Source organism: Genypterus blacodes, unplaced genomic scaffold (assembly GCF_046128005.1).
Source record: "Genypterus blacodes isolate CSIRO-AG114 ecotype Tasmania unplaced genomic scaffold, CSIRO-AGI_Gbla_v1 ptg000064l_1, whole genome shotgun sequence".
Lineage (NCBI taxonomy): Eukaryota > Metazoa > Chordata > Actinopteri > Ophidiiformes > Ophidiidae > Genypterus > Genypterus blacodes.
In genome coordinates, this window is record NW_027466876.1 from 2,122,354 (window position 1) to 2,262,657 (window position 140,304).

At 45.8% G+C, this 140,304-nt stretch overlaps 10 protein-coding genes across 11 annotated transcripts; 6 read left to right on the forward strand and 4 right to left on the reverse strand.

Annotated features, from left to right (window-relative positions):
• Nucleotides 1–422: 422 nt before the first annotated feature.
• tmem121ab (transmembrane protein 121Ab) lies at nucleotides 423–2,627 on the forward strand. Its single transcript, XM_076155070.1, has one exon. It carries the CDS (start codon nucleotides 1,205–1,207, stop codon nucleotides 2,147–2,149), a length of 945 nt encoding a protein of 314 aa, XP_076011185.1. The 5' UTR covers nucleotides 423–1,204; the 3' UTR covers nucleotides 2,150–2,627.
• Nucleotides 2,628–16,065: 13,438 nt separating this feature from the next.
• On the reverse strand, nucleotides 16,066–39,896 carry slc24a4b (solute carrier family 24 member 4b). The gene is made up of 17 exons (XM_076155068.1): nucleotides 39,734–39,896; nucleotides 34,099–34,206; nucleotides 25,672–25,748; nucleotides 24,290–24,364; nucleotides 24,104–24,188; nucleotides 23,787–23,890; nucleotides 23,424–23,498; nucleotides 23,315–23,340; nucleotides 22,823–22,876; nucleotides 20,749–20,840; nucleotides 18,880–19,049; nucleotides 18,631–18,772; nucleotides 18,329–18,495; nucleotides 18,033–18,147; nucleotides 17,210–17,322; nucleotides 17,000–17,065; nucleotides 16,066–16,215 (listed from the first exon to the last, which is right to left on the reverse strand). Exons 1-17 carry the CDS (start codon nucleotides 39,894–39,896, stop codon nucleotides 16,066–16,068), a joined length of 1,782 nt encoding a protein of 593 aa, XP_076011183.1.
• An 8,877-nt stretch (nucleotides 39,897–48,773) lies between these two features.
• On the reverse strand, nucleotides 48,774–56,408 carry cpsf2 (cleavage and polyadenylation specific factor 2). The gene is made up of 15 exons (XM_076155116.1): nucleotides 56,253–56,408; nucleotides 55,779–55,945; nucleotides 54,825–54,984; nucleotides 54,630–54,735; nucleotides 54,418–54,547; nucleotides 54,221–54,336; nucleotides 53,612–53,799; nucleotides 53,202–53,492; nucleotides 52,923–53,023; nucleotides 52,482–52,685; nucleotides 52,217–52,369; nucleotides 51,604–51,826; nucleotides 51,168–51,482; nucleotides 50,457–50,591; nucleotides 48,774–49,296 (listed from the first exon to the last, which is right to left on the reverse strand). Exons 2-15 carry the CDS (start codon nucleotides 55,925–55,927, stop codon nucleotides 49,204–49,206), a joined length of 2,364 nt encoding a protein of 787 aa, XP_076011231.1. The 5' UTR covers nucleotides 55,928–55,945; nucleotides 56,253–56,408; the 3' UTR covers nucleotides 48,774–49,203.
• A 199-nt stretch (nucleotides 56,409–56,607) lies between these two features.
• Nucleotides 56,608–57,878, forward strand: ndufb1 (NADH:ubiquinone oxidoreductase subunit B1). Its single transcript, XM_076155134.1, has 3 exons — nucleotides 56,608–56,699; nucleotides 57,304–57,448; nucleotides 57,706–57,878. The coding sequence occupies exons 2-3, from the start codon at nucleotides 57,309–57,311 to the stop codon at nucleotides 57,740–57,742; spliced, it is 177 nt and encodes a 58-aa protein (XP_076011249.1). The 5' UTR covers nucleotides 56,608–56,699; nucleotides 57,304–57,308; the 3' UTR covers nucleotides 57,743–57,878.
• A 176-nt stretch (nucleotides 57,879–58,054) lies between these two features.
• riox1 (ribosomal oxygenase 1) lies at nucleotides 58,055–62,257 on the reverse strand. Its single transcript, XM_076155132.1, has 15 exons — nucleotides 62,149–62,257; nucleotides 61,839–61,982; nucleotides 61,570–61,709; nucleotides 61,371–61,470; nucleotides 61,131–61,244; nucleotides 60,727–60,833; nucleotides 60,245–60,352; nucleotides 60,050–60,084; nucleotides 59,754–59,932; nucleotides 59,558–59,662; nucleotides 59,335–59,476; nucleotides 59,114–59,234; nucleotides 58,454–58,553; nucleotides 58,283–58,369; nucleotides 58,055–58,145 (listed from the first exon to the last, which is right to left on the reverse strand). The coding sequence occupies exons 1-15, from the start codon at nucleotides 62,233–62,235 to the stop codon at nucleotides 58,086–58,088; spliced, it is 1,629 nt and encodes a 542-aa protein (XP_076011247.1). The 5' UTR covers nucleotides 62,236–62,257; the 3' UTR covers nucleotides 58,055–58,085.
• Nucleotides 62,258–63,411: 1,154 nt separating this feature from the next.
• On the forward strand, nucleotides 63,412–86,184 carry extl3 (exostosin-like glycosyltransferase 3). 2 transcript variants are annotated; one of them, XM_076155027.1, is made up of 7 exons: nucleotides 63,412–63,598; nucleotides 78,158–78,308; nucleotides 78,626–81,248; nucleotides 81,773–81,900; nucleotides 82,537–82,681; nucleotides 82,860–82,988; nucleotides 83,610–86,184. In XM_076155027.1, exons 3-7 carry the CDS (start codon nucleotides 79,113–79,115, stop codon nucleotides 83,817–83,819), a joined length of 2,748 nt encoding a protein of 915 aa, XP_076011142.1. In that variant the 5' UTR covers nucleotides 63,412–63,598; nucleotides 78,158–78,308; nucleotides 78,626–79,112; the 3' UTR covers nucleotides 83,820–86,184. The 2 variants fall into 2 exon arrangements, with proteins under 2 accessions (XP_076011142.1, XP_076011141.1); XM_076155026.1 differs by lacking the exon at nucleotides 78,158–78,308.
• Nucleotides 86,185–88,094: 1,910 nt separating this feature from the next.
• Nucleotides 88,095–98,980, reverse strand: syt14b (synaptotagmin XIVb). The gene is made up of 9 exons (XM_076155087.1): nucleotides 98,837–98,980; nucleotides 96,702–96,749; nucleotides 93,754–93,900; nucleotides 91,480–91,611; nucleotides 91,109–91,368; nucleotides 90,178–90,609; nucleotides 89,450–89,630; nucleotides 89,093–89,149; nucleotides 88,095–88,462 (listed from the first exon to the last, which is right to left on the reverse strand). Exons 1-9 carry the CDS (start codon nucleotides 98,847–98,849, stop codon nucleotides 88,146–88,148), a joined length of 1,587 nt encoding a protein of 528 aa, XP_076011202.1. The 5' UTR covers nucleotides 98,850–98,980; the 3' UTR covers nucleotides 88,095–88,145.
• Nucleotides 98,981–100,112: 1,132 nt separating this feature from the next.
• Nucleotides 100,113–105,164, forward strand: LOC143004179 (cytosolic 5'-nucleotidase 1A-like). Its single transcript, XM_076155088.1, has 6 exons — nucleotides 100,113–100,316; nucleotides 100,448–100,615; nucleotides 101,430–101,559; nucleotides 102,148–102,270; nucleotides 103,284–103,468; nucleotides 103,880–105,164. The coding sequence occupies exons 1-6, from the start codon at nucleotides 100,203–100,205 to the stop codon at nucleotides 104,264–104,266; spliced, it is 1,107 nt and encodes a 368-aa protein (XP_076011203.1). The 5' UTR covers nucleotides 100,113–100,202; the 3' UTR covers nucleotides 104,267–105,164.
• Nucleotides 105,165–108,230: 3,066 nt separating this feature from the next.
• On the forward strand, nucleotides 108,231–112,838 carry LOC143004139 (cytosolic 5'-nucleotidase 1A-like). Its single transcript, XM_076155037.1, has 6 exons — nucleotides 108,231–108,328; nucleotides 108,459–108,626; nucleotides 110,632–110,761; nucleotides 110,938–111,060; nucleotides 111,615–111,799; nucleotides 112,227–112,838. Exons 1-6 carry the CDS (start codon nucleotides 108,260–108,262, stop codon nucleotides 112,584–112,586), a joined length of 1,035 nt encoding a protein of 344 aa, XP_076011152.1. The 5' UTR covers nucleotides 108,231–108,259; the 3' UTR covers nucleotides 112,587–112,838.
• A 17,122-nt stretch (nucleotides 112,839–129,960) lies between these two features.
• Nucleotides 129,961–138,523, forward strand: LOC143004204 (brain-enriched guanylate kinase-associated protein). The gene is made up of 6 exons (XM_076155127.1): nucleotides 129,961–130,058; nucleotides 131,749–131,910; nucleotides 132,926–132,992; nucleotides 134,178–134,285; nucleotides 135,248–135,328; nucleotides 137,105–138,523. Exons 1-6 carry the CDS (start codon nucleotides 129,961–129,963, stop codon nucleotides 138,521–138,523), a joined length of 1,935 nt encoding a protein of 644 aa, XP_076011242.1.
• Nucleotides 138,524–140,304: the final 1,781 nt, after the last annotated feature.

The following is a 140,304-nucleotide window of genomic DNA, read 5'->3' on the forward strand; positions in this document are numbered from 1 at the left end:
AACTAAAAGAAAATGAGGTGCCTTGCTGATCGCTACAATATGAGACTTTAAACATGCTCCTGCAATAAAAATGATTCTAACTCTCAAAGCATTATGGCAACAAATATACTAAATATAATAACACTGCCACCGCCGCATATTAAGCCATGCATTCTGAAGCCTTGCATCACATAAAGTAGTGAGGTAATAGCACCCTGAAACAGTCTTAACATGTGCAATATGTTCACTACTATCAATAGTGAAACAGGGCCGAGGGTAAATTTGAGCCGAGCTGACACATTACTTGGCTCCTCATATGTGGTCAGCCGTTGGCAATGAAAACTGTGTTATATAGCCCAGTAGTGCTGACAGGTTTCTTTCTCCTTCTTCCCCGCCCTCCCCCTCTCCTCTTTATTTCTCCCTCCTCCAGGCTGTGGAGAGGCTGGCACGTGGCAAGCAGAGGGGGGAAGGATGGATCTTCAGCCCAGCGTAAGAGCCTCCCCCCGGGGAAGCCGACGTCGGACGCAAGGCCTCATGGGCCGTTGACCTGCTGTCTCTGTGATTTATGGCGGCTGGGGGCCTCTGGCCACTGCAGACTCCTCTCTCTCTTCTCCATTTTCATCCACACACACCACAGCACTGCACAGAGCCTCACACTCCACTGCACCACCGTCTACAGGAGTACCCAAAAAGGATTTCCACATACATGCTGAGCTACTTTGGCGCAGGCAAACGCACGCACACGAGCCGCATCGCTACTTCCCGCCCAGTCTTACACAGAAGTAAACCCCTTCATAAACATTTATACGCCACGCCGTCGCGTCCCGCGGTCCCATCACATGTCCATTAGATCGAGCCTGCTTTCGGGGCGTTCTCCATTTGACTGGGCGTGGATTACTATCAGTCATGGTGTGTCAGCTGTAGAGCCCCTCAGTGTCGCTGCTGCTCAGGGCAGCGCCGGATCGATGGAAGTGCGCTGAGTAACGAGGTGATGTTCCTGTTTTCACGTGGTCTGAGAATAATCAGCAGCCGAGATCTCCCCGCACGGCTTAGCAAGACCGGCCGCCTCATCTTGGACTATTAGTGGCCTACATTAGCATTATTGATATTACACACACGTTAGAATCTGGCAGAGCACTTTGGGGACACACTACCCGATTCCGCTTCTGAACTATTTTTTCCACTTTTGAAGGACTTAGAGTGAGAGCCAGCAGGTGCCCTCGCCATGGTGTTGCCGCCTCCAGACAAACGCCACGTGTGCCTGACCACTATTGTCATCATGACAAGCATGGCCTTCATGGATGCCTACCTGGTGGAGCAGAACCAGGGTCCCAGGAAAATAGGTGTGTGTATCATAGTACTGGTAGGGGATGTGTGTTTCCTCATTGTGCTGCGCTATGTTGCAGTGTGGGTGGGGGCGGAGGTGCGCACCGCCAGACGAGGGTACGCCATGATCCTCTGGTTTCTGTACATCTTTGTCCTGGAGATCAAGCTCTACTTTGTCTTCCAGAACTGCAAGGCTGACAGGAAGAGTCTGGAAACGGTGGCCCGAAAGGCTCTGACGTTACTACTGTCCGTGTGCGTGCCGGGCTTATACTTAGTCCTGGTCGCCCTGGATAGTATGGAGTATGTGAGAACATTCCGGAAAAAGGAGGACATGCGGAGCCGTCTGTTCTGGGTGGCTCTGGACCTCCTGGACCTGCTGGATATCCAAGCCAACCTCTGGGAGCCCCAGCGGACGGGCCTGCCTATCTGGGCTGAGGGCCTCATGTTCTTCTACTGCTACATCCTGCTGCTCATCCTGCCCTGCGTCTCGCTGAGTGAGATCAGCATGCAGGGGGAGCACATGTCCCCCCAGAAGATGATGCTGTACCCAGTCCTAAGCCTGGTCACCATCAACGTGGTCACCATCCTCATACGTGGCGTGAACATGGTGCTGTTCCAGGACAGCCGCGTTTCCACCATCTTTGTTGGCAAAAACGTGGTGGCCATCGCGACCAAGGCGTCCACCTTCTTGGAGTACCGCAAGCAGGTGAAGGAGTTCCCTCACCCGCAGAACGCCATGGCACTAGAGCTGCAACAGAACTCTGTCAGCCACACACAGCCACTGCCCAACGCCACCAGTTTGCCGCATGAACCCTCACCGGCGCAGGACGTCATTGACACATGACCGCACCAGCAGGGGTCTCATCACTGCTGGAGACGGGACAGGTAGAGACGTCCGCTGAGCGGCGGGATGATTGTCTGCTCTCGTAAAGCTCTCGTGATCTGCTGTGAAACTATAAAAAAGAATTTCAGCATCACCCCGCCTGTCGGAGCGTAAAAACCATCGGGTTCTGACCGCAGCGTGCGTACGTTAAAGTCAACACGTTTTTATTGTGCCATTGTGTTTTTAATTGTTTAAATGTTTTAAAAGTTCAAACTTTAAGAGACAATCTCCTAACTGTGCAGCCTGGTGACATTATGTTGTGTAAAATGGACGATTGGTTTCCCCCCCCTTCCCCCAAGCCTCCATTGTTGAATATGTTGTATTTTTTAAAGGTCACTATTTGACAGTGCAGGTGTGGCATTTCCTTTGTGATCCAGCACCAAAAGTTCACACCAGGTTGTGTGAAGCACTGCAGGAGGAGAGGAGGATCAGAGAGTGACATGGGTCAGTCATGGAGGGGCGACGGATGGGGGGATGGGAGGTGGGGGAATATAAGAGTGCATTCAGGTCTCTTTGGTTCCACAGAGAGAGGACGATGATGTGTGGACCCTGGGTGAACGTCGGATTAAAGCCCAGAAACTCACACCATCCGCTCCAGGTGTGTGTGTGTATTTGTGTGTGTGTGGCTGTGAGTGAGTGAGTGAGTGAGCGAGCGAGTGAGGGAGTGAGCGAGCGAGTGAGGGAGTGAGTGAGTGAGTGAGTGTGTGTGTATGCGTACAAATCTATATGTCTTTGTGTATATGTGTGTGTGTGTTTGGAAAAGGATGTTCAGATTTGGGGAACAGACTTAAATGGTTTGTGTGTGTGTCAGGTGTGTGTGTGTGTGAGTGATTGATCAAAATGTGTCTGAAAAAAACAGGAACAAGATGGGGGGGGGTAGTTTTTATTTCCTGTACTGTACATTCCTCTACAACTAGCTCAAGCCTTGAAGCCGGAGAATGCAGAGACCAGAGTCCAGTGAACGCCTCACGAAAAAATTGACAAAAGAAAAATACATAAAGTACAAACAGAAAATAAATTTGTTTGTATTATTATTATTATTATTATTATTATTATTATTATTACTTTTATTTTTATGTGCATTCTTTCCTTGTTGGAGGGCAGTGAAGTTTTAATAAAATTATAAATCAAAAAGAATAATCGGTGCCGTGTTCCTTTTTTCTTCATAGTCTTGCGAAAGAGAAAACACATTTTTATAATCGGAATATTTTATTTTTTGAGAGAAATGAGAAACACACAGCACATAAATATTTCATCAGACCCTCTGTCTGGATTGGGGCTTTAATTGTCTTGCCCTCAGGTTACTACATTAAGGAAAGAAAGCAGCAAAGAAGTCACTTTATCTCTTAAATGTGATAAAAATGTATGAACTCTTTCCACAAATGGTTCTCTGCTCCCCGAGTGCTCATTAACACCTTCGCTTTTGCTTTTTGTTGCGTGTTAATCTAGTCCGCGCCGAGTCTGTGCATCATTTAGCAAATAGAACCTCCAGAGCTGACGAATGGCCTTGGCGTTTCCATGACAACATTTATACAGCTGACCCGGGGGTTACGAGTAGAGAAAAGTGGAGTTACCGTCGTCAGGTTTGCAAAGTTAACTGCCCGTCGCAGATCATGTCGCCTGAATGGCTGCACACATTTACCTGCAACCTTCAGAGGGACACAAAGACTGGATAATTAATGTAATGTATCATATAATTAATGGATAATGAAGCTAAACAAGATGGAATAGAAGTCTTGAGTGTTTTAAGGTCAAATCGTGTTTTGTTGCGGCCATTTTATGCTTCTTGCAAGAACTTACAATCAATGGATGGAAGAGCGAATGAGAAACTGTTTTATAAGGGAATGTCCAAGTATAGAATGGGTTTAAAAGAGGAAGATTTATAGGGGTGTTCACACAAGAAATCCCCCAAATATCGGCCATCTGAAGCAGTTTGTCTGAGGTGGAAATGGTGTAAAATTCAGCAGAGGTTATCGCTGCTGAAGGAGAGTCAAAGAGGAGGTCTATAACAGCCTGAAGTAGGAGAGGATAAGTTCAATAAAGTCCTGAAAAGTCAAATTGTTTGGGTGTCTTTAGTTCAGGCAGGATGTTCCTCCTAATATGACTTTGATGAACCAATTATCGCAAAGATCCAAATCATTTCAAAGGCTTCACTAAGTTTTACTACATCCTCTTTATTACTTTTGATTTCAATTTGAAGTGAAGTTTGCTGAGTTTATTACCGCTGTGAAGATGATTTTCCTTCTTCTCACTGATCATTCAGATTATTGAGGCAAGTTCATCCCAGTTAACATGAATAATTTGTAATTAATTTGGAGATGTTATGGAGTTTCTGTATTCTGCCACGGATCACCAAAAGATCAAAGTTTGTTTGGTTTCTCTGCTTTTAATATTTGATATTGTTGCAAATATTGCAATAAAATGTTTACTGTCAATCATCTGAGACACACAGACGCACACACACACAATATGTAACACTCCTCACATCTCCTTATTTCGAGGCATTGTGCAATGGAAATCACACATTTAAAGAGGGAGAATAGAGTCTGAAGTTTAATCAAAAAGCTGCAGCAGAGCCACTTCCTGGGTCTGTTTGGAACCTTTGTGTCTGTGACTGAGCGTGAGATGAAAGATGATCTTTGCTGTGGTCTGGATCACAGCTCATTGCCAAGCGTGCAGCATAACGTCGCCTGTTGTTTAAATAAATCTTGTCAGCGCAAGTGGTTAAAGGGGAAAAAGCAAATGGCAAACTTGGGAATAGAATAAATTACCTGCGCCTGCCGCTGCGACGGATCACCTTTCTGAGACCCTCTCAGCCCAGCCATTCATTCATAAATCACCAGGCCTGCGCATCAGAAATTTAATTGTGCTCTCTCCATATGTAATGTGTGGGTAAAAGCACTTTTCTCCCGACGTGTGATTTACTCCACATCTAAGATTTCCAGGAAGCCTCAGTCTCAGCAAAATTAATTCAGAACCCGTAAGACGGAGGCGGCGTTGCCAGTTTTGCAGCCCCCCGTTTTTCTCCTGACAAAACGCAGCCCTGCTGATGTGCAGGAGTGTGTCCATTTAGTTCCTATAGTGGTTGCTCTCAGCTTTGGACTCGTTAGTATGTCTCAGTGGCTCACACTCGGCTACACAAACCCTCAAACGCTTTACTCACTGCGCACAGTAATTTATATAGAAATAACCCTCTGTGCTCCCATCATAACACTGCAAGGTAGTTATTGTCCACAGGAGGCTTTGGTCAACAAAGACTTTCAATCCTAAACAATGAAGTCTAAAGTGCGATTGGAATGATGACAGTTCTGCAGCAGCTAGACATATTAGGAGTTTGGCGTTGGCGGTTTATTCTTCATCGCTCCCTACTAAACTCTCGCCTGCTTCCCTAAATCCAGCGCGTTCACTTACGCAACAGTTATCTCCCCAAACAGGCCGTGTTCAGCCAATCAGGTGAAGGTATAGAGCGACAGTCACGCAGCTCTGGGGCTCCTCAATGACCTAGATTTAGAACTGCAGCTGTAAACTTCCTGCAACTTTCCTAGACTGCGTGTGACAATAAACAAAACAATAAACAGGTAAAATATCGTCTATATAATCTAGGGAATCTTTCATAGGCCCAACAGAAATACTTCATGTTTTAAACAGCCATTTCACAGATCTTATCATAGATCTTTCAGGACTGATTAAAAGACTAAATGGCTGGGCTTGTAATGTCTCAACCATCCAATCTATTTGTTTTGTCAGCTCTCACTTACTTAAGCAAGGAAAGAACATAAAAAAACTCATTAAGATTAGTTATGTTGAAAGAAAGTCCAACAACAGTGCATGTGATGGTGCTGTCGATGATGACGATGGTGATGATGGTGGTGATGAGATTAGCAACAATGTTAACATCCACAATCTGTAACAAAAACATAATGTTCCACAAAAAGGACAAAGAATAGTGTAATTATGGATTCCGATAAAAGTGATGAAGGACTGTAATTACCGTCATTTACATAATTCACCCACATCTGCTGCTCATACAGAAGCAAAAGCAGGCATATTGATCCCATCAGAGAGGATCAGTGTGTGCAGAGGAGGATCTGGTGGACTTATAGAATATTAACCAACTCAAATCGCTGTAAAAATCTCCACTTTGTTAAGAAGTAAAAGAAATCTCTAGGTTTTCTTTTTTACTACATGAGTCATATTAGTGCAGATCATGTATCAGCTTGTTCAGCCTTGACAGAGGTATGAGTGCCCCTGAGAGCGTCTAACCTTCCTGTTCTGCTTTGATTTTGAATTCAGTTGAATTCTGGGTGCATAAATCTATAATTCCTTTAATCCTTGGACTCTATCCAACACTAATGCGCTGGGCGATGATGGATGTGTCAGACAAACGTACACAGCGGCGCGTTTGATCTACGGCGGCGATCTCGCCTCGACTCCACGTCAGCTCGCTTTTCCCTCCATCTGCCTTTGAACCGGCTGTTATTGTCAAAACAGGTTTGACCCATCAGTCGGAGTGTTGTGCACATCGCCGCGCTGCTTAATATTCACACACGCTTAGATAAGAAGGTATTGTGTTACTTTCACAAACGGAACAGCAGGCGTAGAATGGATTAATCGCTGAACCGCAGACCTCAGCGCACCGCGTCGTAAGCAGATAAGCTAAATGAAAACACAATGTGCATCCCGGCTGATATTCCTGCAAGTAGCTTTCAATTTTCCCGACTGTCCTCTACGTTTCATGTCTCTGTTCCTTCACTTAAAAGGCGTCTTCATCATGAGCCTGTTTGCTCAAAAGAACTAAGGCAACCAGTAGGCCCAGCAGGATACAGCTGGGATGATATTCACAGTCTTACTTCTCGTGTTGATTCCATCCAAGTAGAATAATCGTAACGATCATCACAAGGCCAAACATCTACGTTCTAGTCCATTAGACTCCACAACGGCCAGTTAGTGGGTTTTATTGCATTTCTGTATTAATTACTCATTTCAAATCAAAACAAGTCTATGAGATTCATCCAGTCTGAACTAATGATGCACAACTAGTGTACATCTCATTTCCGCTGGTTGGTTAGTCGTGAACATACGCTCACCATTTAAAACAATCCAAAACCAAGAAGCAGCGCCTCACTAAGGGTTAATCACTGCAGGTTAGATTCTAATTTAAATCACAGTATGACAGCGGCAATAAATCACAGAATGGCGTAAAGTAAGAGCGCTTACAGTAAAGATTGTAACACCCTCTTCTGTAACGGTAACCCAGAGAGTCTCAAGGGCCTTTTTCATCATTTTCATTCATCAGTAAACGACTTCATAAAGGAAATGGTGACAAATGCCGACAGGCGACGTGATGTTTCCCTCGCAGGTCAGAAAAGCTCGACAATGAGTGGAAATCTGATCTAACGTCGTGTCGTCTTATCTCGGCTGCAAATGATTCCTCTTGTGTGCGCTCAGTTTGAACTGAACAGCATTAACAGTGAGCGTTAGCAGCATGAAAACCTAGAAATCTAGCGTTACAGCCCAGGGTAACCAAATAGAAACGATGACATCATTATCATGGTGAGGCGCTCACTGTAAGAGTCCAGCAGAAGAACCAGCAGAGTACACCAGCGCCCATAATCACCACCTACAGACAAGAAAGTGGGATCAGCGGGCAACTACGGAATTTCAACCTCAATATTGATGAACATAGATTCACTCCAATTTGATTTATCCCTCCAACACACACACACACACACACACAGGCACACAGGCAGGGCGGTACGAACTTCTACAGCGCCATAAATAAGTAGGTAGGGTCAGTAAAAAAGATACGATGGACGTTATCCCACTCTGATGCCTCTGATAAGAGAGTCTGATGAAAGAATGAAAATCTGAAACAAAACAGGTCGATTCTCCAGAAAAAGCTCAGCCCGAGGAGGCCGATCGTCTGCGATGGCCCTGTTTAATTTAGAGGCCTTTTTAGAGAGAACAAACTTAGCCGGCTTGTACTTGTCTGTCCTGATTGAAGAAAGGCGTTGAGCTGACAGCTGATCCATAATGATCAGTGTGCAGGGAGGACAGTGCTCTTCTCCAAACTCATGTCCAAAGGCATGCTGGGAGATAATATTAATATCTAACCGAGCTTAGCCTTCAGAGGAGAGTTGGAGAGAGAGTTTGTGAACATGTGGGTGTCAGAGCTCCTCCTCTCCTACAAAGGTGACCTGAGGCGATGCATCTTCTGATTTAACGCATCATCACATTGTTTTCTAATTGTAGCCTTGACGCTCGCTCATAGTTAATGTATTGTCGATGCGCCTTACATTGGTAAATCAATGAGACAATAGCAAGCAAAGCAATTATACACACACGCTGATGCTGATGCTCCCTTTTCAATTGTGATTGTTATTTTGTCTCGGTGAAGAACGAAACCTTTTACAGGTAAGAGATCAATTCTCACCAATCACAAAACAGTTTGCAAGCCTGGGTCGTTTGTTTACAAATTTTGGACCGCCGTTAAACGTTACAATGTGAACACAAATATAATCAAGGACTGTTTGTGAACATTATTGCCCGAATCGGAAAACAGAGCAAACGAACCAGGTCTGAATACAGCCTCAGGGTCTCTCAGTGTGCTGCCATAATGCTGTAATATTCTGTAATGGTTCATATCAGGCCAGTAAAAGTGGCTGAACCTTAGATTTATAGGCTGGTGGAGCCAAAACCTCAAGTTTCCCCTTCTCCTTACTCATCAGGTTCATCAAAACATCTGTGATTTCCTCAGTTGAGAGATCATATCCCAGCATTTCTATTGATTGATCATCTGGACTCATATTTTAGGCTTCTAAAAGGTTGTAGATGATCTTTGATCTTTGATTGAAACCACGATCCAGCCTCCATCATGGCTCACAGTAAGGGGGGGGGGTGTTGTGAGGAGAACAGTGTGCATGTAAACCTTGAATTCCCTTCGAGTTTTCATTGTGATTCATGTTCAATCCTCTCTGAAGTACATCGAAATTCATCTTGAGATGAAACGAATTCATGGAGTCAAGGTTTAACTCTTGGTATGAATCAGTTAAAGCCAAAGCGCAGCGTTGTATGGACATGGGGACGGCCCGCTGCACACTGTGTGCATGCTGAACAGGATGCCTCTGTGTCAGACTGCAGCAACCCAGTTTGCTTATCATCCATCACCGCAGAGCAGCAATTTACCCAAACAGCAGGATGGTGTCAAAAAACCAGCAAGGCACAAACAAGAAAAGAAATGTCCCCAAACTGTTATTGTGGGGGTGGCGGGTGAATCCATCAACTTTTCAAAGCAGCGTCAAAACCGGAGCATGTAGACCTTCTTTCTCTAACAAATGATGGAGGGATGCTCAGGCGGTGTTCATGAGAGACACAGCTGATGCCCAAACAGGCTTGTTAGGGGGCAGAGAGGGAACTCATCAGTGCACAAGATCACGGCTTGACAGAGAAGCTTGTTAACTGCGGCGTGGTAGCCAGGAGGGTGTCTCATTAGGGAGCTGTGTGGGCCACGCCACTCTCAACAGATGGCTGAGGAAGCATGCACATGTCTATCCTCAACAGATTACAACCACCAGATAGAGCGTGTTCAAGAGCGTTCAACATACAGTTAAACATCTGCCAGGAGGTTCAAACAAAAAAATGAAGCGATAAGATGAAGTGAAGATCCAGAATAAAGGAATGAAAGTGATGTCATGACAGAACACTGTGACGTCTCTAAACAGGACTGTGAGAGTCATTATAAGTGTGTAGGAGTCTGAAACAGATCAGTGTGTAACTCTTTCTATAATTATACCGTCTTGATTCAAGATTCAGACCCTCATTTGTAGAAAACCCCTGACAAAATATGTTCAAATAATCTTCCTCCCTGATTCTCCTCTTCGGCAAAGACTTTTGTTTTACGTTTTCTTAGTCAGCCCTCGCCTGAAACAAAATGGAAAATCAAGGCTAATTATCGTGAGAAGAGCAACTCTGCTTCAAATGCTTTTTGGTGAGATCACCTTCAAATGATTTACGCAGCAGATCTCGGAGACTTTTTGAACTGGCAATAAGTAATACATAAAGCATTCCTCTGAGTCATTGTTTGACTTTGTCATCGCATTAAACCTGTGGTGAACCTTCAAATCATGGAGTGCCGGTGTCTTATTTCAGGAGATGCAATTTCATTTCTTTTCCGTAACAAAGTTTGGCTGGCAAAGGCTCTGAAACCAAACCTGTAGCAACACTGCCCCCTACTGGTGTAAATGATTGAGACTGCAATCCTCAGTGTGGCTGGAGATAACATGTAATCACATAAATTTCTTCGCCCCCTCAATGGCAATCTCTGCATGTTGCCAACAATTTGTCAACCGTGTCAGGGTTAGTGCAGCACTCGCCAGTTTGATTATTGTACAAGACACTTTCTACAGTAAGGGGCCGGTGGATCATCATTCATCATGATGCGGAGGGAAAACACACTGTTGCGGCAACATTTCAAAGAGAACTAGGACACAATCATTTAAGATATTCTTCACAAGTGTGCTTCAGCTAAATAACAGAGGATTTTAGGTGATATCTAATCTCACACAAGTATTGTTGCCTTGTGCCCGCTTTGAGATTTGAAGTGTGTGAATCAGTGGAATTTGTATCAAACGCAAGACAAAAGCGACAGGGTGAAATCATCAGAGAGTCTGGATGCAATCAAAGCAGCGTGATCAGAATAGATGAGGGTGTTTTTGAGGTTATATAAATCTTTCCCTGGAAAGTGATTGAGTCGCTGCATTACAACAAAGTAGCCGCAAGGAATACACAGATCTCATTAACTTTGGCTTCAGGTGGCCAACCGCAAAGATTGATTTATTATATATCTCACGTCTCAAAAGTTTAAAAGTTGCATCACCTCATTTGTTTTATAAATAAAACAGTGAGGAAGTTGTTGTCCCCTCAGCTCGGCCTGTGTTTGGTAATTAGAGTCGCGCTGCAGAGGGTTGTAATCTCAGGATCTCTGCAATCTGCAATGTTGGATGTTTTCCTCCACTAAAAAAATGATTGGAATGATTTTTGTGGTTCCTGCTGAAATCTTTTCCCAACATATTGTAATAGAAAAGGTATGGAAAAGATTCACAGATGTCTACAGCATGATAACAAATAGGACGAGGAGATGATCCCAGACATAGACAATGTCATACAGGAGCATTGATAAGTCATGTCAGTGTGTGTATGTGTGTGTACTGATTATTTCTCTCTTTCTTTCTTTCTCTATCTTAAGCTGGAGAGTACAAAATGTGATCAGCTGCGATTGTGGACGAAGTTGCACAAATGTCAGTGTGTTTCATCACAGTTGGAGCCATAAACGACTAATGCAGTGCATAAAAACACATCTTTGAAATGAACAGTGCATTATCCACAGTAATGATCTCTCTCAGTGTCTGTGTGTGTGTGTGTGTGTGTTCAGTGATCACACTTACAGAAACCGCAACAGAGGGAAAAGACAGCAGCCTAATGGAATCAGATCCAGCCAGTTGGTCCATAGTGCGCTTAAAAACTTTGTCAGTCAATGAGCACATTACACCAAACAGCCAAAATATGCACAAATACCATCTGTAGCTTTTAGAACTACTAATTAAAATCTGTTTGAAGGGCAAAAATAAACAAGCTCAAGCAGTCAAAGTCAAACGATTCCATTACTAAAGCGAGACATTTGGCTATTTGTCAGTTTGCATTGCACTTAATTGCTTCTCCTTACGATCAAAGCCAATTTGCGTGTTCAGCTTTCATACTAACCTACATTCACCTTTTCAAAGATCCTAAATTAGACTAAAATGCTCTGCGTTTATGTAGAAATTGCTCTTCTGCATCAGTTTTCTGCACATTTCATCAAATCATAGTTATACATCCAAGTACAATCTAAACTATTGCACGTCTTCGCTGTCATTTTGTTTAAGATTCAATTGCAGTGGGCTTCAGTACGTCAACGACTAAAACCGAGTGGCAAAGTTCTCCGATATCAATGCGAGACGTGAACATTCGCAGCATTTTAAAGCATTCAAACTAGTCTAAAAGAAAAGACAAGGGATCAATTTCACCCAAAGCAGGGCGCTTAAGAGTCAAAGTGCCCTTTTTTTAATGTCAAAAATATCAGTACATGCTGTGAAAAACAGAAACGGCACAAGCGACAGATACATGTACAAATGGCTTCGGTTTAATTTATGTATTTCACAAACAATCCAAGAACTTATGAGACAAATGTACAGGAATTTTTTTTTTTTGCCATTTTATTCGTTTGTTTTTTTCTCCACATTATTGCTTTACAGTAAAATGCATTGGTTGGATATGTCCAGTATAGCAAGACAATACATTCATAAGTTATACAGATGTCCTCAGTAATGTTTCATAATTACTAACTTTACATTAAATATATTTTTTATCATCATTTATTATTCTTGACAAACAACTCCCACGTCACATTGAGCTCACAGTGCATCGGGTCGCATTCATTCAAGAGAAATACAAACCGTTCCTTTCCCGTGTTCAACTGTCGTATCTAACGTGTGTGTTCCATTCCAAGTGTGTGCGCTTATTCTCGTACAATCTGGCCTTTATGCGGAGCTACGGTATTTTGGCATCTGATTGATTTAGTTTCCTAGCCCCCCAAAAAAGGTGAGGTGATGATTAAAGATGGGCACAGATGTCGAGACTACCGGTGCGAGTTTGCAAACTGTGTCAAAATGGGGTCAAAGGGCAAAATAGTGGAGCGGTGTTACCCCCTGCTTGTTCCCGCTCGAACCTGGCAACCCCTTAGCGGCGATTCAAACCGAAATGGAGATGAACGCTTGTAACTCCGCAACATTCCGAATCAACACCAGCCCCCGTTTTCCTCCCTTCCAAAGCAAAGCGTGTTAATAAAGTTAAACTAATAGACGTCCTGTATGTGCAGAAGACCCAATGAAAAAGGTCAAAACTACAGCAGGAATCCAATTATGGAGACGACGGCACTGGAAACTGGTGGGTGTGGAGCGTGAGGGGAACGCGGCGCCCTGTGTGGTTCCCTCCCTTTGGATTTCACCCCCGATAAAGTAGCAGCTCAGGGGCCAATTCCCGTTTTAATTCTGGCCCCTTAAGTCCGTGAGAAGCTGGCTCAAAGTCCCTCAAGTAACATCAAGCACGTACCGAGGATGGCGTAGGAAAGGCCAAAATGGAGTCCTCGCCTCCTTCTTTAATGCCCTTTGAGTGACGAAGGAGAAACGCTCCAATAAAGGCTCAAAAAGTCCTGAGTATGTACCAAAAGTTTGAAACAACTCTGAGGTAACAAAGTACAAGAAAGCGTCGATACTTATTACCGCATTAACTAGAATCTAGTCGATGTATTCTAGATGCATCTACAATACATCTGTACTAATGGAATTGCATCGTTACTTCATGATTGCCAGATTATAACATTATGATTTGTGTTGCGTCGATTGGTGAGGTAACGGCGTATCCATAGTAACCAGTCGGTACGATGCGATAATTTACTTGAGGGAGGACGGTTTAAGAATTTATCTCGCAGTTCCAACCTGAATTTAATCTCAGACTTGAACGTCAAACGTCCTGTTTACCGGTCATTAATGAGCAGTTTGTTCCGCTCAGGATTTGCTTGCACCTTATTGGGAAGTGTCACCCAAAGGGGGCACAAAAGGGGGAGGGAGGGAGGGGGGAATGGGATCAGACTTCACCAAACAGTCAGGACAGTTGTGGAAAATTCGCTTTCCTTTGGCTAAGCTCCTTGGCTGCCACACACTCACACACACAAACAAACACGCGCACACACACACACACTCCTGTGAGCTCACGAGTCACTTAATACTTAAGACGAACCGACGTCACATCTCCATGGGATCCCCGTCATTATGGCAACCTATAGGGGCCCCCTTGTCACATAGAATTCTTTACACTGAGATTGCATATACAAGTACCTGCTGCCAACAGCGACAGAGGCGTAGACACGTTTCCAACACTTAACACTCGCCCACCCTGCCCGCCCCCTTCTTCAGAGTCTCTGCGCCCTCCGTCCTGGACTCCTCACAGGCATTTTTGCATGATGTCAAAATGTCTGGTTTGCAGTGTAGCTTGTAGCTGCCGATTTTTGTAAAGTGGGTCGGGCAGTTTCCATGGAGACGCCCAGAAGCCCTCAGCCTTCACTGTGCTGTAGAGGAGCTGCGTTTTTTTAAATGTCCCAGCATGCACTGCAGGCAGAGGCGGGTGTGCTCATGGTTGTTACGGGGTTCCAGTCTATTCACAAGCCCGGTGTGAGAAACCCCAGCGTGGGCCTGCACTGAGCACACACACATACACACACACACACACACACACACACACGCGTGTCCTCGCACACACACACACAGACACACGCGCAGACACACACACGCAGACACATATACACTGAAAATACACACGCACAGAAGGAAGCACTAGTTGATTCTGAATGAGAGGACGGCTGTTAAAGTGCAATATCTACATGTAATTCAAAATCAAGAGACCATCACCAGCGCCACCTCCTGGAGTTGTCCACGTCCTGGTTTCCCTGATAACTGACAGCTGTGGTCAACACCACCGCCTTGAACACATCAGGTGCAGTGGAGGAGGAGTCTAATGCCCCCTACTGGCAAGAAGTTGGCATACCAGACAGTCAATGTTGAGAGCAGGTTTCTTTGCATCTTTCCCCACACTGTCTCAAGTCTCCCTGATGGTTCCACCAATCAGATGCTTCCCACAGACTGAAGCCAGCGGTTTTTCTCTGGAGTTGTGCAGAGGAAAAAAAAAGTGAACAACCAATCTTCCGAACGGACGCCATGCTGGGGTTGGAGTCGCTGCCTCCAGCCCGTTAACCCCTCTGTGGCCAAACCTCCTAACAGCACAAAGCAAGAAAAGCATTTCCTTTTGCAATTCTTTCAGTGAAAACAAGCAACGTCCTATATTTGCAACAAGCTCTCCTCTGCATTTCATACTAATCAAAACTTTTGTTTTGGAAAAATAAATACAAAAACAAAGAAGTGTTTACAAGTTTACATTGTGCAGTGCTGCATATGCATGACACCCTCACAGTCGTCTTAAAGGTGGACTGTGATTCATCGACACAAAGTGTCCTGACAGAAATGTCTCTTTTATCCAGAAGGAGTCAAGAAAACTAAGCAGATTTGATCAAGCAGATGGGGGGCTGAGAGGAATTGCAGGAGGGAGGGCGTAGTGATGCCAAAGGCCATGCCGAGGGGGGTCAGGTCCAGGGTGGAGGAGGGGAGCTGCCGAGGACAAGGTCCTCCTCCAGGGGGCGAAAGGCAGGGGAAGAGGGACAAAGAGCTGGACGTGTGGGTCTTTGGGTGCTGGGGTTTCAGGCGTTACTTTAGGACAGAATCATAGCGGTTTTGGTTGAAATCAGGATTTGTGTTAAGATTACTTTTTTTCTACACAGCTTCTAGTTTGGTTTTGAGGAAAGGCTTTGGAGTGGTGTGTGGAAATCTACAATGTGAACGATGGAAACGCACAAACGCGCGCACACACACACACCGACAATCAACAGGGACACTGATGATTCCAGAGGTCCCCCACATCTAAAAGGCATGCTAGATGGGTAACAGGAGCACAGAGGGACAAGAGGACTGGATGAACAGAAAATGCCCAAAATAAGGCATTGAAGACCGGCACTGTGTGAAAAAAAGACAAAACGAAGAGAAAGAATGGAGTCCACTCGTACAGAATACCGCCTCTTGGGGAAAACATGAGTATTTGGATCAGAAGGGGAGATGAGGGACGGAGAGCGAGGAGCCTGCAGATAGGTCCAGTAAGAGTGAAAAAAGGTAGAGGGCAGTCGGGGTCGCTATGATGAAACGTTGAGGTTTTGGTTTCCGAGGCATGCGGTTTGTGCTCTACTCCTCCATGCACATGGGCAGGTTGACGAAGGTGAAGACGTTGTATTCGATCATAATGGAGAAGCCGAGGAAGATGGCGTACAGGACCAGGACGTAGATGCCCAGCTTACAGTCCAGCCTCCACCCGTTCAGGTGGATCCCCGACACCTGCGCGGGAAAACAGAGGACATGCTTGAGTGTGTGACGCTCGTATGTGTGTGTGTGTGTGTGTGTCTGTGCAGGCTCGTCTCTGTACGGTCAGCTCGATGCGAAAACACCTCCAATTATAACAATGGTTCAACCGTGTTTACCTCAATAAATAATTGAATATATTGAACTGGTGACAAGTGCCGATCACATTTCCAGGGACCCAAGCTCTTCATTGTGTTTGTTTAACTTGAACAACGGTATTGGGTTTAGATTGACACCAAACACCAAAGCAGCAAGAGTCCTCACATCTCATCGGGAAAAGCTGAAAACAGCACATTTTGGGGGGTTTTTTTCTTGACAAAAAAGCCCCCCCGCCCCCAAGGAGCCTGCACGCTAATGCACGCAACAACCTTCCCAGCTTTAATGTGATGTCAATGACAACACTGTGGTGCGGCCAGTACACAAGTGAGACGCACAAATTACAACAACATGTGCCGGCTCGGATATTTGTATTGATTAAATTTTGCATATGAAGTCAAAAGCGTTGCAAAATTGACATATGCAAGACATTTCCTGCTTTAGACCCAAAAAGGAAGAGTTATTTGCTATCTAAGTAGCGTGAGCACAGTTTTGTACAGGAGGAAAGGTCAGATTGGAGAGGAGGAGTTGCATTTCTGTCGCATTCGCCTCCTCTGATCTGATCTGGAATCACATCGTCTGATCTCGAATGACTGTGGAGCGCCTACATGCAAAGTAGGTTACAGCGTTACAGTACGGTAGTCACGGCGACGGTCGTTCTCACCGTGAGTGCCACAGAGCCCAGCAGGAGAACCACAGAGTACAACAGCCCCCGACTGTTAATCATCACCTACGGACAAGAGAGTGTGGGATCAGCAGGCGGCGACACAGAGGCGCTCACACCAATTTCATACATCTCTTCAACACACACACACAGTTGTACATACTTCTGCAGTGCCGTAAAAACAAGCAGGTAAAGTAAGTAAATGGGCACCTCTGATCCGTAGCTGACACACATGGTCTGTATCGCCCAGGGAACCCCGAGTCCCACTAGGATATCAAACACGTTGCTGCCTATAGTGTTGGACACGGCCATGTCACCCAGCCCTGAAACAGAAAAGAGCCAAGCAAAGCGTTTAAACAAGCTTTCATTTCAAAACGCGTACAGTATTTGCAGCTGTAAGTCTCCATGTGCCTGTTTTCTGTTCACTGGTGAGGTAAATGTGAAGAGTGGAGTGGAACAAAGTTATCCCAGCTCGCCTCTTCTGCTTTATTCAGGGTAAATGTGCCGCTGCTGTACTATTCTCCCATGATCCTTTGCTCTGGTTGATTGTGTACGTTCCCACTCGTCTGAGGAGATCGCCTGTACGTCTGAGCACAAGCATGTCTCCCTCTAGTTCGAGCAGCCGCATCATCTTTCCGTCTGCGGCTTCCAGTGTTGACACACAGTTCAATATGGCTGCTCGGCAAAAAACAGGAATCCAATAAAGTCTCGAGGGGTTGTTATCTGGTGTTGAGATTAAGTCCCGGTTTTATTTACCAAAGGGATTTATCTTGTGAGACCACGTGCGTCAGATTAGAGCCCTTAAGATAATTGGTGTTGATGCGTCTTAGGAAGTTTTTCAATTTGGTTTCTGAGCCGCAGCTGAGAGAAACAAGGCGGAAATGTGGGATGGATGCTTGATACGTGAATATCCTAATCAATTATTAAGGAGAACCTCAGACGGGACTTGGCTTAGTTCATCAGACGGATAAGAATTCCTTAAAAGACGTTTTGTCTTATTTTCATCACGTCGGTGGGAGGGAACAGGCTTTACCTTGTCGAGCCACGATGAGACTCGCTATGCAGTCTGGAACGCTGGTGCCCGCTGCCAGGAACGTGATGCCCATGATGACGTCAGGGATGCCCAGAGTGTAGCCAATTATAGTCACCTGGGAATGGAACGGAGAGTTTCAGGGCTTAGGAATGACCAGAGACTTCAGGAGGAGTATAACTGGTATAAGTGCCTCGGAATATTCCTTATAAGCCGACTAGACGAGTCCCGCAGCTCACCAACTTGTCGTAAAATAGGTCAGGACAGATGAATTGGAGGAAAGAAGTACAAACGCTCACCATCCAGACCATGAAATAGGAGAAGACGGCGATCCAGACGGTGGACATGATGAAGGACAGCATGAAGAACCTCTCCCAGCGAGGCTTGGCACAGTTGGGGACGGTGAAGAAGAGCATCAGGAGCAGAGGCCACGCCATCAGCCACTTCAGCTTGGTACCGATACCCTCTAACACACACATACACACACGGAGAGAGAGAGAGATTGATCCGATTCTTTTCACATACAGAGACACTGACAGATTAAAGGGCAACAACAACAAGAGTTTCGACCACGATCTCTGCTGGCATTCGAGTCACGTACTTGGAATATGAAACGGAGAGATGCTCTCGCTCTCCTCCGGCTCGCTGGGTTTATCCTCGGGCACGTTCCCGTTCTCGATTTCAACCTTCCCGTCAATCACTTGCGTCTCCATGCCGTTCGCCGACTGCACCAACTTCTGGCGCTTTCAGGAAAGAGACACTAAGTCAAAGAGCAACAAGACAAACAAAAAATAGAACGGAGACGAGTGGCGTTGAAACCCCCCCGCGGAGGTAAACGTGGCGTCTGTACCTCTGTGATGATGAGCCGGCTGGCCATGCGCAGGCGGGTCTTGGGTCCGAAGTGGCTGGTGACCATGACGCGGAGGCCGGCTTCGGGAAAGCGGAACTTGGAGGGGCTGGCGTTCATGATCTCGTCCACCATCACCACCGAGCCGCGGCTGTAGGCCTTGGTGGGCTTGACTGAGGGATGGAAGCGGTGTTAGAGAGCCGGAGAGTTTGACCTCCGTCGTTTGCCACATTTCTCTGTTTATTTCTGGACTTTTATATTTGCTGTCACTCTTTTATGAGAGGCAATTGAGTTTGTCTGTGTTCTGCGGTGAGTTTGTGTCATCAATCCACTTTTACTTTAATGCTTTTGGAAGATTTCCCATTTTCCTATTATGCTTTTATCTCTCCTGTCAACAACTTCTTGAAATTAAAGCCATTTTGATGATGTGAAATCATGAAGTGTTCTGGGAGTTTCGGGCTCGTACGTAAGTCGGTAACACAAATGTTTCAGTGCAGCTTTTTTCTTCCCAGATATTCCCATAGTCACTCCTGCGTTCCTTATCCTCATCCCAACTTTGCTTTTTGGCTGATATAAGAGCAACGTTGCACTCGAGCACCAATATTAACCATGCAAGAGCAGCTCTCCGTCCTTACTGGGAGCTGCTTCATACTCGCCTTTGAAGCTCCTTATAAATATGCATGAGCCGACCCAGGACTGATTTCAAAATCTGCGATAAGGAAAAATGTGGTCCTCTGGCATCTCTGAGCTGCTCAAATGGGGTTTCAGATCAGGTGGCGAGACACACACACACACACACACACACACACACACACACACACACACACACACACACACACACACACACACACACACACACACACACACACACACACACACACACACACACACACACACACACACACACACACACACACACACACACACACACACACACACACACACACACACACACACACACACACACACACACACACACACACACACAACTGCGGACGGTTCATCTCGTATCGGAAAACCAGCTGCTGTTGCGTCATGGCTTTGGTTGCCGTGTGCGACGCCGCGTGAGGAACAACGTGACAACATCCACCCTGTGCTTATTAGTGCCGCTCGGCCTGAACTCGACTGATTATGCAGGGAGAGAATGCACATAAATTAACTTTACACACAGAATCTGCAAACATTTCCTCTTGTGAAGTTCATTACCACTCCGGGAGTCTTAACGGCCCCAGAGACCGGCGGCGGGGAAAAGTTGTGTAGCAAGCAGAAAAAGCAGAAAGAACACTGTGGACAACAAAGCCAGAGTAGGTTTAGTAAGGCTAAACAGACAGGCGTAGAGTGGGAGGAGTCAAACCTCCACAGAGGGGTTAAAGGTCACTGATTAGAAGCTTTTGTTAGGTCGAAAAGGCCAGATGAAGAGACGTGGCTCAAAAAAGGGAAAACTCCAAAACAAAACGACATTCGGAACGTTACTCTGCAAAAGTGACTTCGTCCAGGACTTGATGATGTAATGATGATGTAATGAAGAGGGTGCCCAGAAACCATTGTTTTCCCCCTCGTCTTCGGTGAATTTAAGAGGTTCGCTTCTGCAGAAAAACGCTCCAGTCGCCGTCAGTGGAATTTCCTTTCTAGGAAGATTAAGCAGGTCAAAGTTCAGCAGAAGAAAGCCACAGAGACTCTACAAAGAGAGGAAGAGAGTCATTTTGTTTCAGCCAAAGTCCAATCATCCCAGCAGCCCATGCTTGATCGATCTGGACCCCCCTACAGAGAGCGGCGGCGGTGGTGGGCGTGGGCCTGTCTGGTTAACCTTACCTCTCAGGAGTAGAGGCCACGACGGGTCGTCATCCCAAACATAGTCATACATAGCATTACCATCCTCCATCTCACTGCTGGCTGCCGCGTTACCGTTGGCCACGTTCTTGTCCTTCTTCCCGGCGAAGAATCTCTGCATGCTGGAGTTGAATCTGGCGAACGGACAGAAACCCAATCAGGAAAAATATGAGAGATAACGAACATTCAACGTTTGTGATTATCTGGAGATGAACAAAACCTTTCGAGGAGGTTCAATCATATTAACATGAATATTAGATTTGTTTCCCGTCAGGCTCTTCTTCTTCTACATCCACCGAATGCTGAGATTATTAGTCTGTGCTAAATTAGGACGTAGGGTGTATTGCACGAGCATTCCAACCTCTTTGACTCCTCACCATCTGCCTCTGCACCCTTTGGACACCCGTTATGCAATCGCACGTAACCCGCCGTGCGGTGTGGACGCCTCATTTGTAAGACACGCGAGCTTAACCGTTCAGGATTGTTGTTGCAGATTTTCACTATCCAAGGTGGAGAAAAGACCAATTCCGAGTGTTCCGAGTTTGCGAGATTCCAATTGACGGCAACCCGCCTAAACCCACTTTGCTCCAATTTGGCTAGAGCAGTCTTGAACACGGCCCAGGGGGATTTGGGCGAGGGAGACATTAGGACAACGTATCCTAGAGTAAACACTTCCCTCCTCCAAATGAGACGGGCGAGGACTGATGGCGTTAAGCCGCGGCGAGGCGAGGCGAGATTAAACTCCTGTGTGTGGCAGCGAGGAGAGTTGGAACACAGGCGGCCAGCTGGGAACGGCGGCGGCGGCCCACGAGCCTGCCGTCCCTCAGGATTCTGTCTTTTACCCTTTTTTTCCCTTCGCTCGTACCAAATTAAAGCAGATACAGTGTGAAATAAGGGGAATGCGTCTCAGCGGCAAGCCCCCCCCCCCCTCCCCTTACCAGCACAGACTGGGAACCTGGAACGCCGAGCTGATGGCTTTTCATGGTGTCAAATAGAAGAAAGGAAGTCTACAGCGTGTTCCTCAATTATGTTGGATCCATTTATGCTGAACGGGATTTGATACATTTAATATAAACGGAGGCAGCTCAGTCATCAACTCCCAATGCCTGGGATTACTCGCCTGTACTAAGATTTAAAAAAGAAAAAAAAGGCAAAAACCAGAATAAGGCGAGTGCAAGGGCAGAAGCGTTGTGTAAACAGAGTGAGAACACATGGAGTTATTGCTTTAAGGACGCACTTACTTGGACATGGGAAGGTGCATGAGGATTGTTCCAAGTGTGTGTGTGACCTATATCAATGCGGTGTGGCGGTTGCAAAACACTTACCTAAGGATGACAAATGTATCGGCTTCATCTGCTCTTTAGCAAAAATCTCCCAAAACTCTGATTTCATCTGTCAATCAATGCGTTCAACCGCAATCTGCATGTAAACATCACACGCTCCTGTGCACGCATAGATCCTGAGAAAATGCATGTACAGTACTTTGTTGTGGCCTAATTGGTTTTCTGCTGCGGCAAACATCTGGGCAGGAGACACACACACACACACACACACACACACACACACACACGAGAGACACTGCGGTCCCTGCTGACGAGCGCTTAGCGTTGCGTGGAATGAAAGTAAAATATTTTCCATACAAATTCAGTGTATTAACCTCCTGCTGTCACTTTTGTAGGTTTGTTTTGTTTGTTTGTTGTTCCATCTCTTATTTTTTCGCTTCGCAAAACGCTGCAGAGAGCGTTTGCATGACGGGACAACAAATGATGGCTTTCTGATGGAAGTGATTTTGTGTTTTCATTTTCAAATCATTTCTGGAATAAATTAGAACTTCAGAATCAATTTTATATTTTCTTTCTTTAGTCCCATTATCCACGCATGTTGGAAGATTTGTTGATTTTTGTCCCTTTTCTTTCCTACAGCAGCAGCTTTGGCAGGAATGAGGATTTTCACAAGCCGAACTGTGTCATCCAGCTTAGGGAAGGACTCAACATGCAGGTGTGACAACGGAAAACAGAGGCCAGATGTGGTTAAAGGCCATCTCTGAAGATGACTTAAAGACTGCAGATGAATAAAGAGATAAAGAAAATAAGCATGTAAGAGGGGCAGAACTCACTTCATGACAAGGATGTAACCAGCGTACATGAGGACCAGCACCAAACTCTCCCACCTGAGACAAAGACATAGGATGGGGGGGACAAGGATATCGTCAGCGTTCTCTCACACACACACAGATTGTCTGAAAGCAGCTTAGGTGGACTGAACACTATTATAATGTGCAAACTCAGTTTAGCTGAGCTTCAAAAGTTCATCTGATTGATTGACAGCGCAAACTTTTTACAAGACTTTTTAGAGATGGCTTTGGGATTTTCTTTCTTTTTTTTTACATTAAGGTTTTATTTTGAAACTGAGTGAAAACAGACCCGTTCTCATGTAACATATCATTCAGACAGTCTGCATTTGCCGTGTCAAGTGTGGGTTGCAAAATGCAGATAGACAGACACTCGTGGGCGTGTAAACTCAAATATGCTACAAGAACAAGAAGCTTTCAGGGCATAAACACAAAACGTACAGAACTACACCGTAAAAAAGAGGCAAAGTCACTTACCACACTATCTTCTCATCATAGATGAACTGGAAAACAAAGAATATTCATCTGAGATTGGAGACGCGACACACAAAGAGGATTTGAAAGGGCGTTTACTGGCTCCACTCACTGCGATCAGAGCCAGCACAGACAGGGTGTAGTAGAAGGAGTCCCTGAACACGGCCCACCAGGTCAGCATCACCACCTGACGGGACAAGGACACGCTGGAGCTGCAGGTCACGTTGGACAGTAAATGTGATCAAACGTGGTTAAAGAGTTGTCAGTGCTTAGAGTAATGAAGCTTGTGTTGATTCTCTTCCTGCTGCCACACTTTGCTCGTACATCTTCCACTAAAACCTGTCTGGAGAAAACCAACTCAAGCAGATGCCTCCGTCTCCCCTCAGCGAAAAACTTCTGCCACACATGTGCTGTTCTGCAGTCTATAAATAAACAAGAGTGCAGCTGCAGCAGGAAATCGCTCGCACACACACACCTGTCCAGCAAAGATTCCGCAGACGCCGATGATGCAAAGGATGTTGAAGACCGCTGAGCCGACGATGGTCCCCACCCCCACATCGCCATGGGTGATGAAGACACCTGCATACAGGGGAGGCGGCCAATCAGAATCAGCTGTGACACCAACCATCTGGGACAGGACGACTGTGTGTGTGTGTGTGTGTGTGTGTGTGTGTGTGTGTGTGTGTGTGTGTGTGTGTGTGTGTGTGTGTGTGTGTGTGTGTGTGTGTGTGTGTGTGTGTGTGTGTGTGTGTGTGTGTGTGTGTGTGTGTGTGTGTGTGTGTGTGTCTCTACCGATGATAGAAGCAAACAGCTCCGGTGCCGAACTGCCAGCTGCCATGAACGTGGCTCCGGCGACATCTTCACTCAGATCCAGCTTCTACATAGGCGGGAAGTAAAAGAGAAAGGCGGTGGGTGTTAACGTGAAACACCGGCGTGACGGGAACAGAAACGGCTGAGAGACGACGCGGGAATTTGTACCTCGCAGATCTTCTCCAGCGACGTGACAAAGTACTCGTCGCACGTTATAGCGAGGGCCAGGAACATGTAGAGCGCCTGGGGACAAAGTCAGCAGAGGTTAAGGTTTGGAGTGTGTGTGTGTGTCTGTGTGTGCAAGACAAAAGCAGAGATAGAAGATGGAATACAAATGTGTGCCTGGGCGTAGATTCTTAATAAGCAGAAATTAGCCGAGCTGATGGAGCCTTGGCAGGGGCGAGGACAGGTGAAGGAGACTCGCAGAGCGCGGCGCCCAATTAAATCTGCCATCAAATTCAAATGTCAGTTCGGTGACGAGCCGTTTCCCTTACAGGGTGGAAAAATCTGGGGGATCTGCAGAGACTCCCACCTTGGCGAGGAGCGGCGGCCTATTTCAGTAGCAGAAGAGTAGAGATCTATAAATTATAGATCAGGTGTGACATCATGGCCCAGCAGTTCTGACAAACTGCTGCTCTTCTCTATGCTATCCACAGGGGGCAGTGCAGGACTGCAGCACCGCCGGCCCCCCGGCTCCAGTGCTGAGACTATGCAGATCAGTCATCTTCCAGTGTAGATCATCAAGCTGAGGAGGGGGGTGTGTGTGTGTGTGTGTGTGTGTGTGTGTGTGTGTGTGTGTGTGTGTGTGTGTGTGTGTGTGTGTGTGTGTGTGTGTGTGTGTGTGTGTGTGTGTGTGTGTGTGTGTGACTGATTACAGCTCGTATGTCAGTTCAGGTCATAATAGAAATAAGACTCCTCACATCTTTACGCCGAATTTGTGTGAATGTTTATGGCATTATTCATCAAGCTTTTTCCAAAATGTGAGCCTGTTTCTGATACCGTCCACGTCCAAGGTTGATAAGCGGGGAAATGTCCTCGCCCACGTAAACAGACTCACTGGGGTGGAAAACGAGGTCGGTCCCCTGCATTAGGATGCGCGGCAGGTGACGGCGGCGTCCACGCGAGCCGAGATCGTTTATCACAGAGGGGGCGAAGCGGTGGCTCGCTTAAGTCTCAAGAAAGGTCAGAGACGCGGAGTGTGTGGCCGACCAGACGCAGAGCGAAGGCGTCCCCGTGTTAACGACACCCACGTCGTTTTGCTTCGCTCGTTTAATCCACAGGTGGGATCTCTGCCAATAATTTCACGTTCTCACCGTTATGTCTGTTTATCGTTAGCAGGAGGACTTAAACAAATATGAACTCAACCTGCTGAAGGGACGTGGAACTTGGGAACGACTCCATATGTTTTCCTGTGAATGCAGATCTAGGGATAGTAATGTGGTCATTGTAATCGCTCCTCTCTCTCTGTCCGTCTACTCCGCTTGGTGGAGGTATATACAGTAAGTGAGGTCTCTGCTCGCGTTGCTGCTGGAGGACGCGGGCTCTCTTACCGCCAGGATGTGCAACAGAACTGCCCCGCTCTTCCGCTCATTGTTGCTGAAAAAGTCTCCTGGGAACTCGTGAATTGCTGAGGGAAGAGAGAGAGAGAGAGAGACAGAGTGAGTGAGAAAGAGGACGCAATTCTTCATCCTTCCAACTCATCTTTTACACTTGGAACACGCCTGGAACAATTTTCTTTTTTTTTTTTTAAAGAACTCGATCATATATGTAGGTAAAACACAATGGTCAGCCATCATCACATCCTGATCAACTCAAAGCTGAAGCTGTCATAAGAGCCTGAAGTGGCACGGAATTGAACCAAGCAGGCAGGGAACCGTCCCACGCTGAGGCGGCGTCATCTTCATCATCTACGACCCCAACTGGAACACAAGAGTGATCACGGTACCGCCATACGGTGCCAATCTCCGGTCCGCAGCCACGCCGCAGGGCACCTGGCCACAGACAGAGGCCGGCCGTTGCCCTGATGGTAGCCAGTGTTGAGGGGGGAAGGGGGGTTGGTGGACGGCCTCTGTCCGACCTGTGAAGCTGGGAGCCTCGTACGTAACAAGCCTGCAGCACGATACCTTACATAAGCCGCAGTGAGGGCGTCATATTGTAGACGGAACAGGAAAGAGCAGATGGCGAGGACGGCGTTACCGTTGCCCCACTTGTGCATGAGGGTGTAAGAAGAACACACACAAACACACTCGCACAAACTATGCGGGAACAAAAAAGGCAAGTCTTAGCCAGCAGAAACGCTCTTTACTACTGAAAATAAATCAAGATTTGGGGGACTTGTCACATATGGAGTCATGAAGTGGAACAGTGCTCACCTGAGACTCTGCACTGCACCTGTCCCGGCCTCAGTGGCGTCTGTGCTTTCTATATTGCGCGGCGGCGTGCACACATGACTGCGTCAGGACGCCACGTGGAACACTGCACAGCGCTGTGCAATTTGCAACACTTATTCCACTTAATCGCCTGCGTTTTGTCCTGGATTTCTTTTTGCAGCTCCATCATACAACGCGGAAACGGTGTAAATTCGCCGCGTTATACTCAACATTAACCAGCGACACCAGAGCGCTTAACAAAACTAACCGGATCGTACTTTAACACTGAAATAAAGGGATTCCAGAAAGAAATAGTTCCGTTATTCCATTCACATATTAACATCTTTACTCTTCTGACTATATTTGGCCTTAATTTGTATGTTAATCAGCATTCAGATGAAACACTTGGATTGGATTATTATCCCAAACCATATTGTTATACGATTACTCTTCTTTATCCTAAATAAAAAAAAGTATTGTATTCAGTTTTGTAGATTTCATGATTTTCATTCAGTTGCATGTTTTGAGTTTTGTGCCAATCAAACTTTTCTTCATAACATTACACATAATATGTCACCCTTATCATCTTCATCATCACATTTTGGCCTCATGTTGACTAGTTTGCAGGCTGAAATGCTAATTTCTATGATCAAATATTATAGAAAATAATGATTCAAATCATAAATATAAAAGGTAAACAATCTAGTTTCATGCCTTGAATTTGCAAAGTTTAAGATCATTTTGTTTTACCCCATTGCCAGATTTTTAATAATTGTTTTCTTCTTTCTTTTTTTCTTCTACACATTTACAATACAAGACAAGAAAACAAGAATGGAGACCTTACTTTCTAGTCTGTGTTTTTATTTTGCAGAGAGCTTAATCAGGTCTTGATTTGCGAGCGCTCCAGTCGCCGCCAACACTGCAGTGCTGAACGCAAACCCATTCCATTAGGCCATGGAGTCATAAAAAGTTGAATATGGGCGCGCCGTAGATTATGACCTTAATACATAATGAGAGTGTGTAACACATGGCCGACGCCGGAATCTCACATAAGCATTAAGTGTAACAGGCTGCGGCTATGAGGCTTTAAGCTCATTTCATTTCTGACAGGTTTACGAGCCCGGTGGAAGTGACGGCCTGGAGCGAAGGTGCAATCAGTTAGAGGCTTTGACAGCTGCGGCCTCAGAGGTGAGCGGATAAAAGAAAGGGGATGCTAATACGGGACGGGAAAACATCCATCGATACCCTAATGGACGAGGAAATAAATTCTGTTTATCCGCGTTTGTTCTGTGCTACAGAAGCTTTGAAGCCAGAAGTGTCTTGGTTGAAAGCCGTCCCCCGGACGTCCCGCTCCGTTCACGGTGACCGACGCTGTAGCTCTGCCGTCAATCAATAATTAAACGGCAGTGCCATCTCCCCCGGCCTGCGGTCTCTTGTTCGGTCCCTTGCCACTGACTGCGTGGAGTGTGTGTTAAAAATAGGCGCTTAAAGGATGCCAGCACTGGAGGGGGGTGGGGGGGCAGGACAGGCCGGGTCTCACCTCCTCGTCTCTTGTAAACACGCAAGCGGACAGCATCTGCAAGGTTTGTCTCACTGGGACAAAAAAGCAATGTGTGCACACATGAGGACAGCAGGACGATGTACGCTTGAGCCATGTGCATTGATCAGAACAAGACCTGGCCACTTCAACAGGACAACCAAGAAGGTCTTAGTAAGGTTTATGCAAGCTTACAAGACGACATCACTGCTCCTTGGCATCGCCCGCACACACTCTGCAACTCTACTGATGATAGCGGTGAGAGTGAACCTGGCCAAAAGCTCCCATTAGTGACCAATCAGGGCATGAGATTCCAATCATTTTCATTAAAAATTCAATATTTGGGCTTTTGGTTACTAAGTACGCACTTATAAAGATGTAAATCAGAGCTTGTGAGCGCACGCCACCTGAGCCAGTCGACCTCGAAATTCGCAATTACTTAGTACCTATCAAAACTAAGAGCTTAGAGAGTATCGTGGTTTATACACAGGACCTTCACGTCCACAAATATATAAAACAAATCACTTTTAAAATCGAGCTGTAATGTCTAAATGTTCAACCTGCTTTATTATGACATGTATTCTCCGTGTTTCGTGGCGAGACGTGGGGAGCAGGGACGTCTCTGACTGGCACGACAAGCAGGAGGCACAACAATCCTCCTCAGAAGTTGGAAAGTCTATAAATAACACCGGAATTCTCCATAGATGCTGCGGCTTCTGCAATAATTTACTGGCAACATTTTTTGGGTTGATTTGAGTCATAGCACATCTACACAAGGAACACATGCACTCGTTTCAATTACACAGACATGTAAACGCCCCATTGGTCGACATTTCCTTCATGCAGGTGAAGAGATGACTCGTGTGTATTTGACAAATCAGAGAATCTCATTTATTCCAGCGTCAGATTCGTCCGACTCCGCATTGCTGTCTCCTTCCAATTTACTTAAATCAGATCAGAGGGCATGTAAACAAACCGAGTGGAAGCCTTTTAGCTACTGTATCTTTAAGGCATCCCTGGAAATGGCCGACTACACGGTGGCGGATGCTGATTAAACGCTCCATAGCCTCATTTGTTTGCGAGTTTGCATTTCTACTGGCATGAACCTCTAACCTACTATGTTACACTGCGGAGGAGAGGGAGAACATTAAAGCCTCATCTGTCTGCATTAAAACCACCTAAAGCCGGCGCCCAATTGTCTCTATGACCTCGCTGACCCACCAGCGAGGTCATTAACGGGATACAGTTCACACTCGTGCAGCATTAGTCAAGAGGCCGCTCGCGAGAGAAACGACTCCTCCGCGTCATAATAAGGCCATTAGGTAATTGGCACGCTCGGACGGGCGGGCGGGTACCCGACAGTCAGCCGCTCGCCGTCATCGCGGAGGGCCGGTGAGCTGCGCGGCGACGGGGGAAATCATGACAACGTGGTTAACCCCTGGTCACGCACCATTATCCGCTTTTAGGTTCCTGCGCTTTCACATGCTCACAGGTCACATGTAGCTACAATCGCTCTCACATGCTCATGTAAGCACTTAGGACGCATTCGATTGCGTGTGCATGAACGCTCCTTGGCATCCATCAGCCTCTCTCTCTCTCTCTCTCTCTCCGTTTGTGTGTGTGTGTGTGTGTGTGTGTGTGACGTGCCAACTTGGTGGAGCGGAGGCCTCCTGGTTCACTAACCTAACGGGGACACCGCTGTGAAACGTGCGTGCTCAGCTGTGTCAAAAAGGGAGAAATAGGTAAAACAACTCCCGCGGGGGGTGTGTGTGTGTGTGTGTGTGTGGAGGTTTCGGATCTGCACCAACAAAGGCAAAACGGCCCGCTCGCTGTTGTAGATGACCGATCACTGCTGCATCCAGGTGCCTCTTCCTGACCGAGCACAGTTCCGCTTCCTGCTCCGGGAGAACGTGCCCGGTAACAGATCTGAAGCGAGGCGGCATGTGAATAAATAAATACATGAAGGGAAAAGTGCCTTGTGCAGGTGCTCGTGCCTGAGCCCTCACTCCTCCTCCCCCTCCTCCTCCTCCTCCCCCCCTCGCCTGTGTTGTTCTGCTGTTGGCATGCAAGCGAGAAGCAACAAAGTGAGGTCAGTTTGCATTATGCGCCGCAGCAGCATAATCCCTTCTTGTGTAATTCCCTTTGAAAATGCCTCCTTCTGGCGTTTCCCCACCACCAGTTGACAACCCTGCATTCCAGGGTGGAGCAGCTGATGCACACAAGCAGTCCCCCCCCCCCCCTTAAACTCGCCTGCACACCCCTACACCCAAGCCCCATGATCAAACGCCCCTCAGACCTCGTGCTGCTCCCGCTGACACCAACACGGACGCCGCCGCTGCCATGACACGCCAAGAGCAACCCGCCCAAGTCATTTTTCGCATGCCAAACACGCCACACGTGCACACACACCCCCGCCCACTGCCCCAAAGATTAGCAGGATGCCATATCTAAACCCACTATTACAAAATCCCCGGGGGATTACTTTATAGTACAAATAAAGCCATAATAAAACCTTTTGCTTTGTTGTTCAGTTCTACTGTTTTGGGCTCCGAGGTCTCAATCCAACGGCCCCAACAAGGCCAATTATGTCACTCAAGTGGGAGTTTAATATGGAGTATTAGCAGGATCTTTATCAAAGGCTAATTATTCCTCCCACAGAACATTAGCTGCTCTCCCCACCACAATTTTGGAAGCTCCAGAGGCGGCACGAGCTGAGCCCTGGCAACGGAGCCGGCTTTAATACTGCGGGAACAAAGTCAAACTCAAGTTTAAGTGAGGAAGGAGTTCAGAATCAGATTAGTTTCCGCAAGTCAAAGCCAAAATATCACCATAATACAAGGAGGTCTCCAGATATTTGCTTTGAGATTATTTTTTCATACTGGCTCTGCCTCATAAGTCACATACGTCTGCATCATGTGACGGTTAAAGGCATTGGCGGTGAATTTCAAGGATATATTGAAACAAACCGGTACCATAAATATTCCTTTGGGCGGCGCCGCACGTTGTTTCCAAGAATAATGGCTGAATGACCAATAAACGGGCTCCTTATGATGAATGCGCAGGTTCACAGGACAAGCAAAGGAACATTAGCGCCTCACGAAGTGGAGGAAAGGGCTCCCTCGCTGATCAAAGAAATAATGATGAGGGGGGTAGGGAGGGGGAGGGAGGGGGAGGAGGGGAGAGAAGGAGAGCAAAGCTGGCCGAGCGAAATGAAGGCGGCCCACAAACAGCAGCCTAATTAAAGCCTGGCCTCACATGTTCTACACGCTCAGCACAAAATCCAAAAGCCTCCTGTAAGAACTCGCATCCATCCTCGTCCCCTCGCCCCCCCCCCCCCCCCATTCCCCCCAGGGGGTCCCTGGTCCCCGACAAACTGACGCACATCTGTCTTACAAAACTTGTGCCTCAGTGTGTTACATAAGTTTAAGTGCCACACGCAAGAAGTTACACGTTCAATCAGTTTTAAAACGTATCCATGACAAACTGCGTCACTGGGGCCTCAAGATGACTTGTACATCTTTCTACACATTTACATTAATTACACCTGTAACCTAATTCTGGATCACTTTTAACTCAATACAAAGTATGATTGAAATGATTAAATGATAAGATGATGAAAGAATGATGACTGAAGTCCGTTTCTGCCGACTCGTGACCATAAACCACTGCAAAACGTCAATCACTATGAACAAGGCATTCAATTTCTGTTATTGGGGCCTGAAAAGGATTTAATTGAACTCAAACGGTTGATCACAAGATTTACACTCAGACGAGGTTAATGCGGAAAATTCTGGTAGTAAAAGAGACAAAAGCTCACAGGCTCCGCCCACTACAGGGTCACTCACGAGATCAGGAAGCCGGATTAATGAGTCGCGTGATCGGCTCACCGCGACAAGGTGAATGGCGGTGTGAGGAACGAGAGGGAGCTGAGGAGGAATGTGCAGAGGAATGTTTGGCACGAGTGGGGGAATACTTTGGCGAGGGGAACCGAACGTTCATCCGTTGATTACTTGGGAAAACTTTCGTGCACACAATTAACTGGAATTCCGGTTCGAAAGTGAAAAATTAACCTTACAAAATGGTTTACAATCCGGCGTAGTTCAGTGTCAATTATAGCGATGCAGGAAACAGCATTTCCCTGATGAGAGCCTGAAGGTAAAAGGATGTTTGTTTATATGTAAAGTAGCGGGATAGAGCGCCGGAACTTTCACCGAGCCCTGAGGAATTCTGCCTGCTGCGACCGGTAATGAAGTAATAAGCAGTTAGTCCTCGCTGGGTCACTTGTGGAGCAACAGGAAGAAGAAAAAAAACAAAACAGAAACGGTGCTAAATATAACACTTCAATTTGGCTCTACACTCAAATTGGCGCTCTGGTGTCAAAAACGCAGTGTGCCGGTCATATTCGACATTTAAAAATATCGACGTTTCATTCCAGGGAGTCAAACTTTAACCTTCTGAAACCGTCGCCTTACGATCTGTATTATGACTTGAACTCATTCAATCTGATTTTGCATGGAAAGTAGGAGGAAGTTGCTTGAAGAGGACATTTCTATGCTTCCTTTCCTCCCTTTTCTGTGGTGTAATGTGGTACGGCCAGATTCGCTGAGTCACGTCTGTGCGCTGGTGTAAAAGTTCACGACGGGGTGGCAACCGTCCAGCTGTCCTGATACTACTTGCCGTGTTGGAATTGGTTAAATCGCCGTCTCCCTTCTCCTCTGCCAGCCGGTGACATAATGCTTCACCCTGAACATGTGGACCAGCTGCTTCTCTCAAATTACAGCACATCGGGAGTCGGGCTACATTTGGCTCTGTGTGGCTGATAGCAAAGTATAGCTATTGTTTATTATTGCTCTAAAGCGGGACAATGTTGACCGTGTCGGTAAATAAGAATTACAATTGAACTCTTTGCCTGGTGTCCCATTGCATCACATCATCTTCCCCTCAACTCAACCCAATGAGCTACAACGGTCGACAAGCAAATCTGTGTGATTGGTCACCTTTAAATTCGGCACCAGGAGGGCTTTTAGTACATTTAAGAGGAAGATGATGAAACAGGAAAAGTGGCCAAATGGGAACTGAAACGCAACAATAAAAAAAGGAATTAAAGGGTTCCATTGAGTCCAAGATCAGATCTATGTGTCGCACAATTTCTCCCTGCAGCACTTTCCAGCATCAGATGTTGAATATTGTGAGTCGATATAAAGCGACTCCCAACCAGTAACAAGGCAAACAAATACAAAACCACAGCTGCAACAATCACCATCATGTTGAACCCAAACTGTGATTATCTGTGACGGGACTTGTGGAGCACAAGTCCCGTTTGGATTTGGGAAAACTCTCCCCTTCGAAAAGATCAATGCTGCAAGATTCCACTTTTTCTGTGACCGCTTCTTACATACATCCAACGCTGAGCCACTTCCAACAAAGCGGTGTGACGCTGTGAAATCAATACTTTCATGAAAAATGAGCTTTGGTGTTTTTTTTTGTTGCCTTGGTGCGAACATCAGCAATGTCAGTGGGACCGTCAGCGCAGGCAGGTCGGCCCGACTAATTATAGATAATGCTGCTTCCTTTAAAATGTACAGAAAGATGGGAACACAATCAATAGCTGACCTTTTTTTAAATAGCCCGTTCAGTGCTCATTACAGGACGAGCAATGTGAACCGACTCGGAAACATACAGAGCCGACGCGGCAAATCAAATCAGCCAATCGGTCGACTCCGGCCGTTATCTGATGTTTTCACCCTGAAACGCTGGCACTTCCGTGAAGCGATTCCACCTGTAGATAATCCTATGTAGCTGCCTCGGCGTCATGTTTAGACCCATCTGATTGCATTGATTGGTGAATACACAACAACAACAGCAGCAGAGGATAGATTGATTTTTTGGAAACGCCTTCTAAAAAAAGGAGAAACACCAGGTCTATGTTTAATGGGTCATGACTAAGCCTCCTCTGGATTTGGATTTGCTCCCTTTGGGGTCTTTGCTTCAATTAGAGCCGGATAAGGACTAAATGACTCATTTAAGCTCATCGCACCCCCACCCACACACACCCTCCCGGAGCAGCGTACCTGGTTCCGAGCAATTCTTCGCCTCCGTTTCATTCTCGAACGCCGTCGCCATGAGTCTCCTTCCCCAGTGTTCCTGGTCCGGGTGGCCCTCCACCAGCATGGCGTGGCCTGAAAGGGGAACAGAACAAGAGCTTCATTAGCAGGCCAACATGAAACATTCAAGCGTTCAGAGCGAAGTTTATTGGGGGGGGGGGGGGGTCCATATTTGTGAACAGGGTCATGATGGCTTTCTTACCCTTAATCCCTTGAACGCATCACACATTATCTTCCTACCTGCAGCGGAACCAGCAGCGATCAAACGTGACAAACGCGCTGCCATTTTAGTTTTTATTATCGCCTGCGTATGACAATCATTACTCTTCATCTGCAGAGGGAACATAAACTGCCGGCCCAAATCTATTATGTTAAATTATAATCCTACCAATCAGCAGGCCGTGAAAACTGTCAGTTTATTATAACGCTGACTTACGAGCAGAATTGAGACACACACACACACGCGCAACAGCAGCTACATTATTAAGATCCATAAATCTAAAAAGGGATCCAAAAAATACAATTACAAAAACACAATTTAGCTGAACCAAAAGTGCCCGCTGGCTTTAATTTTACTTTTTTCACAGCAAAACTCGCCCTAATTTCACCATTTTAGAAGAGGCCCAGTGACGCGAGAGTCATTTGTCTGGAATCTGTTGCTTATGCTGTACACCAGAGTACAGAAAAGGAAGAATTCAGTTCAGTCATTTAACAAAGGGCTCCTCCAGAGTGTTTGCCGATGGCCTCCTCACTACAAATCACACACACGTTATATGTGATAAGTTACATTTCTGTCATTTCTCCGTTTTGCTAATCGCGCCATTAGCGTTTGATTCCTGAATGTGGTTTTCCATTCATACTGCCAATGACTGTTCATTAGGAACGCGTAATCTATCACAACAAACGAGTTTACTGCGTTTACTCTGCGTTTCATTTGGTCACGCGCCAGTGCACCGACGATTCCTCAAAAACCGATCTGCAATTAGAAATACAGCAGCATTGTAACTGAGATGAAAGTTAATGCAGACTCGACCGTGACGGAATAAAAAAGAAACAAACTCGAAGAAAGTCTTACAGCCTGAGTGATTTTCCCTGTTGCGTAGGACTGAAAGGAAACCGGTAGCAGCAGGCAGGAACGCATATTGAAAACAAGAGGCATTTAGAAAATAGCCGGCATTAATGAAAGGTGACCTGTGTTAAGGAGCTAAGATAGACGATGCTTGTCTAGCAATCACACGCACATTTACACTTTGCACTAAAATGAAAACTATCTGGATATGGAGTCAGAAATAGTGGCATCTGACGAGATTTGCATTTACACTCATGCAATCTCAGCATGTGATCTAGAAATGCAAGCAGCAACTACGACAAAGTGTGTGCAAGACCCCATCCGTATCTGGTCTGGGGGCTTGGATACGTTTATCCAGTTTCCCGTTTGTGGATCCAGGTGAAAGAGTTGTGTTAATGCGAGGTGTAAATGTGGCCACACGGCTCGATACATCAAGCTGGGACTGATTTTCTACCTGGCTGGAGTTGTACGTTTGCTGTCCTGCATCACAAAAAGATATAAAAATAAATAAAAGATGGACTCCATTAAAGCGCTGGGCCCAGTCCGGTGGCACAGCCTGGAGATCAGCAGGTGCCGGGCAAACAGATTGCACACGGGGCGACTGCAGCTGCTTCCCGCCGCTCGCAAGGTCCCCGGAAAAAAAACACGGCGCCTGCGGCCTTTTTTCGCTCCAACCTGTTCCTCCTGACGAGGCGGCACCCCGGCCCCCGGCTCCGCTCGGGCGCCTGGGCTCTGCCCCTCTTAATAAAACATGATACAAATTTGATGTCGGAGGCCAATTTGCAAACATGCCAAAACGGGCGGATGCCTTTTAAGCAAAGGGATGGGATTACAAAATAAGGGGCGAAAGGACAAGATAACAACCGACAGAGGCCAAGTTCTCAGGTTCGCGCCAGAAAGCGGCGATGACATAATGGATCGTTTTCATTTTTAACATTACAACCCAATTCGTGGCATTTAGGCCAGCGTGAAGTCTCTTTTTGCTTTATAAAAACACAATATCCATGACATTTCTCCTATGTGCTCTTACTTCATTGTTGTTAATGTAATGGGCATAGTTAGCTGTGCTGCTTATATGATCTGGATATGAGTCTTAGTTGGTATACAAGACTTCAGCACTGCTCATGTGATCGTGTTGCACAAAATACACAAAATCAAACATAGCAGCAGCAACAACATTCACCATCACATGAGCAAAGAATGAACATCATCCCATTTTCGTAGCTTCCCCAAAGGCAGTGTTTACAGCCAGATGAGGCTGGATTGCACGGGCGTTTCTAATAAAGTGGCGGCTGACTGTATAAGCACATGAACGCCGCTCGTATAGTCTGTTCACTTCAAACATCTAACAGGGAAAGAAAAAAAACAATGGAGACACGATGCTGTCAGTAATGCTCGGCAGGCTTTGAAACATGAGCTAAAAAGTCTGTGATGGGCATCGTGTTGCCGCGTTCACACTACACCCACTTTCTTCTCCCAGTTATGACTCATTTTGACAAACTGTCTCATTATTCTCCTTGGCGTGCTGTGACCAGTGTTTGGGTGTCGTGTCATGATTATTTAACAGGCCACCTGCATCACTCTGCTGAGCCGGGTGGAACTTTGGAGGCGCCGCGATTACCTCCAACAAGCAGACAAGACAAGTCTGAGCCTCTGAATGCAACCGACACACTCCTGGGGCTTAGAATGATTTTGGGGGAAAAGGGAGCAAGGGTATCAATGAAACCTTGTGGAGAGAGCGAGCTTGGAACCCAAACAGGAAGCAGCTTTTACGGTCATATGTTCTATGTTTTGACACATTGAACCAAAAAAAGTGATAAATTAAATTGATGCAAGTTGAAGCGCTCGACCTAAATGAGGATTTGAACCTAGGGGTGCGTTTGTGGTGGTGGAGGGATCGATTCCCCTGATGTGGCTGATGGGGTTCTGCAGCAAGTTGGAGACGCCGTGCTCACAGTATTGCTGAATGTTTCCCGCTCTGAGTGCCTCCCCGAGTTATTTCATGGCTTATTGCGTCTTCCAGAAGGTGTTTGTTAGGGCCGTGCGGTATGCAACGCAAGAGAAAATGCCAAGATAGATTAGACGGATGCTGAAGTAGAACAAAAGAAACGGGTAAGAGGCGAATAAAAACGGCCGTTATTCATCCGGCAGACGGCGCGGACGGAGTGGGCAGCGGTAAAACTGAGCCAATGTCAGCTCAGAGGGGAGGGTGGACCAAGGACAAGCAACCATCAATCTTCCCGCTCAGTCAACGCGCGGCCTTAAGAGACTCCGCTTTCCCCTCTTTGGCCTCCGCCTGCCAAAAAACATCTCCGAAAACGCCGCCGCCGCCGCCGCCTACTCCCTGCCCCGACCGGCCCGGACATCAGTCTGCCCTAGCACCTGCCAGACTCTGGGCCCTGCCCCGCCATTCAGAAACACCTGTTCTAGTCGCCCTGGCGGCTCAATCACACATACATGCACCCACCCACACACACACACACACACACACTCAATCAGCATGCAGCGGAGCACGCTCGCCCCGCCCCTGTTCATGGAGATGTAACCCAGAGTAGTACATCAAATCCCATCCATCTGGACCGTTCAGTGCATCAACACGCTGCCTGCCTGCTACCAATCAAACCGGGTGGCGGGTGGGTTGTTCCCGTTGTGGCGGCCGAGGGAACGAGCTATTCCCATGAGACCGCCCTGGATTACAGTGAGGTGGGTGAGTGGGTTCCGGGAATTCTCAGTTTTTCCTCTCTCCCGACACCTCACATCGAGGCGGGCTTGACCAAAAGGAGAAGGCGAGCCATTGGCGGTGCGGGCCGGCTCGCTTGTTCTCCCCCGGTGGCGGCCTTTGGAGATGTGAGACCTGCACTCGGCTGCATGATATCGTTCCGGAATAATCTGTTAAGCCTCTTGTTGTTTGTTAATGTAATTAATAAAAGTCCCAATAGGTCCGTTACAGATCTACAGGCTGCAGTCGAGGTTAATTTACACGGCCTAAGTGGTTGCAGATGGACACAGAGGTCTGGGGTTTGAGGCTTATAAACTATTTGAATTTGCATGCAGAACACACACATACACACACACACACACACACACACCACAGACACACTTGATGGGACTCTCCTTCCTAAAAAACAGCACCGTCTTCGGGGTGTGTTTGTGACTAGTTAACCTTTGATCCCGGCGGCGTGGCGGATGTCATTTCTCCACTTGCCAAATGTCAAGGTTGGCTGTCAGATTGCGTAACAGCCTGCGGGAGAAGCAGGGATGAGCTGTGTGTTGGCGTTTGCATGAGCTTGAGGTGAAGACTTCTGACATGTGTGCATGGGAGGGCATACTGTTTGGAAAGAGAGTGAATGTGTGTGTGTGTGAGGAGGGAGGGAGGCATGTGCATGTGACACACACACATCACGCATGATCAGCCATCTGAGTGGCTGGCACAGCGCACACCTCGGACATCAGCTGTGAATAATGCAACATCCAACAAGCAAAATGCCTCACGATGTTAAAGCCCCTCTCCCTACACACACACACACACACACACACACACACACACACACACACACACACACACACACACACACACACACACACACACACACACACACACACACACACACACACACACACACACACACACACACACACACCCCCCCTCCACACAGCCGCTGCGTAAATCGGAATCCCTCTGTCACCATGCGGAACCCGAAAAAACGTGATGTGTGGAGTGAGATTGAGGTGATCGAGTGTGTGTGTGTGTGGGCATTAACCCCCCCGGCGTGAAACCGCGATCAAAGACCCTCTGACTGATGTTGCGACTGGCGCCAAAAACACTACGACAAAAATGCTCAAGCGAACCAAAACCACACTGCGATCATGTCGGTTGTGTGCATCTTGATCATGAGGTGTGTGTGTGTGTGTGTGCGCCGTAATCGTGTGCCTCTCAAATTAAAAACGTGCCACACACACACAGCGCGCACACTGCGGCATACGGACAAACACACGCATATATACACTAAAGACAGAAGAAGAAGGACGTTGATGATGATGATGATCTGTGGGCTGTGATCACAACAATAACAGGTGCTGCTGACTTTCTGTCCCGAGTGTGACGGACCAGAACCCCTGAACACACACACATACACACGCACACACACACACACACACTCGTCCATTTTAATACCAACTATACTTCACAATAACGCAATCTTTCGCATTTTTCGAGGGGAATAAATCAGAATTTGCTGCGTTAAAAAAAAAGGCAATTTAATATTCTGGCATGTTCCGCTGTCATTTGCCCTTGACGTTATGTTTGTTTACGTGATAAGCGCCGCGAATTAATTACAATTAACAGTTATGGTGGTGGGATAAGAACCGAGATCGGAGCCTCGCTGCTCCGGGTTCGGTCCTCTATGCGCTCCCAGTGTGTGTATATGTATGTATGTGTGTGTGTGTGTGTGTGTGTGTGTGTGTGTGTGTGTGTGTGTGTGTGTGTGTGTGTCCCCCCCCTCCCTCCTCTTCCTCGTCCTCCTCCGCACTCACCTGTCTTGCTCAGCACCGCCGACATGCTCCACGCCACGAAGAGGACACTGCAGATGAAGCACACCTGGATGAAAAGCATCTCCCTCCGCTTGCGAACTTTGAAGATCTTGCCGATGATGGTCTTCCTCTTGGACGGGTTCACGGTGTCGTCCTGCTGCTCCATGATCGGCGTCTCCATGCCGGCGGCGGCCACTTTCCCCGGTGCGCCGTCCGTGCGTGTCCTTGAGACGCCGAGGAAGGAGAAGGAGAAGAAGAAACCTGCCTAGCGTCTCTTCTCTCACACGGAACACAGCAGCCGGGATGCGATCCTCATTTCAAGCCAAGCAAAGGGGGGGGGGGGGGACGCAGATGGATGGAGAGTAGTGAAGCGAGAGTTTGTTTGGTTTCTCTCCCCCCTTCCTCCTCCTCCTCCTCCTCTCCTCTCCTCTCCTCTCTCTCTTCTTCTTCTTCTTCTTCTTCTGTCTCCCGAAAACGCCGAGACGCTACCCTGCCGTTTCAAGCTACCGGGACTCGACCGAACTAGAGGCAATGACACGGCGGTCAAATCCCGATTCTAGAATCAGGATCCAACAACGTGATCACGAATCAATTCAGCAATTCGTCCCCCAAATACAAATCCTGTGAGATGAGTGTCGGACGGGATCCCATCGTAACAACGGCGCAGGATGAGGAGAGGGGGGTGGAGGGGGGGAAACCGGGGAGAATCCAGGTTCGTCCCGGCTTGTTTGCAGCAAAAGCCTCTGCCTCTTCCTCTTCCTCCTCCTCTTCACTCTGTGTGTGCCGTGTGAAATGCGTCAGTGTCCGCTCATTAGCGCGGATTCGTTTCAGCTGCGACGCACCTGGAGCTTGTTAAGTGTGGAGACCCGATCCTCGCGTTCATTAAGGTTAATTGTTGAGATTGTCAGTTCAGTTCAGGCAGCAGCAGAGTCATGCACACGCGCGCACACACACACACACTCACGCACGCACACACACTCGCTCGCTCGCTCGCTCGCCTCCGGCCCGGGCGCCTCCCCCCATCCACATGAATATCCCTCAGTGTGCAGGAAAAAGCTGCTGGGGCTGGTGATGATGAGACTCTCTGCACTCTCTGCGTGAATACAGACCGGCTCCTTTAACTTTTACACTCTCTCTCTCTCTCTCTCTCTCTCTCTCTCTCTCTCTCTCTCTCTCTCTCTCTCTCTCTCTCTCTCTCTCTCTCTCTCTCTCTCTCTCTTCCAAGTCCCGCCATGGAACCTGAACCTCCTCAGCAGGGGGGGGGGTGCACACACACACACACACACACACACACACACACACACACACACACACACCCTGCTATCCTCATTTTGATGTCATCCTCAATAATTCCAGGTTAGATCCTCCAGCAGGCAACACCAACACCTGCTGCTCCCCTTAAAATCCATAAAAGAAGCCTAGATTATAAAGGTTTCAGCATGAATGAATGGAAGATTGTTGTTTAGTTATGATGATGGTCATTGTAAGGAAGAAATCATTATAATGTTCAGGGAAGCATTAGTATGATTGATTGGCGACTTCCTCAAAGAGCTTAATGTCAATTTCATATGTCAGATTGATTTTCCATAAACACACCGAGTGTCCGTGTGTGTTATTATTTGGTGTGGGCTGTTGTCACCTTCAGCTCTCACTTTGTGTTGTGGACCATGATTGGACAATCGTGTCAACCCTCCACTTATATAGTACATTGTATGGAATGATCAATATGTCGAACTGTCATTACACACCAACATGCCCAGACCAGTGTGTGTGTTTGTGTTATTGTTTGACTGTAAAGTGTGAGATTCATGTCGTATATTTCAAAGTATTTCAACAAATTTAACATTTTCACTTCATTTCTCATAGAGACACAGACTTCTTATTTTTGACTCCATTCCCTTATGAGACGATGTTTCTGCTTATTAAGACTTTGATTCTTTCACGCCAAACACACACGTGTGACTCGCAGAGCCGCGGCTGCCCGGGCCGCCTCTCTCAGGACTGCGGGTCACCTTAGCTGCCAAGATGACAGACAGGAAAGCAAGCAGCATCTTCTCAGCACATCCACACAGACAGACTGACAAGGCTCAGACAGCTTGTCAACTTTTCTCACCACTATTTCTGCCCACTTAAGCAAAAAAATAAAAAATAAAATAAAAACCCAACCAAGCAGCATGTAAAGGTCAAAAGGTCGGGATCTGACACGTGCTCCTCCCGAGCTCAAGCCGTCAAAACAGTGTGTGACGTTTCAGTGAGAACCAAGATGTGGAGTAGATGCTGCTGGTTAAGGTCTCTCTCTCTCTCTCTCTCGCAAAGGTTTTGTGTTCTTCTAGTAACTAAACGCGCAAATACGCATCAACATGTGTGACCCACGCTCACGCCAAAGGGCTAAGTCCCGCCTGGCAGTAGCCGACGTGGCATACAGGCTGTCAGGGACCAATGCCAGGGCCTTCTTACACAGATTTAGGCCCTGCTGTAAAACGCCCCGGCTGGGCCAAACACACTCACGTGGCCTTTTCTTTCTATTTTCTACTTCAGCGTGTCCTCTGATCTGCAGAAAAGATTTATAGATAGCGCGTCAATTGTGATTTGAGCGTGCGAGTCAGATGAGCGGTTACGCTGCACATCCGCCTCATGATGCTGTGACACACAATGTCAGACTCACACTATTGTTAACGTCTGACTGAGAATGGCTCGTTTCAGCTTGGTCACAGACACAGATTACTCAAAAAGCATTTAAGCAATTTGGATGAAACTCGGCATCGGAGCAGGGAATGAGCCATGAGAGGATCTGGATCTGCCGAATTTGTATTGAATGATTACTTAGCATTGCAAGATAAGAACATTTTGACATGTTTTTGTTAGTTTCTTGACTCAATGAAACAAATCATAGATGCAATTTGGTCCAAAACAATCAGGCCCTATTAGTAGTAGTAGTTCTAGTAGTAGTTGTTGGGATATCTCAATTACAGTATTGAAGTGAGGTCATGTACAGGTAGTGTGTGTGTGTGTGTGTGTGTGTGTGTGTGTGTGTGTCTGATGATGCTGAGCGAAACAGGCCTGGCATCATCTCCACTTCTTGTCTTCAAACTGTTTTCAATGTGCAAATTTCCCGTGTTGTAGCAGTGCGGTGCAGCTGGGTGTGTTATAATATCTCTAGAGACCCGCTGATTTCCATTTTTTTTTTGCCAAAGCTCTTCAGTCAGCAACGGGAAAAATCAAATATTTATCATGAGTGTTGAGCTTTCTGTGGCAAGTTTTATTTGTACGCTTGCTCGGGTGTGACGAGTACAGAGACTGTTATCGGTGTGTTCTTGCAGGCAGCAATCGCCTCCTGCACTGCCGTCTTCAGCTGCAGCATAAGGAAACACACACACCTATGCAGTAAACTCATATATCACCATTAGAAAATATATAGCATTTAGAACATAGAGGAATTCCGTCATGGATAATAATGTTGCGTATTTACCTTTGAGTGTATTTCATGTCAGTTTGATTCATTCGCCTAAGCATTGGGCAGAAATTGTGACCTTGATCTGTGACCAATTTGAAAAAAAACAACAAGTAGAAGTAGAACGGCAATTATTCCAGCTCATACCTCCATCAAGGCTGAAGAAGCTCAAGCAAAATGAGTTTTTAATCCTGTACTATACCGGCCTAAAGACAATAAAACATCCGGATCAATCGGCATAATGACCGTACGTGACAACCGCGCGCATGCGACTGCACGAGCTTGGCATGAGCCGCATTGCTGCACGTTTCCAGGCCTGTTTGTCACACTAATGTCCCCAGTCCAATCAATCATGTATTCTAATCTTCATCAGGATCTGGGCCAATTTTGCACAAAACATGACAAAGAAAACACTGTGTTCAATCACTTCAAAGACTTCCTGTGCCTGACCCTGGATCCACATATACACCAAAACCCAAATGTGTTATTTAGTTTAGAACCTTTTCAGTTATCTTGCGTAAAAGAAATCAAACAAACCAACACTGACAACATAAACATAACCTCTTCTCCAGGCTTGGTGCTGGCATGGAATGATTTTGATTCGGTATGATTCATAACCCCCAAATTATAATTCACTATTGACGCTATTTTCATGTTAATTACTCCCCGAGCTGTCACATTGTTCTCTGCTGCCACATTCTATCTTCTTCCTGCACACCTTTTCTTCTTCCCTCATGCCAACTCTGCAGTTCACCCATCAGAACGTCACCGCCATCCCTCTGGCCTAAGACATCAATTTGACTTTGTTGAAAGGGCTTTATTCATTTCAAACACGAGTGTTAGGGCTGCGTGAAATTGGATGAAGGATTCACTATTAACGCTGCCTTAACGACAGACAGGCGCAGGGGAGGAGAAAGGGTTGGCAATCACTGCAGGAGAATTAGGCGTTTATAACAAGCGGCACATAAATACCTTCATTATTCTTTTGTTTTTCAGAGTAGAAAGGAAGGGCAGGCCAGACCACAGAGGTGATGCCACCAGAAACACGCACCCCATTCATCCTGAGACGATATCATCAGGCCTGCTGCGTGGGAAACAATACATTAATGCAGCCAGCAGAGGACAAGTGAGGGTGAGATCCAGAGAAGAGTAGCTCACATGAAGGGGGTGGAGGGGGGATAGAACAAAATCAATGAGTCGGCAGATTTCACAGCAGGGGGGGGGGGATTTCAAAGCTTTCCTCACCTCAACACTGGACACTTAAGGTGTTGGAGCGGAAGTTGGAAGATAGGTGTTGTTGGTAGACATAGTAACAATAATGTGAGACTTCTCTGATCTGTTTGTTTGCAGGATTACTCCAACACTTCTTTGCGATTTGTGTTTTTGTCATACATTCCCATTGAAATGACATAAGAGGGAAGAAGAAGTCATCAAAATAAAGATTCTTTGCCGATTTGGATGAAACTGGGCGGTGTAGGGAAGGTGACCTGGATTCAGAGCCGGATCCAGGGATTGTTTAAATTATTGATTAAGATTCTAAGATGTGTCATTTGTTAGGATATAAAAACGTATTTCAAATGAAACAAATCTTTCTTCATCCCATAATCCGCATGTAGTTACATTTTAATAACAGTTTCTCGTGACAAATATAGCAATTCGGTCCCTATTCTCACTGAGCAGCAGGGAGGCAGTCTGGTCAGCACTGTTGCCTCACAGCGAGCATGTCCTTGATTCAAAGCCCCCTGCTGGCCTTGGTCCTTTTATTGTTAGGTTAAAGCGCCTGTCACTGCCCTTGACCAAGGCACTGGGCTGTAAACCTGAAGTGCCACCGTGCTGCATGCTGGGACGTGGCACTGTAGTCACTCAATGGCCCTAGTAATTCAGACGGGTCAAACGCAGAGGATGCATTTGACAGCAGATTTTGTTAAGGATTGTTCAGCCTTGTAGGAGGTATGTGGTCTAACGAGCGCCCTAGAGTTTGTTTCATTCTGCCTTGAGGAAGGGAACATGATGGACAGCACCAGAGTGGATTTTTTTCCCCTCTAAAATGACAACTTAGCTCCTTTTTGCCGCAAGTACATGAAGAAGAACACAATGTGAACATTCTGTCTTGAGTCCTGCAAGCCCCCTCATAGCACTGGCATCCCACTGCAGGACGATAAATGACTGTAGTGCTGAGTCACATCTCTGGATTCACACTTCCCAGCCTGTCCTCTACTCATTTTCACTTCACCACCATTCCCCGAAGATGATTCAGCTTCAGTTTGCAGCCTCCTGTTGTTCCCACGAGCTGTCCCCGAGTGCAGCCCGGGCCTCATGCAGGGGTAAACACACAGAGCTAATCCTCATCATGTTGTTAAACGTGAATGCATCATTGCGAGGGTCCTCCTGACCGAGCTCTCAAGGTGGTGTCATCTGTGTCACATCAGATAAAGCGTGTTGGCTCTGATGTGCCGAGCAGGAAAGAGCAAAGCCAGCCTCGTTCCATTCTGCTGACTGGCTGGAACCACATGTCAGGATGAATGCGATTTTGCTAAAGGTCTCATAGCGCCATCATCCAAGAACGCTTCCCCCCAATCCCATTGTCTCCATCACCTCAGGTAACAGCCAGCCAACCGGTCGGGTTTGTTTTTGCTCCGTCTGGGGAATAATGTGTTGTTTGTGCAGGAGCCAGCAAAACACACTCATGTGTTCTGTCACAAATATCCAGTCACACACACATGATTGTTACTTCATCCACATGTTTCAGCCGAGGAGCCAGCCAGGCTGAGGACAAATGTGAATCTGCCCCGACAAAAAGCATTGTTTTATCAAAAAATGGAACACGGCAGCTGCGGTATTGTGGACTGTGGATAATCTGTCAGCAAGTGCCTTTGTGGATTTGTGCTCGTGAGTCCTCCTGCTGTGTGAACGGTGTGTGAAGAGCAGGTTGCATAAGAGGATCACCTCTGCAATGGTGTAATTCAGGATTCTTGCTCAAATGTCTTACTATGTGATTCTTTAAAATGCCTTTGATAAGTACTAATACCAAGACAAAGCAACGGGGAGATGAAGAAGAAGAAAGCGAGAGCATAAAAGAAGAATTATGGGAGAAGACAGGAAAAGAAATGAAGACACACCAAACCCACATCCAAAGAAGCACTTACAGCTTCTAAACTTCATTTTACAAACACTAAATGCTTCTCAAAAACGTGTTTCCTTAATCACTATTCCTCTCTGTGTTAGTGGAAAAGATTAAAGACCTTTAAAGAGTTTGAACCTTGTAATCCCGCATTTTGTTGATGAGATGAGAATGACATGCTCAGTGTTCATGCAGTCATCGGAGCAAAATGTTCAGATGTTTAACATAAGATAAGCATGACAGCATGATTGGTCACTGCTGCATGTGAGGCAATCGTACCAAATTCCCCTTTAGACGGATATCACGGGAATTGAAGTTTGAAGAGTGAGGAGTTTCATAGAATTGTGTCCCCTTTCACATTATTCTACTGATGTCATTGGTATTAAAGGGATTAAATCATTCATCCTCCAAACCACAGAGATAAATGGATATACATGAGGAAGAGGATGAGGAAGATGCTGCTGCTGGGTGTTATAGCGATGGGTTCAGCGAGAAAAGGGGAGCGGTGACCTTGAATCAAGGTTATGGATGTATTATTAGACATCTGGAGAGAGTAACGAGACACTTGTTGAGGTGAGAGCAGGTCCCTTACCGGCCTGCAGAGGGCAGAGTAACCCAGGTGCCCCAGAGCGACTCCCCCCGCTCCTCTAGGCTTAACTCCTCGTTACATTAAAACAGGGGCTTCTGTGACAGAGTCAGCATTATGAAAGCTAAGAGGATTAGCTGATGGACATTTCTGGCATTGCCGGTCAATTATCAAAATGAAAAGCAGTGAGTGGACAGAGGCTGACATCACTGTGGCACAGGAGAGCTGCTCTGTCTAACGCCGCTCTATCACAGGTTACTGAAGTTCACTGACAAATAAAGAACTGAATGAAGGCATCGTCTGTGCGTTTCCCACATGGAAACGTTTTTTGTGTGTGTGTGTGTGTGTGTGTGTGAGCCGTGGATTAAAAGAAAAGAGTATTTAAATTTTAATGTTACTAAAGTGCAGAACTGTATGTTACGCAACTGTATAGAAGCAGGCCTGCGTGTGGAGTTCAACTCCTCCAACCATGTGTGTGATCAACCCCTGGCCAACCCCCAACACACACACACACACACACACAGCTGTATTCTGCTCTCTCTCTCACTGTCCTACATGTGTGTGCAGGTGCGTGCCCACTTGTGATCAGTGTGGGCGGAGTCTTCTTTGCTGACCGCCTGCACGAATGAACAACAGAACATGAGACCTGATTGACAGGTGAAGCAGCAGCTCCCCTTGTCGTAAATGATGAAATTTAATTTCAAAATCTAACCCAAAATCAGATTCCATCAGTAGGGGGCGCTACAGAGACTAACTGGAACAGAAATGAATTCAGCAAGTTATACAAAAAGTGTTATTAGAGTTATATTGTGGAGATTTAGGGAACAAGTGATGGCGCGAATGAGGTCAATAGGTGGCTCGGTGTAGCATCTGTAGGAATACGGACACTGGACTAGACTGGACCGGACTGTTGGGATGAAGAGGAGGACTGTGCATGAAGGTGAAGCCCTCAAATGACCGTTCAGCCTGGGAGTAGAGTATCCCAGCTACTTCAGGCTGGGATCCGAGTAGAGGTTTGAAGATGAAACGACGTGTGGTTGATGCATTAAGAAATATTGAATTATTGATCGTTACTTTTGACTTATTCTTTTTTAAATTAATAATTAGATTAGACTTTTAAAAATAGCCTGATCCGACCCACGTGTTCAAACCGTGACTTTACTGAGCGGCTTGCGTGCAAGGTAGTACTTGATTACGACAGTTTGAGAACCGCTGAATTAGTGAGGGGGCAGATGGCAAGGGTGTGTGTGTGTGTGTAAGGACTGTTGTTTTGGCAGATCCATAAAAAATAGCATTCCCCAGCTGCCAATGCAGAGGATCCATCCTGGGGATTCATACAACACTGCGAACGTAATCAACCGTGTCAATGTTGCCACCACGGCTGCGACACACACACACACGCCGCTCCGGCAGTGACACCCCAACCTCTCTCCTGTCCTCACGCCAGTAACACTCCTCTTAGCTTCACCTCGCCGTGGCACCGCAGAGATGATGCTGTATATCCATGTGCCCAGGAAAGATAAGGAAAACTGCTGAACCGCTTCATTATGTCGCAGCCCGTCACACACACAGGAACAGTAACCTGAAATATCAAGTGAAAGGTAATCCTAGCTCACTATATGGCAGGCTAAATTAGACTCAGTTCCAGTTATCACTTCAGGGACAATGTGGTCTCAGCCCCGTGCTACAGATGGCCCTGCTGCATGGACAGATTTGATATTGGCATACAGAGGGCGGTTAGCTACGGTTGAAAAATGTCTCCATCTGGTGTTATCACAGTAACTAGTTGACCTAGTCGGTAGTAAAGCTTGCATGGCAACAGAACAAACGCCACATAAAACACACTTACTACGGACATCTGGCACAAAGCTTTCACAGAAATGCGTATTTGAAAAAGGATGTTTTAATTAACAACAGAAAAGTAGGAAAAATCATCCTTTTGTCCATCCAGTGTAAAAGGACTGACGGACAATGTGAAGAGCACTGTATGAAGAAGAGGAGGAGAACCTCGGGATCGCAGTCTATTCACAAACGGCTCATTCAGGAGAAAACTACTGCCTCTCACTTCCAGGAGGTGCACCGACAATAAAAAAAAGGCTAAGTGGAAAGAATAGTAAGAGAGATACATGTACAACATGGTGTGGAGCCGAACATCTGGAGCCGCCCGTGGGGCAGAGGTGGTCCGAGTGCGGCACACTCTTCTCCTCTGGGTAAAGTCCTCCTAAAGGATGGTGTCTGTGTTTGCCATGCCGTGTTCTCTGCTGCTGCTGCTGCTGCGGCGTGTCCTGCTGCTGCTGCTGCTTCTGCCTCTGCTGCTATACTACGGCGTACTGCTGATACAGCAGCTCCCGGATCTTATAGTAGTCGTCGCACAGGCAGCCTTCCAGACCAATGCGCCCGGCCTCCGTCTGCACAGAGAGAGAGTGCGAGAGAGAGAGAGAGAGAGAGAGAGAGAGAGAGAGAGAGATGCACCGCTCATCAGGGCCCTCGCATTTATTGACATTTCACACATTAAGCCGTCTCCGCTACGGGGCCTCCAGACTAACAAACAATATTCCCCTGATCATTCCAATGTGACTGGACTCTGACAGGTGCTCACAGAGAAGGACAGATTGGGACTCAGACTGTTACCAACGAAACAACTTCACTTTCACACACACACAAAGTCTCTGATCCGTTTGTTTTCCTTTTCTAGGTTGCATCTATTTTAGGTTCTTGGTGCGTATGTGCTTTACCGTCACACCATCTCAGTTTGCTCTGTTGGCAGATTGCTGCTTGGGATTTACTTCCCATTCTTCTTCCTCAGAGACTTCTATCCCTTTAACTAGAGCCACTTGAGAACAACACTACTTCAAGACAAATGTATATGTAAGTTAACCTACCTCACCAAAACAATACGGTTCCATTTTTGTTTTGGTGGCCTTATATATACACACACACACACACGCACAGAAAGGCTTGATTTGCATCTTACTGCATCAAAACCTACTTGCCCACTGCACTGAAACAGTCTGCCTGCTTAAGAGTCACAATCCATCAGAACACAGAGACGCTGCATGTGTTGTGTAGGGTTTTACCACATTGATATGTCTTATGGGGATGTTATTCAGCTATGCATCATTACTTCTGATGGCCCAGAATCTAGAGACGATCTAAAGCAATAAATACTCTATTTGATACATACTGTATGTTGAATTATGTCCTCATGCAGAGTGCAATGAGTGCCACAAACAAGGGAGTTACAAGAATGTGTTGTTTTTAATCCACTGGGGTGAATAAATAGTGATGAGCCATAAGATCTAAACTTTAAAGCTTTATAACCCAACTACTGAACTACAATTGGAGACTTTTTTTGTACAATAACTTTGTTTCTCTATTGCCCTTATTTCAAAAGGGCAATTTTCAACTCTTTCACTCACACCTGAAAGTCAAAGGGTATTGGATAAGATCAGAGAGTAACATTTTGATTGGATGGTTTCTGGTCAAAAGCAAACTAAGTGGAGTCTAGGTAGTGTTGCAGGGAGCTGAAGGGTAAGGGAGCCTGCAGATCCCAGGGAGGGATACTCACCCTGCGGACGGCCACCATGTTGTTGCATACCAACACTCCTCCCACAAACTCCGCCTGGATGCCCTCTCGCAGCAGGACCTGCTTGAAGTCGGACAGACGAGGCTCGTTGATGAACACCGACTGATGCCCTGGAATCTGAGAGGAAAGTGGGAGGAAGCACGGGTCAGGCCATCAGAGGGCTTTCTAAAAGGCTTTTTTTTTGCACCTAGTGAACCTTTATGTCACCATATTCACTTACTGCAATATGACACTGTGCTGCAGTGCTGCACTGTAACTGTCCTTGTCCTTAAAATCTGAAATTATGATCGTCATAAATAGCCGTACAGATCACCTTTTAGTACTGGACTCACATGAGGATGAGGATACCCTCTGTCCCAATCTCTCCACATCACATCTGATTACCAGTCTGAAGGTTATCTGTCCTGGGATGAATCCTTTCTCACTCACCTTTGGGAAAACTGTCCCATAAATTCTCTCATGACAGCACTGACCCTTTCTAAGGAGAAGCTACAAAGAGTTTCTGTCCACTCGGTGCAGCAGCTAGTACTGCGACTCAAACACGCTCGCTGCTTCTACCATTTCATCAGCCAAAGTCATCTGCATGACAGTGAAGACTCGTGAAGGGTGGTTACCTGCCAAAAGGATTCACAGGAAGCCCAAACTAGCTGACATATCCGTTTCTCTGAGTTAAATTAAAGCACACTTCCTCACCTCTACAGGGGGCAGAGGCTCCAGGGTGGGGATGACATCACTCTCTTCAGACACGTCCTTCTCCTCCTCCCCAAACAGGTTCTTCATGGCGCGCTGTGCCGCTGCCGCTGTAGCGCTGTGCTCGCTGTCCAGCTCGGGGGCGACGTCCATGGCCAGCTCGCCTTCCTCCACCTCGTCGCTCACGCCCTCCTCCAGCACCACGCCCGTGTCCACCTTCACCACCCGCATGTCCAGCACGCCATCGATCCACGCAAGCTCCGTGTCTTTGGCCTTGCAGAAGTGCAGCGAGCTGACGAGGGAGTCTTTTAACCGCACCTTTAGACGGGAAAACAGAGGAAAAGATGAAGAGTTGACTTTCAAGCAGATAACGACATGGCTGCCAAACAACTGAAACAAATACACAATAAGTCAATGGATAAAGGACAGGATGGCTGACCTGATAGATGTGCGTCTCACTCGTGCCGTCAATGGTTTCCTGCAGTTTGGGCGTGTAGATCTTGATGTCCTTGCTGAAGGCCTTGCAGGACTCGGCCAGGTCCTGGCTGGCTTCTGGTGGCCCGTGAACTATCGCCAGCTGCCTGGGCTTCATCTGATTAATAATCTTCTTTATGGAGTCCCCGTCGGAACGACCCTCGTAGTCTATGTACGTTATTCTGGCTCTGTGGAGGAATAGACGACACCCTGAACCCTCTTAATGCTGCTGAAATGTCAAACGTTTAAGACGAGGCCAGATGAGGCAATGTTTCAAAGATCTCCTGGCAGACTTCTAATTCACCCCAGGCAGGTTTGCTGACCAATGATAAGCATTTACATCAACACTTGGCCTCACATACAAGCAGTTACACTCATTTACTCCTGGAGGCCGTCCAACTCAACCACAACACTGTAGATTTGGCCGGTAATCAGACGCAGTGGTAGTTCGAGAGGGGGAAGACAGCATTATCTATCGCTCACAGCAGGATCCAAACATGCAGAGGACTAATCGCAAGTCACGTTCTAATTTCTGTGATTTATGAGGGCAGGTTGCGCAGACTCAGTTGGTCACTGACCTGATTTCAAGACTTTCCATACTGGAAACGCATTTTGTAGGGACCACTGAAAGGTCCTGATCCATTGGCTCGTCACCGTTGGTCAACCCGGATTCCAGTTTGCTTTTCTCCTCCTCTGTGGCTTGTAGTTCAGGCACCAGAAACTCCTCCGCCCTGTGAGCACACAACAATGGCTTACTGACAAAGAAGCAACTTAAGATGGATGCAGGTTCTTTGTGTAACCCGTCCGTCTGTCTGCAATACAAACGTTCACGTGGATTGTTACCTGATGATTTCTCCGTACTCGTCCCATTTGATTCGTTCCTCGTGTGTGGGGAACATTGGGTAAGACTTCTTGGCCTGTTTGAAGAAGCTGCCTTTGCGGTTCCCCTCTCCCTTCATCATCAGGTCGTGGTGTTTGGTTTTCACTACCGCTGGCTGATCGATGTCATCCTCCATGTCGCTCTCATCACTGGAATCCACATCCACCCTGCAATTGGATTCCATTAAACATTGTTCAAACCAAAACTACCTGGTTAGATACTGTGAGGGTAAAATAAGACAGAGTGTTTGTTTTGCAACACAAACACACTCATAAGCACTCCACAGAGACTATTTTAATATTCTGTTTAAAACTCATTTGTATTCCTGTGAATCAGCTATATTGTTAAAGGAAGAGACATGTTTCCCCAAAGATCCCAGTCTGACCTCATTTACTGGGACTTACTCTTTTGCTTGCTCGAGTTTTTTGGCTGCTTCTTTCTTCACTTTGTCTTTTTCGAGGAAATCTTCCAGCTCCTTGCCTTCCAGCTTCACTCTTTTCCGCACCTGTCAATATGAGAAGAGTGAAAGATGGATACGGCGCAGATGCCACAGACAGCGTTGTCATTTCATCATCCAGGGCTGAATGTGTGAGACGGAAGCTTTCCGCCTCCGGGGCGAATAATTCGGCAAGAGGAGATGAATCGAATCCGTGGCTGTAAATCAGCACGGCGACTGCTCTCACCTCCAGATCCAGCATCTTCTCCCCGGGGTTGTCGATGAGGTAGCGGGCCAGGGTGCCAGGTGAGGTGCGGTATGTCAAGATGACCGAGTTTTTGGAGTCCTCGCACCACTGGATGAAGAGCTCCCGGGAAAAGCCGGACTCCAGGTCTGGCTGGCTGCACAGCACGACTTTGGGGCTGGGCACCCGCGCCAGGTCTGCCAGGCTGTGACACAGGGAAAGGTGACGGAACTGGAAGGGGTTGTTCCTCTTGTCCTCAAAGCACCTCATGAGCTTGTCACTCATCCATTCCACCTGCAGACAGGATCCAGGTTAACAATAAACACACAATCAGAAATTATGCTTATAGAGCTCAAACTATTGTGAGAAGATTGCAGTACTGTTCACTCTTTATTTGGATGAATGTTTGAGACCTGAGACTTGGAGAACTCCACCACATTGTAGCTGACGTTATTAAGCAGCGCGAGTGAATAGACTCCCAGCCCAGCATCCTTTGTTCTCCAGATCTGGTCCAGAAGCTGAGCCAGCTCCAGCACGCGGCCGGCTGTATCCACGGCAATTAGGACGTTGCCGTCACCACGGAGGGTCTCCATCACGTTGGCTTTGAGTAAAATAAAAGAGGTTTAAATGTAGCATTTTTACACATAGAAATGCTACATAGAGGGAGGATTCAGGATAACAAAATACAGAAGTCGCAACACTGAATAGAGAACAAGTCAACCCCCATTAAAAGGTGCAAATAGTTTGAGATGTAAAATTTCACACGTCGTCCCTTTTTGACACATTATCAAACTGCCAGCTGCTGTCCCACTGGACTGAAACAACTTATGTAACCGAGATAAATGACCAGTTTATTAGGTACACCTGTACAAGTCTGTTAATTCCCAAATAACACTGTGCTGAATATCTCCCCCCCTCCTGCTCTACACAGACCTGATTCTGTATCTAATCTAACACAACCCTGTATGATCATACGCACTGATCCTATTATCCTATCATGATAATATGACTCAAATACTCACTGAGTAGCTGCTCGTCCCTTTGTTTGCGGCGCGGCTGCACATATGTGGCATTGAAGGAGTCTGTTATAAGTAGGGAGGGCCGGCTCACACTCTCCAAGGCGCAACCGTTCAGGTGTCTGGAACAGAAGAACAGATATGAAATCTCAGGTATGATAGATAATAAAGCAATTCCACGTGCTTGTTTTCACTCTGCTCACATCTCCCTCTTGTGATTGAAGTCCACCGCGTAAACAATCTCCTCCTCTCCGTCCTTCACAATTTTCCAAACAGTCCCTCCGATCATGTGTCCGGCGGGGAGCGGAGTGATGGAAAGGCCGTGACCTTTACCTGCCAGGTAAAGGGAAAGGTTTAGTACATTTAGGAGATAACTGGACTGACTCCTGACTGCCAAAGTCTGTGAATCGCTGACCTTTCAGATTGACAATCTGGGAATATTTCAACTGTTGTATTTTATCAAAAGCGCAGTCCACATCATCGAGGGTGAACAGGGTGAAGTCTTCGCTGTTGTTTCGAGACTAAACAGAAAGTAGGAAGCGATTAAGAAAAACAACAGAAATCATTCCACCTGTGTAATCCAGAGATTTGACGTGCAGCTCCTCCTTACCTGGTACAGATCATACATGAACATCTGGCCCATCTTGTAAACGGGAATTGTGGCATAAATTGTGCAATTTAAGCCCAGTTTCCCAACAGCATAGGGCAGCGCTCCCAGGTGGATAGGGTCAGGGTGGGAGAGAAGCACGGCGTCCACCTGATGAACATATCTGAGGAAGGAACAGAACATTGCGCAACACATTACACACCTTCCCCTCACCAGTCGGGAGCAAACAGTGATGATCAACACTGACATGTCTTGACTGTGCTGCCCGTGTCATGCAAATTATTACTTTGTAAACGGACACACTGTGCAATATCCCCATGTGCAATATGGGACGTATACATTGATTTGCAATTTTCCATCCATATCAATATATATTATATCATATTTTTAATGCCCTTTATTGTTTTGCACTATTCACTTTGCTGCTGTAACAATGTAAATTTCCCCACTGTGGGACGAATGAAGGATCATCTTATTTGATGTTATAATATTTTCAATTCAGATAAAATACTTTGCTGTTGGACACCGGCAATTGTATTAAAATTTGGGGGTTTTATTGTGCTTATTTATTTAATGTGGGGCGACAGGAGCTCAGTCCATAGGGGACCCAGCTTGGGAACCGGAGAGGGTCACCGGTTTGAGTCCCCATATGGACCAGGAGAGTGGACTGGCAGTTGGCCAGTTTGCCTACGGGACTCTGCAGAGGTGCCCTTGAGCAAGGCACGGAACCCCCCTGGCAGCCGTACCATGGCAACTAATAACTAAATATAGCACATAATATGAACATATTCAAATCATTGACTTGATGCCATTTCATTACTAAAGGATGACAGAAATAGTGCACCCTTTATCACATGTACACAAGTTTTCATCGTTAACCATTTCCATATTTACTAATGCATACACGCTTATACTGTAACATGCATCACTAATACCACCGCATGGACGACAAGTTACCGTTTCATAGCATCGATGATGTCCATGGAGAAGTTCTCATCCCAGCCACAGTCCAGCAAGATGCGGAATTCATCCACCTGCAGCAGGTAGCAGAGAGCGGACTCCTCCTGGACGCCCGACACGGCCGTCAGTTTGATGATAGACGTCATCTTTTATCTGTTACCACGCTGCAAATACAAAAACAACTGAGTCTGACAGTACAAAAACCTCAATAAGATCAGATTGGCGTCGAAATAATTTTAGAAAACGCACCAATCTGAGCGGAACTAACATATGGATGACTAGTCGTGTTGAAAATAAAGGAGAGTTAAACACAGATTGTTATTTAATGTATATCAGACAGAAGTAGCTTGTTAGCCACAGTTAGCTCCCGGATCAATTAACAGGCTAAAAGCAGGCTACCTAGCATTCTAGCTACATCTTAGCGGGTGGGTTTACGTGACTTGTATACAACAAAATACGCGTAAGACCTACCATTAAATATGAAATAATGTAAATGTAACGTCTGTTGGAATGGAAACACAATTGTTTTGTGGTTACTCCTGTTATTCCGTCATTAAGACATGTTGACATGTATCGTTTTCTGGATACAATTTCCACAAGCGGACATGTTTGCCGCTGCATCCAGGGTGAAAGGTTAAAGGAGCGAACCAAAAATCGCAGTGGTAATACAATAACCCCTATTGGTAAATACACGAAATGCTCAGTCTAACGTTGAATATTTATGTATCGCAATATTGATCGACCATACGTATATTTCAAAAAGTTACAATAAAGCTTTAAAATGTCTGTAAGTGTAAAGTCTATTTATTTTTATAATTCATTCAAACACGTCATGGTCGCACGGTTGGTAGAGTCCAGTCCTCTGCCCTCTGCCTGGTGACTGAGAAGCTCAAGGCCACAGCTATCGATAAACATAAGGTAATATCTTCAAAATTACGATATCACGAGAGTTCGTTGCTTCTGTGGCAGTAGTACTAAATGTTTAACATTAATAAGAGCACACTGCTCCTGTTACTGAAACCGTTTTGAAAGGCTACCTTGTATTTCGTACTAATGCTAGCTGAGTTAGCTGCACTGCAGGTTGTTGTGCTCTGTAGAAACGTAAATAAATTCTTAGTTAAATACATTTTCCTGTATTTATGGTTGTAAGTATTCGATGTATTGCTCTAGGTTTGTTTACATTACATGTCATTTTTCTTTACGCATACTGAAAGACTTACTTGATAGTTAATGGTTAACATATGCATGGGAAATGTTAAAACTGTGCATTTAATCAACTATTAACTTCTCAGATCTACATTTAACCTTTCAGACATCAAGTTGCACACAAAACAACTGCGCCACTTTGAATTAAGCAATGATACAAACGATAGTACCATTCAATATGTTCTCCACAACAATACTTAGTCCAACTTAATTGATTCTTCTTTGCTCTGTTAGTTATTCCTGTGTGGGGAAACAGTGTGATGGAACAATGTGTCTGCATAATCAAACCTATAACTTTGTTTAATCCAAACTGTAGAAACAATGGTGAACTTTGTGGCGATGGTGCGGGAGCATTGGGTGAACATCCTGGTGCCCATGGGCTTCGTGATGGGATGGTACTTTGACTCCCTACAGGACAAGAAGCTGACAGCTTTCAGGAACAAAAGTCTATTGTATGGCAGGTAAGAAAACAAAAAAAGGAAATAGTATACATAAATATTAGAAAGTGGATTCTCAGCCAAGTCGTCAATTATGCAACGGGCCGGGTGATGTTACAAAGAAATATGGCGTTCTTTGATACAGAGATTAGAGATGCAGTCATTGTGAAGAGAGTTTGTCAAGTTGCAGACTGTGACATCGATGAGTTTATGCACATTATTCAACTTTGCACTTCCTGTGTCAAAACCAGAAAGACTATAAACTCATCTCTTCTCTGCAGGGAGCTGAAGCCCGATGAAGAGGTGACCTGGAAGTAGTTGAACCTGTCCTGGATTGTCTCTGTGTTGTGAATGACTGCTGGATCGTCCCTCAAATTAGATTATTTAAGAAGACTTCTTTCCATCTGCTTTTGAGTTGTATCAACCTCTAATAAAACATGTTCTTTCTCACTAACTCACTTGCCGATTAAGTGTTATTTTGTATATTGTAACAAAACACACAGCTTTCCATAAAAAAAAAAGGTTTATTTGATGATGCCAAACAAAAAGCTCATTCATAAACTGTGACTGTCCCTGTAAAGGTGATGAAGGTGGAACCCGGCGGTTTTTGTACAACGATGAATCCATGCATTTGCCACAGTGATGGAGGGACGCTTGGCCCCTACAGAGGCTCTGCTGTGTGGATAATCCCTCTCTCGAACAGCAGCTCAGCCAAAGCAACCTGGAGAGAGACAAAAGACACCTCACACACTCGAACACACACGTCGACAACCTCCCAAAAACACTGCTTCACAGACACAGACAGTGTTTATAAAAGGGTACCAGCACAGTTTTAATGCAGTGAATTTTCAAACATACCCTTTCTTCTGCTGAATAACACGGGAAACTTCCTACTGTCACAAATTTGGGATATGAATGGATCAGGAACTCAACGGCGTCAGTGTGCTGAAAGAGGAGCGATTGTTAGGTTCGAGATTGAAAGAACGGTGAGGCACTAAAGTATTGTTTACAAATCCGTTTCATACGTACCTCGACTTTTACTTCAAAGCTCTTGGGCTCTTCTTTGTGATAAACTCTAGAGTTGTCTGTGGTGTAGCAGAGATGAACAGCTTCTCCGTCACTGCATAACCTGGCAGGAGAGAGAGAGAGAGAGAGAGAGAGAGAGAGAGGAATAACTCCCATCACGTTCGGTTTAGAGGACAACGCTTCTGCTCCATGTCTGAAGGTGAGGAGTTCAGACATCAGGAGGGAATAGAACCCGCTGCTTGTTGGTGTGGAAGGGAGCCAGCTGAGTTGGTTCAGGCATGTAATCAGAACGCCTGCTGGACGCCTCGTTTTCAGTCCAGACCGCACAAACACAAGCAATCTGTGTGTGTGACTGCCTAAGCATCCATACAACCATTAGTCATTTATGCTGTAATGCACCTGCATCTGATGTTCATCCTCCAGGTTGATCCCTTGCAAATTGTACATGTAAAGCTATAATATGCCACTTTAGTGTAGAATTTGCTGCAAAGTGTTCTGTGAAAGTAGCACGTCTCTATAGTGACACCTACTGACGGAAGCGGGATTTGAGAAAAACCTGCACATTGAGCCTGCTGCATTTGATTTTGTAGCATTGCCTCAATTGTTAATCCCCGTCCCAAACTTACAGACTGCAGCTTTAACTGCAACAGAAGGTTCCATTACCTGGCACACCCGGCTCGGAGGACTCGGACTCGGGTCTGGCTCGTCATCTGTGCTCCTGCATCCACAACCTGACCACGCACCCACCTAGCAGGGGCTCCTTCCACACTGCTGGCCTGTTCCTCTGTTGGAGATGATATGACAGGGAAGATCAACACAGAATAAACAAAATTTCAACAGAAGAAACTCTTCCGCATCAGCGCATCTTCAGCTGTTGTCTGTACCTTGAGTGAGCGCGGGAGGCAGGCAGTCGTGGAGAAAGTCTCGGGCTTTCTGATCCACAGCTGCATCCACCGGGGCGTACTCTGTCAGCTTCTTCATCAGGCCCTCCATCTTTGTGAAGAACTTTGCCCTGCGTGGATCGTCCTGCAACGAGCCTCGTTATTATTATTATTGTTATTATTAGTGGAATAGATGAGAATGAGGTGTGACGGCAAATTCACTAACCTTGTCAGAGTTCTGTACGCCCATGTATGTCAGGTAGTCCAGAGGTAAACCCTGTCTGTACTCCACGTCCTCCTCCATCGCTACTTCCAACGCTGCTGGAACCACCTGGAAAAAGGTCAAAGGTCAATATAATCCAGTCAACTGCATTCATTCCAACCGGTTCTGAGAATGAAATAAGAGAGTGTGTGTGTGTGACCTTCTGTAGCAGGTCCCCCCAGCTGTTCTTCTGGTAGGAGGAGATGGTGATGTGGAGCGAGTGTACGTCTGGAAGGCAGTCGCCCTGGTGGATGAATCCTCGGGGGAAGTAGAGGAGATCGCCGGCCTCCAGCACCACCTCCAGGATGGGCTTCCCGATCTCTGCCTGACTGAAGTTTGCTGGTGTGGAAATGGAAAGCTTTCGTCCATAAAGATGTCATGACAATTAAAATAAATCAATAGCTATTTAACTGATTTATCAGAGTCGAAGGCGAACGGATCGATGCTTTTACTCACGACTTGAATGCACCGGCAAGACCTCATCTTCTGTCCTGAAAACAAAGTTACAGAAACAAAACAACTTTATAATAGCTTTCATAGTATCGACCTCCTGCTGAAGCTTGTTGTTTATGATCATTGTGCATTAGGGAAAGTGAAATAAATAAATAAATAAATACTTATAAGTGCTATTATTAAGACCATGAAGCTCACCTGGGGTTGTACACCCTCCAGTGTTTCTTCCCCTCCAGCTGAACCACAAACGCCTCGATGTCATCGTAGTGCGGAGCGAAGCCCTGTGTCCCAGCCGGAGTCAGATACCTGGATGAAGAAATCACGCATTGTAATTTATAAATAAGACATAATCGATCACTTCTGAGCCCGACTCTAAGGCGGCAACAAGAGCTTTAGTTAATGATGAAGAGCTTCACGCCCCTGTCGTCTCATCTATCACTGCAGAGACTATGATTAGTGTTCCATTAAGTGCTGTTTTAAGATACACAACAGCAGCCTTGAGTGATCATAAATCATTGTCAGGTGCGGCCCTAATGTAAAACTTACACAAAACTGATTTAATACCAATATGAAACAAGCTGATTGATAAATTCTGAGCTTGAACTTATTCTACACTGACAACATTCATTTGAGTTCAGCTGATAACAACTCCCAAGTTCTGAATCTGCGGTGACACTTACATGTTGGCTCCGGCCATGCTGCCAAACTGCTCTTGGAGGATGGATAACACGCTCCACACTGAGGAGGAGAAAGCCTGGGGGTTGAGCATGCGGAGGGAGCAGCCGCTCTGTGTTTGTGGAGAGAGAGAGAGAGATACAGATCTTCAATAAGAGCGCTTCACTTTATCAAAAGGCTAAATCTCTAACAGGCTTTCCAAAAGTCATTTGCTGCTTGTTACACAAAGACACCTCAAACTATCTGATCTTTTGAACAACTTGGGAACATTTGAGTAGAAAATAAAACGTACCTGACCACAATTTAATAATACAAGTGATTTTATGACAATTATTAATGTGATCAGACTCATAAAATGCAGAATCACATTAGTTTCTCATTTAAAATCATATATTTATTAACGCCTCACCTCATAGAAGTCCCATACAGAGTAAGGCAGAGCTCTTCCTGGAGGATTGTGCGTCTCCCTCGTGCCATTGGTGTAGCTGGTCACATCCAGGTTCACTCCATACTGAACATCCTCCTTTCATGGACAAAACAACCGTGTAGGTCAGTATGAATTGTATGATTACAACATGCTGACACAGAATAACACAACTGGGGTCAAACATAAACAAATGCATGTGTTAGTGATGTGCGAGATCCTTACTTGTTTCAAAATACGATCGAACTCGGCCGTGGAGAACAGACCCTTGTAGTAATCCGGATTCTGACGCTTGACGAGGATGGGCTTCTTTTCCCATGTTTCCCTTCGAAAAGAGGAACAAAATGTCACTCAGCGAATGTTTCAAACATCATGGATTGTGCTGAATGACACTACAGCGTTACGATGCACTTGTCCGCCGTACCTGAAGAAGGTCTTGGCGGGAATGGGCTCGATCAACCACTGGAACAGTCTGCTGGCTCTCTCCCTGCTGTTGTTTACTCTGGCCAGGTCGGTCAGCAGAGCGTTAAGCGCCTGACCGTCTCCATTAACACACAGCTCCTCCTGTTGTGGCACATAAAGGCCATAAGCTTCGACTGAACTGTAAGATCACTTCAATTCCCTAAAGATTCAGATAAGTAGCTTGGGCCCTTTGCTATAAATGTCATAGGTTTGCAGCAAAAACAAACTTACTTCTGTGCTTCTCTGAAAGCTTTCATCCCTTTGTACAGATTTCACCTGCCTCTTCCTTTTCTTCTTGATACCCTTCGTGATGGCTTGATTTGTGAGCATCTTTGTGGTTGCAATTCCATTCTCCTTCTTCCTTTTCTTCTTTTGCTGCACCAGAAAATACCCCAAGGAAATATTAGAGCAAAGACAAGGGACACATGCATTAGCAACAGTCTGTAAAAACGCTCAGCTCACAGTCGCTGACTAATGTGATGAGTTAAAAACAACATGTCTGCTCAGAAAGAGTCCGTGTCTAAAGTATGTAGGTGTTTACCTGCATGGAAGGCTTCTTAGCGGGAGGGGGAAGCTCTGCTGACAAGGACTGATACAACGCAAAGGCTGACATGTGTTTTCTCTCCATTTTCCAACTGATGCGTCATCACCCTGCGACAGACTGCTGCACGTATTTCTCGGCTGGGAATCTACTCTCTACCGCCCCCTACAGGGTCACACTGCACCAGACAGTTCAGAGCTCGAAGGCTGATTGATTGACTATAAAAGGAGAAGAAGAAGAAGAAGAAGAAGAAGAAGAAGAAGAAGAAGAAGAAGAAGAAGAAGAAGAAGAAGAAGAAGAAGAAGAAGAAGAAGAAGAAGAAGAAGAAGAAGAAGAAGAAGAAGAAGAAGAAGAAGAAGAAGAAGAAGAAGAAGAAGAAGAAGAAGAAGAAGAAGAAGAAGAAGAAGAAGACGAAATAGAAATATATTAGATATAGAATGAGAATTAGAAGAGAATTTGTCCCTTCACTTTATTCCCTCCAAACATTCCACTATAGTTGAATGTCACGTATTCATTTGGTTGGGCTTTCATTTTGCTGCAAAATGGATCCAAATTCCACTTTTTCAGAAAAGATCAGTGACATTGATGCTGTACAAAACTTCAATTAACAATAACTTGCCCGGTGGTAAATAAAATCAATACATAACACAAAAAAGCATACGTTATTTTACATATTTTATATTTATAATAACATTTCAATATATTATTTAGAAATACATCCAGCTTTAGATTAAATATGTGGTCCGTCAAACTGAATAAAAAACCCAAAGGTATAATTATTTAATGCATGCCATGACCAGCAAATCATTATATTCTCATTAAAATCATGGAACGACTTTATCTCAAATTATTAAATTATGGAGGTATGTGCCATCAAAGTTTCTTTACCCGTTATTTTCTGTACATGTCCAAAGGGGAAGTCCGCCAATTTTTACAAACTCTGATTAATGATGAGTCTCTAATCAGCATTTGGCAGAATGTGATAACAATTATAAATGCTTTTGAGGCTGTAGAGGCTAACGCAATGATAATAGCAAAGACCAAAGCATCGACGAGACACTAACTGAGTTAACTAAAGAGGTATGGGTTAGTTTGTGTTTTAGTTCTCAGGCTTCTAGTTAAAGAATGGCGATGTGTGACATTGATGACGTCCACGTAACCTTTTAGTTCCCATTCTCACCACCAGACGTCGCCTTTTCTCAATATTTGACGTTGGCTAGCAGCGTTCATCAACACGGTTTCCCACAATGCTTTGGTGTCTGTGTGCTGTGTGTGCTGTTTGTCCAGCGTCGCTCCAACAATGCAGCTTTTAATGGAGCTGTGCGCAGTGGGAGCCGAGGACGCATCTACGCAGTGAATCCGTGCAGATCAAACACGGCGACATGTTCACGCTCTGACTCAACACGCGGGGTTATAGCGGCTCACTTCGGATCTGGACTCCTGACACTGGGTGAGTGGCGACGGGAGCTAACATTGGACTGCTGGATAAATCTTGTTGTGGCCACTGCTGGCTAGCAGGCTAGCTAATTGGCTAGATGAGACATATGGCCCCCTTGTGCCTTTTCCCCTGCAGCCCACCCCCCGTTCTTCTTTCAAACCTTCTATACGTCTGTCATTCCTCTTGACCTCCGTGCGGAAATTCTACGCGGCTTTGATTGCGAAGTGTTAACGTTTTCTGCTTCGGTGAGACACTTTCAGCCTGAGTTGTAATCGTTTTTCAGTAGCCGCTGTAAGTCGTGAGTGTGTTTTGCTTTGATCTCTGCCGAGGCACACGTCAACCAAGCCGGTGTAATCGGTGTGTATCCGTGTTAATAGGTAACGAAGGCTACCACCTGAAATGTTTGGCTTCTAAGCGCATTAAATTGTGTTTTAGTAAGCAAGCACCCACATTTAACCGAGGGTTTCAGCTCTGTACCCTCCTGCATGTTCCGCCTCTTTATCATCGATGTAATGTCAGCTCTACACTTTAATTCAATGCTTCTTTCTATACGATGCGATATTCCATACGATAATACGACTTATGATGAACATGCAAATACATAAGACTCCTAGTTACGTCTTTCTTGATTGATAAGTTCTGACCCGGACATGTAGTCAAATAGTTTCCATAGTATCCGTGAGTTGTACAAGATGGACAAACCAGGCCAACGTGTCGTGGTTATTGCTGGCTGCCACCCATGATTGTGGCTTTTGTTCAGCATCCCTGCCTCCTCACATGATGTGCCTGTCCCGCTTCCACTCTCACTTCTTCTCTGACAATGAAGTCAGATCTCCATGTAAATGCCTGGATCCGTCCCATTCTGTAGTGTTTCACAGAGCTAGCATATTGGAATAGTTTATTTATTTTCAATTGACAGACACATTGATTGCTGTTTCAGGCCTAAACGCAGTTGAAGTCTGACTTTGCCATTTTGACCTTTCACCCATTAAACAAGGTAACGATAAATTTCATGACTTTTTTTTATATTCATTCAATATTCAGTGAGAGTTGCTTGTCTGGGCTGATTCATTCATTCATTCATAATAGTAAGGGATCTGAAAGTGGCTCTATCTGCAATACAAATTACTACCATGTTTATAGGTTAGTTTCTCTATAGTCTGCCACCCTTGTGTGTATATAGATGGCATTTGATTTGGACTGGTCAAGTGATCCCGTGCTGTGTCCTCATCAGCCAGCTTTCCCCTGCGAGGTGAGTGAGGTCAGCCCCTTGTAATTTGGGATCTAACCCAGCAGCTACCATTAGGGCTTGGTTCAGTGTGTGTGTGTGTTGTGGGAACGCTGAGGTTACAGCAAGAGTTATTTTTTTACTACTTAAACATGTTTCAGTCACCAGTAAATCTTATCCCCAGTCAGTTTCCTAAGCTGAGAACTCATCGTTTTATAGCCCCTCAGAGTATTTGGTCCACTGTTGCGTTGCTCCTTGTATGTTTATCTGTGGCGGTGAGGGACGAGCGCATCAGCAGAGCCTTTACGCATCTGATCCAGTTCCCGAAAGCCTCTTGTAAACATACTGTAGAGGATGATTTTATCAAAGAACAAATCCCTTTTATTAATTAAGGATCTGAGTCAAATATTTCTGTTGTTGTCTTTCATTGGCTTAGTCAAGACCTGCGTGGGAAAGCAAACTTACTGAGCACAACCATGCACAGAAAACTGATGTTGCAGGGAAAACCCCAAAAAAGCCTGTAGTTTGTTCTTTCTTCCCCCTGAAATAAGGAATATTAAACTCGTACTGCATATAGAGGCTGCAGCAATGCAAACGCTACAGACTGCAGAGTTCTCATGAGTTTCTGATTTTCCCTGCCTGTCCCGCATGACCAGTTTTCATCAGACTCCTTATCGCCGCACCGGTCAGCTCTCCTGAATGCGCGTGAGGCGGCGGACTCTGGGCAGCAAGTTCCGTCAGACGGAGGTGTATATTGCAGATATGTATCGGTTGCCTCTCGTGGCCGGCGAACGCAGCACAACGTCGGCTGAAACGTATTTGCACAACTACTGGCTTTGGTTCCAGAGGTTTGTTTTCAGCCAGAGGCATTTCCCCCGTCTGATTTATATTATCTGAGGCAGATATGTAAACAATGACAGTGGGTAATCGCGATCCGTCTGCCAACGGTGAAGCAAGACGTGCTTGTGTTTTGAGTTAAGAAAGGGGAACAAACTCCCTGAGAAAAAGTCTTGGCCTATACAGATTATTAAGGATTGTATTTTTTAACCATGAAATAATTGAATTTAGCCTGAGACTTCGCCCCGCAATTATGGTTAGATTGTACCACAGCATTCAGGAATATGAAATGTAAAATAGGCAATATGAGGTACTAGTAGATTGAAATTGAAATAGCAGAAGGCTGCTGGAGGTTGTGAGAACATGACACAAGAGAGGACGACCCAACCGGACATTTCAGTGACAAGGCACTGAAATGTCTATAAATATCCCTAATGTACATTGAGCGTTCATGAGAAGCGAGGCAACGTGATTAACACCATAATCTGACCGCCATCGTTGGCAATGTTTAGCTCGGCGAGTGAGAAAGTACAGAAGTGATCATGCATACGTCGGATAAACAGATCTGTATCTAAAGTCTGTTTGGGTGGAACAACACTGAGCCAAACTCTTCTTCCTCTTCTGCTGCCTCGCATAAATCCATAGGTGCAAGTTGCCCCCTACCTCATCCAAACAAGGTGCAACAAGCCTATTAGTGAGACAGAGTGAGGGTGATGTCAGTCAAGCGTGGCATGTACACACCCACACAGTCTCAAGAAGAGGTCTGCTTATTAAGATGAAGCGGTGGAAGAATAGGTGGGTGAACACGCCTCCAACAATGTGTGCGGGTTACACAGTGAAATGTGAGACCAGTTCCTTTTTATGCAATTCCATACCTTCGTCTATGGTCTTCATTACTTGTCCACTAGGGGCACATTCAGTTTTACTGTGCAGTCATGACGTGGACAGGTTGGCTAAGGACTGTCAAGGCAACTCCACCCTCACATTCCTGCTACTTCTGAAGGTTCGCTGCTACTGAAGTAGAATGAAAGAACATCTTTTGGCTTGTATGCGGCGTAGTGGGGACGCAGTTTTGACGGGGTGAAACAACTGTCGTGGAAAAGTAGATACTTCTCCCAGTCTGTGATGTAAACCTGATAAACATCGCCGGCTCCAGCTCTCTCATAAGATCTCCTGCCCACTCAAACGAAGCTTTATTAACCTAGCTTGTACCGTGTTCTTATTGAATAACAGCAGGGCAGCAAGATAAATGGCGTGAATAAAATTTCCGATACGAACAGATGCGGCAGCGCGTAGCCGTTTCAGAGTGAATGGTGGGAAAAGTGAGAGATGGGAGCACTAGTTTTACATCTGGCAGAGTAGGCAAACAAAACATCCACCATGCTCATCAAATCGGCTCATTTGTTTTTCAAGCATGAACTCCTCTAAACAAAAACCCTTATTCACCAAGGGCAGTGGAGTTTGTGACCAAAACACACTGTGATCTTCTCTTATTCTAGCTAGAGTGACGATGCATCAATTCCCACCACACTGCCAGTTGTTGTTGACACGGCCGAGTTTAATCCTTGTAGTTTTGTCAGGTTCATTTGGCATTAACAGTGTTGCCTTAAGGGCCGTGTGAACTCCTACATTGACACTCGGTGCACTTGGTATGATCTCTTTTGGGACAGGCGCACCACAATAATTCTCCCATGTCAGGAGCTAATCACCCTGGCTCCCCTCCCACAATCCATCAGTGTCTGGAGGACGAGGCTTGCAGGGAAGCGGCAGCTGTTGCCGAGGCTGAGTCAGTCTGTTTTGGGCTCCGCAGGCCTGCACAGGAGGGAGGGGAGAGAGAGGAAGATCTCTGAGGATGGCCACAGCAGTGGGACTGCAGCCGCTGCACCGGCAAGAGGATAACAGGATTTATGTGTTGGGACCGACTTTAGGGGCCGGTGTGTGTGTGTTAATTTTACTGTCTTGCCCGCAAACATCTACTATTTCATGTGGTAAGCCAGGGTTGACCAAGAGGTATTTTAATCAATACCATACTCCGATCATAACGTCTGATTATAAGTTACTGATGCTCGCTATCACTTACAAGTAGGTTAAGTTTGAGCCGGTACTCATTTAGGGAGCAAGGGCGGCGCTCAAACTTTGGCAGTTATTCCGGTGTGATTATCATGGCTTACAGCCGTGTCCTACTTAGGGATTTAGCCAAAATGTTGATATTGCTGCGCTGGCTCAAAGTGGTATTAATGCTGGGAGAGGGAATTGGCAAAGACCTCACTATTAGTTCCAGTCGTCCAAGCAAATATTTGGAGTTGTACTTCCGTGTGCAGGCTATTCTGAGTGCGCAGCTATTTACAACTTTTTCAAGGCGAATGGAGAGGAAAATCGCCAACATTAATCATTTGGAATTCCCCTCCTGTGACATATCTAGACACAATAGACAGAGAAGATGTTTAAAGCTGAAAATAGTCCGGACTAGATGATAGATTCGGGTTCTTCTCAAAGTTTGTCCTTCAACACAGTGTTCTTTTTGGATCTCACCTTTTGTTGGACCGTTAACTCAATATAACATACCTTTAATCAAATCAGAATGGATCCTGTTTTAGTAATAGTGTAGTGCTGTTGTCAATTTTATTTTCATTGTATTGAAGGTCAAAATAGGAATAAGGCGTTCACATGAATGGAATTGGTTTGAATGTTTTTAACTGGTGCATTTTGGTTGTAGAAATCCCACATTCCGAATTGTTTAGTCTTGTAACGTCACACTATCTGTATACTGAGTTGTCCTGCTGTCGCACAATACTGGAGCTTCCTGGCTTCCTTTGGTATCACCATTCAAATCAGCTGCCGCCTTATTGGTCTGTTTACAGGAATTTAATATTCAGTTCATGATCAGGAGATGTGGAGATTCAATTGCCGCGTCCTGGATGTTTCGACTTCCAGTGTAGTCTGGTTAACGTATCCCCGGCACTCGTACAGGAAAGCGGGATCGGGTGGACACTCTGCCCTAGGGCACGTCACTCAGCTCCGGCTCAGATATATGCCGACAGTGAGAGGGGGAGATTTCTTTCGACACACGAGCGCTTCTGCTGCAGGGAACTTGACATGTATTCAATCACCGAAACAAGCCTCCTCTCCGGAATACAAAAAGACTCTTGATTTTTTTTTCCTGCCCCCATTCTTCTTCCTGTCTCGGACAAACTGTTCCGACGCTAAGCTGTTAACTTCTTGGCGTTGTGACGGCAGGATTCACGGCTGGATTCACTTTGTTCCAGATAAAGCTTGATTAAAGCCCGGTCGACTAATTAAGGTTGGCCCTGCCTATCAAAATGATGACATTTAGTCTTGTGAAGTGTCTCAAGCACTTGATTAATGAGAGGAATTTAATTTCACTTTGTTCTGCATAACAGCAGAAACACTTTTTTCTTTCTCCCTCTGTGACTTTGGTGCAGTAGTATATTTTCAACTAAGAGGGAAGCGAAGTGAACAATCAATACTACACTATTTTATTGTACCAGAGGGTCAAACAACATGTCTTCTTTGAACTGAGAACGCAGCAGCCTATAAATATGGAGTAATAAAGGCAAAACCTCAATCCATAATGTTTATGGCACGAGACCCCGTTAAACACGTGGAAAGCAGCAAGGAGAGGCATTGCTTTGTCAATGTAAGCTTCATAAAGCTGCTGTCAGAAAGAGGAAATGTGGCGTTTCTCGTAATTGTGCGCCTTTGTGATCTGGATGCAATTCGTCACATAAACGGGGATAACAGCGCACACTTTCACATCTCTCCTTGAAAGTACTCGCCCGGCAGAAAGTGGATTGTAACCATGGACGCAATGATGGAAAGCCGAGCCATTCGCTGCATGAAATGGGCTTGAATACCTGCACTCCCCCACTTTGTCATTTCACAGCAAGGGGGTTTCAGATAATCTGACTCCCTTTTTTAGTACCGACCGCACCTCAAGATACTGAGAAAGGGATGAAGAGAGGAAAACCTTCAAGAGGAAAATGAGGAAGCACTGCGACTGTTTCACATACTTGGGGAGAACTTAAGCAAGGGGGAAGATGTCTTAGTGCAGAACAGGTCAAAGTGAGTGAGTGTAATAAAAAGTACAAGGGTTTAAAGAAGACGATTTACTGTATAGATATGTGTATGTAAGTATACAAATGGATACAGGCAATAGCGTCCATACTGTTGCATGAAAGAGTTTTGAGATACAAGGTACGAGGGTGTTGACAATACAAACACCTGTGAAATATGTAGTGATCCAGTCCTACAGCCAGGCAATAAAAACTACCTTTGCTTCTCTTATCCCGCAGTAACAGATGTCTCTGCCGTTTCACAGGGACTTTAATGCAGCTTAGTGGCAATGCGGGTATGAGGGAGGCACTTCTTAAGGGAAGGTGTTTGCCTTTTTGTGTGTGTGTCATCAATATTTGAGGGAAATGGACTAGAACGGGATTTTGGGATGTTCTATTTCCAACTGTTGATTTTCATTTGTTCATTTCTCACCTTTTTAAGACGTTTTCTCATACAGACGCACACGCAGAGCCTTGCCATTGAAGTTAATTCCGTTTTAATTCGCTAGTAACCCACAGTTTGTGAGGTACTAATAGTCTATCAGCCTCGCTCTCTTTTAATAGCTCTGCTGGTTAACCTAAAGTTTCAGTTTCAGGGCCAGTGCTTTCGTGAAATCTCGGAGGGGGCAGAATGCTGTGTGCCAGCCGTGTTTGAAGTCTCCATTTCTCTCTGTAGACATCTCTGTTCTCTCTGAGTAAACGAGTACCATGTGGCAGCCTGTAATTAGATTTTTTGGTAATGAATGGGTGAAATGCCACTTAGGCTTGTTTAGGCTCTGTGAAGATGCTCTATGCTCAACAACACTGACGGAGCATCACATGCGGCAGGATGTCTCCGGGCATGTGACTCTGTGGCTAAAACGCTCATTTAGACTTGGATCTCTGAGAAATATCGGCATTCCGCCCTGAAGAGACATATGAGCTCGCTGGTATATTGTCGCTATCAAAGAATATTGGCCACTTGTTGCTTCTCGTAACTGCTGTGATGAACACAAACAGCGTCCAAATCGTGAGATTAAACCTGCTTCTGTGCAAGGGAGCTGTTGAACACGAGTGCTGCTTCAAAGGTTTTTACGGCCTGCAGAGAAACAAGACCAGACATGCCCGTTCCAGCTGGACGGCACATACAATCAGTGGGGAGCAGAAACCTTTCAACTTCGCCATATTTATCCAAAAATTGGAAGCCACCCCCTTTGCTTCCTCTTCCTGAAATTCAGACAGAAAAATGTTATTCCAAGCGAGTGCACCATTGTAATCTCTTCCCTAATTGGCGATGAAAGCCAAAGCTGCAGTGTCTTTGATGGATTCTGCAAGCTCTTAAACATCAACCCCAGCTTTGAAGGCGAATTAATAGCTCAGGCAGCTCATTGATACGTGTCAGCAGAACGAAAGACGCAACCGTAGTGAAGTGTGCACTCGCAAATATAGCAGCGTAAGGTCTGCCACGACACCTTCGATTCTTTTAAGCACATAATAGCTTCTCTTTTCTCTGTGCAGACAAGTTTCAGTTCTGCCTTTGGTTTGTCTTGCTCCTCTCTGCCTTCGTCCCCCTGTCTAACATTTTCTGCCCCGTTGGTTGAAGTGAAATTTATCGAAAACCCAAGTCAACACTGGCCACCTCCAACGTGTAATCAGCAGCGCACCACAGTCGCCTCCGAACACCACAGCGTCGCCACAGCAGTTCTGGACTTCCAAACCTGGGGGGGGGGAACACAGATTGAGACCAGTGGTTCTCAATCTTGTCCCTTGAACAGCACAGTGCAGAGGGCCTTCATGTTCATTAGCTAAATCAGGCGTGGGTAGAGCATCTGGGAGGCACCGCAGACTGTTGGTGGTGCGGGGACGTTGCGATCTTAGATGTGTTGTCAATCCAAAACTATAATCCTAGGATGACTTTTGCGACCTTCGAGATCATCACGTGAGATTTTTGGACCAAGGCCTCACAGAGTGCTGCGTCCCACAATGTTCCACACGCTGCCCCTCTTCCCACATGAAGAACCTTTAGTCTTGCATTTGGCCTCAAGGCTGTTCGGCGCACAACTCATCCCGTGCATGTGAGCCTCAACAATGGAGAGTCTGTCAGTTACTCTGTAGCAGCCATTCTGTGGAAAAGATGTAATCCTTTCACTTTGAAGTGGTACAAAATTATTTGTAAGTGACTGCATGCTTTAGTACTCGCCATCTTTTAGTCTCTTTCTTTTTATTTACATCAGTTTCTTGCTCTGATGAGTCGAAATGTCCACTCTGGGAAAGGTCTGTTAAAGGGAAAGAGAAGCAGCCTCCATCTTCAAGCGATCCGTCTCCGTTTAGGCACTGTAATCACCTTTTCTACAGAATTCACGCCTACAGTTGTGATTTATTTTTCCGGCTGAAGGGGAAAACAAAGCCAGTAAAATTTTAAAAAGTCAGAGCATCCCTCAGGAGTTATTTTCCTTCCGAGTTCTCATTAGAAGAACGTGAAAGCCATTCCATGCTGGACACTGGAGGAGTCCTGCCTCTGAATGTCTTGTCTTACTCTAATTGGCTGTCACTCTGTGTTCTCACCAGTGCGGCGGCGGGTTTCTACTTGCCTCGCCCCTGCAAGGCAACGGAGCGGTTTGCATCAGTGTGTTTCGTGACATATTAGCAACAGTCGCAGCCAGCAGTGCGACGCATTCCGCTTAGTCTTACAAAGGCGGCGCCTCATCACTGAAATTGTCTACATATCCAGTCAGGTTGTGCACAGTCCACTTCTTTGCAAACGCTTTAGATTCGCTTTAACCTTGGATCGTCTCCTTTAGGACAAAGGCGCGCAATCCTTCAAGGACGAGTGCCATTTTTGAACCGCTCTCCTGTGTAATCTTTGTCATATTGCAGGAGCTTTGGCGGCTGGAATGCACCCAGGCCCATCTGTCACGATGAACACAATCCTTCTCTCCCTCTCATTCTGGTTATCTCTCCTTTTTGGTTTACCTACATCTCGCCGTCTGTCTGCCTCTGCACAAATCTGTAATATTATACACACACACACACACACACACACACACACACACACACACACACACACACACACACACACACACACACACACACACACACACACACACACACACTATATTTTACATGGTGTAGGCGGTGGACCACATGGAAGGCAATCTTTATTTCCCCCATGCTGTGTTAATCGTAATATAGAAACCCCAGATGATCACAACGCCCTCATTGTCATCACTTCCAAATTGCAAGATAACAAAAACGAACAGTGGTAAGCCGCGTTCTCCTCTCGCAACATTGAGAATGTCACACTCTTTCCCAACTGCAATTTTCGCATTGCAAGGGTCCGCAAGCGTCCGGTTTTCCTGTTTTGTGGCGAAGCTTCAGGGAAATAGTTGAGGGATGATTTAAAGGGCGGGAGGAAGGAAGAAGAAGGGATTTGTTGGCTCTTCTTTGCGTCTATTAAATCCTACGTATTGATCAGCTTCATATATTTGTGATTTCTTTATTCCTTGTTGTTCTTGGCTTATGCGTTATTATTGTGTTGGAGAAGCTGTTTATGCTGCTGCTGCTGTTTACGTTAATGTGCAGTTCAGTGATCATGGTTGTTCTTGAAAGTATTCTGGGATTTTCGTTGCCTATGAAAGGAGACAGTGTTTCATCAATGTACCAGTAGAGACTTGATCATTAATGGGTGAGTGAGTGAGTGAGTGTTTTCAGTTGTTAATGTTTACCGGAATGTGAACTACTGAATGGTCCGTGCCTCTAAAGACAGATTCTATTGGTCGATAAGGAAAGCTTCATTTGGCTTCAATAAATATTCCAGCGATACCACAAAAATGTAAAACATCGCATCTCGATTTGTTTTTCCAAAGCGGTGCAAGCCGAGGCTGCAGCGAAGCGTGTGGCAGAGTTAAGCATCTTCGGTCGCAGCAGGCCGCCGTCGAGAAGCAACAATGCCTGGCTTTTCCAGCGGCGAGTCCTCGAGCTACCTCGGCGTGTCGCGGGGGAGAAAGGTCGTCGCAGCGGCTCAGCCAGCCGTCTGCCGATGAGCCGTGATCCATAACCACAACAGCTGCTCCCCCTCACACAGGCCTGTGACTGTACCTTCCACCACAGCTGCCTCATCTGTTCTTTTCCCATCACCTCCGCAGAGAATACCCTACCTCCATCTCATCCATGAAATCACAATTAATTACGGGGAAAGGAAGGTCTGCGAGCGAGCACGCTGAGCCGCAGCCATTTTCTCCAGGAGAGGCTTCAGGGTAACTGAAGTCCCTGCAGGTTTGATGAGTTCTTTCCAAACAGCATCACCTCCAGAGGCCTGTGCCCATTGCTGCAGCACATAGGGAGGTGTGTATATTTGGATTTTTGCCTCTTGTTTCATTCTTCGCTTTAAAAAAAAAAAAAAAAAGCACAGCCTGGGGGACAGACAAAACACGGACATAGACTTTTAGAGATTAGAATGTTTGTGTCTTTACCAAGATAGTCTGGAGCTGTAACCCAAACCGTCAATCCCTTCAGCATCGACCATCATGATGTCTTTGAGTAAAAGTTTGAATAAGGCTAGTTATGTTGTAAAAATAGGACAAATGTGTTTAATCTTACTGATATATTTACGTTAAGATTACTTGTCTGTCTGTGTTCAATATGTGCTAAACACATAAAGATATCATCCTATTCCTATCCTTAGTTTCTCTCTCACCATTCTTACATCATCTAAACCTGAGAACCGTGTAAAAACAAATAAAGTTGTCAAACTATATCTAATACTTTAGACGCCCACCTCATGAATGGGAACACTAAGCGTATTATCAGTGTTCAGTATTTGGTCCTAAAAGTAGCGGCGCAGTGGAAGTGCTAAGTAGCTGTCAGCAGAAAAATATGAAGGTGTCAGTGCGGGTGAACTTTTCTCCCAGAACTTCTGCGAAATTGTGGCTGCGTACGCGTGACTCACGGGTGCACAAGGAAAGGCAAGGAATGGAAGATAATTGTGAAATCACAAGGGTTGCTGAACATTTTGTAACTGGCGGAGCCCGTTCTCACAAAACCCCGCAGATGGCTCGATGGCAGCACTTATTTGTACTTTCGTATTGATTGTTCAGTCGTACGATAAGAGCTGATAAAGAGACCTTGCAGCGGTCTGGAAATCTGCTCTCACTTTTTCCCTGAGACAGGAAAAATCAAAGCTCCAGTCCTCCCAGTAGCCACCTCTTAGATCCTTGCTGCTCGGGGACTTGTTAAAGAAAATTCAAGCTGTGTGATCTTTCCGTCAGGCCTCGGATCCCTCTGTTAGTCTCGCTATCTGTCAGATGCTCGATCAAATGCTCAGAACAAATCCCAAACATCCTGCAACTAACCAGTACTGTTGTATCATCCGTCGCTCCGAATGTTTAACTCTCACTCATTGCTATCTGTCCTTGCTTTTCCCGATAAGGTGTCCAAGCAGAAACCTGTTTTGTTTGGATTATCGTTGGGTTTCCTGCTCCTTCGCAGAGCCATTTACACTACATTCACTCTGTCCATGTTTAGTTTAGTTTAGTTTCAATTTTGGTCTGTTTCTTCTCCATACCTAATCTTTTCAAATAGTCTGTATTTGATACCTGTTAACATGGTGTCAACCTCTTACAGCACACATGTTCTGCAGAGGCCCAAACGAGACGTCAATGATTATTACTATTACTTTCCAAAGCATCCTTAAAAGCCCACATTGACTTCATTATATTTTAAGCTGGAGAAAAGTGTGTGTGTGTGTGTGTGTGTGTGTGTGTGTGTGTGTGTGTGTGTGTGTGTGTGTGTGTGTGTGTGTGTGTGTGTGTGTGTGTGTGTGTGTGTGTGTGTGTGTGTGTGTGTGTGTGTGTGTGTGTGTGTGTGTGTGTGTGTGTGTGTGTGTGTGTGTGTCCTTGGCTGCATTGCTCATATTATTTCATGACGTGCGAGTTGGAATTGTACGAAAATAAGGAAACTGAACAGATCTGGTTCTCCTTTTCCTTCCCTGTTTACATCTGATATGAACCATGTGTGAGGGAACCTGGACCATGCTTCCTCCTAGCTAGCAGTGTAAATACAGCATACTGGAAGCCCTGCCAGTTCGTCAGTGACATTGTTGAAATATTTATAGGAGCGCTTTGCCCTGCAATGTCTGTGAAAAGGGTAGCAGCCCCCCCCACGCCCTCCCGGCATGCCTCCCGCTTCTTTAGTCAGACTGCTGAGTTTAAACGAAGGCACTTTGCCCAGACCTGCCTGGTACTTATCAAGAGGTGATGCATTTTTCAGTACAAAACCTTAATTTTCACCACTTCTGTTCTTTGATTGTGGCTCGAGATAACGACTGTCTGTGTTCAAACGCTCCGTTCATGGACCTTCAAATGAACAACAGACTGTTTTGCTGTTGGTATTCTGCATTGCTCACAGGCCAGACAGGAAACCAGCCGACTGAATAACTGGGACTGTAGATCAAAAGGTTTTGCGTCTCTGACCACCTTGAGAAGATGACGAACACTTTAATTTGTTAGTGTAGCAGGAATTTAGCCCTCTGAAGTGCGGTTGCATAATTTATCCGTTTGTGCTTATCGACATTATGAGGAATTAAATATTTATGCTTAATCAATAGGGGAGATATTACATAAAAAGAAAAAATCTGAATGTCATGAAGACTTAACTGCATCTCATAATCTAAAGGAATCAATAAATGGAATAGAATTATTATTATTTTCATGGCTGTGTTGTGAATTAAAGAGGGATCGGGTTTCCTTACGGCCATTGGCTTCATGTACTATCACAGCAGATGGTGTGTGTGTGTGTCTGTATGTCTCTCACAGTATAGGGGTTGGAAAAGATGGCATTAAAATCGATCCTTGCGATATCAGTCCAGTACGGTCGATGCTGCTCGCACGCCTTTTTCGCATCCTGAATTATCCGAGTGTGAGAAGCCGGTCTGCAGATGCGATCGGACGCCTCTGCCTCTGGGAAACGCAGCAGCAGCGCACAGGCAGAGCGTTCCATTTACAGCTCCAGCTCAGACCTAGCAGCAGTATTTGCCAGCATCTGTCCACCATTACCCCGATGACACCGCCAGCTACGCGGCAATTAATCAGACCGCTGTGATAGTCGCCTCTCGGTCAGTCATCACCTCGGGCACATCACTGAGCAGCAGGGTGGGGGCCAGCATTCAAAGGGTCATCCGCCCTCAGAGTTTTAACTGTAATCCTCCCTCCCGGTTACTCCACAATCCAGCGGACACAGAATGCATTTTTTCCAGGACTAGAGCGTCTATGTTGAAGAACTGCTGCAACTATACGACGTATACCACCAATTAGAGTCCAGTGATCTTGATGAAAATGAAGTAATTCTTTCCTGATACTGATCCAAGTTATTGAAGATTTAGTCTCTGGTGAAAATCTCGGAAAGTCATGGCATTTGTGTTTTCCAGGCCTGGAAATTCTTTGCAAATGAGCCCGAGAAGGGAGAAGGAGAGATTTTTATCTCCTCCTCTTGTATCATTTTAGGACACCAGCCAGTCAGAGTCTAGAGATTGCAGCGGTTGCTATGAGACGTACGAGCCTACAGCGAGCATTGCAGTGCAAATAGATGTCATAGCTCTGAAGAAATGAAGACGCTGGACAGGAAATGCAGTTAAGGAAATTTGTCGGTTATGGAAAGGGTCTGGAGAAATGTTTGAATGTAATTGTTGAATACGCCGGAGAACATGTAATGTGAAGGCCCCAGCTGCAAAATCCAGCTGCACGGTTTGTATGGTAAACAGTTCTAGTTGTCTGAAATAGGGGCACATTAACATTTATAGCTTCAGCTCAGTTCAGATATGTTTGATAGTGCTGGAACAATCGATCAATGAATTCCTAAGTCGGTCAGCAGAAAAGGGATCGGTAAAAGATGCCCTGATCTTTATGGGAAAATTGTCTCTGTGTGTAGGAGAGTTGGACCTGAGCCGGTCTGAGTTTGCACAGACTGAGTGAGAGTTTGCTTTCTTCCTCTGCGTTCGTTTTGAGGATTGTATCCGTCTGGGTTGTGATATAAGAGCCATAATCAAAGGCTTATTACCTCAGAGGTTTAGGTTCACCAGTAGGGCGAGATATTACTTCTTTCTTTCTTTCTTTTAATCAAGTAAAACTGTTATATCATCTACCCTCTTCTCTCTGTGGCTGCGTCGGTCTTTATCGCTGCTCTCACTGTTCAGAAATCCAGGCGAGAATGTTTACAAGGCAAAGGAGGCGATGCGTGTCCATGTAAACCTGAGCCATATTCTTCTCTCTCTTTCTCCCTCTCCCTCTCTCTCTCTCTCTGGACTGGTTGACGATGCGGTGGAGTGTTATCAGCGATGCTCAGTAATGCGAGTCAGTGAGGTCAGGATGCGGTAGGAGGCCTTTAATGAGGAACGCTCCAGGGGCCTGTGTCAGCATTTTACACCGTTCCCCGTTTTGAGCTGCTTTTTTGTTTGACTAGGACAGAAAGCAAGTGGAAAGAAAATCCCTGATGTATGGAGCGCACCTTTCCCCCCCAAGGAGACAACCATGAGCGAAATTATATGGCCATCATTTACATTTCAAAGAATGTTACTTCTACCAAAACCTTCGCTGCAGTCCTCAGACTATGGGTATGTTAACGTGAACCTTCAAGTCACACGTGATCGTCTCATCCCTCTGCTGCTGCTGCTCCGTCCTTATTCATGCAAGAGACTACTAATCTAAGCTGCAATGAAGGTTGTGACTTATTGACAGACGATTGACAGAATTAGCATTTTTTATGATCGATCACGATCGATCGATCACGATCAGCATAAACCCAATTCCTTTGTGTGGCTCTCCATCCTGAATAATCTATGACTTAATGTAATGGTTTCTTAAATCTAATCCAACTGGGAACTTGCATATTTGTTACATGTAATTATTTTGCCCTTTTTTTTCTCCCCAGGTTGCTGCACCAAGACGAAAGAGGAGAGCAGTGTCTTCAGAACAACCTCTGATGAGCCTCCAAAACATGAGCACTGTCCAGACAAGAGCGACCGGTCGGCCACGATATCCCAGGGAGCAGTGAGCAGCCATGCCCACCCTGCGTCACCCATCCAGGGGCAGCCCTCCCCAGATGCGGGACTGTTTGCTAACATAGATTCAGCATAGCGCTAAAGCTTGCCACAGATATGGAACTGGCTCCTGTAAATTATGTCACAGTCGACATTTTAGAATACAGGTGAGGCTGAACCTCTAGCCAATACCCCCCGGGAGCCTTCAGAGGACGTGAACGGCCTTGAATGACCTTAACAATTGGAGGGGAAAGACGCCAGCTCTGATGATTTAGTATCTATCACCTTGCTTTGCTGACAAGGTCCCACCATGGCCGCTGCTGATCCTCATTGCAACGGTTCTTTGGTGGGGGAAGGAAAAGACTGAGGCGGTTCACAATGCAACGTAACGGCGGCGGGGGTGCCGGCGGCCAGCCATGGGTGTTGCGGCGTGTGCGTCTGACGTGGCTCAGTTTCATGCTCTTCTTCATCTTGGTCTTCTTCCCACTCATTGCCCACTACTACCTCACTACCATTGATGAAGCAGGGGGCCCAGATAAGCGTATCTTTGGGCCGCGGCCCGGCGGCGAGCTGTGCGAGGCCAAGCACGTGCAGGATCTGTGCCGCATCCGCGAATCTGTCAGCGAGGAGCTGCTACAGCTGGAGGCCAAGAGGCAGGAGCTCAACGGGGAGATCGCCCGACTCAACCTGCGCATCGAGGCCTGCAAACGCAGCATCGACAGCGCTAAGCAGGACCTGCTGCAGCTGAAGAATGTCATCAGTCAGACGGAGCACTCGTATAAAGAGCTCATGGCCCAGAACCAGCCCAAGCTGTCGCTGCCTGTCAGGCTACTGCCAGACAAGGACGACCCCGGCCTGCCGCCGCCCAAGTCTGCACGCACCTGCCGCCTGCGCTCGTGTTTTGACTACGCACGATGCCCTCTCACCTCTGGATTTCCCGTTTATGTCTATGACACAGGTTCCTACCCATGGGGAGAGTATATTGACCCGCTGGTTAAGCAGGCATTTGCCACATCAGTAAAAAGCAACATTTATGTAACAGATAATCCCAGCATTGCCTGTTTGTATCTGGTGCTGGTGGGAGAGCTACAGGACTTCCCCTCCTCTCCACCGCCATCACCCTCAGAGCTGGAAAAGCAGCTGAAGGCTCTCCCCTACTGGAGGTCTGACGGACACAATCACGTGCTTGTGCATTTCTCTAGAAAGTCCATGACTCAGAACTTCCTGTATAATGTGAGCACAGGGCGGGCAGCTGTTGCTCAGTCCACCTTCCTGGAGCAGCAGTACCGCGAGGGCTTTGACTTGGTCGTGTCACCGCTGGTCCACGCCCTGTCGGAGCCCAACTTCTTGGAAGTGCCCCCCCAGGTTCCCGTGAAGAGGAAATACCTCTTCACCTTCCAGGGGGAGCGGGTGGAGTCGCTGAGGAGCAGCTTACAGGAAGCCCCGCCTCAATCATTTGAGGAGGAGATGGAAGGAGACCCGCCGGCTGACTACGACGACCGCATTATTGGCACCTTAAAGGCAGTACAGGACAGCCACCTGGATCAGGTGCTGGTGGAATTCACCTGCAAGAACCCACGGCCCAGTTTAGCCACCGAGTGGGCCCTGTGTGGAGAGAGGGAGGATAGGTTGGAGGTTCTCAAGGTTACTACTTTTGCCTTGGTGATCGCTCCAGGGGACGGACAGCTGGTGGCCTCAGCTGGCTGTGGGATGAGGCTTTTTGAAGCCCTAGAGGTCGGGGCCATCCCAGTTGTGTTGGGGGACCACTCAAAGCTCCCTTATCACCAGTTTATTCGCTGGACTGAAGCCGCCATTATCGTCCCCAAGCCTCGTGTCACAGAGTTGCACTTCCTGCTGCGTAGCCTCTCGGACAATGACATGTTGGCTATGAGACGCCAGGGCAGGTTTCTGTGGGAGACGTACTTCTCTACCTCTGAAAATGTGCTTAATACCATCTTAGCCAGCATCAGAACCAGCATTCAGGTTCCTGCCTCACCTATTAGAGAAGAGCCCGCCATTGAAATCCCTCACAAAGCGGGGAAGTTGGCTGGAACTGATGCCAACCTGGCTGATAATGGAGATCTGGACTTAGGTCCCGTGGAGACGGAGCCTCCTTACGCTTCGCCACGCTTCCTCCGCAACTTCACTTACACGGCAGCTGACACCTACAGGTCATGGAACGCCGCCCCGGGGCCTTTCCATCTTTTCCCGCACACGCCCCTGGACCCTGTGCTGCCCTCCGAGGCCAAGTTCCTAGGCTCGGGCACTGGTTTCCGGCCCATAGGCGGTGGAACGGGAGGGTCGGGAAAGGAGTTCCAGGCGGCTCTAGGGGGGAACGTGCCCAGAGAACAGTTTACAGTGGTCATGCTCACGTACGAACGGGAGGAGGTGCTGATGAACTCACTGGAGAGGCTGAACGGACTCCCGTACCTGAACAAGGTGGTGGTGGTGTGGAACTCACCCAAACCTCCTTCAGATGACCTCTTATGGCCAGATATCGGCCTGCCTATTGTGGTGAGTACTCCCTCAGAAGCCTTATGAGACGGGGAGGAGTCTTCAAAACTAGACTGGCCTAGTTGTCTCAATGTCTAGTTGTCTCATGGTCTACTTGTCTCGATGTCTAGTTGTCTCAAGGTCTAGTTGTCTCAATGCCCAATGCGTCCATTACACTGAGCTGGTTCGACTGGCATCTCCTTGAAATCCTGCAGACAGGAAGACAAATGGTAGCGATTAAAAGAACATAATGTCTGATGTGTATGAATAATACAACCTCTGCTTGAAATTAAGCCCTGATATCTAAGCTATTATAAGCTATTCTGCTCCATCGAGCTCTAGAGTTTCAGTCTGTGAGACGAGAGCCGTCAGGGCTTTGAGTGTATTTAGGTAATGCACACGTTAAAAAGCACCAGGCTGTAGATTAAGTGCACCTACTTTTTTTGGCCCAAATGTTACGATTGCCTGTTTAAATGGTAACCGGCATTTAATTATGAGGAACGCTGCAGCTGAAGTGCTCGGTCTCGTCTCGTCTTGTCTCGCAGGTCGTCCGCACAGAGAAGAACAGCCTCAACAACCGCTTCCTCCCCTGGGACGTGGTGGAGACAGAGGCCATCTTGTCCATCGACGACGACGCTCACCTCCGCCACGACGAGATCATGTTCGGGTTCAGGTCAGCGGCAGCAACCGTTTTGGTCATTACACACGTCTGCTATTTACGATTCTTTGCCAGTACTCTCACAAAGTCGGAACATCAATGCCGCGCTTAAACCAATGAAATGATTAAGTACGTCGTGTGTTTAACCACGTTGGGCTGTTATACGTCATTAAATGTTTCAAACTTACCTTATTAAATGGTACAATGACACACCGCCACACACACACACACACACACACACACACACACACACACACACACTCACTTCAAAACTCGGAATTACAGTCTGACATTTCCATTGTGACGTTACTGTCAGCGGTAGAAATTCCAAACATCTCTCCCGATAAATTGGACGCCTCACGTCGTTCCTCTACGTGAATGTAAGTGTCTGCTCGGCGCCCAGAATAAGACTACAATTTTTGGTCTCCTTACATCTGAACTTGTCACAAACCGTCGCAGTGCTGCAAAATAACGCCTTAATTGGTCACGAGAGAGAAACGGCACGTCTCAGAAACAGATGCGTGTCGGCCACACAGGGTTGGGCTTATACACACACTTTAACACTCAGAATCCAATCCAAACACCACAATAAGAGGCTAAATGAATTGATCGGAATTGTTGAATTTGGTTTGCATCTTTTTTTCCCTCCAGAGTGTGGCGAGAGGCCAGGGATCGCATCGTGGGCTTTCCTGGGAGATATCACGCCTGGGACGTCAACCACCAATCGTGGCTGTACAACTCCAACTACTCCTGTGAGCTCTCCATGGTCCTGACAGGAGCTGCTTTTTTCCACAAGGTCAGACTTTTACACCCCACTCACACACACACACACACACACACACACACGCACGCACGCACAACCTACTGACTTTAAAACAATTATCTTGAGTATTAACACCTTTTCTTATCGATCTTCCTGCTGCCTCCTACCCGTGACGCCGCCTCATTCTCGCCGTGTGCTCGTGTCCTTGCAGTACTACGCCTACCTGTACTCGTACGTGATGCCGCAGGCCATCCGGGACATGGTGGACGAGTACATCAACTGCGAGGACATCGCCATGAACTTTCTGGTCTCGCACATCACCCGCAAGCCGCCCATCAAGGTCAGTGACGGAGGCGAGGAGCGGCTAAGCTAAACCTCGTCCACCCCCCCACCCACCCTCAGGCCTCACATATTTATATTTCTCCCCACTTAGCCGGGGCCATTACTCAAACTGACACATCCAATATTCCGCACAAATTATAAATCAAAACACACGATCGAGTTTGTGTGTTGTGTCAGATTTTTTTTCTCCCCCCGCTGATTTTTATTGGAAGGACATTTATTACCAGAGTGCATATATTTATGGCGAGACAAATAATTATTGCAATCAAGCGAGGAACGTTGCAGGAACACAAATGTGTGTGCAGCCCCCAGTTTAAGTCCTTTATGATTTAGTGGGACATTAATATTAGGGGGTGTCTCCCCCGGGAATGAAGGACATCTCTGATGGAATGTGTTGCTCAACAGCAGCTCCCCGTTAGGAAAACCTCTAATGAATAATGGACGGCAACTTTTATGAGCAATGTCGTTTGGGTCCATCACTCCAGCCAACAGACGAATCAATTGGAGATTAAGTGATGGGGCTTCGTAGATTTTCATCGCATGACATCTTATCTCATCTCATTTCAAAGTGAAAATTTGCCGCTTCACAAACCGACTCCCTCTCTTGTCTCCGCCTCAGGTAACGTCTCGCTGGACCTTCCGCTGTCCCGGCTGCCCACAGGCCCTTTCGCACGACGACTCGCACTTCCACGAGCGCCACAAATGCATCAACTTCTTTGTCAAGGTGTACGGCTACATGCCGCTGCTGTACACGCAGTTCCGCGTGGACTCTGTGCTGTTCAAGACGCGCCTGCCCCACGATAAGACTAAGTGCTTTAAGTTCATCTAGCCCAAGAGCCAAACACAGAGCCAGTTTGAAGGACGTGAATGGATCCCAGGCACTCGCTGCGAGCGGCGACGAGTACGGAGCGGTGAATAACAGCACAGATGGGGAGCGAGGACGTCCCGGGGGAGGGTGGGGGGGGAATGGACACAACTATACTGGAAATGTCAAGAGTGGAAGCGGAGAGGAACTGCTGCCAACAAATTAAGTCATTTCAGTGGATGTAACTTCCCCTTTTTAAATGTTCTTCAATCATGCTCGATCATCAACCACTACAGATGTCATTTGCACCTCTTAACGGCCTGCTGAGGAGAGACGGTGGTTGTACACAGTGTACAGAGACTCGCAGTGGAGCGAACGGTTACCGACTGACTGACAGCCCGGTGATACGACTGATCGTTTCCGCGTTTTTTTTTGTAATTTTAATTTTGCAGTTACAAACTGTACTTCAATCTTGTACATGAACACAAGAGAAGCACTGACGGTCAGAAGTATTTTATTGAACAATGTCTCTTTTTCTTTTCTTTTTTGTAACGGCGTCACTTAAAACGTGTACACCTTGCCTGTGGGAGACGAGACACAGACGGACATCTTAGCCAGAGAGGAAGAGGGGACCCAGACTGAAGGCGGGGAAAGGGACGGTGGATTGTCGTGCGGTCGAGAGGAAAATCACTTCAGCCGTCACCATAATGCCTCAAAACGTCGTGAAAACCAGCCGCCGCATTAATTAGGTTTTGATATCTGGTTGTAATCAGGATCAATGTTTCCAGTGAAATATTGGATCAGGGTTCCTCTGATTGTAAAGTTAACCTCCTGGCCAGTTTATTAGGTACACCTGCGCAGTCGCATTCAATCCAACAATCCTGCTTTTGTGGATGTCGTTTAGTTCTTACTTGGCTTTTTCGTCGCCGTCTGTATTTAATTGTACAGGTGGGCCGATCTAAGCTGCCCGTTTTCGTTCCCGCTCCCTCTCCATTGAGCATCCTCACCTCAGACTGAAACGTCACTTTAACCGTTGCTCGGTGAATGTCTCCTTTTTGCCAAAATCGGTACGATAGCTGCTGATCCGCAGCGCCGCGTGAGAGACGCATCAGCATCAGCCTGGACGCTTTATACAGGGACACAGTCTGGTACACACACACACACACACACACACACACACACACACACACACACACACACACACACACACACACACACACACACAACTCTCTACTCTCTGCACGGTACTTTTACCAGACGTTGGCCCATTTCGGCCCACACCATCATGTATTATAGTTCCGTAGTCCTTTATTTGACCTTGGATGGACTCCTGTAGTCTGGTCAGAACCTATAAAGATCCCTTTCATAATAGTGTTTCAGTGATGGAAACGTGTAGGACTTTTTCTTGAGTGACGTCGTGACTGTGAGGAAACTTTTATGAAACAAAAACTCTCATAAGTACATGGTCCTTGTATATTTATTGAAAATATTCTTAAGAAATGACTTTTTTTCTTCTTTTTTTAAAACAGTATTGACACGTACAATAAACTGAACTGGATGTCTTAGTTTATTATCTTCCAACCGCAGAGTGGCTCCACCGCCATCGAGCCGTTGAAGGAAAACGAGAATGTGCCACAGAACGCTGGAGGGGGAATTCAGGCCAATGTGGAGGAGGAAATGCTGACAGAGGGGGAACACGGTGGTCGGGAAGGGCATGGCGTCACCAAGATGTCATTAGTTCGATCCCCGCAGCGGTCGACAGACACCGGTTGAAGTCTTAGATGTAAGATCCATACCTCCTCCAATTGGCTGCTGCTGCCGCCCTCTGTCTGACCTCGTCCCCTAACATTTGAAAGTGAAAGGACGAACGATAACATCCGACAGATTCCCATTTGCAATTGTGTAATGTAGCAACAGTGCTCAAAGGATCCCTTAAATTGTGTTTGTGCTGCACCGGAGTTAGAAAAACCCGGCGCACCTTTTTGTAAACACGCAATAACCTCGCCCGGCTCGCGTCTCCACACTTTTATTGGCGCTCCAGGGGCCTTCAGACGTTATTGCCTGGCTGACTCGACAGAGGTTTGGTCAGCTGGTATTCCACCCCCCTCTCTCCCTCTCTCCCTCTCCCCCTCTCCCCCTCCCTCCTGGTGGCACAGCTGGTTTTCCGCGGCTCGGAGGACGAAACATTCCCGGGAAGGCATTCTGCTAGGTGTTTGTGAGGAATTGTGTCAAAACTATGTGCTCCTGGGTCTGATCCACCTCTGTGGTCGGAGGCTCCAGCCACCTGCAACACTGCCTGCACTGTACCAGACTGATGACTGATGACGCCGTCAAACATGCCATTGAAGGCCAGATGAATGGAAATAAACACTCAACGTTGTTAAAAACATCACGTGGCTTATGGAGTTATTCTTAAACCGCAGCTCTTTTCCAAAACAAACACACCTGTACTATGATTTCATTCATTATCTTAAACGTGTGGTGACCAGTTGAACTTTGTAACAAATTGAAAGTAGAACCCAACATGTGACCCAACAAGTGATGCTCTATTTGCATGAGTCGCTTAACTGTAATGATTTATAATCAGTTAATCATTTTCCATCCTGGGAACCATCACTTTTCTTTGTATTTTATCACCTTATGGCTCGGACAGAGGCTCTAATGCAGCTAATATTTATAAATAGGCAAATAAACAAAATCATACTATTCTACCTAGTGTTAAACAGTTTTTCAAAAGTTAAATGTTTTCTTAAAAGAGCTGCTCCCATTTAACCTAACTTTAAACCTTCCATTGAATCAAGTATAGTATAAAAGTATAACCGACACAATGCATTTCTGCTTTCCCATCGTTTCCTGAAGTCATCTTGGCATTCAAGGAATGGGGCCGCATAGACACACTGAGCAGAAGCAAAGCCCGAAGGTGTGTTTGCAGCACCTTGAACCCACAGGGGAGGGTTTCATTTCTGACATCACTCTGAGAAAAATGTATGACACACCCCTCGACTCCAGCCAGGAGGGAGAGGAGGGGGATGGGAGGGGGGGCTTCATGTTGTGACTGAAGCATGGGCGGGGCGCTGCAGTCTCCTCCACTTTTCTTTTCTTTTTTTTGGGGAGATTTGGGGATTTTCTGACTGCGCTGTTCTTTTCCGGATGTCAGTTAATGATATTGGCTTTGTTCCAGATGAGGCCTACAAAGGAACAAAGAGCTCAGACTTGTTTGAAATGTTTATTTATTACTTTATTAAATTATACATCCTTTATTCACTTCCGATGAGAAAATGCGATTCACTCTTCTCCTGCGTTTTCTCTGTCCAGCCATCAAGCGCTGCCTCCCAGAGTGAAGCGGCTTTTATTGCGCTGTGCAGGCTTTTCCCTCCTCAGCGGGAAGCACCGTGTTTCTACATGAATGGACATGGCTGAGTTGTCGGAAAGGCTTGAATGGTGAAACGGGTGAAATCCTGTAATACACATGAAAGGAAGCTGCTTTTTGATAACAGAGGCATGCAGTGATGTGTTCAATTCTGACAGAAATCCGGAGGGAACAAACCGATTTAGTTCCTCTTGTTGCAAGTGGACTCAGATGCATAGTGTACAAGAATACTACAAAGGTGGTTGTGTATTTTGAGTAATACACACCCCACGGATGATACAAAAAACATGGAGGGACATTCAATAGATGGATATTGCATAATGCGGAGTGCATGTAAACACATTAGATAAAGCTTATGAGCACAGCTGCAGCATGTCGTAGGCCCTGTGTAACAGTCTTATCGTTGCATCCCTCTTTGTCCGTGGCTGTGGTTGAGAAATGTCTGGTATGCTGGTGGCAGCTGAAGTCCAGAAAAGCCCGGAAGAAACCGGGGGGGAGGAGTCGGCCAGTCCTGGACCGAGCTCTTTGGTCCGAGATTCAGAGATAGAAACAGTTTGTCTTGGTGTGAGATGTTGGGTCAGTGTCACTGTAAACGCTTACATGCAAGTCTCGCTGCGGGCGAAATCCCCCGGAGAGTTTCTGATCCGACGGCAGCCAAACACAAGAGTCTGTGGGGGGATCCGTCGTAGCCTTTCTGATCCGCGTCGGTGCTGGACGTGGAGCTTTGACCTCCACCAAAAACGCCAATCTGTCTGCCTCAGATTAAAGTGGCTGGCTGATGGATTAAAGGCTATTCATGCAGACCACCAGCCCCCTACTGTATGTAACACCGCACACACACCACACACACATCTCAGTAGGTGCACAATGCTCCCTGCTGACCCCCCCCACCCACCCACCCCCGAGGGCCCAGGGAATTCCAGCCCTGCGCTGTTACTGCAGCTGGACTCTTTCTAAGTCTCCCTCCTGAACGCTGCCCCCTATGTGTCGGTCAGTGTGTGCCAATGGGAGACCTGCTGCCCCTCTGCCTCCCTCATCTCGGTCCAGTGGGCTTGCTGCTCCTCGCCGGTGCTGTTGAGGCCCAGGGAGACGCAGCCCAGCTTCTCCCTGGGCCTCATGCTGCTCCGGCGGCAGAAGACGGAAACCACCAGAGACACCTCGGACAGCTGGAAGAGCGCCACCTGGAATACAAACGTCTCCTTGTAGGTGGGGTTGGGCTGGCCGCGGCAGACGCCGGTCTTGCACTTGGACATCTCCTTCCCTTTGGAATCCAGCATGGTCAACTTCACGTAGGTGTCTGGAGAAGAAGAGGAGGAGGAGGAGGGTACAGTGGTGAGAGAGTGCCATCATGTGGGGGGATGGCAGTACTGCAGAAGACGGTGAGTGCCACCCTGCTTTTATGTAATACTGCTACTTATAACACCCAGAACTACATCTTACATGTGATTTTATCCATTTGTTTGTCTTCATTAGGATTGTTTTTATCTCAGAATAATTGTTCCTTAAGAGTGTGACAATGTCCACAATTACTCAAGATAACCAGGATAGGAAACAGTAATATGCTCTATATGACTCTGGGATTATAGCAGTATGACATCAGCAATAATAATAATAAGGTGATATGCAAATTACTCTCATACTGAATATTTCAGAGAGCTGCACTGGGATGGGGACACAACGTTCCCGAGATAATAGAGAGAACCTGAGGGATATGCCTGCAGGAATGGTAATGAAATGTATGTTACCACTGCAGTAATGGCAAGGAGTGTTTGAATCAGCCTATGTGTCCTACATGGATGTGAGGACGGGGAGGGGGAGGGGACGGGGAGGGGACAGTGTCAAGGCACAGGATGGTCGGCGATGGGGACAGATAATGGCTCCGGTGCAGCTCTCTAGTATGGTTACTGGTAATTCATAGCTGACTTACCTCTCATGACATAAAGTTGTCCCCCTACGAAGTGTTTTATGCAACAAAACAGACCATCTGTGACACAACACAGCACACACGGAAAGGTTGGAAAGGAAATAAAGAGACGAAGCATCAAACAGCTTAAGGTGATGATACACAGATCAGTAAAGCTGTGGCCAGGAAACGGTTAAATATCATGCATTGCATTGCGGGCATGCATGCATTTTGTTTTTATTTTTACGTGTCGTGTATCAGCACCCGTGGGATCAGGACAGTACAAAAGAACATCAATACAAATGAAAATACAATGCCACTTAGCACCATGTTGCAAACTGGCACACATAGACACTTCACAATGGCAGCTTTGTTTCTTACTGATTGGTTTGTCTGAGGCTGCGTGTTTGAAGTGGCTCCCCTGGATGACCTCAGCCGATAACCGTCCCGTGGTGGAGTTATAAATGAGGCCCAGGAGGATCTCTGGCATGGAGGAGTCTTCGGCCGACCTATAGGACAGGGCGCCGCCGCTGCGCGACACGCTCACCAGAGAGCCACAGCCCTGTCGGGAAACACCAAGGAGTTACTCAACAGAAGGGAAGGAGAGGACAGACAGTGCGTCACCTTTTGACCATCAGAAAGAAGGGTTTTCAGCGGAGAACACATCCGGAACTTTGCTTGCTTCACCGTGTAATTGGCACCGCACTATTCTTCGATGTACTCCTCCTTCATGTAATTTAATTTTTAAGAGCGGAGCATTCTGAGGATTGTGTGTTAATGGAGGTTTTATTATCTATTTTATGGTCTGCGGTACGTCAGCTCTGATTGAACTTGGTCCAGTTATCGATATCTTTTGCTACTGCGAGCAAATGCACCCAGAGGACTTCTTACAAAAGCTGCACAGGTTCTCTTTCCTTTAACACAAAGAGTGCCTTCATTATTCTGGTGTGAAGTCCTGGGATTGGTTGGGTCAAGAGTAACTGGAGAAGATGATTGTGCAGTGAGCAGAGAAAATGTTAGGTGCCAAAATCTATATGTGTATCTGTGTTTCACACCAAAAAAGTGCAATCTAAGACATCAAATATCCCCGTGTGCCTGCAGGACCTCACTGTTAGTTCTGAGCCTGGCTCAAGGGTGACGGGCAGAGCGATCTTCCCCTGCAGGTTGAGTTTTGTCAGGTAGAACACCTTCTCCCCCAGGACCTTCTCTTTCTTCATCCGCCTGACGCTGTACAGGCGGAAGCGGACGGCGTAGTCGCCCAGGGCCTCTTGCTCCACCCGGGAAAACTTGAACGTCTCGGTGAAGACGGGACACGGCCCCTTCTGGACGCCCGTCTTGGCCCGCTGCTTCTTGGTGGGCAGCAGGACCAGATGGACCTGCCAGGAGATGTTCCCCGTCTGTTTCAGGGCGGGGATGTCTGTCGCTGCGGTGACGGTGACCGCCAGCCACTGCTCGCCGGAGTCGTACTCGAAGGCGACATCGAGCGTGCCGTACTTGGCGAAAGGCTCTGGCTCATAGGTGGTGGGCAGACCAGAGCCATCCTGAGAGGAAGAAAGAGAATTACAGATAGAGACACAGAGAGACTTCAGATGAAAGGAAATGGACTAAAGTAATAAACAAAACAGTAAAACACACACACAGTTTGTTTGACATTAAACAGATCTGAGCTTGTGACTGCACTGACTGCATGTGTGACTGCACTGTCTAAGCACACATCTTTTCAGTTCACGATTCCTGCCTTCTGTCTTTTGGAGCTGAATTATATATATATTATTATATATATGTATGTATGCCATGTATACTGTATGTATCTGTATTCTCTTCCAGTGCAGCTCATATTTCACAGCTCTCCGGCTAATCAGAAAGCATCTCTGCACCTCCTCCCCCAGCCTCCCTCATAGTCTGTCCTTGTCTTCCTCCAGAGCTTTGGCTGACTCAGGATATGTAGCTGCTCCAGGCCTGCACAGCCCATTGGGAGACGTGTGTTTGATATTAGCACGTACATACGCACTTGACTGGGCGCGGTGACCTTCAGCTCACCTCAGGGCCCAGCACGGCGGTGCTGTCGCTGGGTATGTCCTCCTCGCAGCCTTTGTTGAGGTAGCTCTCCGTGTCCTGGTCCACGCTGGCCTCGCTGGACCCCCGGGGGCTGTCGCAGCGCTCCGGGGACGACATCCTCCTGATCCCCCGTTCCGAGCGGGAGCGAGAGGAGCCGCGAGTCGCTGTGGCCTCGTCCTGGTACGGAGGAGGCTGGAGCTCATTCAGAGAAGATTCCTGCTTCATCCTCTGGATGCTGCTGGCTGTTGTAGAACACAGAAGAGAGTGAGACAACATGGAGGGTGTGTTAAGTGTTAGTGGAGACACAAACAGTAGGAATACAGTGTATTCTCGTCTCGTCTTCGTGTTCTCACTGTTTTCGATGGACGCCTCGCTGCTGTAGCCGTCCTGTTCGGTGGATTGTTTGCGTTTGCTGCGCCAGGTGGAGGTCTGCTGGGCTGCAGCCTCCGGGCCTCCGTCCTCCTCGCTGTCTGAGGAAGCTTTCTCTGGACAGATATATAGACGCTTGTTACATTTATTACATCATCCCCCCAAAAACCATAAAACATGCATCGTCTAATGAATGGACCAAGAGAGACCGGAGCCAAGACGCCACTGAAAGTTTAAGATGTTGAAACGCTCCAACAAGGAGTGAAGTTATGATTCAACTGCTGATTTAAGGAAGAAAGGTTCAAAAAGGAGAGTTTGAGAACAAGACTAGACACTCCAGAGAGGTGGTGAAAGAGAAGCAGCAGGTCCTCGTACCTTCGGCAGCTTTCTCCTTCTTCTTCTTCTTCTTGCTTTTCTTCCCCTTCTCCTTCTTTTTCTCTTCACCTGGGGCCTTCTCTGCTTTCTTTGAGCCCTCTTTTGTGCCTTTACCCTTTTTCTTGCTTGACTTTTTCTTTTTTGTTACTAGGGGAGACGCGGCCTGCTCAGATTCCTCCTCCTCATCGCCTCCATCTTTGCCAGGGCTTTGCTCGTTCTCCTCCACCTCCTCGCCTTCATCTTTTTCGCCTTTCTGCTTTGCTTTCTCTTCCGTTTCCGGACCGGGGGACTGAGGACGGTCATTGGACTTGTCCCTTTCTTGCTGAGCATTAGTTTGCTCTTCACAGTCTTCACTGTCCTTTCTGTCCTGTGTACCGCTGCTATCTTTGGTGCCTGCTTCCTCCTCTTTGCCCTCTCCCCCGTCTTGCGATGCCTCTCTGTTTTGCTGTTTGGCGGCTTCTCTCTCCAGCTGCTTCTCTCTCCTTTCTTTCCTCCTTTGCTCCTTCTTCTCCTGCAGTTCCTTCTCCTCCTTCTTCCTCCTCTCTTCCTCTGCTAACTCGGCTTCTGTCTTTTTGACACGCCAGCCTCCATCCCTCCATTCCCATTCCAGCTGGCTTTGAGACTGCGCTCCCTCTGCCGTGTCACTGACTTGGTTACTCTTTGAACCACTTCCTGTCTCAGTCTCTCTAGACATTTGCCACATGCTTTTACTACCGGCTTTGCCTTCCTGCGCTGTGGAAGTCTGGCCAGTCTCTTGCCCACTGGAGTTTTCTCCATCTTCGTCGTCCTGAACCTTGTTGATGATGGTGGTGACTTGCTCAGTCAGCTGGTCGCTCACAGCGTAGGTGACGTCGCTGACGGCGTTGGCCAGGTGGTCTACACGACTGCTGACCGAGTCCAAAAGGGAGGAAATGTTGACAGATGGGAGGGTTGGCTGGAAGCTCTTGAAGAAGGCCATCTCTCAGCCGGGGGACGCTGTCACGCTGACCACTAGATTAGCTCATCAGAGGCACTGACACAGACATGTGTTTGTTATGAGGGTGCCATGCCAGCATCTCTCTGTGAGCTCATACACAACAATATGGCTACTGGAGCCCTGACTATAGTCTCAAATATTGAATACAGGTAGAGCTATGACGAGAATATTTCAAATTTCAAATACTGTATAAATTCAGGTTAAGTCATTGTTTGTCTGTTTTTAAAGACAATGTCAGATCCAGTCATCGTTTTTACAGTCATATATCTTGAACCTCTGCAGGGAAGATCATGATTTTGCCTGCATCCATTGACTTGTTCCTTTGTTTGAAGAATTATTATTATTTATCTTTAAACCATGCAAATAATGTACTAACTTGGATGGCATGGCCTAGTTTTATGTTTCCTCACCAAGTTATACACTAACTTCACTGAAAACAATAGGCATGTATTTGTACTGATTGCCTATTAATGAGTGCAAATGAGTCCAGATCTGGATACATTTTAATAGCTACTGCGCCTTATGACTAATACAGCAATTAAGCCCTATTCTTAATATAATCTTTATAACCTTTCTCAGCAAGTACAGTCAAGTTTGGCCTGAGGCTCTTGAGCAGACGTTGGCTCTATAATGAGTTGGCCCTCTAGTTTACATCTGGACGACAGATTGTACTTTCAATACAACTGTGAAGATGCTCACATTCAAATCTAGATGGTGGAAGCCTTTATTTAGTTCCATCTTGTTCTTAAAGGATATATAAATCTAGAAAGGTGTGCATTACAGTGATGCAAGTGGTATAATCTGGTTTGTGCAGCACTAAACCTGTCCTATTTAAACAGATGACTCTCAAAGCTCAACACATCATCCAAATATGTGCGTGTAACGCATCAGCGGGTGTGTTTCATACCTGGCTGGTTCTTCTTATAGCCATTGAGATGTGACAGATCGGCTGGACTCTCCACTGACAGCTTGTTGCTGAGGTAAAGAAAAAACAGAGCCATCAGCGCCATGAAGGCTGCAATGGAGGACAGGACGCCGAGCAGCTCGGGAGACACTGAGGGGGAGAACAGCCAGAGACGGAGGGAGGAGGGTAAAGATGTGTATGTAGAGAGAGAAAAAGAAGAGAAAGGAGACACAAAAACGTTATAAATACTTTCAGGCTCTACACAAGGAATAATTTAGTTTGATAAGTGGCATCTTATTTAAAAATTGAAGTAGTTTGTGGAGTTTTTTCCTTCACTTGAAAGGAAACGCATTGTTAAGCAGCATAAGTAGGTCATGCACACTCCATGTATCAGCCCCGTGTTGCCTGTCTGTGTGTGCTATTTTTATTAGAGCCTCAAAGGGACGACATCTGACTGAAACACCGTCTCAGTAACCGCAATAGGCCTGGACTTAATGGGCTCAGCCACAGAGTAATAGCCGAAGAAAAAGAGACCGCCGTGGACGCTGAACCATTAACGGCATTTCCAAAGAGCAACTGCTTCTCTGAAAAGGGCATTTTGTAAAACGAAGCTGACTGCAGGCGACGTGCGAGGCTAAACTGTCTGTGGAGACCACGTTTAAAAGTCATAATTACAACCAAACCACAAAAGCGAGGTCCAACGCTCATAAAAGGGTTGAACGCGCTTTAAAGATTAGTTTAGGATTTGGCGTGTGAGACCGCACAGGTGTGACTAATGTCCTTACTAATTGCATGTGATCTGAGTGTACAAAGCCAAAGCACCTGCAGCCGCAATTAACTTAACGAGCTGCACCTGTGCTCCCCCTGCTTACAAATTAATTGTAGTTAGTTCTCGTACAGTTTCTGCTCTGTTTACCACGAGTTTAGGTGAAAATAGAAATATACAACAGAGGAGGGACCAGCAAGTTGTGACGCCAACTATACACGGGTAAGAATGCGTGTAATGTATTTAGTAACTTACAGATAAACTTTATAATTTGATGAATTACAGATAAATGTGACTAACACTGTTCAAAATACGGTTATTTTAATTGTCAATTGTGCTATATTATGTGTTGTATGTATGTCTTGGACCTGTGGCTGTAAGCACTGATGAAGGTTAGAGGGACTAAAATGTTGTATTTAACGTTATATTTGCCACACAATATTACAGCATATTACAATATTTTACTTCTCAAATCAGCAACATGAAGCCATATTAGCTGCTGGTTGGGTTGTCAAACAGAAATTCCAAAGCAAAGCCAACATGCAGCGGTGTGAGATTGTTTAAAGCGCTATCATTGCTAAGACGCAAGGCATCCAGAAACTCTGATACACCTCAACTATAGATTGAACTCATTCTTACGGGCCGACTTATTTCACCATGGCAACAGGCACGGACCACTGCAGCCTGAATACTCCCGCCCGCTGCAGGGCTGTCAAAATGTCGACCGCTGAATGAAAATTGTAGAGTAGTAAGATAGCGTTAAGACAATGGCGCGGTGATGGATTCTTACCTTTTCTAATTGAATATCCGTTTTATTGGCTGCCAGATGTTTTCCGCAGAGACACTATGAGTACATATCTGCTGCCACACACTGTAAGTGATCTAAGAGGGGAAACCAAGTCGCGCCGCTATGAAGTAACCCGGCATGTAATAAATCCCTAACACTTAGTCCGGTCCAGCACTTGCCAGCATTACACGTCAACTCTGACTGGTGACAGCTCTGTTGACTGAGCCTGTCTGACCCCCTAAAGCCGCAGCATCCTGACGCTGAAATGAAACAGCTTACACCCCCGTAGCCTGCAGTGTGACGGCACATAAGCATACACGCATACACTGGCCCTTTTCTGTAAATGTCAACGACGGCTGAATAATTCAGACTCCTGAGGTAACCCGATCGCTGCATCACTGTAACTGGAAAGAGGAGCGATAGCCGGTCGGCCTCAGCCAGAGCCCTTGACCGGTGATCGCTTCAGCGTGGACATGAGGTTAAAGGGTGACGGGCGTGTGTGTATTCATACTGTCATACCCATCATTCATAGAGACAACAGCAATGTCTTTCTCTCCCTCTCTCTATCTTCCTGTTCTTTTACCATCTTCTCTCATATCGTCGCTTGTACCGTGTGTGCGTGTGCGTGTGTGTGTGTGTGTGTACCTGTAATTGTGTGTGAGATGTCGTAACATAAGAAATGCTTTTTTTTCTGCAGGGTGAACTGAGGCTGAACTCAGGAGTCAGCACAGATCCTCGCGGGACTCAATGTGTTTCCATGTAATGACTAACGAGCGCACTAACAAACAGGAAAACAGCCATTGAACTGTCGACTGCAAAAGCCACAACAGAGCAATGCGAGCTCGTCGCCACGCGATGTTTGGACGAATAAACACAAACGGAACAAATCAAAGCCTTGGAAAACAGGATGCTCGTCATGCCACAGACGGATCCAGTTTGAGGTGGAGGTTAATTTCATTCTTTTTGAGATGTTTATACCTGTGCAAGATGAACTCCTATTGTAGTTTCTAGGGCAAGCTTGTTTAAAAAGAGGGTTGGCAATCTGGAAAAGTTGCTTACACATGGATCTCTGATACGAAACAAAACCCCCACGCTGAATAAATCATGAACACACAGCTGCGTGCTTTCAGTGAAGCGAAACTAAAACTTGATATGTCATGCATAATTCACACATAGACATTATGTTTTCTGAAGTCTTTTCCAAAAAACACTTTCTTACACAGCAAACTTCAGAGGAACGGGCCAAGTTACGTGCCCGGGATGTGTGAGTGAATGTAGTCGGCGGATTAGGGAGAGCACCGCCGAGATTATCATACGTGGGGCAGTAACGCTAACGTGCATGCATATGCAGACACGGAAGATCATTGATACACTTGTTTGTGCATATCATGGCCTTACCTCGTCTGGCACAGATGAGCTCATGAACACCACAGTTCCTCCCCCCTCCTGCAAGAGACGCATGAGATTGTATGAGTCAGTTTGAAATCGTCAAACGCACACACGCACTGCAACCTACAAACAGAAATGTAACAAACAAATCAACAAATGGGTTAAATATAAACAAAAATCCAGACTAAAGCAATTGTTTCCTGCAGTTTGTAGTGTCAAAGCATTTTCAGTGACCAGATTATCTGGAGGAATACACACATACAGTATGTACATGTTTTATAGCTTCACTTACTGAGACATTTTATTATGGTTTTTCGATTATAATAATAATCCCTGTGAAGGATAATGATACCTCCCACACACATTCACACACCCACTGGTTTACACAAACGCGCACACACACAGACTCTGGCTCCTATAATTAGAGCTCAGTAGAAGTGTGTCTTGGCTCTGCGTCAAATAATCTTTGAGGAATTAGGAGATTAAAAAAAGGAGGCAGTGTTGCCATTTAAACATTTTTAACCCGCAGCACTTGCTTCATTTCACACCCGTAAACAGCTTCTTGTGTAAGATGAGAACAAATCATGCACGGTTCAGTATTAGGATGCTGGAGGTGGTGTGAGGCAAGGGAATTTGTCTTCTGTCGTCACAGCAGACCAGACTGGAGCAATTTAAGACTCCATGCACTTGCAGAGACAAAACGCCTGCCAAAAAAAGTCGAGCTGGCAAAGCACTAAACAGAGCTTTAGAATTGCAAAAACCTTCTGGTTCTTTCACTGTAATGGGATTAAAGGAAGCAGGTCGGGAACAAATATTATCTAGAAAGTAATGTGCTGCGATTCCAAGTCATTTACTCACAAAACTAGAATTCTGGCTTTAAATAATTTCTTTACCTGTTAACTTGTTATTCCCCTAAAATTTCCCCTTGTGTACATTTACTTGTTACATGACGTACAGTTTATATTCAGTGTTTGCGCGTGATGTAAACCCCCAGACATGCAGGCCTGCACATCATAGCTGACATTATGTTATACACATAAATACCCAAAATAGATTCTGCCATATTGGCAAATAATGTGGTTTAAATAAAGCTTTCTGGGTTTGAACAAAGGCTTGGATGGAACCACTTCAGATTTTTTCACAGTGTAGATTTTGGATAGACTACAAAGTTTACATCACAAAAAAACGTGTGGTAGCCAAATAATCATAAATTAAAGTACATGCCTGTGTTTAAATATTACCTTTACCAGCATCAAAAGCATCAAGAACAAATTAAACTTGTCAGATTTCTAAATCAAAGAGGGAGTAGTAACAGGTTTGATCATCAGGTGAAACACATCGTTAACTAGAGGACATTTAATTCTTCATTTGTCTTCTGAAAACCTTTCTGTCTTCTCTGACCGCAGCTCTCATTCATTATAAAGGGTAATAAACAGATGACGGTGATGGCGTGTCAACACACACCGTGCCCCCCCTGGCAGCACGTGGCGTGGCACGTTATCGGAATTCAAATGAAACGGGACAGGACGTGGCACGCGCTGGCTCTTTACTGCATCACCTCATCACTGCCCGGTGTCACGTTCCGGTCACTTTCACTAATAGCTCCACCGGAAATAACGGGTTATTTCCGACATTACACGTCGGATTACGGGACCCATTGACCAAAATATGCTAGACGGTAGTTTCAACACCTCTCCTTGGAAAAACGGGAACGTAAACGCCTTTGTTCTTCCGCCAAACAATGTAGTTCTACAACTGTAGACAAAACAAAGTACCGTACTTAAGTAGCGTAAGCGTGATAATCTACACACAAAACATAAAAACTGTCTGAAATCACCGCGACAGGTGTGTGAGCGGTGTGTATCGGTCAGTAATGGTGTGTGTGTGTGTGTGTATAGACAGGACCGTACCGTCGACTTCAGCATCACTTGACGTGGATGGGAGCACGCGCGCATCCCACGAACGGATCATAACAACATTCCTGCATCGGTGCGGCTGGACGCACTTCACTGCGGCATTCCAGGGGTACAACGACCGGATCAGAACACAGCAAGTTGATGATGAATCGCGACGGCGGCGAAGCGCAGTCAGCTGCCCCGCGGAAAGTTACACGAGTCCCGCAGAACACCTGACGTGGGACTTACCGTCAATCGCCATGATGCTCCGTCCCGGACACTACCAACTGGAGGGGGGTGACGGAGGATGGAGGAGAAGTGTGTGTGTGTGTGTGTGTGTGTGTGTGTGTGTGTGTGTGTGTGTGTGTGTGCGTGTGTGCGCGCGCGCGCGCGAGAGAGAGAGCGAGCGAGCGAGCGAGCAAGCAAATAATACATAAAAGAGGAGGAATATAACACAACATAATAGGAAGGAATAAAATCTTTTAACCATTCGCTTTGGTGTTAATGAAGTATTAATAAAGATAAAATAATTACATACAAGTTATTCCAAAAAGAGACAGTAGGGGCAGATGACCAAACCATTCTCCTTTCTTCATGTTTATTATTAATTTCTAATTGGTTGTTGCAAATAGATAAGATAAAAGATAAGATAACATTGTATTTATCCCGAGGGAAATTGCTGAAATTGCAGCCACATGTCTTCCAGCAACACAGTGTCTGTAAACAGGCCTAACTAGTTTAGCCTGTTTATATTTGGGGAAAAAAACAAAAATACTTAGTTGTATAGATTTATGTCAATCGTGATGTCAAAAATGCTAATCATAGCAGTTTTGTGTATGTACATATAGTGTTTGGAGTAAAATGTAAATATTTTACCCTTAGACAAGCCAAATGCTTTGACAATAATGCTGTTCTTAACCTGTCCAACTACATTTTCAGCAGTAATGCTCTCATGTGCCTCACCTAACTTAACACCAGACCAGCTCTACACAGTTACCTAAGACTTAACTGCAACATAAATACAAGTATGTGTAACAAGCTTATTATCTTGATTATCTTGAAATAGATATTTTGTGATCATCAATAAGTATTTACTACTACATATTACTTTTATGGTATACTTAGTAGCGTGAATATGAGTTAATGTGACTTGTTGTGTTTGAGTCCTGAAAGAACATATTCAAAGTAGGTAAAGAGGCAGATATTCTCATTTTGGGATGTAAAACTCGACCTTAATCAACAACTGAATACTATAAGAAATGGTTATGGTTATTTTTATTATTATTTATTTATTATGGTTAGTTTATAAACTGGTTTGGTTAGTTTATAAACTCGCAGTTACATCAATATTAAGACTATTACACCTCTGCAATGAAAGAAACTATACTTGTGAAATATATAACTAACATAATTATGAATGTGACTAGACATAATGATGTATTATTCATTTCCCTATCATTAAACTTCATTTTGTTTACAGACGCTCGTGCCTGCCATAGGTCACTGCCAAAGCCACGCCCACTCCGGTGAACCCCCTTCCGCAAAGTTTCCCTGCGGTAGTCAGAGCGTTTGTGTGTGTTTCCTGAAGGAGGAAACGAGGGAGAGTGTCAGAAAAATGAGCGAAATTAAGCAAAACGAGTTCTCTGCACCTGAAGACGGTGGGGAGGAGAAGGACTGGGCCGCCGCTAAAGCATTCTTTGACAACCTTAAAACTAACAAACCGAGACCTGTAAGTGTTTCAAAACAACATTTCCGTCGGTTTGTTCTTGTCCCCGCGCGCGCTGCATGAAGCATCACAAGTCTAAAATGGCTACTTGTCACGACTTCTAACTTGGTTGCCTTCGTTCCATCCTTTCGCAGCCCAAACCCCGCTATGCCGTCACCATCGCCGTGTCCTCTCGCACTCTGTTCAACATGGTCGAAGAGAGGGAGATCTATGAGGAAGAGGGGGTGGAGAAGTACGTGGCTCACCAGCAGGAACACGAGAATGAGCCTCTGATGCCAGGACCTGCCTTTCCCTTTGTTAAGGTAGACCTGATCCCCTGTAGACCTGTGCCCCTGTAGACCTGTTACCCCTGTAGACCTATTCCCTACTGTGTTGTGTGCAGGGCGTGGTTGGTATACATGCTCAGTTCAAAGTAAGTTATTGCCGAAGTTAACACAGATTTGCTTGCTGTAGGCCTCTGATTTTGGTTTAGGCAACAGTTAACATTATTGATGTCCTACTTAAAATGATAACGAATGGCTACATTCAAAGCTTGGGGTGAGGCTGAGTCACTTTACGGAGGCCACACCCCAGTCAGTAATGTATAGGCAGGTGTGTAGTAATGTGTAGTAATGGTATAGCCCTCAGCTAAAACCCTTTAAATCATTTTCCCACACATGTTACCACACTACAACATCCTGTAATGACAAAGCGATAACAGAATTTTACCTTGTTTGGAGGCCATTTGTGGTAATATATGTTAATGATTTATAGGCACACACCTTCCACAAACTACTACTGTCTGCATGGAATAGGATGAAAATGATCAATGTCCAACTGACCTATGTGAAACTAAGTCATTGCTGCATGCCCTCACTTTGAGGGTCAAGCATCAGGCATGTATCAATCTGTGGAAACTGGTGTTCATTGCTGGTTCCTACACCGTTGCATTGGGCGTTCTGCTGCAGTTTGCACCCGTGTCGTGTCTTTAGATGGTATCAGATTGTCTTGTAAACTACCATTTTTGAGAAATCTGCCTCCTGACAGAATTGTGTTCTTCTGTTAGATTGTGCTAATGCTTGTGTCGTAACCCTTTGTGGAATGGTCTGACACAATATCCTGGCTTTCTTCACACAGGCATTGATGAACGTCAACTCTCGACTGAGGGAGCTGTACCCAGACAGCGAGGAGCTGTTTGACATTGTCTTAATGACCAACAACCATGCCCAAGTTGGAGTGCGCCTCATCAATAGCATTAATCACTACGGTATGCTGCATTCTCCCTTAAAGGCTGTTTTACAACTGTAAACACACACACAGACACAGCCAACAGTCAAGTGTATTTATACAGTGAGTTAGAGGTCAAATAAGTGCTCTTTATTGAAGTTAAAGTAAAGTCAAATACTTTTGAGTAAGCATAAGCTTCTCCAAAATGTATTTGAGTTACATTTTCACAGTAATAGTGTTAGTAGTTAGTTCAGCCGTTGTGTTGTATTTCCAGTTTTGTCACCTTTTATACTGAAGGACAAAAGGAAACATGGGTGAAAAGGAAAGAAGGAATAAGAGACAATGAAAGAACAAGAGGGAATAAGGAAGGACAGAAAGAAAGTAATAAGGAAACAGCAAGGAAAGCTGGGTGGAGACAGAAAAGAAAAGAAAAGATGAACCGAAGGAAGCAAGAGAGATGAGAAATGAGGAAGGATAACGAAGCAGTATGGATGAAAATAAAGAGAAATACTAGGAACGAGAAATCCTTCATGATTTATAAAATATTGCTCAGCTATACTACATTTCTATATACATTTCTTATCTGTTAAAATAAATGGACGTTGTAGTGTAAACATCTTTCTTTCAGATTTGACCATAGAGCGATTCTGTATGACGGGAGGGCAGAGCCCCATCGGCTACCTGAAGGCCTACATGACAAACCTCTACCTCTCCAAGGACGCCGACAAAGTGATGGAGGCCATCGCAGAAGGTGAGCCGACCTCTCAGAAGTAGACGAGCGACAAAAAGCCCAAAAAAAATCTCCAACCTCCAGCAGCCTGGAGAAGTCGGTGTGCCTCACCGGTGTTGGCATGACGTGTCTGAAGCGTGTCGCTGGCTCATTCGCACCCCTGGGAGGGAATCTGGACCCCCTGCTGTGCGTACATACATACAGTACATACACACACAACAAACATAAGTGAAGCACTGACATAGAAAAGTTAATCCCTAAACTGCTTTGGAATTGCCAACACGGCAGAAGGACACAAGAGAATTTCCGTGATTTCAAACTGATTTCTCACAGACAAGTGTACTACGTCTAACTTGGACAGTTTTCGGCCGTAACTCTCTGGCCTTCCCTAGAGGCTTCAGAGATTGTAGTTCCGGCGATATGCCCGTCTAGGCGAAAATGACAAAATCATATCCAGCGTTTAGGTCAGCGTCTCAGTAAATGCCATGCAGTCCGTCCGTCTCCTGGGCCTGTGTCTGGATTGCTCTTGCCACCGTCAGCCATTAGTGCTATTTGTTCATTTTTTCAGCCCTTGTTTCTGTTTTTGTTGCAGGAATGCCTCATCGATTACATCACTTACATCACCCATTTTTATGTCAATTTTGGTGTCAAGAAGTCCTTCAGCACTCAGCATAGGACTCAAGATGGACTTGTTCCTTTCATTTCCCTGTAATGCCTCATCCAGTCTGCTGACACGCCTCTTATATCATGCAGTGGCTTCATCATTACCTCTTCTAATTAATGTGACATAATTCCCAGTGATTGATGGCTGGCTGAACACAGCTACTTGGTAAAAAATGACAGCTCACATCACCTGAACGCTGTAATTAAACGCCACAATCAGTGCAAAGTGAGCTGTTGGAGACCAAGGACCAACGGAAGCTCAGGTTGTGTCCACAGTAGGCTGCCTCCACACACACAGGACTTGTAATCAGCTCTGATTTTTCCATTCGGATTCTTCCATTTAGTAATCCAAGGGGATTTCTCTCCGTCAGGTATCGCTGCAGCCACGATGTTTTCACTCGACACAACGACGGAGCTGAGCGAAACCCAGTTGAGAGTGGCGTTCGACGGCGACGCTGTCCTCTTCTCAGACGAGTCGGAGATCATCGTCAAGCGACAGGGTTTGGATTCTTTCTTTGAGCACGAGAAGAAGTTTGAGAACAAGCCCCTCGCTCAGGTATGACGCCCTTTACTCGATAGTGACCCCTTAAACAAGTTTCTGCCATGATATGAAGTCTTCCAAATACTGATGATAACTAGGAATGTATATCCCAATAGTGTTGTTCCTTCTAACTGCTGTACAGGAACTTCTTCCTAGTTTGATTTCCTTCTTCCCACCCACAGACATCTCTGTGGGTGGGAATGAAACGAGCCAGTGTTCTCACACGGCGTTAGTGGAGATATTTTGGTTTGCTTGTCATTTTTTCTGTGTCAACCCAAACTGGACCGATAGATGCAGCAGAGGTAACTCATTCCCAGCCTGTAGGTTATAGGAAGCCCTTCAAACACACATCAGTGAAAGCCATAGTCCCTTGCACATGGAAAAAGGAAATGACCCTTGACCCTGGGCTCTTACGGACTCTTTCAGGGTCCCTTAAAGTGTTTCCTGGAGGCCCTGGGGAAGCTCCAGAGGAAGTTCTACGCCAAGAACGAGCGCATGAGCTGTCCCATCCGAACCTACCTGGTGACGGCCCGCAGCGCCGCCAGCTCAGGGGCCCGCGTCCTCAAGACCCTGAGGAGCTGGGGCCTGGAGATCGACGAGGCCCTCTTCCTGGCCGGGGCGCCCAAAGGGCCCCTCCTGGAGAAGATCAGGCCGCACATTTACTTCGACGACCAGATGTTTCACATCGAGGGCGCCAAGGAACTGGGCACCATCTCGGCACACGTACCCTACGGGATCGGACAAAAATATCACAAGGGGAAAGTCATCGAGAAGCCAACGAACGCAACGAAAACAAGTCACGTCGCAGAATAGGTGGTAACTCACTCATACACTCCGGATCCTAAACTTCTTACTCTCCTGCACATGTTACCAGGTTCCCTCATGTTTGTAGTGTGTTAAAATGTTTCCTATCTTTACTTCATGATAGGATCCTGTTCACCCGTTTCTCTGTTTTGACACTGGAACACACACAAAAGCTGCCTTAATGTTTACTTTCCTGTAATGCACACACTGATTTGCAGCTATTTTCTGAATATCTCATACTTATTTAGCTTTGGAGTTTACATCACGTACCTCTTTGTTTGATAGTTTGGTTTTATTCTATATATGCATGTCCGTTTTTCTGGTTATTGTTATCTTGTTTGTGTACGGTTCTTATTATCTTGCTCATTCATTGGCCTCAGGTGGTGGACGGTAGAAACACCAACCATATTTTTGGGGGGTTTGCCACGAGCTCCCCATTTCTGAAAAGGGACGTTTATTAGTCTTTACTAGCCTTTGGTGCGTGGGGGGAAAACTGCTGCTGTTTTATAAACACAAACAAAACCTTTAACTCCTTAACTTCTCTATCTTTCATATCCGTTCTTAGCCATACTAAAGATTTCACAAACCTTTGCTGCAGCACTGAAACGGCAACTTTGAGATGTTATTTATACAACATTGTGTATGTTTATAGGACTATTACATACTTCACCTCAAATGTTTGTATAACCTAAATCTCATCCAAGAGAAGTGTTACACGTTTGAAATGTTGACATGACTGTTTGTCAGCATAGGATTACATCTACATTGCACTCGTGTTTCCATTTTGCACCATTTTACTTTACTACCTTGTGATTTGTATGTAAGAGGTTTATCACTTTATTTGCTTTGGTGTTTTGTGTGTATGGAGAATAGAGTGTGTTGAATAAAGGAATGTGGAGGAACCTGAGGAGTTGGGATTTGGGTTATTTTTACATTTAACCAGTAGATGGCGCCGGTTAGTCGTAATCTTCCACTTCAATATGGTAAGCAGTGTTTGTGCTACCGCCTGTTGTTGAGACAGGAGCTGCTTCCCTGTGAAAGCGGCTGCACAAGTTATTTTTGGGGAGATCGTCGTCAGTGTACTTAGCTAAAGAGGCCACAGGGGGCGCTCCTGCTTAACTAGAAACGGTAAAAGACTTTACAGTTCATTAAATGACATTAAATTTTGTTTTTGTAGTTTTACTTTTGAGGTAAATAAGCAGTACATAAATACAACTGTACATATGTAAAGGTTGTAGCACAAAACAAATTATATCCCCAGAAAAACAACTAACACGTATAATATCTGACACACTGCACCTGTCTTTGAGATATAATTTCTCTATTCCTTATTGTTCTCTATATTATTCTACATGAGTAAATGTAATATGGGCACAGATATGAATTGGTTGATAAGTTCTGAGCATGGCACATAAGAAGGTGACATCATTCTAAAGGTGTTTTTGCACATCAGTAGCTTCCAACCCAAGGCCATTGTGCAGCGATTACTTGGTGCCTGTGGCTTCAAACAGACACCCACAAGCTACCTACCACCCACAAGCTACCTACCACTCACCTCATTTGATCCCTCAGACTCTTTCCAAACATAAGGAGGCTTTAGCTTGAATCCATTTTTACCCCACATAAGAATGTCATCTCGCTACATAACGTGAATTTATGCAGCAGATGCTTTCATCTAAACCTGCTTTTGCTGTTAGGTGACATTGCTTGGATTTTTTCAGCTTAAACTGCAACACCTCTGTGCTGGGCCTCAGAACCTTGCAGTCAAACACATTATTTTGTTAAAGGAAGTTATCATTTCTTGTGGTTTCTTGTTGGTGGCTGTTTAAATGTTTAGCAAGAACTAAATTCATTTGATCAGAATTTATGTTCATGATTATTTATGATTGTACTGTCTTGGTTTTAAAAGGTTGGTGTTAAGGTTTTAAAGGTTTAAAAGGTTTTAAGGTTTAAAAAGTTTTAAGGTTTTAAGGTTTACAAGTTTTAAAAGGTTTTAAGGTTTAAAAAGTTTTAAGACCCATAGAACAGTGACACACCCTCCCTCTATCTGGGCTCTCAGAGGGACCAGCTGGACGCCAGGTAAGGTTCATGGGTTCAGGTTTATTGACTGTTTGTTAAATGAATAAATTGTAAATTTGCCAATATGTCTTGTTTCTTCCTTGTTACTGATAGACTTCAATCATCCAATCCACCAAACAAGAGTCAATAGCAACAGCAGAATAAGCTGTTTGGCATTGGCAGAGAATGAGTGCAGCCCACATACTCAGCTGTACTGCTCATCACAAATGCATGTTCCTTACAAATGGGGAACCATTTAAAAGGGAACTAAACAGGTTTTCCAACGCTATAAAATGTATTGCCAAGAAGCATTGTTGCAACAGAGAAATAATCTACCAAACACAAATTTCCGAACTTTTTGTTTGATGTTTATTAACATTTGTATTTGCAGCTCCTACCTTAAAGAAACACTGCATTGTAGGAAAAGAAATCTTTACATGGCAGAATAACTGGAATGATTTTGGCTTGTGAAAATCTGGAAACGGTTTGGATGTTTCAACAGAAGCAAGATGAAAAACAGTGCTGTTTACAGAATAAGTGGGGCAAAATTAAATGGACATGATTTATAGTTATTTTAGTTAGAATAAGTCATTTTTTCAATGTATTTACTATTCACCAAGAATTAATATGAGATTGTGTCCATCATCTATATATAATCTTCATTTTTATGTACAAATCTTCTCTCAAATGCTCCTTTTATTGTTAACACTTTTCTTGGCTGAAGTAAAAAAAATAAAATAAAAAGTAATTTGTTAAAAAAGAAAGAGGCATGGGCCAGCAGAGTGCCTATACTTGTTATTGTGTAACTGATAATGTGGTTTAAATAAAGCTTTCTGGGTTGTAACAAAGGCTTGGATGGAACCACTTCAGAGTTTTACACAGTGTAGATTTTGGATAGAATACAAAGTTTACATCACAAAAAAAACGTTGTGTGGTAGTCAAATAATCATAAATTAAAGTACAGGCCTGTGTTTAAATATTACCTTTACCATCATCAAAAGCATCCAGAGCAAATGAAACTTGTCAGATTTCTAAATCAAAGAGGAAGTAGTAACAGGTTTGATCATCAGGTGAAATCAGGTGTGAGGCAGTGGCTCAGTGGGTAGTGCTTCCGCTTGGGAACCGGAGGGTCGCCGGTTCGAGCCACTGCCGAGTTGCCCCTGAGCAAGGCACCGATCCCTCAATTGCTCCCCCCTCTGCGAAGGGTGGTAATGTAATGTAAGTCGCTTTGGATAAAAGCGTCTGCCAAATGATCGTAATGTAATTTAATGTGAAACACATCGTTAACTAGAGGACATTTAATTCTTCATTCGTCTTCTGAAAACCTCTCTGTCTTCTCTGACCGCAGCTCTCATTCATTATAAAGGGTGATAAACAGATGATGGTGATGGGGTGTCAACACACACCGTTGAATATGAGTTAATGTGACTTGTGTTTGAGTCCTGAAAGAAAATATTCAAGGTAGGTAAAGAGGCAGATATTCTACTTTTTGGACGTAACTCACCCTTAATTAACAACTGAATCCTCTAAGAAACTTCCAGTTTATAAGCTCGCAGGTACATCAATATTCAGACTATTACGCCTCTGAAATGAAAGAAACTATACTTATGAAAGATGTCACCAACATAATTATGAATGTGACTTGACTTATTGATGTATTATTCATTTCCCTATCATTAAACGTTTTCTATATTGCACTGGTTTGGTGATTTCTCGTTCTAGTTTCATTCTGCACTGTAACTGTTGCACAGTAATTTCCCTTTGGGATAATAAACTTTCATCTCATCTTATCTTAAACTTCATTTTGTTCTTTGACGCCCATGCCTGCCTACGTCACTGCCGAAGCCAGGCCCCCTCAGGTGAGCCCCCTTCCGCAGTTTCCGCGCGGTTGTCAGAGCGTTTGTGTGTTAACTGAAAGAGGAAACGAGGGAGAGTGATAGAAAAATGAGCGAAACTGAGCAAAACCAGTCCCCTGCACCTGTAGACGGCGGGGAGGAGGACAGAGCCACCGCTGTAAGTGTTTAAAAACAACATTTCCGTTGATTGTTCTTGTCCCCGCGCGCGCTGCATGAAGCATCACCAGTCTAAAATGGCTACTTGTTACGACTTCTAACTTTATTCCCTTTGTTCCATCCTTTCGCAGCCCAAACCCTGCTGTGCCGTCATCATCGCCGTGTCCACTCACGCTCTGTTCGACATGGACGCAGAGAAGAAGATCTATGAGGAAGAGGGGGTGGAGAAGTACGTGGCTCACCAGCAGGAACACGAGAATGAGCCTCTGATGCCAGGACCTGCCTTTCCCTTTGTTAAGGTAGACCTGATCCCCTGTAGACCTGTTACCCCTGTAGACCTGTTACCCCTGTAGACCTGTTACCCCTGTAGACCTGTTCCCTACTCGTGCTGTGCTGTGTACAGGGGGTGGTTGGTATACAAATGTAACCTGCGTTGTCTTTTGCATAAATGATGAAGGAGCAGCTGGGATGAATGGAGCTTTATTCTGCAGGCTGCAGACATTCATTCTCTTGTTATTTTAAGTATAGCAAAACACTTTATAATATAAAACAACCTAATTAACAATACATGATAATAATGTATATAATAATCCCAAAGAAATAAACCCTCTGCAAGCTGTTGACCACATTGCTACACGATGTTACCCATCTGATCCAGAACATCATGAGTATCAAAGGAAGTGGACGTGTAAGGAGACTGGTGAGTGGAGGAGCTATCACCCTGTGTATGCAGTGTGTGGCGGGTGTCTGATAAGGCGAGGTAAAGCGTGTGCTGCCATCCCTGCACTACTACCTACAGTGGACCTAAACTCTGGGAAAGGGATAGGCACCCCCACTAAACCTCTACCCCGACCAACACTAATTGGGGTGTGCAAACTCTGAGATCTGGGAAAGTTTGAGCTATCCATTTCAGTCAAAGAGATAAATAGAAGCGAAAACACCTATATACACTATAATACAGATACTATTACATTCAAATAACAATTTCCTAAAATCATATGTATGCTGCAATTAACCAAGGCTGCTTAACTGAACTAATTTGTTGACTGGTCCACCGGTCCGAGGAGGTGTTGATCGGCGACCAACTTGAATCTTTATCCGGATCACGGCACCACTGTGACCTGCCATGTGTTTCGCATAAATGATGAAGGAGCAGCTGGGATGAATGGAGCTTTATTCTGCAGGCAGAAGACAGAAGACATTCATTCTGTTGTTATATAAAGTATAGCAGAACACTTTATAATATAAAACAACCTAATTAACAATACTTGATAATAATGTATAGAATAATCCCGAAGAAATAAACCCCTGTGGCCAAAAACGGTACTACACCCCGAACGTAAAACAAATGAAAGAATTTAACAAGTTAAACACACAATTCACACAAACTACAGAAAGCTACACTACGCGAAGAATAAGCACTGGCATGAGTCGGGAACAACAACAAAATTCGGTCCGCCAAAACAGAATAAATATCAAATTGAAAAACTAAAACTAAACTGAAACTAAAGTGAACACGTGCTTCAAAGGCAAACTAAAATACAAAACCAAATTAAAATTACAAAACGATCTAAAACATGACACAAATACGATTCACTAGGGAGGTAATAATAATATTTAGCAACAGGATACATAAAACACATACGATGTATCGAAAATAAGATTTTATAACATTTATTGCGGACGGCATTTTTACCCAATTTACCCTGCAGACAGACGACATCGTTCTACCGCAAGGTACCCACAATGCCATTGACGTGCCAAAAAAAGCAGGTGTGTAGCAATGTGTAGTAATGGTATAGCCCTCAGCTAAAACCCTTCAAATCATTTTTCCACACATCAATCTACACTACAACATCCTCTTTGAGTAATGACAAAGCGAAAACTGAATTTTACCTTGTTTGGAGGCCATTTGTGGTCATTTATGTTAATGATTTATAGGCACACACCCTCCACAAACTACTACTGTCTGCACAGAATAGGATGAAAATGATCAATGTCCAACTGACCTATGTGGAACCAAGTCATTGCTGCATGTCCTCACTGTGAGGGTCAAGCATCAGGCATGTATCAATCTGTGGAAACTGGTGTTCAGTGCTGGTTCCTGCACCGTTGCATTGGGCGTTCTGCTGCAGTTTGCACCCGGTTCCTATCTGTAGTTGGTATCAGATTGTCTTGCAAACTATCATTTTTGAGAAATCTGCCTCCTGACAGAATCCTATTCTTCTGTTAGATTGTGCTAATGCTTGTGTCGTAACCCTTTGTGGAATGGTCTGACACAATATCCTGGCTTTCTTCACACAGGCATTGATGTACGTCAACTCTCGACTGAGGGAGCTGTACCCAGACAGGGAGGAGCTGTTTGACATCGTCTTAATGACCAACAACCATGTCCAAGTTGGAGTGCGCCTCATCAATAGCATTAATCACTATGGTATGCTGTTTTACAACTGTAAACACACACACACACACAGCCAACAGTCAAGGGTATTTATACAGTGAGTTAGAGGTCGAAGAAGTGCTCTTTATTGAATCTACATAATTATATACTATATTTCCTATCTGTTCAAATAAATGGATGTTGTAGTGTAAACAGTATCTTTCTTTCAGATTTGACCATAGAGCGATTCTGTATGACGGGAGGGCAGAGCCCCATCGGCTACCTGAAGGCCTACATGCCAAAACTCTACCTCTCCAAGGACGGCGACAAAGTGATGGAGGCCATCGCAGAAGGTGACGAGCGACAAAAAGCCGACATAAAATACACATAAATACTTTGACAGTTTTCAGCCGTAACTCTCTGGCCTTCCCTAGAGGCTTCAGAGATTGTAGTTCCGGCGATATGCCCGTCTAGGCGACAATAACAAAATCATACCGTAGGTCAGCGTCTCAGTAAATGCCATGCAGTCCGTCCGTCTCCTGGGCCTGTGTCTGGATTGCTCCTGCCACCGTCAGCCATTAGTGGTCCATTGTCAATAAGTCCTTCAGCACTGAGCATAGGACTCGAGATGTTGTTCCTTTCATTTCCCTGTTCTGTCTCATCCAGTCTGCTGACACGCCTCTTATATCATGCAGTGGCTTCATCATTACCTTTTCTAGTTAATGTGACATGTCAGTGCAGAGTGAGCTGTTGGGCACCAAGGACCAACGGAAGCTCAGGTTGTGTCCACAGCAGGCTGCATCCACACACACAGGACTTGTAATCAGCTTTGATTTTTGATTCTGTTTGCTTCCATTTATTAATCCAAGGTGATTTCTCTGACAAACGCTTTCCTCCTCTCCGTCAGGTATCCCTGCAGCCACAATGTTTTCACTCGGCACAAAGACGGAGCTGAGCGAAACCCAGTTGAGAGTGGCGTTTGACGGCGATGCTGTCCTCTTCTCAGACGAGTCGGAGATCATCTACAAGCAACAGGGTTTGGAATCTTTCCTTAAGCACGAGAAGGAGTTTGAGGACAAGCCCCTCGGTCAGGTATGACGCCTTTACTTGATGGTGACCCCTTAAACAAGTTTCTGCCATGATATGAAGTATTCCAAATACTGATGATAACTAGGAACGTATCCCAATACTGTTGTTGTTCCTTGTAACTGCCGTACAGGAACTTCTTCCTTGATTTTCTTCCAGGAACACTGGCTCGTTTCATTTCCGCCCGTAGACATTTCTGTGGGCGGAAATGAAACGATCCAGTGTTCCCACACGGTGTTAGTGGAGATATTTTGGTTTGCTCGTCATTTTTTCTGTGTCAACCCAAACTGGACCGATAGATGCAACTAACTAACTCATTCACAGCCTGTAGTTTATAGGAAGCCCTTCAAACACACATTAGTGAAAGCCAAAGTCCCTTGCACATGGAAAAAGGAAATGACCCTTGACCCTGGGCTCTTACGGACTCTTTCAGGGTCCCTTAAAGTGTTTCCTGGAGGCCCTGGGGAAGCTCCAGAGGAAGTTCTACGCCAAGAACGAGCGCATGAGCTGTCCCATCCGAACCTACCTGGTGACGGCCCGCAGCGCCGCCAGCTCAGGGGCCCGCGTCCTCAAGACCCTGAGGAGCTGGGGCCTGGAGATAGACGAGGCCTTCTTCCTGGCCGGGGCACCCAAAGGGCCCCTCCTGGAGAAGATCAGGCCGCACATTTACTTCGACGACCAGATGTTTCACATCGAGGGCGCCAAGGAACTGGGCACCATCTCGGCACACGTACCCTACGGGATCGGACAGAAATATCACAAGGGGAAACTCATCCAGCAGCCAAAGGAGTGATCCGGGTCGGCATAGGAACGTAACCAAAACAAGAGAATAGTTACACCCACTCGTTTGAAATATTCATCTGACCGGTTATCAGCATAGGATTACATCTACATCGCACTCGTGTTTCCATTTTGCACCATTTAACTTCACTACCTTGTGATGTGTATGTAAGATGTTTATCACTTTATTTGCTGTGGTGTTTTGTGTGTATGGAGACCAGAGTGTGTTGAATAAAAGAATGTAGAGGAACCTGAGGAGTTGGGATTTGTTTTGTTTTTTAACATTTAACCAGTAGATGGCGCCGGTTAGTCGTAATCTTCCACTTCAATATGGTAAGCAGTGTTTGTGCTACCGCCTGTTGTTGAGACAGGAGCTGCTTCCCTGTGAAAGCGGCTGCACAAGTTATTTTTGGGGAGATCGTCGTCAGTGTACTTAGCTAAAGAGGCCACAGGGGGCGCTCCTGCTTAACTAGAAACGGTAAAAGACTTTACAGTTCATTAAATGACATTAAATTTTGTTTTTGTAGTTTCACTTTTGAGGTAAATAAGCAGTACATAAATACAACTGTACATATGTAAAGGTTGTAGCACAAAACAAATTATATCCCCAGAAAAACAACTAACACGTATAATATCTGACACACTGCACCTGTCTTTGAGATATAATTTCTCTATTCCTTATTGTTCTCTATATTATTCTACATGAGTAAGTGTAATATGGGCACAGATATGAATTGGTTGATAAGTCCTGAGCATGGCACATAAGAGGGTGACATCATTCTAAAGGTGTTTTTGCACATCAGTGGCTTCCAACCCAAGGCCATTGTGCAGCGATTACTTGGTGCCTGTGGCTTCAAACAGACACCCACAAGCTACCTACCACCCACAAGCTACCTACCACTCACCTCATTTGATCCCTCAGACTCTTTCCAAACATAAGGAGGCTTTAGCTTGAATCCATTTTTACCCCACATAAGAATGTCATCTCGCTACATAACGTGAATTTATGCAGCAGATGCTTTCATCTAAACCTGCTCGCCTTTGGGCCGTGGGAAGACACACGCCTGATCTGGATTTGAACCCACAACCCTTTTGCTGTTAGGTGACATTGCTTGGATTTTTCGGCTTAAACTGCAACACCTCTGTGCTGGGGCTCAGAACCTTGCAGTCAAACACATTATTTTGTTAAAGGAATTTATCGTTTCTTGTGGTTTCTTGTTGGTGGCTGTTTAAATGTTTAGCAAGAACTAAATTCATATTTGATCAGAATTAATGGTTATGATTATTTATGTTTGTACTTAGTATATATTAAGATTTACTTGAATAGAGCAGCAGGTGTGTATGTATATGTGCGTCACTATGGTACCTGGACTTTGGCGACTGTAGAATCATCATTATGATTATTATAATTATTATTATCATCATTATATGTGACTCATCTCATTGGTGGAGCATTTAAGGAAGGTTTTCTCAGGCTGCAGATTGTCTGCAGCCCTAAAAAACTGCGACCAACTGGCTGTTGCCATGGATACTCTGTGCTGACACCACAAGAACTGTGTAGGCTTGTTGAAGATATAATTAATAGCAAAGGATTATATGCAAAGGTAGCATGGGGCTCAGGATAAGAAACCTCATCACACTGTTACTATAATTGGAACACTTTGTATATGTATGTGTGTGTGCGCGTGTGTATCTGTGTGTGTTTGTGTGTAAGAAAAGTTACTGGAAAATAACCCTGGAAACACTTCTCTTATGCTCTGCTGCTGCATTTATCTTCTTGACAAGCAATTTGCTCTAAATATGTTTGGCCAGAAACTTGTGGATGTTTTATGAATGTAATTGATTACCTTTGTGTGTGACCCCATCCCTTCATCCTGGTTATCTTGGGAACATACTGTGTGCAACACATTGTGACATAACAGTTCTTTATTTAATAAATTGTGGCTTTGACATGAACATTCGTCCTTCTACGACTGTTTCTGCTAATGTATCTTACATGATATGTATGCTATTTTACTTTTGTATTAACATTTGTATTTGCAGCTCCTACCTTAAAGAAACACTGCATTGTAGGAAAATAAATCTTTACATGGCAGAATGACTGGAATGATTTTGGCTTGTGAAAATCTGGAAACGGTTTGGATGTTTCAACAGAAGCAAGATGAAAAACAGTGTTGTTTACAGAATAAGTGGGGCAAAATGAAATGGACATGATTTCTAGTTATTTTAGTTATAATCACTGATTTTTTTCAATTTATTTACCATTCACCAAGAATTAATATGAGATTGGGTCTATCATCTATATATAATCTTCATTTTTATGTATAAATGTTCTCTGAAATGCTACTTTTATTGTTTACATTTTTCTTGGATGAAGTAAAAAAATAAAATACAAAGTAATTTGTTAAAGGAAAAGATGCATGGGCCAGCAGAGTGCCTATACTTGTTATTGTGTAACTGCAGGTGAATATAAAGTTAACTGGGGGAGAAAAATAGCTCAATATTTAATAACAGGTCAAAGCAAAGCAATCCTAAATCTCCCATAAATCACAGTGGCTGGGACTGTAATATCTTTCTCTCTTAATGAAGTTTGGGTTTTGGTAGGTGGCTCACTTTTCTTCACAGCTCATCATGTGTTAGAACAAGCCGCTGAATGTTCTGTGCTTGTGCTGGATTCACCATTTGCTGTGTGACTGAGTTTGTGATCTGACAGCCTCTGTTGACAGAAAACTGTGGTATGATAATAACATGTATTGAGGTCAGCTGGTCCTCCTCCTCACGAGCAGCTTCTTATAGGAACATTATCCAGGCTGCATCCTCTCCGCACCAACATGAACAGAAGCTACAGATTCACTTACTTAGTAGAAAACCCTGTAATCTTACTCAAGATGATTTTGTTTGCTTGTCTTGTTGGATGCTTTGTAAAGATCAAAACGCAGACTGTTTTAGTCTGTCTGAGATACAGAAGCTTATACTGTATATTGCATTCTGAGCGATGTTACTGCAGACCAAACTGTGTGTTCTGCTGGGATCCCTGGAAGCCCGTCTCCCCACTTTCAAAATGACTTGGCCCTCGTTCAATTTAGCCCATTCTCATTTGATTGCACAGTGTGGTTCTCTAAAGCGACCCCACAGGTCCCGAGGCATTGACAAATGACTCTGCATGAGATGGATTACTGATGCCATATCATTTCCACATCTTGGCTTTTCACAAGTGCACCTCTTAGCTGTTATTGACAAAAACATACGACACGTGTTAATGAGCTCCATATCCCAAAAAGCCAATATGCGGCCATAGCTAACAGACACAAAGACCTTAAGTGATTCCTTCATCGTGCTTTTCACAATTCGAAATCAATTATTGCCTTGCTTTTGTTTTTGAGAAAAGAGCAAGAAAAGGAAGCAGCGATCTGCCTGATAGCACACTGCTCACAGATTAGTCTAGGGCTCCCGCTGCTCTCATATCTCCAACACATTTCATCGGTTTATAGAGTAAGAACATTATGTGGTGCTGAGTGCGGAAAGATGAGCTTTTTGTGTTAAGGTCTGAGATGAATCTGCCCTGTGTGAGAGGCATTGACCCGCCACATCTAATGTGTTACCCTTACTGTCTTTGCAACAAGTTACACTGCTTTTTGTTGTTTTAAGTAAGCATCATATTATAGTAGACTCTGTGTTCAAACTTTATTTAGCACAGAAGTCTGTGTGGACAGATGGGAGAGAAGCACGCTGATCTGATAGGAAGGACATGCTCAGCGCAGACACCACAGACTGCCATAGTAACAGCTGAGAAGCACAAGGCCATACTTTTCCACGGGCAGAGCTGTTCAAACATAGCTTTTAATCTGCTCTTCAAGCTTAGAAAGGGACACAGACTGTGGCCCCTGCAGAGGCTCAGCCCAGGGATGGACAAAGCCAGCCAGCAAGAGAAAATACAGTGCAGCCACTGAGCAAGCATCACCAATTATCTCCACCTCTGCACATGTTGCAGGAATCCATTCCAGCCCCATTACCTCTGGGCAGCCATGGGCTGACAGTCTCTCCCGTCAGGGTGATAGTTCTAAATTGGCTCCCACCCCCCCTCCACCTCCTGAGATTGAAAAGAGATTATTAAAAACATTCATCATAGCCAAAAGCTAAGCCTGTCTGGATAGCCTGAAAACGGTGAGAAATGGTTCCTCAATGGAGAAAGCTTGAAGACAGAGGACAAGGAGAGAGAATGATAAAGAGGCAGGTCTACGTGATGAAGACCTGGTGCTGCCCCCCAGGACCAGACAGTGTGTGGTCCCTTAGGTGTCCCGTGGAAGGCCTACGTGCTGAACATCTGGTGCTCCTCCCCAGTACCAGACAGCGTGTGGTCCCCCGGGTGTCCTGTGAGCTGGCTGGACTGCAGCAGCAGGCAGGATGTGGGTCCCAACTCTGATGGAACACATGCGCACAGCAGGCCACCAAATCATGGCTAAAATCCTACCTAACGGATGCTGGGCTAATGACACCCCTAGAGACCAAAGCAGTCTCCTGTATGACAAGACACGCAGTGTATAAGGTCTGTATGAGGGAAACTATATATAGATTACACAACTAGACCAGAGTCTCTCCCGTGGTGTTACAGAGCTCAAATTATAGTCAGATTAGTTTAGGATATGAAAAGCTTGTATTTCTGAAATGGAAATCAAAGGAGACAAGTGAGTTTTTGCATTCGTGTAATACGGGGAAAGATACTTGCGCAATGTGACACACAACATCACACTCCCGAAGAAGAGTTGTAACACTATAATGTGATGGGAGGCTTCCTCCCTGTTCCAAGTTCTGGAAGATGCAAAGCCTCTAATTATCCTACTTTTTCAATTCGATTTTGTAGAATTATTCATTTGAAATGTGCAGTATGTAAAACAGCCTGAGTGCAACTAGTGTGCTGCGTTACATTTCTGCCCCTCAGCAGATAATCACCATCCTTTGTGCCGCTCCTATGCACAGTCAAACAGAGGCTTTATCAATGGAGTTATGTAACAACTTGAATATTGATGAACGTTATAGCTTCAGCCCGTTGTGAGTGCAGTGTTCAGTATGTGACAGCTGTCTTTGTGGTATAGACGAGTACTGGGTCGCCTACTTTGAATGAAGACTCGGGAGAAACCGTCACAGTGAAATGTGAAAGTGTGTATTTATGTGAGTTTGCGTGGCATCAATATGCAAAACTAGGTCATTGTTTTTTGTTTCTTTATTGAATACTGTTTATGTTATGTCTTATGTCTTATCTACTCTGCCAATTTATACAGTTCTATTCCATTCTGGCACATATCTGATAGGTATTTCCAACACGTAAGCCTAGGCAGTAGAAAATCTGATATTTCCTGATATTTTCCTGTTTATTCATATTTGGTTCTGGGCCCCACAGAGATTGGAATTCCCTCGCCATTGCCACTGTTCCATTTGTACGCATACCAATGATGTAACCGCACGCGCTGGAACTGCAACAAGTTCTCCTTCCTCTCTGCTGTGTAAGGATGATTAAACCGTGGCGGTCCTTTAAAGATGCTTTCAAACTAAATGTGTGTGTGTGTAGGGGTGTGTGTGTGTGTGTGTGTGGGAGATTCCTGCAATCCATTACTCAACATGCCTGGTCATTCGTTGTCATATCTCTGCATTGCATCTTCTCTCTTTTCTCCTGTCAGCTGCCATGTACTCTGCAGGATCAATTCTACTTCTCCAGCTACTGACCTGGAAAAAAGCTGAAAAAGCTTTACCCGCTCTGCTCTCAATAGATTGTCTAATGAAGAGAAGCCCCCTCTGAGTAAACCCCGTTCAGCCAGCAGAGATACACGCTGGGAATGTACCAACCTTCCCCCTCATTAACACCGAACTTCAAGTGTGTGCAGATTAACCATGGAGGATCTGGGATTTTCATCTTAAGTGTGTCAGCATGAGAACGGGATAATATGGTGTTTGTAAGCAGAGGTTTAGAAATCAGTGAGTGGTTTTGTTACAGTGATCCAACAGGACGTTGTGATTGCTTACATTCATCTTCACTTGTGAGTGTCCTTGTCTGACACAACAGGAGGGGATTTTGGCATTGATGAAGGCCATCTGCTCAGCCCTAGAGTCAAATGTATTGGATCACTTGTAGGTCAGGTCAGCACAATAATGAGACCGGATTGGGGTAGAACTCTTTCAAATGGGTTCTATCCACTGGACCGTGGATCATCTGTCTGTGGTGACAATTAGAGAGAGTCCAGCCATGCAGACAGGACTCATGCTGATGGGTGAGACCTGCTGCACACTGCATCTCCTCTCCACAGAAAGACACAGCAAAGCAGGGACAACCATCCCCAAAGTTTTCGGCCTCCCTCTGTCGCTTGTTTTGCGACATGTTCAACACTGACACAGTCTGGCTGGAGGAGCTGACAGGCCCCTCCGCTAACTGGTCCTCCACAACCCTGCCGTCCAGCCCCAGTGTCCCCAGCAGCAGCCCGGGAGGCAGCCGGTGCAGCTGTGAGGGAAGCGACAGTCTGTACAGCTGGAGCTCCGGGGCGACCTGCCTCCTGCACAGCTCAATCAAGAAGCAAAGCCGAGAAGCGTTCCAGACGCGGCTGAGAGAGGAGGGGAGGCAGGTGAAGCTAGCGGCCCGTCCGTCCAGAGGGCCTCGTTCCAGAGCTCGCCCACAGGGGCAGCAGGGAGGGGGCAGCGGTCACGCCACACTAAACCTGCGGACACAGAAGGGTGGAGGGCAGCAGGGGAGGAGCTCCACACGCACACATGTCAATGCTGAAGTTGCACAACTGCAACAACTGCTGCTGGAGGAAAAGATTGAAGCCAAACTGAAGTTCTCGCAGTTCCTGGATGATGTGACATGCAACATTCTGGACCCCAAGAGCCTGCTGGCATTTAGGAAACCTGTTTTTACCTCCAGCCTCGCCACATCTGCACACCCCGAAGGCAGGAACCAAGCAGTGAACCTCGATCTGCCCGGCAACATGGCTCAGCAGCAAGGCACTTTTCCTCAGCAGAAGACCCGGGGGAAGCAAAGATCCCCCGTGGCGGCGCGGAAAACTTATCTGGAGACAGACATTGACAGCATGACGAGGGGGGATGAGCTTGACACACGAGTCGAGATACCGCCGGAGTCGGAGAAAGAACTGATACCACCTCCTCCACAGTTCTGTCAAGAGTTTGAGGGGAAGAAGAGGAGTCGCTTGCTGGAGTTAGACAGCGACTCAGGCCTCTCTGGATTCCCCTACAGGTCCGCCTCGCTGCCCAGGGGCATCAACATGGTGAGTGGCCTCCCAAACACAAGTTCATTCATGGAATCCTGGAGCCTTCATAGCTGTTATCCGTCTGTCCCAGCGCGTTTATGTCCATTATCCAGAACGCAGCAGAGTGGAACGCCCCCCGTCCCTAACTTGAGAAATCGTCCATACGTGTGTGTGTGACTCCGCATCGGCGCTGACCAGTAAATCGGCTTTTATGGTCACGCTCATTAGCATTCTCTCCAGCACCAGCTCCTCCACACAAACAATCCGGAACCCAACAATGCAGTCCCTTTACTGACTCATCCACTCAGCAGCATTTACTGTGTGACATCCATCATTTACTCAGCCTCAGGCACAACCTCGCCACAATAGCTTTGGATGCGACGCTTTCTCTCTAGCAATAACACACACAGTGGGTTCAACCGTATCTGCCGGACAGGAGAGACAGGGAAGATGGCGACTCTCTCCGTGTTGTGCAAAGAATTTTCAACTTTACCCGTATCAATTTGAGGGATTCTGCCATTGGTTGTGCATTTCAAAAGATCAAAGTTGAATTACGGATTCACTTTGACCGCATTGGCAAAGTGGAGAATCAAGAGTAATGTGAGTCGCTCCAAGATAGCGTGACAGCAGGGGGGGATGAGTTGTAGCCCGTAACAGCTCAGCTCCGTAGTAATCAATATGCAAATGAGCCATGGATCATGTATATGCAGCTTGTGTATGCAGAAATCAGCGGTGGATGATAATCAATAATTGAACTGGCGGCTCAGGTACTGCAGTAGATCTCCAAAGTTCCCTCCTGTTATTTCAAAAGTGCTTTTACTTTCATAGCTCAAACGCATTCAGATGTAAATGAAGTCATACATCAACCTGACACTTCACTATTCATAACTTGGAAGCTTGATTGGCAGCGTGTCAGTGTTTCTAAACCCCGAAATGACTTGTCAGATCTCAGAATCTGCACTGCCATTTAATAATAAAGGAGAAAATCACATTCGGAGTAATTTATTGTCTGATTAAAATTCAGCCTTTGCCGTCACCTTAGCAACTGCTTGAAAAAAAAAAAAAAAAAAGGTGGGTAGTGTGGGGGCTGAGAGGCTGGCATGTGAGCCTGTTAGTGTATGTGTTCATGTCAGTGGAGAGTGTGTGTGTGTGTGTGTGTGTGTGTGTGTGTAGTTGCAAAGTTCCGTCTCCTCACACGAGTCCTTGTAACAGGCACAGAATCTCGTCGTACGGCTTCAAAAGCATTTGTTATTGCTGGTATTTCGGGCGAGGTCATATTTCCCAGTGACCCCTGGAGACCAAACGATGTCATTACAATCACTGCTCCCCTCTTTAGTTCCAATCCGACTCCGATGTATGCAGATCAGAACAACCTGCAGGGCCACGGACGGTTACATTCATTGTCGAGCGTTTAGCAAAATCGCGAAAACGAGATCACATGAAGCCACTCTCACATCACATCAGGCCTGCAACGCAAATATGAATGGGGATTGTTGTGATTGTTGTAGGGGTCTGATGTTGATGCATAATTCATGGCAGAGAGAGAGAGAAGAGAGAGACAGAGACAGAGACAGAGAGAGAGAACGAGAGAGACATTATGCATTCTTCTCCTTCCTAACAGCCTGAGATACACGATGTAAGATTCAACAGCTTGAACCACCTGTTCCCCCTCACCTCCCCCTCACTCTTTTCTCTCTCTCTCGCTCTCTCTCCATCTCTTTCACATCCCAGTCTCTCTATCTGTTCTCGTAGGCTCTCTCCCAATTCGCCACCTCGACAGGGATATTGAGTTGCTGCCAGTATCCCTCTTGGGGGGGCTTGCCATGTATCTGCAGTCTGGCTGCAATGGAGGTTTCCGCTGCACCCCCCCCTCCTCCTCCTCCTCCTCCTCCTCCTTCTCCTCTTCCTTCCTTCCCTTCTCTCTCTTTCTCTTTCTCTCTCCCACTCTCACTCACTCACTCCATTTCTCACACTCTCCCCTCCTCTATTCTCACACCCGTGGTATGATATGATTGTTCTCTTCCCACCTCAAGTAAGCGCAGATGTAGACTGGCCGGGTGCAGTGTTGATGATGAGCGATGCGCGCTCGCTCACAAGCAGAGAGTGAGAGAGAGAGTCAGAGAGGGAGAGAGAGAGAGAGAGAGGAAGGAGGGAACTGGAAGTGTGAGTGGGTGAGGAGCGTAAACACAAACAGAGGGAAATGGAGAGTGTGCCTGCTGAATATGCATGTGGGGTTTGTTTCATTTATTTTCCTCTTCTTCATTCTTCTTTTTCAACATTTATGCACGAGTGTGTGTGTGTGTGTGTGTGTGCTGCAGTGATGCATCTGGCTTGGCAGCCCTTGCGCCAGTTTTGATGGCTCTCGTCCACTAACAAGCTGTCATTCCCTTTAGGTGCCTGATGAAGAGATGAGCAGCATTGACACTATCAGGTAAGCCCCCCCCCTCCTCTCTCTCTCTCCCTCTCTCTCTCCCTCTCTCTCTCTCTCCCTGCACATATCATCCAGCATTCCATCATCACGCCCCCGCGTTCTCCCTGTCTCCTCTCTATAAGCTCCTTCCCTCCCACACTCTCTCTCTCTTCCACTCTTGCATAGTCTCTCTCTCTCTCCCTCTCTCTCTCTCTCCCTCTCCTCTCTCTCTCTTCCCGCCTGGCTGGGGTTGCTGCTGTTGCCGTTGGAGTGGCGTGGCTTCTCGGTGGTGGCGGCAGCAGTGGTTGGTGGTGGGGTGCATGTGTTAGGGTTTCTCTAAGCTTTAGGGAGAGCTGGGTAAGCCAATCCAGATAGCATAGAGGGAGGAGGAGGAGGAGGAGGAGGAGGGCTGGAGGGGGGGTTTCTCCATCCCCGGGAAGGCTCAGGCAGGCAGCAGGATTTTATCTCTCTTGTCTCCAGGATGAAGCTCTGCGTGAGTGGAAGGTACTGCTTCTCTGCTTTTTCTTATTTGGATTACAAAAGCTGGCTGGCTTGTTTGTGTGTCAGTGTGTGTGTGTGTGTGTTTGTGTGTGATGTTGCTGCATGTCAGGTCTCTTCCTCTCTCTCCATCTCTCTGTCTTTCCCTCTTTCTCTGTGTGTGTGTGTGTGTGTGTACTGATGCAGGAATGATCCGCTATGCTGATAGTTTGTCAAAGATAACAGCTGGGTTTTGTGCGACACAAGGATTTTGATTGTTGTACGCAGGGAATGCCTCCGCTGTAACAACTCACTGCAGTGTGTGTAGCGTTCTGAGCTTCTCCTCTGTGGGGATCATTCAAAGAAGGATGGGTTGTTTTTAAGGAAGTGTGTGTACGTCCTCATCCATGACTTTTACCTGCTTTACCACGATTGAGGCTTTGCTCACCTGAGTGAAACATGAGAATGCTGCTTTCCCCCTGATGAGTAACTATGATATGAGCGCACTGATTGATTGATTGATTTGCTATGCATTGAGCCTGACGGAGTGTGTTACAAAAATGACAAATGTTCCCTCCACTTTCCTGTTTAAAGTTGTGTTATAGGGAGAATTTAAAGCAGCCAACTGTAGAGCAAAATGACAAGATGCAGAAGAGGATTCTGCTTCTCTCTCTCTCTCTTTCTCTCTCTCTCTCTCTTTACAATACTACAATACACACATCTTTAATGAATAGCATTACTAATGAACCGTCATTAATCCTACACAGATTGAAACAGATTCCAGGCTCTTGCTCTCGTCTTGGATTACCTCTGGTATTATTCGGCTCTCAGGCAGATTACAGTTTAGAAAGCCGTTTAACCAGCGGAGAACGAGGTAATTAATCTGATGGGGTGAGGTGTAAGTCGTCCTCACCTTTGTGTCACAGATTTAATTGAATTATGCCGCCACTGACAAGATAAGTGTGTGTGTTGGGGGGGTTTCCCTCCGCCGTGTCCCCCTCGTTCCCCTTATCGAAGAGGAAAACAAGGCCTCCCAGTGGGCTTGGAAGAGGCCGCGAGGTCAAACAGAAAGCCGGACGCACCTGAGAGAGCCTTGCCTCCGTGTCAGACAGCCCACCCACATCCCCCCCTTTCCATACACACGCACACACACACGCGCCCACACCCCCTAACCTCGCCTGGTACAAGCCTCCGAGCAGGAATGATGAAATGTCCTGAAATCTCTCCTTTTTCTTGTTCGCCGTCCGTCGTTCTCAATGTCTGTCCACTGGCGGGGTGCCAGGGGGGGTACGGGGGGGGTTGGCTGAGACAGAAGGCCCCCGGCCAGATACTCAGATTTAACATTTTACAGTTTAGTTTGAAAGAGTTAGAATCTGTCAAGCATCCATCTTGTGCTGAAAAAACAACCAGGAGAGTTTTCTTTAAAATGTTGACTGACAGGACTGACAGCAAACAAATGGACTAAATGAGGCTATTTTCTGAAAATGATGAAGTAAAAATGGTCTTGAATGACAAAAAAAACGTCTTACTCCAAGTCCCTGTCTTATGTTGTACGCCACACGGACTATACAACTGCAAATGGAGGAAGTTGACAAAATCTCCGGCATGAGCGCACTGTGCTAAAGAGGTTAATGCTGAATTTTGATTGATTTCCAATCTATTCTAACTGCAAAACAGGCCCAGCGTATTCATTAGAGTGAAAATGATGTGAGTTATTGCTACAATGGCCTGACAATATTGAAAGATGAGGTTAGAGGTTAGTTTAATGTACCCAAGTGGCAGAATTAGTATTATGTAACCTGGACTCTTTCTGGTATAACCTCTCTCTCTCTCTCTCTCTCTCTCTCTCACACACACAAACACACACACACACACACACACACACACACACACACACACACACACACACACACAGACAGCTCTTCTGGTGGTCATTAAGGTATAACATCTCCTCTCAACCCCATTATTTCTCCTCCCCTTTTGCCCTCCAGCAGTGAGCAGTCAGATCTGCTCTTCATCATGACGAAGCCTACAACCATGTACGTAAATGGCCAAACAGCCTCAGAAGTGTTACAGCTGCCATAACTCGCACTTTTGGGTACTTTGCTTTAACGGGGACATAAGTGTGAGCTTTGTTCCTGATTGGTTCTTTTTACTTCTGTCGCGTGTTTATTTTAACATGTTTACAATTTGTATGACACAACCAGTAGGAGGATCATTTTAATCCTGATGCTGCTGGCCAATTAGAACAGAGCAGGATTTTTAGGGAGGCGGGGCTTAAAATGACTGGAGCCAAACCTGCCTCTTTTTTTTCGCTCAGTGTGCATATTGGTGCTGAAGCAACAGAAATGAAAAGTAGTTTTTTGTGGAGACTGACACATTGGAAAAAGGCCAAAATGTAAATAAGAAGAAAAGACACCTATATGGAAATGTCCACTTTAACTGAACGTTTCCATAGTAACCGCTGTGCTCGACACACACGATGATGTAGCTTCCGAGCCTTAAGCAAATTAACTTCAACGTTGCAACTTTCACTTTCAGCTACACCACATACACATGGGAGCGCTTCCTTTATTTATATACATGCTTCCTGTATATTTATTCAATCTGTATGTTGTGTTTGTAAAAGCACCGCCTATGCATCTTTGAGTTGAGGCCTTTTAGAGCGTCCCTGGAGACACGTAGATAGACCTGTGAGTACACCTTTGAGCCTGCTTAGTGTAAAGCACACACACACACGCGCACACACACACACACACACAAACACACACACACACACACACACACACACACACACCCGCACACAGGTACATACATTCAGCAGCAGATTTGTGTTGGTGGTTCCTTTGTTCTGCATCTGTGCCTAATCACTACCTGTCCATTCAGCCCTGCCCGTAAACAATACCTCTTGATGATGGGCTCTGCTCTGCTTATGTGCTTGCCTGTGTGCGTGTGTTTGTGTGTGTGTGTGTGTCCAAGTCTGTGTGCGTGTCTGTTCCATTTTTAACGAGTTGAACCCCCTTTTAAAGCTGCTTCTCTGTTCCATCTCTTCTGGCAGTGGCTGTAAAGATGGAAAACACTGGGCTATTTTAGAAACCAAATGTCACGTTCATGCAATAACCTATTTTAGCAGCGTCTCTCATCCAATCCAGATCAGAGAAGGAAGTGGGATCTGTTTAGTTACAACTTTATGGTAAATTTGCAATATGTGGTGCGCAAATAACCTCTCGATTCTCTGTAACTGTGTGAATTCAGGGCAAGAGGAAGATGAGGTCTCAGCGGCTTTGTTAGGACAGCTTTCAGTAGGATTCACTGGCTCTGGAACACAGTGTCGTGTCTGTAGGCTGATTTTCTATCTGCATGTATTTTCAAACGATTTACAGAACTAAAGGTAGAACTCAGAACAAAATAATGGCTTCATATCTAAACTTAATTGTAGATATATTACATTCTGGCCCACCCGAGGTGAACAGTGGGTGCAAAATGAGGACTCAGACGCAGGCAAAACACAGAATAAGGATAAATTGCTGTCTTTAATTCAAGATTGGAGGCAGGCAGAGCTCAGAAAATAAGGCAAATGGCAGTAATTAGTCTATTTTTGAGGAGTCTAAGGAGAATATGGGAGGGTCAGAAAGACCGGAGCAGGCAATAAGGTCAGGAACGAGGTCATCCCACATGCAGGAAGAATCTGGAATCAACAAGAAGGATGTGATTGGTCAGTTGCCATTACGTGACATAGAAACGTAGTCCTACTTTCTTTTTGCATGATTGCCTAATAGTTGTAAATCCAGGGTAACCTAACTCCTAAACATCCTTGATTACTCCTTCATTTCGTTCACTTCCGCCGGGGTTCTGGGTTCTTCTCTATTACTGTCAATCAAATCTCAAGTATTGCATCTGATCAGGTCACATGGGGGGAGCAGGTGTGGAGCTGGGGACAGATGTAAGCTGCTGATTGGCTGAGGGGAGGCATGTGACTGGCAAGGGCGGGAAAACTGGAACAAAGGAGAAGACATAAACAGCAGCATGGCAGTTGGTAAGGGATGAAGTTTTCCTTGTTTGTAGCCTAAATTTGACAAAGTTTGAGTTATTACAGATGTAAAAGGAAATTAAAAGTGATTTCCTTCTTAATTCATGTGTTCACATTCTGGTGCTGATCTCGTCTCATGAGCAGTTCTCCATCCTGTGCTCCTAATACTCATGATGAAGATGATGGTGGTGGTAGTTGGTGTGTAACAGGAAAGTGGTCTTGGTTTGTGCAAATCAATCCTGGACATTAACATGCTCACACACACTCGCACACAGAGGAAAGCCAAGCAGAGTTGAGTCATACATGTCAGCTGGCTGAGTGACAGGCGTGTGTTACATGTGCCTGTGTGTGAGTGTGTGTGTGTGTGTGTGTGCATGGACAGATGGCAGATACAGCTTCTTCATGTGTGTGTGTGTGTGTGTGTGTGTGTGTGTGTGTGCTTCTGCTGTTGCTGCTGGATGAGTCAGCCTCTCGGGTTCCCCTGCTCTAATGCTGAGGTCTGGGCCTGTGAGATCAGGGCTTTCCTGAGGTCCAATCTATCAAAAAAGGTAGAGGAGAACAGGAAGGTCGGGGTAGGGAGAAAAGGACTGAGAGACAGAGGAGAGGGAGGAAGAGAAATGGATGAAATGGAGGCTTCAGACACACACACACACACACAAACACACACACACACACACACACACACTTCCTTTTCTTGTCCTCTATCATTTGTCGTCTCCCACTTCCCTCCACCCCTAAAATTTCCTTTGCTTTTCTCTACCCTCACACACTTTCCCCAGTTTGAATGCCACCTCCTCCTCCTCCTCCTCCTCCTCCTCCCCTTCCTCTTCTTTTCACTGCGCTGAGTTCCTCTCAAATGTCAGCGTGGCATGAGTGGGTGGCGAGCAGCACCAACTGAACGAGCCCCGGCTAAGCTTTGCTGCAGTGTGAGATCTGACACTGCGTACCTGACATGGTCACCAGCTGCAGCCTCTTTTTGGTTTTATTGTCTTTTAGGATGAATATCGTTGCTTAATTTCACTCTCTGGGACACAGTCGGGTTTGAGCCGAGCTGCAGCATACAACAAACATCACAGACACGCAGTAGTACACACATACTGTAGCCTGATATCAGTGTACAAATATACATTCAAGAAATTCTCAACCTAGATTTGGTCCTTGGTCTTAATTCACCATGGTAACTTCTTCAGTCTGATCGGTCAATTCAAAAGTGTATATTCAAATTGGTGGTAAGAGAAATAAAGTGAATTTGTTTGTTATTGAGTTGAGTCATCTTTCTTTTCGGCCAGAGCACTGAGAGCGTTTCCAAATGTTGCCATAACAAATTGACATGTCAAAGGAAATTTAGAGAAATGGGTGCGTTTCTTTCAAGACTAACTCAAATAATCATCTTCATAATCTGGATTCAAGCAGCTTTAACCTTCATTCCCATTGCTTGCTCCTGTATGTGGTTCTCAAACTGTGGTACGTGCCCCCCTGGTGTTTGCCAGGGTTAAAAAACAACTGCAGGGAATCACAACAACAGAAATGTATTGAAATGTTTTTTAGCTGAATCCATTTTCACTGAGAAAATGTCTTGTTTTTTTCACACACACCTACACACACATGCACAGGTGTGTTTGATGGCACGCACGCTCATACATAAGCATGCACAGCAACACATATTAGCACAAACTGCACAAACGGCCTCCTGCATACACATAGACCTCCTTACACCCACACTCACTCTCTCTCTCTCTCTCTCTCTCTCTCTCTCTCTCTCTCACACACACACACACACACACACACTCACAATGCCAGTGTGCTATGACTCAGGCGAGCAGCTGGAGTGAAAGCTCCAGTGGCAGTGGCGAGGTGTCACCATCTGGAGGAGTACGCGTCTCCCTGCCTCCTCAGCCAGCAGCATAAATCACCTCCTAACGACGGGGTGGCAGTGATCAACATGTCTACTTTCAACATGTGTGTGTGTGCGTGTATGTCCATGTAAGTGCTAGGTCAGCCGGGTTTTTCTCATCGTTTTCCCTTGTTTTTCCCGTGCCGCCGCAGTAACTCCCGGTTCTGTGCTTCCCTCTGAGAGGACAGTCCAGGGCTCAGATCAGAGGAGCTTTGATCAGGTGAGGAGCTGTCTCATCTAATAGGTCACTCCATTATTCTGCACCTGTGCGGCAGACGGCACCGAGATGCAACAAACAAGTTGCTCCTTCAGAGGGACGTCTATCAGGCTTGTCTACGTGTTTTCACTCATACTGAGCGGATGTGTTAGATCATGTTGTCCGTGTTTGGAGATGAAGGTTGTGTCTGTAGAAAGGTGCTGTGTGTGAGGGTAGGAAGGTAATTATCATTGATCTTTAGGGGTTTCTAATTGGGTTAGACATCAGCACATCGTCTACCAATGATGTGAAGTGGTGTTGCTTCTAACCTCATCCATAAATATTGTCTGTCTGGAATATTGGGGAGTGGATTTTGAGTGGATAAATACACCTTTACCTTTTCTTCAAGGGCTTTCGGTTTGTATGGTTCTTGAATTTAGTTGCAAAATAGAAAGAAAATCTCTCTCTGTCCATTCTCGAGTTACGCTACGACCACCATCACTTCATTTGACTCGTCTGCCACCCGTTCAAGCTCCCCCATTCCTCTACTGACGTTTCCTGTAGGATTGGTTTCCCCCCACATTGCCATGATTTGCTTGACCAGGTCGGAACATAGTTAACAAACTGTGCTGAGAGACATTTTCAGGAGGTGGTTTCGCTCCAGGAAATGAACTCTGGAGAGTGGCGTGTAGTTCCGAATCAGTTCTGAAGCGAGAGGGCAGAGGGGTTGGTACATGTGGATGAAGGCAGCACGTCTTCACTTGATGTTAATCATGAAGTGCTTTCAACTTCGCCACTCCACTGCACAATTGCACTTGGACTCAAACGATGACTCAGAGGAGGAATGTTTTGCAAGTCTGCTGATTCTGTCTGTTCCATGTCATCTGGCTTTCACACTTCAGCTAAATTGCTGTATTCTGTATATATTTTCATTCCCTTCTGCATATTTGGTTGAAAGAGTCTCAGCAATTCCCTTGGTTACTAATAGTCCACAATCTGTGTGTTTGCTTTGTTTGGCAGAGTCAACACAGGTAGAGCGATCGGTCACTCATCAGGCCAAACTTAGCTGGTCTCCATCGGGACACTAACACACACGCCGGCTCCCTGTGGTCAACCCATATAAACACATGAGAGGGAAGGAACACAGACAAACCATGAAAAAGATATACATTGGCAAAACTGCCTTAAAAGTCCCCCGAAATGGCGGCAAACATCCCAAAAAGAGGTAAGAGTGAACTTCCAAGGCGCCATCCTTCCTTCCATCCATTCATCCATTCATCCTCCATTCGTCGCATCTGTTTGTCCGCTCATCCGCCCGCGCTGTGAAGCCTCTCGCCATCGCCAGGCGCTCAAGCGGGGTCCTTCCTGCTTTTGGTGGCCCAGAAGTCATGCTGCCTCGTCATCTCTGAAAGCACTCATTACATATGACTCAGCTCCTGATCACACCGGAGGTCACTAATGGGGGATTTTTCATCCCAGGAGCCGGCGCACATAACTGCTTCCTCTATCATACAATAAACACCTCCACTCCCTGGCTAATACCCGCCAATCAAAGAGAGGCAGGGGGTGAGGAGGTGGGGGCTGCTGGGTTACAACAATACAGCACCGAAATGTCACTGAGTCAGCAGAGACGATCGCTGAATCACTCTGCTGTCTGCTTGTCTTTCTCATTGACCACTTACATAAGGAAAATGTTTTAGATGTGATTGTAGAATCTTACTCTTACCCACAAAAAGTCATTAGTCATCAATGCTGTTCAGTATTTTACATTTTTAAATACAGCTTTTTGCTCTAAATGCTTGAAAGACGGGTCAAAATCTCAATGAAAATATATGAGGGGTAATTAATTTTCCTTTCATTACTATGCCGTCAGTTGCTTGGCTACATAGACTAATTTGGACAAGCAAACTTCATAGTAGTTTGAAAGTGATATCTTTATTGCATATTAATGCATGGATGCAAATGCATGGCACCTCCACTTAGTGACCTGGAAGCAACGAATAGAGGCTCTCTCTCTCGCTCCCTCTCTCTCTCTCTCTCTTTGCCCCCACCTGCTCGCATCTATGAACTCGTTAAAAGAGGGAAAAGGAGAGAGCGGGGAAGTGAAAAGAGCATCGCAGCCACATCTCCATCCACTCGGCGCTATCTGTTATCCGCTTGCAGATAGAGTCATTACCCTGCTTCCTCCATCTGTCCATCAATACGGGGTCCATTAAGCCCAGCAGTGGACATTCAGGTCCATCAAGGCAACAGACATTTCCTCCTCTCCCACTCACACTTGCCCTTTTATTAGATTGAAGCCCAGGTAATGCACATACTCTAAAAATAGTCATCATTGTGCTGCCTGGCTGAATGACATGTGTGTGTGTGTGTGTGTGTGTGTGTGTGTGTGTGTGTGTGTGTGTGTGTGTGTGTGTGGTGTGGGTGGGGGAGGGGGCTATCGCTGATCCGTAAATCTGAGCTTTCAGAGTCCATTCATGTGATGTATTAGAGTTCATTGGCTCATATTTCAACACAGATTACACCCACTCTCTTTTTTTCAGATGGAGCAATCTCACTGATGATTGGGTTTCCATGATGTGCCGCAAAGTTTTAATGCTGAGACAAAGATCTAATGCTTGAAGATGTAATGCTTTTAGGCTTTTACCCCTGCCTGGGTTCTTAATTAGGGGTGTGTGTGTTTTGTTGCCATGTTTTCGCAATACAAAGCATTTTTTTTGGAATAAAACATTTCACCCTCTCATGATGCTCTCATCACTGTTGCATGGTTGTTCGGGGTTACATTAAAAAGATATGTAGACCCGTTTATGTCAATTTAGAACACTTGCCCAAGTTAAAAGCTTGTTGCCTCCACCATATGTCCTTTAAACGGTCTTTTTCTGTGTGTTTGTGTGTGTGTGTGTGTGTGTGTGCAGCTCACTCCTGGAGCAGAAGGAGGATTTACGGAAGCGACTTTCCTTCACAACACACAAGCTGGAGCTGCTGCAGAGTGAGTTCGACTCAACGCGGCAGTACCTGGAGACGGAGCTGCGGCGTGCACAGGAGGAACTGGACAAGTTCACTGATAAACTGCGCAGGTAGACCTCCATGAAAGCTGCACATGTATAAGACAAGTAAATCATCTCACACAGGCATATTATGTTCTACTGTACCTAAAGATGTTGCCCTGACTACTGCTGCTTTAAGTATCACTGACAATGCATGTTTAGATATCACAGTAAATGAAACAAACAGCATTCATTTCAAAGGATTGAATCATTTAACAAGCTATTTGTGTCTCCGTTCCTCTCTGTGGGGGCTCCCATGTCGTCTGACAGGTGTGTAAGTGGGTAAGTGGTGTTCATGCTGATGTAAAAAGTGTTGAATCAAAACTAAAGCATTAAGCAAAGCTCAGGATGTATGGGTTTGTCTTAATGTTCCTCCTGAGACCCTGCGTCCTCATAGGGGGACATATCATTTTTCCTTCCCTACAGTTTATACATCATTGTGCTTAACTTAAACCTGTTGTCCTCTAGTGGTATAAATACTGCTTTGGGTTGCTTGAAAACATAGCAGACAGAAGGAAATGTGTTATACTCTGTGTTCATATGTAGCACACCTATTATCACACTCTTCTCTCTTTTTTTTCTTTTATACTTATTAGATCCCACTGATCCCAAACAGCAAGGAGAAATTAAAAAAGCATTTAAAAAAATGTGTCCCCTTTAACTAGTAATCCAAAATGAAGCAGAAGTATTGTTGCTATGGTTACCTGCCGTTAACACCGAGTGGATACTCATTTAGAACAGCGCTTTAACTCATTTAGATGTTCGAAAGATGTTTTTAAAGGATACCTGCCAGCCAATCACAAACAAGCATTTCCCATTACCATAGTATAATTGGACGATAAATAAAAGAACAAAAGAGTGACTTGTATCATGCTATCAGTAGAAAATGGAGCCAGCGAGGTGTGAACATGACTCTCAGAGGTGCTACAAGCTGAGATCCTGGCATGTGATTGTGCGCTGACTTGTATGCACATTTTCCAGATCGTCTCTGTCATGTGTGTGTATCAACAAACTGTCATCCACGTTCTTGTTTTGCATCCTTTAGAATACAAAGCAGCTACTCGGCACTGCAGAGGATCAACCAAGATCTGGAGGAAAAGATCCACAGAAATGTAAGAGTCTTAAAGGCTAAGATGTGTTTTTGTCGTTGCAAGTGAGTGAGCGTGTGAGGGTGTAGGCGTGTGTGTGTGTGTATTCTCACTTCTGCCGTTTAAACACAGTACCTCCGGACACACAATGAAGTAGCACATAAGCGCGTCCAAGGTTTGGAGATGGTAGCGAACGCTTGGGAGAGCCAATTTGAATATGAATACCCTGCTGTTGGTGCCACTGACATTAATTATTGCTTATTACAATTGGCTGTCCTCCTTCCAGTGGCAGCGTGATAGCCAAGCCATTGTTCCTCAGCGCACTGCACCTCACTTCATTTGTCAGACATTGCTTTTGCCGGTGGAAAGATACAATTAAGCAGCCTGGCAAGGAACACTGTATGACCATCAGGTGTCTTTGCTTCTGTATAGACAGCGGCCGATGTTCACCATCTGGGTTTGCTATAGCACCAGATAACACTCGGCGTCACCATCACAGCACTGTAGCTGTAAGATACCAGGAGCCAATAATAACGAGCCAGAGGTCAATTCGATTTGAAAATAAAGACCAAATTTGTGAAACATCCTCATCAGCCGTTATTGATTCATCTCAAGTATTTCCTCCTGAGGGTGAGAAAGGTTCTGAGTAAAAATCTCTTTGTAATCATACCGCTTGTTTACTCCTGAGGTGCCACAAACTCATCTGACCCCTTGGCCCTACGCAACTAGAGAATGTAATTACAAGACAGATAAACACAGTGATACACTCTGAGTGTCTGAGCGAAGACTCGTCTCGCTATACCCAAGTGCTGTAGGTAAAGACGGAGGAGGGAGGGGAGGATATTGAATGAATGAATGCAAGTGGATACAAGTATAGTCCAAATACAGTATAGTCCTCACCAAGCCTTTAGATGCTAAATGTTTGCATTCATGTTTGGTACCAGGTTTGTGCAAATCAGAACACACTTTCATATAAATATTCAATTGAAAGCAACACTTTATAGTCAATGGTTTCAAATCTTACACTCAGCAAGAAAAGAATATCTCAGTGAATGAGACATGAGAAGTGTTTGTATTTAACCTGAAAACTGCTCTTCCGATAAAAAAATTGCCTCTGACTGAGAGCTTTGCAAATTAATTAATGTGCAGACGTGTTTATTTCCTCTCCATGCACAAGGGTGATTTCTAATTTCTCATTGTCGCCTTTAGTCGCAGCACCATGACGACGAGAAGCGAGCTCTGAGCAGAGAGATCATCGTTCTCAACAACCACCTGATGGAGGCCAAACTCACCATTGAGAAACTCCAGGAGGACAACGTAAGAGCTCCCAATATCTGACTGAATACTTTAACGACGGAGCACTGCAGCGCCCTGTGGAAGTGAAGGGATCATTGAATCCCGTTCTTTGCGTGCTGCAGTAGTTAGTATGGAATGAGAGCCAACACACACTAACAGGGAAATGTTAACACAGCATTAGTGAGGCTAAACCGCCAGCGATCAAACATCAGCTCACGGGGCGCACAGAGGTGCTGTGAGCAAACACTCTCTGCTGCCTCTTCATACAAATCAGGGGACCATCCCAACACTATTTTGAAGCAACGCTATTACAACGGCAACAATATCCTCTCATCTGTCCGTCAATGTGAAACACTCAGATCAGAATTCTGACATTTGACAATCAATACCTCTCAATCACAGGAGCAGTAATCAACGCTCCACACGTCTAAGAGCTCTTATTGAATTAGAAAACAATTTAGTGACTGCAGAAATCAATTGCTTGTAAAAACTATTGTGTTGTAGTATTTACCTGTCTCACAAACTAAACCCTGATTTGCAAATGTACAGGAATCCAGATTAATGCAACACAGATATCAGATATTGGAGGAAAAAAACATCTAAATTGGGGAGCATCCTAATAATCTAAGGTCTAATCTCATCTAAGGGCGTCTGTTTCCTTTATAGCTGGCTTTGTTTCTCTTAAGTTCATGCTTGGTTTAGTCAGAAATGACAGAAATCAGCGGCACGAGGCACATTTGCTCTTAATTCCATATGCAAAAGCAGCACAAACAAACTGTCACAATGACGAACGACGGGACACATGAACACGTAACTCATTTAAGAGGTTGTGACTATGAGATTAATTAGTTCTCACATGTTGGAACAGGCAAAGACTGAACTAGAATTGCAATCTGGGAGTGTTAGAAGCAATCGATGTCTAAATCAGACTATATTTCCTCTTCCCTGACTGATACTGTATCTCCTGGTCGGCCATGTTGTAGGAGCTGTACAGGAAGGACTGCAACCTGGCCGCTCAGCTTCTCCAGTGTAACAAGTCGCTCTACAGGGCTCAGCTCTCTGAGGTGAGACACACTGCACTTTTTCAACTCCTCGTGTCATGATTTGATTTGTTGTTGATCATAAGGGACAGAATGTTCTAGAACAGATGGCAGGAAAAACTAATCTGTTGTCTCACCAAGGACAGGGAGATCACTGTCACACTGCAGCGCCAGAAGAGACGATCACTTTGTTTTTGTACGTTGTTTTTTTAATCGAGACGAGCTGCACCGGCTTATTTGGGGATTGGAACATTTACAGGACTCAATAAGAGACAAAATGCACAGTCAAAGAATACATTTAAAACTTCACATTTGGTTTACACCTGCTCAGTGCTTCATTTAGTTTCTATTGACACAATTTCCACGTCTTTCTACTCAGTGAGCAGACTGGATTAAAGCTTAAACGGTGACCTCGTGGCAAATTCTGTCCACCCCTTTCTACCTAGCGAGGTTTCTACCTAACAACAAAAGTGACGGATTGCTAAATTTGGGGGGGCGTTAAAAAAAAAAAATGCAGAGGAAGAAAAGCACGCAGCGCCTCAGCCTTGCCGTCCCGCTGCCTGTAAAGACAGAAAACACGTGGCGGTGATGAATGGCGTCTTAGCGGCAGGTTCCAGCTTGGCGCCACTTTCCGCTGCATCAGCCCTCGAGGCGTTGTGCCTCAACCGTGTGACAGGAGCAGATTTAAAGGCTGGCAAGTGTCCACGGGGTTAAAGATTGCCTCCCCGCATTTGGCCCATATGGCTGGCGTGGAAATATCAATATGAAATGCTTTTTTGTGCGTGAGGCCTATACTGCCTGTACACTCAGACGCCCACTATCCCTGCATACTGGTTGCATATAGTGTGTGTTCCGCTTGAAAAGCAGCCCCTGCAGGCTTATTGCTAAACCTAATGGGGGTCAGAGGTTAAAATACATGATGCACTCCCAGTATGTCCACCAGTCATGTAGGTGGGAGGTAGAAAGCACGGTGATGAATGATGATGGTGCTGCGGTCCCTCAGCGCCGACTGAAGTGCCGCAGTTTGTTTGTTTTCCAGCAAAACAAAACGAATAAAGGCTCCATAATAACCGGCTTGAATTTTCTGAATATGGCACAAAAGCTAAATTGTGATTTTGCTCCAAACAAGCACGCTGAGAAATAGTGTAGACAGTAATTAAACAGCCTCTTATTTGGGCTTGGAGTTGTAATAAAACTGTTATGACAGAATGTATTTTCAAATTCCCAGTGTTTGTCTTTTCTCTATCTACAAAGTTATAATTAGCTTTCCTCTCATTGCCAATTAGCAACAACTGACTAGAATCCTGTTGATGATGGGCTGCAGTTGGCTTAAAGCTTGTTGCTATGGAGAGGCAGAGATGGTGGGTGAGCACTTTTTATTGAGATTTGCCCGGAATGGAACTATGTGGTTCTTCTCCCATCGAGGCGACTTCACCTGCTGTTACTTACACACACCACTTTCTCTTGTATTCTCTTGTATGTTGATGTTGCATCATACAGGTATACTGTACACATTTTAGCAATAGGGCTTGTGGGGTGAGGTGTCAGTGTTTTGCATTAGATCTGCGTACGAGGAGCTTCTTACACTGAATATATTACAATTCCATATTTCATTGAAGAGAATTCTAAACCCTGTCGATGTTTCCTGAGACAGAAAAGTAGCAGAACATGCAAACACCGGAGTGGAAGTCATCTGCAGAGCGACTGCGTGTTACAGTACAACTCCATTCTGATGACACAGTGCAGTTATCACACATCTCTCTCTCTCTCTCTCTCTCTCTCTTTCTCTGACATTTCCAGCTGCCGGCTGATCTTCAGGAGCGGCTGACCATGCATATGGAGGAGTCTCCTCTCTGTCACACCTACTCCGACTCTGTCCCTGCCTCTCTCATTGCCCAAGTGCTGGAGAAGCCGGACGAGGCCTGCTGCCGCAGTCAAGCCTCTCGCTCCCCCAGCCCCCAAGCCCAGGACCACGCTTTCATCTTGGAAAGCCTCGTCCAAGGGGAGCGTCTGGGCCTCCGGGCAGCCTACAAATCTGACCTGTACAGCAGCGACACGGCTCTGTACTGCCCTGATGACCGGCATCGCGAACGGAGGCCCAGCATGGACCTCCACGGCCAGAGGACGCTGCTGTACGGCCCTCAGAATTCCACCGACAGCAACCCAGAGGAGGGCTCAGTGGGGCTGACGCCTGGCTTCTCTCAGGAACACTTTCCCAAGTTCCCCGCAACGCTGGGCGCCGGCTCCAGCTCCTACTCCAGCTTCAGTGCGGCGGGGTCGGAGGATAAGGGCAACGGGCCGCCCAGCAGCGCAGCTTCCTCCCCGCGCCACCATTCCCTCTACATGGAATGGAGGGATGCAGGGGACTATGAGAGGAAGAGTGACTCATCCTGGGAGAGGGACAGTCCAAGAGGCTTTGCAAACGCTCATCCCTTCCAGCAGACAGAGCTGAGCCACCACCAGAACGGCAGCTCACCTGTCTACAGCCGCACCATGTCCTCCTGTTTTAGTGAGCCATACGAGCCTCTCCCTCCCTCCTCGTCCCCAAGCGTCGCTTACGGGGACAGTCGTCGTGGCAGCACATTCGCTCCCGAGGAGGAGGAGCTGATCGGACGATGGAGACAACTCAGTGTGGAGGATTTAAGTGCCCACGCCTACCGCAGCCCAGGTCGGGCATCACCTTACAGCTTCTCGGAGCAGCACTTTTCCGTCCGACCGGCTAAGATCCGACTCGGGCCGCTGTACAGCAGCTTCCAGGAAGGCGCAGACTTCTACCACCCTCAAGGAGCGGGTGCCATGGACCCGGTGTGGGTGGCTACAAGCCCTAGCCCCGAACGCAGTCCTGGGCTGCGTCCGTCACTCAGCCAGGCCCACTTGTACAGGGCTGAGGACGGCCAAGGCTCAGAGCACAGCCCCTACCACTCAGGGAGCTCCAAAGACAGGGAGGGGAACTTGGCAGCCGGGGGCCAAAGCCAGGATTACGCCGATCCCAGCCCCAACAGCTCCACCGAGTCACTAACGCAGAGGTCCCTGGAGATGGCGGCGGACCTGCAGCACTATCAAGTGGAGATGCACAGCCAGCCCGCACAGGTGACCCAATCGCCACCGCCGGCGCCGCCCCCTCCTCCTCCTCCGTACAACCAAAAATTCGGCACGTTGGGACTTTCCAGGAAGGACAGTCTGACCAAGGCCCAGCTATACGGAACACTTCTGAACTGAAGGACTTTTCCAATCAGGTATATTTGATAGGATCCTAGATGCAAAAAGGTCCCGGGTGCGTCCTGCTATACTTTATAACAGCTGGATCCCTTTCATAGAGAATGGTTTAATAGAAGCCCGGGGCCGGAGAAATACAATCAAAGTAACAAATAGTACTAAGAACAAGTAGGTGTCGCTGACGTTTGAGAGGTTTGATGGTACGCCAAACGAGCGGCAACAGTTTTGGAGTCACGTGTAAAGAGACCAGGGGGTTGACAATACATGAAGTTTGTAAGAAGGTATATTTAAATTACAGTTGTATAAATATATACTTATAACTACAAATGGAGTGATATATTTTGTATGTAGCTGTTAGAAGGAAATATATCGGAAACAATCAAACAACAAATGCAAATCTCTTGGTAAACCTGGATAACCTTGTATATAAATTTCAAACGTCAAACTGCCAATGGTGTAAGAAAGAGTATTTGATTGATAATAAGCTGCAGTTGGTTCGTTTCAGTGGTTGTTGCCAATCAGAGGCTGTGACAATATTTGGCCTTATGCTGATTTAAATCTGAATTTTAGTGACGACACACAAAACCAATGGATGACTTAGATGGAGGATACATTTAGTGCTCTTCTGTTGGTAGAAGTTGACAGTGTTGATGGCTGTGTTATTTTGTTATTGATGGACCGTTTTTGAGATGTAGTCATCTGTCTTAGCAGTCAGTATTATTTCTTTCTTTTGCTCTGTATCCCATGGAGGTTTTTCCTGCCCCATTCTACCTCAAATTTGGATGCCCACTCCCTCTTCAAACCACCGCAACACCCTCCCGTTTCTATGACGACAATGCATGTTTATATATTTCTGTTGTTTATGTTTGCCTATTAAAGCACAAGTGATGCATATAAGCCTCAAACCTTTGCTTGGATGTTCCAGTGTTGTCGTCTGCGGATTAAGAAATGAAGGACGTGTCTTATTTGAATATTTCTGTAATATATTTTTGCTTTTTTGCTTGTAATATTCAGCAGAGAGAGACATCAAACTAGGAGTTGGGCCTTTTACAGGTGAAACCACCGTTGTTGCAGACATGTGGTCTACGCTTCAGCGTGCTGAGTCACTATGACGCCTGGATTTGTCTCAGTTTTGGCAACGTCAGCAAACTCAAATAGGAAGTCGCACTCTTTTCTGTCCAACTAGGTGAGTGTGTGTGTGTGTGTGTGTTATCTGGGGATACAAGATACAAGAGGTACAAGAGACTCAGCATCTACCGGCGAACAGGCTTCTGCTAAGTTATAGTTGGTTTGTTCCAGGTGTCATACAGGAACGTTTAAGATGTATGTTAAACACAGACAATAGATAATTTCTGAAGGTCATCATCTGTTATTACTTTCACCCAGAAGGTCTTCACTCAGTAAGTTTAATGACGGGTGGTCTCACTTGCTTATTTATAGGAAGGAGATTTCAAAACAAACCTACGACCCCAGAAAACATGCAGGTTAGGTGAAGTGGAATTCATATTCCTGTCCGCAGTGTCAACTTTAATGTTTCAGTTTCTCCAGACACGGCAGAAAACATTGATTCTTCAAACACACTTTGGATAAACAACCATAACACTGTCAAATACATGCTCAAGTATGCAGAAATGTAGGATTCAATACAATTGCTGAACTCCTGTAGAAATGAAAGGAAATGCTTCTGAAAAGGTGCAGAGGATTTTGCCCAGCAGAGGCAATAATGTGACTCCGGAATGAAAGCAAAATACGACAACTCCGGTTCCATTTGGTGAACGCATCTG

Bases quoted from the DNA above. Each gene is read 5' to 3' on its own strand.
- tmem121ab (XM_076155070.1), top strand. From the start codon at position 1,205: ATGGTGTTGCCGCCTCCAGACAAACGCCACGTGTGCCTGACCACTATT.
- slc24a4b (XM_076155068.1), bottom strand. From the start codon at position 39,896: ATGGAGCAGCAGGACGACACCGTGAACCCGTCCAAGAGGAAGACCATC. The intron at 19,050-20,748 runs GTAATGCTATGT...TCCATCCCTCAG, and splicing joins CAGCAGTGAGATGGAGGATG to TCAAGCCCACCAAGGCCTAC. The intron at 18,496-18,630 runs GTACGTGACTCG...TGTGTGTGTTAG, and splicing joins CTCTCCGTTTCATATTCCAA to AGGGTATCGGTACCAAGCTG.
- cpsf2 (XM_076155116.1), bottom strand. From the start codon at position 55,927: ATGACGTCTATCATCAAACTGACGGCCGTGTCGGGCGTCCAGGAGGAG. The intron at 53,024-53,201 runs GTGAGAGCAGTC...TCATATTGACAG, and splicing joins AGAAGATGCTGGATCTGGAG to GTGCGGAAAAGAGTGAAGCT. The intron at 50,592-51,167 runs GTGAGGAAGTGT...CTTTCCTCTCAG, and splicing joins AGCCTCTGCCCCCTGTAGAG to ATTCCAGGGCATCAGTCGGT.
- ndufb1 (XM_076155134.1), top strand. From the start codon at position 57,309: ATGGTGAACTTTGTGGCGATGGTGCGGGAGCATTGGGTGAACATCCTG. The intron at 57,449-57,705 runs GTAAGAAAACAA...TCTTCTCTGCAG, and splicing joins AAAAGTCTATTGTATGGCAG to GGAGCTGAAGCCCGATGAAG.
- riox1 (XM_076155132.1), bottom strand. From the start codon at position 62,235: ATGGAGAGAAAACACATGTCAGCCTTTGCGTTGTATCAGTCCTTGTCA. The intron at 59,933-60,049 runs GTGAGTAAAAGC...TTTCCACACCAG, and splicing joins CTTGCCGGTGCATTCAAGTC to CAAACTTCAGTCAGGCAGAG. The intron at 59,663-59,753 runs GTCACACACACA...ACCTTTTTCCAG, and splicing joins GGGGGGACCTGCTACAGAAG to GTGGTTCCAGCAGCGTTGGA.
- extl3 (XM_076155027.1), top strand. From the start codon at position 79,113: ATGCAACGTAACGGCGGCGGGGGTGCCGGCGGCCAGCCATGGGTGTTG. The intron at 82,682-82,859 runs GTCAGACTTTTA...GTGTCCTTGCAG, and splicing joins GAGCTGCTTTTTTCCACAAG to TACTACGCCTACCTGTACTC. The intron at 82,989-83,609 runs GTCAGTGACGGA...TCTCCGCCTCAG, and splicing joins CCCGCAAGCCGCCCATCAAG to GTAACGTCTCGCTGGACCTT.
- syt14b (XM_076155087.1), bottom strand. The intron at 90,610-91,108 runs GTGAGCTGAAGG...TCTTCCTCTCAG, and splicing joins CCGCCGTGCTGGGCCCTGAG to GATGGCTCTGGTCTGCCCAC. The intron at 88,463-89,092 runs GTAAGTCAGCTA...CTTCTTCTCCAG, and splicing joins ACAACTTTATGTCATGAGAG to ACACCTACGTGAAGTTGACC.
- LOC143004179 (XM_076155088.1), top strand. From the start codon at position 100,203: ATGAGCGAAATTAAGCAAAACGAGTTCTCTGCACCTGAAGACGGTGGG. The intron at 100,616-101,429 runs GTAGACCTGATC...TTCTTCACACAG, and splicing joins CTGCCTTTCCCTTTGTTAAG to GCATTGATGAACGTCAACTC. The intron at 102,271-103,283 runs GTGAGCCGACCT...TCTCTCCGTCAG, and splicing joins GATGGAGGCCATCGCAGAAG to GTATCGCTGCAGCCACGATG.
- LOC143004139 (XM_076155037.1), top strand. From the start codon at position 108,260: ATGAGCGAAACTGAGCAAAACCAGTCCCCTGCACCTGTAGACGGCGGG. The intron at 108,329-108,458 runs GTAAGTGTTTAA...ATCCTTTCGCAG, and splicing joins AGGAGGACAGAGCCACCGCT to CCCAAACCCTGCTGTGCCGT. The intron at 108,627-110,631 runs GTAGACCTGATC...TTCTTCACACAG, and splicing joins CTGCCTTTCCCTTTGTTAAG to GCATTGATGTACGTCAACTC.
- LOC143004204 (XM_076155127.1), top strand. From the start codon at position 129,961: ATGAGAGGGAAGGAACACAGACAAACCATGAAAAAGATATACATTGGC. The intron at 132,993-134,177 runs GTAAGAGTCTTA...TGTCGCCTTTAG, and splicing joins AGGAAAAGATCCACAGAAAT to TCGCAGCACCATGACGACGA. The intron at 135,329-137,104 runs GTGAGACACACT...TGACATTTCCAG, and splicing joins ACAGGGCTCAGCTCTCTGAG to CTGCCGGCTGATCTTCAGGA.